The sequence below is a fragment of the Anabrus simplex genome, chromosome X, assembly GCF_040414725.1.
Source record: "Anabrus simplex isolate iqAnaSimp1 chromosome X, ASM4041472v1, whole genome shotgun sequence".
Classification (NCBI taxonomy): domain Eukaryota; kingdom Metazoa; phylum Arthropoda; class Insecta; order Orthoptera; family Tettigoniidae; genus Anabrus; species Anabrus simplex.
Genome location: NC_090279.1, coordinates 193,336,820 through 193,470,615, shown reverse-complemented (window position 1 = coordinate 193,470,615; position 133,796 = coordinate 193,336,820). Strand labels below are relative to the sequence as shown.

General features: G+C 41.3%; 2 protein-coding genes across 2 annotated transcripts; both read left to right on the top strand.

The window, feature by feature from the left end:
• Positions 1-25,159: 25,159 nt before the first annotated feature.
• LOC136886772 (glucose dehydrogenase [FAD, quinone]) lies at positions 25,160-72,911 on the top strand. The gene is made up of 3 exons (XM_068230955.1): positions 25,160-25,281; positions 63,681-63,946; positions 70,932-72,911. The coding sequence occupies exons 1-3, from the start codon at positions 25,160-25,162 to the stop codon at positions 72,536-72,538; spliced, it is 1,995 nt and encodes a 664-aa protein (XP_068087056.1). The 3' UTR covers positions 72,539-72,911.
• Positions 72,912-80,256: 7,345 nt separating this feature from the next.
• On the top strand, positions 80,257-93,516 carry LOC136886082 (glucose dehydrogenase [FAD, quinone]). Its single transcript, XM_067158810.2, has 3 exons — positions 80,257-80,284; positions 86,577-86,842; positions 91,112-93,516. Exons 2-3 carry the CDS (start codon positions 86,578-86,580, stop codon positions 92,716-92,718), a joined length of 1,872 nt encoding a protein of 623 aa, XP_067014911.2. The 5' UTR covers positions 80,257-80,284; position 86,577; the 3' UTR covers positions 92,719-93,516.
• Positions 93,517-133,796: the final 40,280 nt, after the last annotated feature.

The following is a 133,796-nucleotide window of genomic DNA, read 5'->3' as shown; positions in this document are numbered from 1 at the left end:
TGAACTCATAATAGATCTCAGGGAATCACTGGAGATGTGGAGGGAATATTTTGAACATCTTCTCAACGTAAAAGGAAATCTTCCTGGTGGTGTTGCGAACAGCCAAGCTCATGGGAGGAAGAAAATGATGTTGGTGAAATTACGCTTGAGGCAGTGGAGAGGATGGTAAATAAACTCCACTGTCATAAAGCAGCAGGAATCGATGAAATTAGACCTGAAATGGTGAAGTATAGTGGGAAGGCAGGGATGAAATGGCTTCATAGAGTAGTAAGGTTAGCATGGAGTGTTGGTAAGGTACCTTCATATTGGACAATAGCAGTATTGCACCTATCTATAAGCAAGGGAACATGAAGGATTGCAACAACTATCGAGATATCTCATTGATTAGTGTACCAGGCAAAGTATTCATTGGCATCTTGGAAGGGAGGGTGCGATCAGTCGTTGAGAGGAAGTTGGATGAAAACCAGTGTGGTTTCAGACCACAGAGGGGCTGTCAGGATCAAATTTTCAGTATGCGCCAGGTAATTGAAAAATGCTACGAGAGGAATAGGCAGTTGTGTTTATGTTTCGTAGATCTAGAGAAGGCATATGACAGCGTACCGAGGGAAAATATGTTCGCCATACTGGGGGACTATGGAATTAAAGATAGATTATTAAAATCAATCAAAGGTGTACCGGGCGGTACACCTCTACTCTGTTTATTTAAAAGTTGCGCCAGTTGAAACTCCTCTTCTGGAGGAAGTCTGAACTTTATCTACACTATTAATCTACTAATTTCTCAGAAGATGTCACTACCTGGAAATTTTTGAGTTTGTGAACTGTGTCATTTTTGATGTGTTTTTGTTTCGCTTGAAGTAAGAAGTGTGAACTTTTTCTTCTAGAGGACACTACTGAAGATCAACAATAGTGCGACCTAGTGCGAAATCAAAGAACTATTTTGTTGGAGAAATTTTTATTTCAAGAGTTTGTTCTTTGTTAAATTTCTTTCTGTCATGGTTTAAGTTGGCTGTATACCCCTCTTTTTCCCCTTATTTTGGATCTAGCCAATCCCGAATTTATTTAATTAATTTTCCACCAATGATGTGTTTCTTTTTCCTCTATGTAGGGGTTTCTTTTCCCTAGCCAATAAAAACTTTGAGGGAGGGTGTTTTATTTCCCCTAACGCCTAGAATCTTCCGCGAGAGGTTATAAACTGCTGATTTTGGGGTCTCCGGGCCACTTCTGTTCCATCTTTCAGTGTATTAAGTACATAGCAGGAGGCGGGAAGCGCCTCTTTCTTCTTCAGCCGTTCAACACCAGGTAATGGCCTATTAATAACTTCTTTTCTTGCTAGGTCGGCAGTTTAACACTCGCGGCGGGTTCGAAGCATTTCCATCATGTAACCTTTTCCTAAAATGTAATTTCTCCTTTCATCTTTTTCTTGTAAGGCTACATATTGGGATAGAGAGTGCTAACCCTCTCGAGCTCCCACTCATATTTGTTTTGAGGTGAACTTATTTTCTCAAACTATTCTTCGTTTATGTAATGTAAAGTGTTCTTCTCTAAGTCACCTCTGTAGTATGGGATTAGCCCTTGCGTTAGCGGCCCAGAGCCAGATTAGGTTTAAAAAAAAAAAAACAAAGTGTATTAGGAGTGCAAGATCGCCTCCTCTCAAATTGTTATTTTAGAGGTCATGTAATCAACCTTCTTTTCATGTAATAGACCTCTGTAGGTTGGGTATTTTACCCCTGTGAATACGTCCTTAAAGGACAGCTTGAAGGTAGAGTTTGGTGTGGCCTTTGAGAGGCTTAAATTTTAAGAGCGGATCGCTCTTTTGAAAATGGAGTGTCATATGCCTCGTGGAGGCTTTTCTGTGTAATTCGGAGCCAGGGGCTCCTAGGGATGAATGGGGTTTTCTGCCCCTCTGTTAAAACTTGTGTTTGTGGTAAAACTGAGCTGATCGCTGAAGTCAGGGCGTGAAGCCCAAAACCTGTAAATATTGTAACTCCCCTTGTTTTGCTACATTGTACCTGCCATGTCTGTTATTGCTTTGTTTTTGAAAAGAAAATATAACCTTGTTAAATTTTAAATTAATTTTACATGCACTATAATTTCGTAGCTTGAAACCCATTCACACCCGCACCTTCTTTTACGCATAACTACCGCTAAAACACGGTAACAAGTGGTAGCAGAGCGTGGTTGAATGGGTCTCAATTTAGCCCCTTTTGACGGCTAAACATTGCTTTGATTCGAACTCTAACAATTGTCTCAGTTGCTGGAATTTTTTGAGTTTTTCAAAATTGTTCTGTCATCATGCCCGGCCCTCGCGATGTTCTCCTCCTTAACTATTTGCGCAAAGAGGAGTTGATATACGAGTTAACTATCAGAAATGTGCAATCTGGAGGCACGGTTGCAATCGACACCAACAAGCTTAGAGAGTCCCTTGATTTGCCCATTTCCATCCCCAATTTGGGAGAGAAAGAAATTGATGAGTCTCTTTCCACGATCGTCGAGAATATTACTGGGCTAGCATCTGTAGTCAGCTTTTTTGATGAAAACGATCCGTCTCCTAATCAAATTAAGCGTGTGCAAGGCAGGCTATATCACTTTTCAAATAGAGTTAATGATCTGTTGTCTCTGAAGGTGAATGACGTTCAGAGGAAGCAAGCTAATACGCTCCTTGAAACTATCTCTGAATTGTCTAGTAAAGTCACTCAATTGTTAACTGGGGAAGTTCCTCCCAAATCTGATCAGCCCACCGTTGTGAATGTAAGTAGTGAGGAAGAATCTGCTAAGGGAGAAGGCAATAGGATAACCGTTGCTGCTCAAACTATCTCTGCCCCATTGGACAACGAGTCTGAACGCCGCACATCGTTGAACAATGTACGTGCTGAATTAACTTCCTTGCCATTGAAACCTTTACCTACTATGTCGCCCGGGTTTAGCAGCTTGCCTCATCCATTGGCAATGTTGCTCAGAGGTATATCCAAGTTTTCCGTTAATACCACCAGTGACGTAATTTCATTTTTAAGATTTCTAGTGGAATTTCAGGATCATGCTCTTGTTTTTTCTCTTTCGCCATGTCAAATTTTGCAAATTATCTATCCGTATGCTATTGGTATTCTCTCTGATAAAATCGTAAGAGCCATTGCCGAGCAATCATCTATTGAGGATTTCCATGCCCATTTGCTAGCTAACTTCATCCCGGCTAGGGCCAGGTCCTCCCTGATTCAGAAGTACTATTACCGTGTACAGCGCTTGGATGAAAACTTGGCTGATTTCATTCAAGATATCAAATTCTACACTAGGGTGTTTGCTCTGCACTTTCCTGAAGATCAGATTGTGCAGGCTATTGTAGAAGGTATTTCGCCATCCTACAGGTCATATTTGTGTTTCGCGGCGTGTCCGCAAACCTTCTCTGAACTTGAAGCATTGGCCGTCTCAGCGGAAGGAGTTAGATACGCCGATTCTTTGCGTGTCGCGAAAGAACCCCCGCCTTCCTTTAGTAACACTCGGCCTCCACCTCGCCGACCAGTCAATCTCCGTAAATGTTATGCTTGCGGGTCGCCTGACCATCTGCGCAACAAGTGTCCACTGATCAAGCCAAGTGGGACTAGGAATGGAGCTGGTTCATCACAAGGCTGCTTTAAATGTGGGGCTTTCTCACATATCGCCAAGAATTGCCCAAACTCAAATAGCACCCCCTCCTGCTCTGGTGCAAATTCCACCCATGCCAATAATAAAAAGTGACTAGCGGCTTCGGCTGAGTCGACTAATTCTGCTTTCCAAGGCTCAGCCCCGGGCAAAAGGGTCGAGAATTCAGGGAATGAGCAATCTTCAAATTCTTTTTTTGAATGCCCCAGAGAGTGTCTTAGGATTGCGGCGGATACCCCCGCACCGGTTCCTTTTCTTAGGATTGAGTTGAATAACGAGCCTATAACAGCTCTCTTAGATTCAGGCAGTGTTTGTTCCATTATTTCGGCTGATTGGTATTCTAAATTGAAATCTGTTTGTAAACTCCCTGACTATGACTCATCTCCTGTTAAATATGTTTCGGCTAATTCATCTCCATTAGAAATTCTAGGTTCCTTACATGTCAAAATTCGTGTTTTTAAATTTACATGGAAAATCAAATTGTTTGTGGCCAAGCATTTGTCTTGCCCCATCATACTGGGAGCGGACTTCATGTCTCACACTGGTCTTGTGCTCGATCTCCAGAGTAGGTCGTGCACATTCAAATTTGCGTCCAATTGTAGAATTCCCTTGTTAAAGTGTAATTCTGTATCATGTTCATCTATTTCGCCTACCCAGGATGAGATGTTGTTAGACCTTAGACATCTACCTGAGGAGCAGGCTGATAGTATTCGGAAACTGTGTCAGTCGTTTCCCGAGGTGTTCTCTGATACTCTTGGTGTTACTGACCTTATTGAATACAAAATTGAGGTCACGGATTCGATTCCTGTTCGCTTTCCACCGTATAGGCTATCTCCACCTAAAATGAAGGCTCTGAAAGAAATCATCGATCAGATGTTGAAGGACGGTATTATTAGGCCCTCTAAGTCTGCGTATTCTTCGCCTATTTTTCTAGTACCGAAACCTCAAGGAGGTTTCAGGCCTGTCATTGATTACAGGGCTCTCAATCGGAAGGTGGTGTTACAATCTGTGCCACTTCCCGACCTTCATTCTTGTTTTTCATGGTTTCGTAAGGCCAAGTTCTTCACCATCTTGGACTTAAATCAGGCCTATAATCAAATTCCCCTTGCCGAAGAGTCTAAACACCTTACAGCGTTTGCCACGGACTGGAATTTATACGAATACAACCGCGTGCCTTTCGGGCTCCCCACGGGGGCAGCTGTGCTCACTAGGCTACTAGATAGGGTCTTTTCCGACATCAAATTTGAGTACTTATATCACTACTTAGATGATGTCGTCGTATTTTCAGAGACCTTTGAAGAACATCTGGATCATCTGCGAGAAGTTCTCGATCGCCTTCGTAAGGCTGGGTTAACTGTTAAGTTGTCCAAGGTTGCCTTTGCTAAGCCCTCTATGTCATTCCTAGGGCATATTGTGTCACCCGATGGAGTAGCAGTCGATCATTCTAGAACACAGGCCATCCGTGATTTTAAACCTCCCAAGGACATCAAAGGTATCGCCAGGTTCATTGGTATGGTGAATTTCTTCAGGAAGTTCATTCCTAACTTTGCTAATAGAGCGGCGCCCTTAAACCTTCTTCGTAGGAAAGGCATCAAATTCGAGTGGGGACCTTCTCAACAAGCCGCTTTTGAAGATCTAAAATTAGCTCTCTGTAATGCCCCTGTTCTTGCTATGCCTGATTTCTCGAAGAAATTCATCGTCCAAACCGACGCATCGTCGTCAGCAGTAGCTGCAGTTCTTCTTCAAGAGACTGAACTAGGGAGGCGACCCATCGCCTATGCGTCTAGGACATTGTCAGCTCAAGAAGCAAAGTACTCCATATATGAGCTTGAAGGTTTGGCAGTTTTATTTGCCTTAGAAAAGTTCCGTCTCTATCTGGAACATGTCAAATTCGACCTGGAGACAGATAACCAAGCCTTAAGCTGGGTCTTAGGTAGGCCGCGTCGTACAGGTCGTATAGCCCGTTGGGCCATCCGTATTTCTGCCTTCCAATTCGATGTACGGCATATCAGAGGTACTGAAAATGTTGTTGCCGATGGACTCAGCCGTATGTTTCATAACGACGTAGAGACCCACGAACCGGTCGACAGTTCATCACCTTCCGAGTCCATACTATCTGGTGTTAATGCCATCTTAACAGAGGCTCCCATGCTTTTTAGGGATATTGAGAAATACCAACGTGAAGATCCGACGCTGGCTCCGATAATGGAAACCCTTTCTTCTGGGGAACATGCTGTCCCTTATGTTCTAAGGAATGGTGTTCTATGTTGCCCTTCGAGGCATGATAAGTTGATGAAAGTTGTTGTTCCAGCGGTTCTTGTACCTATGATCTTCAAATACTATCATGAGACCCCATTGGGGGGGCACCTGGGTATCTTTAAAACTCGTGAAAAGATTCGTGAAATGTTCATATGGAAAGGTATGGACGGTGAAATTCGGGAACTTGTAAAAGCTTGTAAATCTTGTTTGATCAGTAAACCCACCATGTCCACTAAAGTAGGCCTTTTGTCTTCTCATCAAGCGTCGCGCCCCATGGAACGCCTGTATATCGATTATGTGGGACCCTTCCCCCAGTCAAAGGGTAATGCCAACAAGTTCATCTTTGTGTGTGTAGATGGTTTTACAAGATTTTCCTGGTTATTTCCGACTAAGCTGGCTACCGCTCAGTCCACCATTACTTGCTTAAATTCTATTTTTGCTTCTTTTGGTCCGTGCCAATACATTGTATCTGATAATGCTAAAGCTTTTACATCAAATCTGTTTCGTAAATTCTGTTTTGACTTGTCCATCTCTCATGTAACTACATCTGCTTATTACCCTCAACCATCTCTGGCTGAACGGGTTAACCGTAATCTCAGGTCCGCACTTATTGCCTATCATCATGAAGATCATTCTAGGTGGGACACGTCCCTGCATTGGTTAGCTTTTGCTTTGAATTCGGCGGTTCATGAATCTCACAAATTTACTCCAGCTTCTTTGATGTTTAAGTTCGTTCCCAACTCGCCGCTCTCTAACCTCTGGTCTCTGAATGACATTCTGCCCGAGACAATAGATCCGGACAACATTAAAGATCTTTGGAAGAAGGCTAAAGCTAATCTTAAAGTATCTCATGAAAAGGTTAGGGAAAGGTATGATCGTGGACGGAGACCCACCACCTTGAAGGTAGGTGACCAGGTTATGGTCAAAAATTTTGTTCCCGCGGGCAAGCTTGCCCCCAGATTTCATGGGCCTTGTATCATTCTCGATTTTCTTACGCCGGTTACCTTATTGCTAAGTAATCCAGCCACCGAGAGGATATTTAGGGTTCACCTGTCCCAGGTGAAACCGGTGTAATTTCTGTGTTAACTTGCTTCATATTATTTTGAAAGGATATGAAGGTTATATTTTTTTTTGAGTTTCACTTTTAAGGCATTCTGCCCCTTCTATAGGATTTTGTTTCTTATGTAAGCATGTTTGTGAAACCTGCCCCGACCCATTAAACTGCCATCCTGTCTTTGCCACGGCCATTACCACGCTCCCGTCTCCTGCTCCACTCTACACAGTGGCTTAATGAATACCATGAATATCTGCACGCCGCTGGCCCCTCACTCTCTCTACAAGCCTGTACCCTCAAAGAAAATGATTGTCCAACACAATTCTGCCGCCTAGCTTTAATGTTTCAGCGCCCCCGCAGCCGCGCAGCGCCGTGCAGCGACTGGGGAGGGGGATGGGCCCCCTCCTCTCCAGCGAGGACGACATGTGCACGGCGAGCCGGAACTCTCCTCCCGGCCAAGGCTGATGTGCGGCGCACGACCTGCTACATGCCCGCAGCCTGTATCTGTTCACCGCGGGCGCGGCGTACTTCAACACCTCTGCTCCCCTCATAGTGCGGGCGAGCGGTATCTCAGGGTACTTGAGGGGTCCGAGCGGCCTCCGTTGGACGCAAGCTGCAACGGCCGGTCTGGCCATCCGACTCAATCTACATCAACTACATGGACAGTCACCATAAGTAATGATTACACTTGGGAATTCAACACCGTATTTGGTGGACATTGCCAAATTTTTCATCACCTTCAAGTATTAAAAGTTTATCTTCAGAAATTCAACTTCTAAAAACAGAAAGACTTTACTTCACCTGCAACAACAAATTGTGAAACTGAATCACACAACATTCTGAAAATCTTGTAATCTATTTTCATATTCACTTTATAACTTGGAACTTGTTTCAAACTGATTTCATGTGTCACCCCTGGAGGAACTTTTGGGGGGGGGAGGTCTGTACCGGGCGGTACACCTCTACTCTGTTTATTTAAAAGTTGCGCCAGTTGAAACTCCTCTTCTGGAGGAAGTCTGAACTTTATCTACACTATTAATCTACTAATTTCTCAGAAGATGTCACTACCTGGAAATTTTTGAGTTTGTGAACTGTGTCATTTTTGATGTGTTTTTGTTTCGCTTGAAGTAAGAAGTGTGAACTTTTTCTTCTAGAGGACACTACTGAAGATCAACAATAGTGCGACCTAGTGCGAAATCAAAGAACTATTTTGTTGGAGAAATTTTTATTTCAAGAGTTTGTTCTTTGTTAAATTTCTTTCTGTCATGGTTTAAGTTGGCTGTATACCCCTCTTTTTCCCCTTATTTTGGATCTAGCCAATCCCGAATTTATTTAATTAATTTTCCACCAATGATGTGTTTCTTTTTCCTCTATGTAGGGGTTTCTTTTCCCTAGCCAATAAAAACTTTGAGGGAGGGTGTTTTATTTCCCCTAACGCCTAGAATCTTCCGCGAGAGGTTATAAACTGCTGATTTTGGGGTCTCCGGGCCACTTCTGTTCCATCTTTCAGTGTATTAAGTACATAGCAGGAGGCGGGAAGCGCCTCTTTCTTCTTCAGCCGTTCAACACCAGGTAATGGCCTATTAATAACTTCTTTTCTTGCTAGGTCGGCAGTTTAACACTCGCGGCGGGTTCGAAGCATTTCCATCATGTAACCTTTTCCTAAAATGTAATTTCTCCTTTCATCTTTTTCTTGTAAGGCTACATATTGGGATAGAGAGTGCTAACCCTCTCGAGCTCCCACTCATATTTGTTTTGAGGTGAACTTATTTTCTCAAACTATTCTTCGTTTATGTAATGTAAAGTGTTCTTCTCTAAGTCACCTCTGTAGTATGGGATTAGCCCTTGCGTTAGCGGCCCAGAGCCAGATTAGGTTTTAAAAAAAAAAAAAAAAGTGTATTAGGAGTGCAAGATCGCCTCCTCTCAAATTGTTATTTTAGAGGTCATGTAATCAACCTTCTTTTCATGTAATAGACCTCTGTAGGTTGGGTATTTTACCCCTGTGAATACGTCCTTAAAGGACAGCTTGAAGGTAGAGTTTGGTGTGGCCTTTGAGAGGCTTAAATTTTAAGAGCGGATCGCTCTTTTGAAAATGGAGTGTCATATGCCTCGTGGAGGCTTTTCTGTGTAATTCGGAGCCAGGGGCTCCTAGGGATGAATGGGGTTTTCTGCCCCTCTGTTAAAACTTGTGTTTGTGGTAAAACTGAGCTGATCGCTGAAGTCAGGGCGTGAAGCCCAAAACCTGTAAATATTGTAACTCCCCTTGTTTTGCTACATTGTACCTGCCATGTCTGTTATTGCTTTGTTTTTGAAAAGAAAATATAACCTTGTTAAATTTTAAATTAATTTTACATGCACTATAATTTCGTAGCTTGAAACCCATTCACACCCGCACCTTCTTTTACGCATAACTACCGCTAAAACACGGTAACAAAAGGCATTTATGTTGACAATTGGGCTTCAGTGAGAATTGATGGCAGAATGAGTTCTTAGTTCAGGGTACTTACAGGAGTTAGGCTAGGCTGTAAGGGAGAATCATAACAAGGAGAATTCTTATAAATGTAGTTTACAAAAAATGTTAATGAATGTGAGAAACTGCACATAACAACACTGAATCTTGAGTACACAATGCAGTGGTTTAGAAAGTTCCAGGTACAACCATTCAGATGGCACTGCAAAACATAGCTTCTCATTTCAAACACAGAACACTCAAATACCAAATGATTCACTGTCTGATTTGATCCACAAAAGCTTAAGTAGACATCAGTAACGATACGTTTAAAGCGTTCCAGATAAGATTTAATTTTCCATGACCAGTTAAAAATGGAGTGAAAACAAAGTTCGGCACTAATGCATTACACATTTAGCGATTTTGAATTTCCGGAAAAAATATTTCTCGCGAAACAGATCCTTCCAACTACATGTCCATAAAATAATCCAGTGATGTAAAGTATATTGCCTGAAATGTCTTTGAACATACGATATTGGAAATTTATGGTAGGGCCTATGTGATATCGAAAAGAGACGTAGCAGCTTATTTAGCAAATGAATCCGCTTTCTCATTACAACTAAACCCAATGTGACTTCTAATCCAAGATATACAGATGTGAGAAAACTCCTGAGCTATTGCTCGGATATTGACAGCTATTGGATTTAAGTAATATTTAACGTTTACTAAGTTCAGTGCAGCTTGTGAATCACTTCTCCACTTACGGGCAATTTACAACGAAACTGTTATAACGTAAGGTAATCAATATTTGACATAAACAAAAACGTGTTCGTAATTTCGTCCCCCACAAAATTTATGAAAACTACAAGAAATTTTAATATGTTTTTCCTTTCTAAACTTACCGAACACTTTCCCTAGAATGCATTATTTGAAGACCATTTATGAAAAATGTTTTCTTTGTATTCTTTTTAACGTAATCTTTCAGCGTTGCTCGCGGGATGTTAAAGGCTTTACTTGCACGTTTGTAACCCATTATCTTGTCCCTCACTGTCTTAATAGCCTCCTTATCCCACTGCTTGCGTTTTTGCACCTGAAAATAATAATAAACTCCTCACAAATAACAAATAAAATGAAGGAGGACGAAATTATGAACATTCCCTGATTTATTATAATGGCCGCTACAGTAACTCATGCCAACCATCTCACTGTAGGGATTACACGCCAGGAACTACACCCTACGACTGAAATGAAGTCCAGTATTTCACACACATATCAGTGCTCACTCTAGGAATAAATGGCTCTTCATTTGGATGCTGCACAAACTCAGATCAGCAATAAAAATGGATCCTCCTTGTACACGAAAACTACGTTGTGCACACAACCAACTCTCTCAACAAGACAACGGGATGAGGCTGCGTGTGTACGTGCGGCTAAAGATTGGGTACCAACCGTGCAAACTGAAATCCCTAAGTGTGGGGACGGAATTTGCCCCCTCCCCCTTACCTTACAAGATAGTTTAGGATCTTGTAAAACCTATTCCGCAGAATCCATTAAGGATAAAAATTCCCGAGTGTAAGTCACTTTTAGAGGGTACTTAAGATGTTCTCTACATTTTTTTTTTTTGCTAGTGGCTTTACGTCGCACCGACACTGATATGTCTTATGGCGACGATGGGATAGGAAAGGCCTAGGAGTTGGAAGGAAGCGACCGTGGCCTTAATTAAGGTACAGCCCCAGCATTTGCCTGGTGTGAAAATGAGAAACCATGGAAAACCATCTTCAAGGCTGCCGACAGTGGGATTCGAACCCGCTATGTCCCGGATGCAAGCTCACAGCCACGCGCCTCTAACCGCACGGCCAATTCGCCCGGCCTACAAACTTTCCATATTAATAATAATATTGTTATATTGATTGTGTTTACACAGTTACGTTTTATTGTACATTTGCAGTTCTAATTGTTAATACATTAGTTATTTGTGTGGTCAGAGCATTGGTACGAATTTGTTAGACATACGATTTAGGGAAAGATTATGTATGATATATCTTCCAATAAACATAACTGAAGCCTCCGTGGCTCAGACGGCAGCGGGTCGGCCTCTCACTGCTGGATACCGTGGTTCAAATCCCGGTCACTCCATGTGGGATTTGTGCTAGACATAGCGGAGGCGGGACAGGTTTTTCTCCGGGTATCCGATTTTCCCTGTCATCTTTCATTCCATCAACACTCTTCATTATCATTTCATAGCATCTATCAGTCATTAATAAATCACTTTGGGAGTGGCGATCCCATCGTACTAATAGCCTATATGTGCTTCATTCGTTACGTCCGTGACCCGGTCACTGACTGGAAAACAGGTTGTAGGTTTTCATTTTCATTTCAAACATAATTGAAAAGCTTTTTTACTTCTAGAATTCCCCTATTTTGATCATTAACCTTAAAAAATGTAGGCCCAAAAATTATAATTTATTTATCGCTGAAATTTAATAATAAGCATTATAAACATAAGTTATTAAGGATTATATTTGCTTTACGTCGCACCGACACAGAGAGGTCTTCTGGCAGCAATGCGATAGGAACGTGTTAGGAGTGGGAAGGAAGCGGCCGTGGTCCTAATTAAGGCACAGCCAGAGTTAAAATAGGAAACCAATGAAAACCATCTTCAGGGCTGCCCTGAGTGAGGATCGATCCCACTATCTCCCAAATGGAAGTTGATAGCTACTTGACCCAAACCCCGTAGCCACTATCTCCGAAATATGCTCCTTTCGGGAGCTGTAATACTGAATTATGTCGCGAATGCTAGGTATTAGTGTTATTCTCTACGCTTCGAAATCCGATTTCTGGGAGAGATATATTCTCTAACCGATGTCGGAGTTTGTCCCCTACTCAAAGGTTTTGTAAATTCCCTGTTAGAAGTATATTGCGTTGATCATCGTGTTATGAATAAACGAATTACTTTTTCGAACCGGGGCGTGTAAATAATGTCAAGTGACGCCTATTTTTGTCAAATCAAACAACTCAACGACAAATGTGTCTCCTTTTCCTACTAAATGCACAGCTAGAACTGCCACCAAACCGGCAAATATTACTTAAATAAGACGCTTTTCCGAATTTTCAAAATACAGGTTAATGTTAAAACACAGCCTGTGACGATGAAGTTCGGTGAATAATCCTGTACTATCAACATAGATGAACAATGCACGACAGTGACCTTACTGTCCTTCAAAATAGTCCCCTCCCATAACTGTGCACTGCTGAGATCGCGATACATATCCTGGAAACTTTGTAAGAAGGCTTCCTTTGGGATGGTGTTCAAAAGCCTCGTCACGTTTCGTTCGGTGTCAGGAATATCGTCAAATATCTTTCCTCTCAAAGCGAGTTTCAGTCGTGGGAATAGAAATAAGTCTGGAGGATTGAGATCTGGCGAGTGTGGGGGATGTTCAAGTTGCACCACCCCCTTCTGTGCCATGAACTGTTTGACGATATTGGCTGCGTGTAGGCGAGCGTTGTCATGGATAAAAAAAACATGAACCTTGTTGTGACTACTAGGCTCGTACCCAGCGTAGACGTTTCATGAAACGGGTCAAAATTTCAATGTACCGCACAGCATTCAACGTCGTTCCCTCAGGTAGAAATTCCTTGTGGATGATGCCTTGACTGTCGAAAAAGGTGATGAGCATCGTTTTGATGCATGACTTTTCGCCTCTGACCTTTTTCCAACGACGGGATCCCGGAGAACGCCATTCCATGCTTTGCCGTTTCGTTTCAGAATCGTACCTGAGACACCAGGTGTTGGGGATATCACTAATAAATAAAACACTGAATCACTTTACTTCGTCATGGCTGCCATCTTTATTCTTACTTACTGCAAACCAGTACAAAACAAAAGCATAAATACAAGCGATATGGCAGTTCCCAGTAGCTCCGCTAGATAGCAGGAGCTCATACTTGAAATACTAAACTATGTACAGGGAGATTGCATATCCAAATCACATAACGCCGTTAGAGTGTGTACGAGTCCTTTTCTATGAATCTCCAACATCCTCCCCACCCTGGTCTATCTCGAGTGGGATGACCAGCTGGACAGGTCGTGTCACATTGTTTCCGCCCGAGGTGCGAAGAATAACTGTTCTAGTTCTCCCGTCACGTCCTTCGCGTAATTCTTCGACCCGTGCTTTATTCCACATGTGTCTTGGGCGTGTATCCTCTTGTAGTAAAACTACGTCACCGACTCTGATTCTTGACCCGTGGTCTCTGGGCTGGCGAACTTCGTGAAAATTCCGTAATAGTAGCAAATACTCTTTACTCCAACGCTTCCAGAAGTCGTCAGTCATTCGCTGGAGTAGTCTGAAGGTTCTAACAAGGTCTCGCCTGGGTGGTTCTGGTCCAGTAGGTATCGTGGTGAGTCGATCGCCAACGAGGAAGTGGGCTGGAGTCAATACACCACCATTGTCATCATGTTGCGTCAAGGGTCTTGTGTTTAATACGGCTTCTATGCTAGTCAAAACAGTCCGTAGCCCTTCATCATCAATAGTGGAACGTCCAAGTATTTTCCGTAGACATCGCTTGGTGAGGCCAATTAGTCTTTCCCACCATCCTCCCCACCAAGCGGCACGTGGGGCAATGAACTTCCATGTGATACCTTGCTGGGCCATATAGTGGTGTGTCCGTGCCGCTGTCAGTTCTCTCCACAAGTCTGTTAACTCTGCGTTCGCTGAATGGAATGTCTGAGCGTTGTCGCTGTAGATCGTGTGTGGTATACCACGTCGGCCTATAAACCTCTGCAAGGCCTGTAGGAATTTGTCTGTCGACATGTCACCGCACAGTTCCAAGTGTAAGGCACGCGTTGTTGCACAGGTGAATAATGCAATGTAGGCTTTCTTCATGAGGTTGCCAGAAGTAACGTACAGTGGTCCTGCGAAGTCTAGTCCCGTTACTTCGAATGGTCTGGAAGGACGTAGACGATCCATAGGAAGTGGTGCTTCTAATTCCGTCGGTCTCCTCCGGTGAACAACTTTACACGGAAGGCAAGTGTGTAAGACCTTCTTGATTGTTTGGCGTGCTCGCAAGATCCAGAATTCTGTGCGTAGTTCAGTTAGGATAGCGGGAACACCTAGATGGTGAAGTCTTATGTGAGTTTGTTTTATCAGAAGTTTACAGAATGCGTGTGAGCCATCCAGAAGTATTGGGTGCTTTTCGTTGTTCGAGATGTCTGCGTGTTGTAGCCGTCCGCCTAGTCGAAGGATACCATGTTGTAGAAATGGATTGTAGCGAAAGATCTTCGAAGCTCGTGCTAGTGGAAGATTATTCTTCAGGGCTTGCAGTTCAGAAGCAAAGCATTTCTGTTGAACTTGCTTTATCCAGTACGTTCTTGCTTCTTCCATTTCTGAGGCTGTGAAGTTCTGACAATACTTAGTTTTCTCCTTCAAACATTTCACGAATCGTAGAATCCACGCGGTAACTCGTAAAAGTTTCCAGTATGTACTAAATCGTGAGGCAGCAAACAATGGTTCTGGGCTGGTGGTTGCAAGAACTTGAGTGGTCTTCCTTTCCTCAGGTAGATTCATATTAGTGGGGGTGACATCTCTGGGCCATGAGTAGGAAGGTCCATTCAACCACGAAGGTCCGTGCCACCATGAGTCCAAGGACTCCAGTTGATGTGCTTGAAGTCCTCTAGAAAGGTGGTCAGCTGGGTTGTTGATTCCGGGACAGTGTCTCCACTGACTGGACGTGGTATGAGTCAAAATTTCAGTCACCCGGTTACAGACAAATGTCTTCCAACGGTTGGGATTACTTCTTATCCACCCCAGTGTGACTGTAGAATCGCTCCATAACGTGGCAGGGATGGACGTTACTCCAGTGGCTTCGTAAAAATAATGTAGAAGTCGGGATCCGACCAAGGCTGCTAACAATTCGAGCCTGGGAAGAGTCACTTTCTTCACAGGGGACAGTCTGGCCTTGCTGCAAACTAAGCGAACAGTGTAAGCGTCGTTGACAAGTGACCGGACGTACAATGCGGCGCCGTATGCTCTTTCGGAGGCGTCGCAAAACACGTGCAGTGATATGTCTGTACCGGAATTTGAAATGGCAATCCATCGTGGTATTCGGATTGGAGAGAGGTACTGTAGGTGTGAGAGCCAATCGTTCCATCGATGGGCGAGATTAGGCGGTAAAATTTCTTCCCATGCCAGTCCTAGGCACCAAGTATCTTGGAAAAGGATTTTGGCAGTGATTGACACGGGTGAAAATAGTCCAAGTGGGTCGTAGAAGCGTGCGGTGGCTTTCAGTAACTGTCGTTTAGTTGCTGGCTGTGTGGATAGTTTTGCAGTGACGTCACCTGGGGTTGTAAAGAGTTGGTCTGATTCCGCATTCCAGTCGATACCTAATACTCGTGTCTGCAGTACGACTTCTCGAGTTTCTGCTTTCCAAATGTTCATAAATGGCAAGGAATTCGTGACCCATTTGGAGAGTGAGAGTCGAATGTGGCGCAGGAGGGCTGTCAGTTCATAATAAACAGTAACGGCCGTATTGTCGTCTTCTACGCTGGCAGTGAAGTCATCCATAAATGTGCAAGCATCTAAAAGAGGTGCGGCCGTGGGATAAGTGTTGTAGTGTAGGGTAGCTAGTTCACGGAGAGTGGCTGAGAGGAGGAACGGGCTACAGGTGAGGCCAAAGGGTAGGCGGGTGAATCGGTACGTTACGACGTCCTCTGTTGTCGTGTAGGTTCCGTCTGTAGTAGTGTCGATGCGGTACCAAAGAAATCTGGTGAGATCTCTATCTTTTTCGTCGAGGGCTAGCTGGAGGAACGCCTGGGTACCGTCACATGCGATGGCCTTTCGATGCAATCGAAACCTTAAGAGGGTGGCAAAAATTTCGGGTAGGAGATTTGGACCCATGTGGAGGATATCGTTGAGGGATGGGAATCCTGGTTCGTGAGAGGAAGCGTCGTACACTATCCTCCATTTAGTGGCATCTCGTTTCTCCTTCTTGACGGCATGGTGTGGCAGATAAAACATATTTCCAGGGATTGCGGTATCGGGGGCTAGTTCCACTTGCTCTCGAAGCACGTAGTCCAACATTAGCTTCTGATACATGTTCTTGAAAGTTGCGTCTTGATGTAGCCGTCTCTGTAGTGTTCGAAACCTTGCCTCGGTTGTTGCCAAATTATCGGATAAGACTGTATCCCGTTTGCGAGGAAGGGATACGACTCTTCGTCCGTCGTGGATGCGGTAATTGTCGTGGAACTCTTGAAGAATAGCAGCATCCGTGTCGTCTAGTTGTCTGTGTTTCGTCTCTCGAATGCCGATTGTCTCGAGGTCCCAAAAACGTCGCATGGAGTCGTCAGATATCTCGTCATTGTTGACGGAGACGTGGTTCGTCATGACTTGATTGACAGTGGTACCAGAACGGTTGCCTGTGAGGACCCAACCGAAGATTGTTGGAAGTAGGACTAAGGAGGGTGTGATGGGCTGTGGTGGATCTAGTTTCACGACTTTCCAATAATTGTCTGCACCAATAAGGATTTCAATCGGCAAATCATCTGCGTCGTTGGTTTTTGGATCAGCGAGTGGCAGATTGCTGTGGTTAAGAGTGACTGCTGGGTGAGATGAATAAGTGTTGGCACTTTCGAAAGCTGTGATAGTGACGGCGGTTTTTGTCGAAAATCCGATAATTTCAAATTGGGTGAGTCGACGTGGCTGAAAGCTATTGCTAGTTGTTTCGAAGGCTGTGACTGCTAGGTCTCGAGTACAGATTACTGGTAGCTGTAAAGTGTCCAATAATGACGTGGCAATAAAACTTGATTGACTTCCAGCGTCTAGGAGGCATCGTGTGATTTTGTGTGCCCCTGTTGGTCCTTGTATCTGAACACGGGCTGTCTGCAGAAATGAAAAACTGGGTGGCCCTGTTTCAATCTTTCCGACAGAAGTTGACTGGGATTGGCTCTGGTTGCAGATGGATACGTGGTGAAGTTGTTTGCATTTAGAGCATGACACTCTGCCCTTCTTGTTGCAGTTCTGGACGTTGTGACCTCGATTGAGGCAGAGAAAGCATCTTTTGGAGAGTTTCAGCTTCTCCACCCTAGCTTGGGGTAGGACTACTTGTGTGCATCCCTGTGCCCAGTGACCTCTGCTTTCGCAGAAGGCACAGAATGGTGTTATTGCGGGCTTGTTCTGCTCCCTCCTTAACTTTTGTGGCCTAGTACTGACTTGGAGAGCAGCTGCTGTAGGTTGGTAAAGTGATGGAAGTGCGATGCTGGTCTCTCCCCTGAGTTTCTGAGTGCTAAGGGCCGCTTCTACCTCCTCACGAAGAAATTCTATCAGAGACATCATATGACCTTCGGAGATTTTGTTGCGCTTTGCGTGAATTAGCCAACGTGTGCAGATTGCCGCTGGGAAAGCTCGTAAAATCTTCGGGGCAATCACGCGTCCGTAAACATTAATGTCTTCGCCGAGCGCCTTGAGGGCTTGAACTCTACGGTGGCACTCCAGGTATGTCACGTTGAGATCATCAGGATTCTCTGATAATGTGGGTGGTAAATTCTCCAGGTAGTTCAGATGAGCCTGAATTATTTTATCCTTGTCGCCATAACGTTCAGTAAGTAAAGTCTTGACCTGGGCGTACGTTTCTGAACTAAGTGCTATACCATCGACGAGTTGCTTGGGTTCCCCTCGTAGATATCCTCGTAATAACACGTGCTTGCTAATGTCTGGAATCGTGGTGTTGTTGTCAACTGCTGTCTCGAACTGTTCCCAGAAACGAGACCAGGACTCTATGTCACCTGAGAATGGCTCAATGTGTATTGTCGGGAGTTTAAATTCCGGAACAACTGGGGGTGGAACATAATAGCTAGAACTGGGAATGGATGCTGACGCATTTGTCTCTGCTGGTTTCCGTGTAAGAACTTTGTTGGCATGCTGTATAGCTCTTGTTGCACTGTCGACATAGTTTTCACATGCCTGTACATCTGTTTCATAATCTGTGTCGGGTAACTGGTCTTGTATAACATCATCTGAGGAAACTAATAATTGCAAAGTGTTCTGAAGTCTATCACGAAGATATTCTATTTCGTCATAGTCTGGTGTACTTGTTTTGTCTTTTAAAAGATTGACAAAGCGCGTTAAATTAGCTCGAAGAGTAGTTCGCTTTCTTTTCAGAAGGGACAGGTCTTGTATAGACATCGCTGACGGTGTGACAAACTGGCGATTTATGACGGCTGAGGAGGGGGTGCAGATGAACGTGTTGCAGGCAGGGCTTTGTTCCCGTGACTGTAGGTAGTTGGGCCGGTAATAGTCCGCCTTGTTTCCAGTAGGTGGCAGCACTTGTCACACAGACCGGCGTGGAGTTTTTAGAAATAACGATATTCTTGAAGCATGCAGAAATAATATCTACACCAATGCAATAATGCCGTACAATCCCCATATAGCATGCTACGTTAGTGATTCAGTACATTGTATCTTAGAATAAATAACTGTTCTACTCATCGTGATCCTGGGTCGAGTGGCGTGATGAAACATTCCCCTTACAGGAGATCCGTGGTTACTTGGCGTGAAAGTTCTCCAAATCTTGAAAGTTCGTGATGAAACGTATCGTAACTTGAACAGATGGGTTATTTCGGCACCATAAATGTTGGGGATATCACTAATAAATAAAACACTGAATCACTTTACTTCGTCATGGCTGCCATCTTTATTCTTACTTACTGCAAACCAGTACAAAACAAAAGCATAAATACAAGCGATATGGCAGTTCCCAGTAGCTCCGCTAGATAGCAGGAGCTCATACTTGAAATACTAAACTATGTACAGGGAGATTGCATATCCAAATCACATAACGCCGTTAGAGTGTGTACGAGTCCTTTTCTATGAATCTCCAACACCAGGTTTCATCCTCAGTGACAATACAGTTCAAGAAATTTGGTGTCGCATCCGCCGTTTCGACAAAATCCTGTGAAGCCTCTAAACTTGCCTGCTTCTGATCGTCAGTCAAGTGATGTGGTACAAGACGAGAACACGTTTTCCTCTTCCCTAACTTCCGGGTAACGATTTGTCGCACGGATTCACGGTTAATCTGGAGTTCATCCGCTAACATGCGCAAAGTTAATCGCCGATCGTTCGTGATTAATGTCCTCACCTTCAAAATGTTTTCGTCACTGACGGCGGTCGCCGGTCTTCCGCTACGGGGGTTGTCAGAAACACTTTCCTGGCCTCCTCGAAAACGGGCGAACCACTCGTACACACACTTCAAGGACAGTGTTTGATCTCCATAAACACGTACCGGCATCGCATGCGTTTCCTTCGGTGTCTTGCCAAGCTTAAAAGAAAACTGTACATTGAACTTTTGGTCGTTCATGTTTCTGTTCGCAGATCAGAACCAACGCACTAAACACGCCCGCACACACACAGGATGCTCAACTGAACAACGTTCGGAGCAGGTGGTCAAAACCTGCTGCTACGCAGGTGCAGCATTGTGTGTCGTCAGTGTTGCCGGATCGACCGTTCTGACTTCATTCACCGAACTTTATTGTCACAGGTTGTAAGACCGGAAAATGCGTACTTCTACTAAACCACTAACATTTTTCATTGTAGTTTTCATAAATTTGGTAGGGGACGAAATTACGAACACATTTTTGTTTATGTCAAACATTGATTACCTTACGTTATAACAGTTTCATTGTAAATTTCCCGTAAGTGGAGAAGTGATTCACAAGCTGCATTGAACACAGTAAACGTTAAATATTACTTAAATCCAATAGTTGTCAATATCAGAGCAATAGCTCTGGAGTGTTCTCACATCTGTAGATCTTGGATAAGAGGTCACACTGGGTTTACTGGTAATGAAAAAGCAGATTCATTAGCTAAATCAGCTGCTACGTCTCTTTTGGATATTGCGTACCATAAATCTCCAATATCGTATGTTCAAAGACAAATAAGGCAATATATTTTACATCACTGGGATATTTCATGGACATGTAGTTTGAAAGGAGCTGTTTCGCGAGAGATATATTTTTCCGGAAGTTGAAAATCGCCCACTGTGTAAAGCATTAGTGCCGAACTTTGTTTTCACTAGATTTATAACTGGTCATGGAAAATTTAAATCTCTTATTGGAACGCTTTAAACTTAACGTTACAGACGGCTACGTATGTTTTTATGGATCAATTCAGACAGTGAATCATTTGATATTTGAATACCCAATGTTTGAAATGAGAAGATATTCTTTAATAAATAATAATAATAATATTATTTGCTTCACGTCCCACTAACTACGTTTACGCGGTTTTCGGAGACGCCGAGATGCCGGAATTTAGTCCCGCAGGACTACCGACACGAGGCTGACGTATTTGAGCACCTTCAAATACCACCGGAGTGAACCAGGATCGAACCTGCCAAGTTGGGGTCAGAAGGCCAGCGCTCTACCGTCCGTTTCTCAGGCCAAGAGATGTGCGGAGAAGGTGAGAGAGTTGGTGGTTGTCGCCTACGTTAGGAACTGTCCTGGGGCATTCACCTTAGTGCAGGATAATGGGAAACCACGGAAAACCTTTGTCAGGACACTGGAGGGTGGGGACCAGCCCCTCTCCGTCTCCGGAATACAGAGGTAGAACCGTGACCACGCACGTTCTGCTCGGTTGGCTGGTCGGAGTACAAAGCTGTCGGACCATGGACCAGCCGTGGCCACTTATTGGTCCGAGACCCTCTCTGCATCCACCGACCGAAATATACTTCTTTCTTTCTTTCTTTCTTTCTTTCTTTCTTTCTTTCTTTCTTTCTTTCTTTCTTTCTTTCGTTTTGGCCAACTTTGGACCACGTTTATTCGATTTCAGCTGCTTCTGGGCTTTGATCTGCGCCCAGTAATCCTGCATTCTTTCACTCTGCAATCTTCTTCTCTCTTCCGTCTGGTGTTTGGGTCCGCAAACTAACTTTTTCTTGGAAACTCTTTGTGTTCTTTATTTTTGGCTAGTAAGTTTCCCTGTTGGTTACTTCCGATCCTTGTGTTACCATTTCTGTAAGGTCCTTCTTCACTTGCTGATGCCAGCGTACCACAGTTTTCCTGGTCTCAAAAAACCTTACTCTCTGGTTGGTCAGTCTTCCCGGGCCCATTCCGTAGTTGTGTCCAAAGAACATGGCTCTCCTCTTCCGGATGGTGCCTGAGATCTTTTCTTGGTTTGCTTTCTTTCTGTATGATCCATCCTCTGTTCTTTGGGCTCTCAGTATCTTCCTTAGAATTTTTAGTTCCACCAGTTCTAACTTCTTGACCAATCCTACCTTTATCAGGTTCAAACATTCACCTGCATATAAGGCTTCTGGACGGATCACTGTCTGGTAATGTCTGAGATTTGCATTGACTGAGATCATCTTCTTGTTATAGGTGTTCAAACTTAGCTTCTATGCCAAGTTCATTTTGTCGATTCTCGATATCAGTGCCCCTTTCTCTGACAGGTTGTTATCTATCCACTCTCGCAGATATTTAAATGTCTCTACTTTCCGAAACATACTATTTTATTATTTAGCATGATTTCATTCCTTCACTGAACGGGGTGGGGCTGACCACCTAGAAGGTAACGCCTTCTGTCTGGCCAAGAGATTCAGGCAGGTTGAAGCTGAAGTGAGGGATTTAGGAGGTGGGTAATGGATGTGTAGAAATAAGGAGATTGGGAGCCGTTTGGCCTACTGGCTAATCGTATTTGTTCTTTTCTTCTTTTATCCTGTTTATTCGGAATATACCATTTGTGATATTTACAATTTAAATTTTATTCAGATGTTGTACATAATTGGTTTTAAGTGTCTGTTTACATTATTTATATACAAAGTTTCACATAACAATTGTTTTTGTCGATCATATTGTCTATTATTATTATTGTTATTATTATTATTATTTCCGATTAAGCCTGCTAACACCCACGTGCCAATTTCAATTCAGTTCTTCATACTTTATTGTTTTCTCTTCCGCTTCTTCCAATATTCTTTCATCCTTTCACTATGCTGTTTCCTTCTATCCTTGGACCACGCTTCTTGTTGAATCTTCCTTGGAATCTTTCCATACTTACTACCCCCTTTCTAAAAATGCATCTGCCCGTAATTTCTTCTTCTCTTACATTATTTCTTTCTAAATCTTTCTTTACTTCTTGAATCCAGCTAGTTGTTTGCCTTTTTGTCCCAAAGGTACTTGAAAATGCTTTTTGTTAATCTGGAATGATCCATTCTGTAAATATGTCCGAAAAATTGCAATCGCCTTTTTCTTATGGTTTCTGTTATGTTTTCTATGTTCTTGTATATTTCATCATTAGATCGTAATTTCCATAGTTCTATTGCTTTCACAGGGCCTAAGATTTTTCTCATGATTCTCCTTTATATTACCTCAAGTTTACCTAATCCACAGTTTAGTACCAGGCATTCACTTGCATATAAGCATTCCGGTTTCACCACTGTAGTGTAGTGCCTTATTTTAAGGTTTTTAGATGGATACTTTTTGTTATAAAAATTATTTGTGATACCATATGCTCTTTCCATCTTGTGTACCCTTTCCTCTACTGCAGATTTGTCTAAACCATTTTCTTGAATTATTTCTCCCAGATATTTGAATTACATTACTCTTTTCACTGGACCAATATCTGTTGCCATAAATGTTGGAGCATTCTTGACGTTTGTAATAAATTTTGTTTTTTTACGGAGATTCTCAAACCTGTCTTGTTGGCTATTTCTTCCAAGAGATTGATTTGTGTTGTTGCACTTGCAAATGCTAGACAATTTATTTCAATGCCTTTGTTTTTTATCCCCAAAGTTACCGGCAAAATGTTATGCTCTTTAAAATTTACGTTCCAAATTCTTACAATTTTCTCTATTATTATTATTATTATTATTATTATTATTATTATTATTATTATTATTATTATTATTATTGTACCGGTTGATACACCTCTACGCCGCACATTTGAATTTTCCGCCTTAAATTACTCCTCTACAGGACAAACTCTGAACTTTAACAACAGTATCAACTCACAAGTTTGCTCAGAAGATGTCACTACCGTAAATTTTGTGATTACAAAGTTGTCAGTACTGTGTGGAGTTCAACATGTTTTGTCTTCTATTGATCAAGAAGTGTGGACATTCTCTGATAGATGTCTCTACAAAAAACTATGACCATGCATCCTGGTGCGAAGTGGAAGAACTTTATTTGAAAAAATTTCCTATTCATAAGTTTGTTCTTTACTAAATTTCGTTCTTTCATTTGTGGGTTGGCAATATAAATCTTTTCTTTCCGCCAGTTTTGAACTTAGCCAATCCAGAATTTCTGTAATTAATTTTTGGCCAATCGTGTCTTTCTTCTTCGGTTTGGATGTGTAACTGTAAGCTACCCAATAAACGCCTGTGGGTGTGTCTTAATTATTCATGAAAGGTCTCGAATCTTCCCCGAGAGTATAAAAACTGCTGATTTTCCTGTCTTATCTAGCCTAGTGTATGGAAGTGTAGCAGGGGGCGGGTAGCGCCTTTTCCTTCGGGCAGCAACTCTTCACAAAGGTACTGGCCGTTTAACATCTTTATTTTCTTGCTAGCTCTCAGCAGTTTAACCCTCGGGGAAGGTCCGAAACCTTTTAATATGTAACCTATCTCTTAAACATGTAAACTTTTGTAAATCTTCATATAACTTTAACTGAAAATCGGATAAAGAGAGTGGTTTACCCTCTCGAGCTCCCCTTCATTTTGAATTCGAGGTGACTACGTTTTCGTAACCGTTCTTCTACTCTTCCGTAATGTATTAAATTTATTCTGTATACGAGTCACCTCCATAGTTTGGAAATAGCCCCTGCTTCATCGGCCTAGTGCCTCTTAGGTTTTAAGAAGTTTCGTGTAGGAGTGCAAATTTACGCCTCCATTCAGTTTTGCATTTTGGGCCAATTACTTAACCTATTCTTTTTCAACGAAGGCCCAATAGGTTGGGTACAAGATACCCCTGTTTCATTGTAAGTTGTGTCTTGATGGCAATCATGTGTAAAAGTCTGGTATTACCTTTATAAGCTTGAAAAATTGAGAGCGGGTTAGCTCTTTTATTTGTGGTAAAAGTGCATCAGAGAGGCTTGATATTCGAAGTTGGGAGCAAGTGCTCCATGTTATTAGGGGTTTTCTGCCCTTTGGTAAATATGTGTTTGGGAGCTGTGAGCTCAGAAAATGTAAAGTGAAGGCTTGAAGCCTAAGTTCTGTTATACCACCAAATCTTGTAGTTCCTAGACTTAAATTTTGTTACTGGTACCTTATTACATGTTGTTATTGGTTAAAGTTGGAAATTCTATATCAAAACTGTTAAGTTTGGCTGTTTTGAAAATATAACCTTTAATGAAATTTTAATTCATTTCTCGGCTTTGTAGTTAGACCCATTTCAGCCCGCACCTTCTTTCACCTCTGCATTCCACGGGTAACTCCGTAACAATTCTTCTTCTTCTTCTTCTTCTTCTTCTTCTTCTTCTTCTTCTTATTATTATTATTATTATTATGGGGGAGTGGGGAGGAAAATAGGGTTTGGGGAGTCTCGTCACAGATCACAATTAAGCATCACCTTAGGGTAGGAGGAGGTACCGGTAAAGATGTAGAAGAGTTTGGATAAAGTGTGGGGAAGGGGGATGTGAATCACGTAGGATCTGCTTAAGGGAGGGGTGATATCTGTTGAGGGCTCGAAGGAAGGCGCGCTGGAAGTGGATTTGGAGATAGGAATCGCGTTTAGGGAAGGGGAAGATATCGTACAAGTCGGTATGAAAACGTAGGGGGAGCCAGAGGGTATGGCGTACGGAACGGCGTTCAATGGAGAGGAGAGTTTGGTATGGTGGAGGTTGGGGTTAGAGTGGGCTATGGCTGCCCAGGTGATGAGACCATTGGTAATAGAAGGTCGAACGAAGGTCCTGTAGGTGGGAAGAAGAACGGATTTACATAAAAACAAATCAGACAAGTAAATATAAAGACAGAAAGAAATATATTAACTTCATAGATATCCGTGCCTTACTAACAGCAATCTTGAACCGTTTCTGAAACATTGGTTTTCTATTAAAACTGCAGTAATCGTTTTCTTTATTTATTTCTTTCTTTCTTTGTAACTTATATGGTTTCGAACGTCAGATACCGGTACTGCGATCATTGAATGGGTCTGTGTTTCACGATCCTAGTCTCGAATCAACTAACGTTGCGTCCACTAGATGGCAAAGTCTTCGCGGTTATCGTCCCATGCGACCTCAGAAATAGCAAATATCCTACGCTAGCGCTATCTAGGCAGCAGGACTGGAATTACGTTACGCCTACTACGGCGCCAAGATAGCCCAACGACAGCCACAAACAGCTACTGTAGCGTTTACTACGGCGACCTTCTGAAGCACATGTAACTTACACAGAAACTTAACCAGGGAAAGGATTCAATATTCTTTCAGAATGCTAACATAGGCTGTTATTTGTTTCAGAAGTGGCAATGCTATTAAATTAAGAACCTTTTATTGTAACATAGAAGAAAAGCACGAGAAACTGAGGGAGGAACCGACCATCAGGTTTTTACAACAAGGTGTTTTGGCAGATTTGATTTGCCAGGAGGTCTATTTACAGGGGCGGTGCTGGTGATTACTGTTTTAAGAGGAAGTACAACTAGGCAACCATCCTCTATATGACACTAATCAGAGAGAAAAAAGGGGGGGATACGACACTTCGAAAAATGAATGTATCGGTCAAAGAAAGACAAGGGCCACGAAGGGCGTGAAAGTGAAAGACTCTGTAACCCTCGGAAACCTAATAGCGTCGGGGTCGGAAAAGAACAAGAGTTGACCAAGGAAGGTCGGATAAGATAGGAGCCTGGCACAAGTAAGTGGAAGCAATGCCGGGACTCAGCTAAGGGCCCCGTAGTCGCCAACCCGCGCTCCCAAGTTCAGAGCCCATGGGGCCTCTTAGTCGCCTCTTACGACACGCACGGGGATACCGTGGGTGTTATTCTACCGCCTCCACCCACAGGGGGAAGGCAGGGGCGGGGCGGGAGGATGAATACTTGAGTGGTGTAGTGGTTAGTGTGATTATCTGCCATCCCCGGAAGACCGGGTTCGATTTCCGGCTCTGCCAAGAAATTTGAAAAGTGGCACGAGGGCTTCAGCCATCCAAGCGTTCTTCCGTGGTTTCCCACTCCTCTACCAGGCAAATGCCGGGATGGTAACTAACTTATGGCCAGGACCGTTTCCTTCCCTCCTCCTTGCCTATCCATTCCGATCTTCCAATTCCTCACGAGGCCCTTCATCAGTATAGCAGGTGAGGCTGTCTGGGCGAAGTACTGGTCCTCTTCCCCACGACCCAAAGTCTCACGCTCCAGGAGGTAGATGTGGGATTTCTCGCTGAGTCCCGAGGGGAAAACAATCCCTGGAGGGTAAACTGATTAAGAAAGAAAGAAAACGAACAAACTAACAATAAATTAAATAAACATTCAGAGAGATAACAGTAGAACCAACAGATCTGTTGAATATATTTTCTAAGAAGCCTTGAAAGTTGGATTTTAGATTGTAAACTGGACATACGGTTTGCTGTGAAACTGTTAAACTTGACCGTATTGTTCTTGGTCTGTATTTTGTAATTTACTGAAATCTGAATATCAACATAATTCACTTGTATCACTGTCCTTATAATGACAAGCTATGCGCACCACACACTCACAAGCACCGTCACATTTGTGTTCTATCATCATTCTATAACTATAACACAGTCTCCCCCCCCCAAACCGACCCTAGCTACTGCTATTGTAGCAAAGCTTGTGGTTCTAAAAACAATTTCCTTGGTGCACTCAGAAGACATCACTATAATGGCTAAAGAGTTTATTATAATAATAATAATAATTATTATTATTATTATTATTATTATTATTATTATTATTATTATTATTATTATTATCATCATCATTATTATATTTTTGCGTTATGGTCTTCCACTGACCACGTAACAATTTCAATGCTTTATCCTTTGTTGTTCCTTCTTCTTCCTCCATTTTTCTTTGGACATTTATTTTCATCTTGTTCTTGTACTCCTTCCCCAAAACTCCGTCCGTACCATTCAGGCATTTCTTTAAATCTTCTGCAGTTTCAGTTCAAATAACAATAGGATCAGCAAATCTCAGGGTTCCTCTCCTTGGATTTTGATTCCCTTCACAAATTCATCTTTGATTTCCTTCACAAAAGATAATTCGGTGTGTAAATATAGAGTATATTCCATCTCCTTAAGTTCTGTAATGGGTGGTCTTTTTCTGGGGGGGGGGGGGGAGGAGAGGAAGCTACGAAAATTTGAAAGTCCATATAATTTGGTATTTTATTTTCACTGTACTGGTAACTGGGATTAACTGTACTCCTTACATTTGAGCTTGTCAGTGCATGATTTTACTTGAAATTATTTAAGAGGACTGTTGTTCAACTAAAGACACGCGAAATCATGATAATGGTGATGATGTTATTTTGTTTAAAGGTCATCGGCCTCTAATCCTACGCATTGAAGCGCAATGGTATGATTATCAACATTTTCAAACCCATCCACGGACTAGAAGGTGATGAAAAATGATTATGACAGAGCCCGATTTTTAATGCATTAATAGGTTAGAATGCAAACTTACTGAAGCGAGTAGCAAGGATAGTCTACCTTCACAATGATTATGCTATGGGGTTTGCATAAACATGAGGGGTACGGCCCATCAGAACCCCCTATAATTTATGTTACGTTTGATACATTATGGAGGAGCGGGTGGCCGACACTTACTACAAACCAAATTCGTTTGCAATCTAACCTGTTACTGCATAAGAATCCGGGCCTTAATTATGAACTTAAAACAATTATTGGATCCGACCCGCAGTGCCCCAATTTCCCATAAAATAACTTAAAACAATGCTATAAACGGAACAAGGGACTGCTTCCAAAATCATATACCGGCGATGCTCGTTGTCTAAAGGGGTCCAAAACCCAAGTCACCAGCTCCTCATAATTGTAGTAATCATTGGTAAAGTAGACCCATTGTGTTCCTCATATAGCGGTACTAATCATAGGTAACGTAGAATCATGGTGTTCCTGGCATGGTAGTACTAATCACAGGTTACGTAGACTTATATAGTGGTACTAACCACAGGTTAAATAGGTCCATGGTGTTTCTCACACAATGGTACTAATCACAGACCTATGGTGTTCCTCATATAGTGGCGCTAATTGCAAGTAAAGTCGACCCATCGTGTTCTTCGCGTAATAGCACTTATCACAGATAATCTCATGGTTCCAAATCCATCATCCCTCGGTCACCATGGGTGTAGTCTTCGTCTGCGTCCCACACCCACAGGGGGTCCATGTAAAATCACTTACTTTCCATGTTAAAGGGAAAATATGAATATTATATTATAGTTAAAGCAGTATGGAAAGCAGGGAATGGAAAACAACGTCTTTTTCAGAATTCTACGAACAAATTTATGCTATAGAGAGTTAGAGCCACGATCGCTTCCTTTGGACTCTTAGCTCTTGTATATCCCATCGTCACCTATCCTTTGTCTGTGCGACGTAAAGCAAATTATACAAAAAGAGAAAAAAGAAGTATTGGCGGTAGGCTGTCACTATTGTAATGGCGGCAGGGTGTTTCAGGGTTTTCTACACCTAGAAATAAAAGACAAATATTATGTGGATGAAGTCAAAAATTCATTCTTTTCCGTTATTACATTTGTTATTCTATACAAATGATCGCGATGTATTCACAACGACAGCTAACCTCCAACTGAGCGCGCGAATCAGCACAGCACCATCTTGTAACGAAGTATGTATGTGACATCACATATTTAGCACACATTTTGCCTTTCTTGGAAGCGGTCTTTCATAGAACTACTTTTCAGATTTTCAATTTTTCTTTGCAACAGGTGGCTTTCTCTTTTATCTGCCAACTGAGACATTAAACGTAATCGTAAGTTGAATACTCTCAGCTACGTGTTCTACCAAACGCTAAAAGCGTCTTAAAATTTGTCTTCCTACGCCCCCTCAGTCGAGTATGTAAGTCTACGTTAAAAAATAAAAATAAAATAATTTCATCTCATTAACTCCTGTGTTGAGATTGACGAGAGGAAGGGCATCCGGTCGCAAAATCTCGCAACGAAGATTCATTCCACTTCAAAACCGACCCTGTAGAGAAAAGGAATAATGATTAGCATAGTGGTCTAGGTACTCAGTCTGTATTAAAGGATGGTTATATCTCTACCTGGGATATTTAGGTAGTAATAGGTTAGAATGCAAAGTAATATGGTTTGTAGGGAGTGACATGCAACCTGTTGTATCATAGTGTAGAAAGAGTATCATACATTCAAGGAGTTATATACTCTGTACTCCTAATATCTATGCAAATCTCATAGCATAACCGTTGTACAGTGTAGGGTATACTAACCTATCAGTACCTAATAATCCGGACTCTAGTTATATCGCAGGCGGAGGTAACCATGGCAACATAGCGCACGCCGTACGTAGTTACTGTTTTCGCCGCTCAAATGTCAGACGGAGTACTGCTGTAATATCCAGCTTGACCCTGGTAGCCTGTGGACGAGACCACTGGCCAAGTTTGGTGACTGAATGTCGGTCAAGACCTTTAAACTTGCCTACGCAAGGATCCAGTGTCAGCTTTGTTACAAGGAACAAGACGAACAACTGTTCTGCTCGGGATACAAAGTGTTTGCTGAACGGTAGTGATATATTAGGATACTTATTCTGAGAATCTGCGATGGAAAAGAGCAAAAGGCCAATATGAAGACATCTAGCTCCTCGTACATGGAAGTACAGTGCTTAATTCATGACTCCAATCAGCAGAGCTCGGATGTTAAGGCAGTGCTACGTTAGAAATAAAAATGAAAATCCTCAGCCTGTTTTCCAGTCATTCGACCGAGTCAGGAATGGAATGAATGAAGCCCCATCTAGCGCCGAGGATAGTAATTGTGCCGGCTGCCGAAGCCTGTCGCACTCCTCTGAGGCAATGATTAATGACTGACAGATGAAATGAAATATTTGAGAGTGTTGCTGGACTTAAAGGTGACAGGAAAAACCGGAGTACACGGAGAAAAACCTGCCTCGGCAGCACAAATCTCACACGGAGTAACCGGAATTTGAACCATGGAACCCAGAGATGAAAGACCGGTGCGCTGCCGCCTAAGCCCTAATATGTCAAATAGGAAGTGTCGTCTTACCCGCCCTTTCGAGCCCCTAACGTTTATGCAAATCTCATAGCAGGACTGTTGTCCGGGCTGGTATATATTAGTTAGTCGCTTTCAGTAAGTTTGAATTCTGACATCCGGGCTCTATCAATCACCAATCTGATATAAGAATATTAGGAAATTCAAGAAAGCAACAACTATTTTTGTGTTACCACTTAAATACAGGGTGTTTCAGAAAATCCTAGCATCATTTCAGGGGTGGATTCCTCACATATTAAGAAGGATAATTGTGTATATATACACAGGTGTCCGGAAACGCGTATTTTCCGAGATATCAGACTCTGTCTATCGGACCATCAAATGCCTTGAGCTGACACGTTGTTTGGTGCACTTTCATGGTGTGACACTAATCTAACACTAATTAACTGCACCTGTCGTTGCTAAATGGAGCAATGCTTAACAGAGTCTGTTAACATCCCGCAAGTGGATTATGCTGGTTTCCAACAAATACGATGGTGACAATGTGTACATGGGTTATACGAGCACCATCCATCATTACATGTACACAAGAACCTCTTTTATCCGGCCCTCATTAATCCGGATCTCCGATTTATCCGGATCGAAAATAAAGAAAACCATATTTTTACCTGTACAGTATTTCTTTTACGAGATCGATTCTTCTTGAATGTATTTTCCGCCAAGGAAATTGAAGAATGTTGGCCGCGGTCTATCGAAAGTACCGTCCCAGCATTCGCCTGGAATTGAGATGGTGATTTCGAAAATGAAGCCGGCGCTCCATCAGAAGAAACAGTGACTCATGGAGATGTAGCTGGACAAACTGATGGCCTTATTTATAATCCCACCAGCAGAACTGATGTTAGTAAAATGTCTTCGTGATCGTGTTGTGATCTATACAAATGTAAAACAGAAAAGGCTTACACATTATTTTAGTGCATAAAACAGAGAAATGTGTTCTTATATTTTTTGTACAATTAAAAAAATGCTATTACTGTACAAATTTTGTTAATATATACTATAACATGTACTGTATTGGTTTTTTGTTTTTCCGGATTATCCGGATTTTCGATCATCCAGATCAGTTACGGTCCCACTTAATCCGGATAAACGACGTTCTTGTGTATAAGTAATTCAATCCTTTTCAAATGGAGTCAGTAATCCACAGTGTTCACATAAAATCAGCCCGTCTACTTCACACCCATATTATTTGTAATAGTGTCGGCAAAATTAAGACTTAACTCTTGTATACCGTATACAGCATACTGTACACTATCCGTCATACCAATAAACAGTGTATAACATTTATACACTGTTTATACACCGTTTATGTGAAATTCGTTACTAATAACCCGCGTATAAGCCTCCTGTGTATACATCTGTTAAAGTTATTCATTGAATTGCTTATACAGACCAGGACCCTTGTATAAGCGCTGTATAGCAGCGAGTAGCGGAAAAAGAAACGAGTGAGCAGTTTATTTTCGTGACATTTATTGTCCACAGTAATATAATCGTGGTGAAATATTCGACTTATCCATATAACATTGAACACACACTGAAAGAATGGACGATAACGTTGATGATCTTCACGATATTTTAAACATAGAAGACATACACCATTCAGAGGTTATGCAGGCTAGACATCTTCGTAAAGTAAAACCCTTTAAAGAGACGGAATGACAATGAATAACTATAAAAGAAATGATGGTTGAGCGTATTTTGTGTAATAATGTTACTGCTTAACAGACCATTGAAATTGCGAGTTTATTATACATTATCTGCCTCTACAAAGATCTTTATCAAATATGAGTACCCTATAAAGGGACATATTCCTCGACATAAAATATGGTATAACTTGAAAACCGTATGTAATATGATTTCCAAACTTTGTAGTTGAATACGCAGAAATATGATGTATAAATGCCAAATAGAAACTTTTTTGATCAAACCTTTCTTTTAAACTACAAAACAGTTTCTCCTGAAAAGTAAGGATTTTGGAATGTGTACACTTTTCAACCCGCCGATTCAATTACAATTGCCTACATTTTCCGTACTATCCCAGGTAGGAGCTATTAATCTTTTCTTAAGCCTTTCCATTTCTTTTTTTGGCGTTCATTACACAAGCAAGCTGAAGAAATTTTGATATCAATATAAGCCAATTTCCAGCTGTCTCACTTTGTGTTGCCACTGCCTTTTCGATATGCCGTGCTACTGTGCGACTTTCCGGAAAGTTTTGCTCGTAGATAACCAGCAGAAGCGATCATAAAGGCGGTGAACGTGCGAAAAACGCCAGTGAACTGCAGGAAGAGATTCCTACACCTTGGAACGAGTGTATACGTGCCGTTTAGTAATACAATGCGTACACCACGTTTATTAGTAAGAAAAATATAAAACGCTTGTACAGGTTTTATTCACTGTATAACTATACAAGTGTTAAACAACTGTATAAGAACTTTTTATTAGTAAGACGGTATATATGAAAAAAGAAAGATAAAAGAAAAAAACGGAAATGAAAGATAAAACAATACCTGTCTGCAAAAATAAATAAAGTATATCCCTGTATCATGTCCGCCGTACGCACAAAACAGAATAAAGAGAAAGAGAAAGAGAGAAAGAGAGAGAGAGAGAGAGAGAGAAAGAGAGAGAGAGAGGGGTTTGTCCTTTGGGTGGCCCGCATCCCCGTTCAGGGTGGGGATTGAAAGCAATTAAAAAAGTGTACATGTCGGTTGCAGAGTGCATCTCGGCTCACAGGTGGCTACGGCTGGTCCAGGGTCCGATAGCTCTGCACACCGACCGACCAACCGAATGAAAGGAGGAGTGGCCACGTCTCTACCGTGGTTCTACGCCTCTATATTTGGGAGACGGAGAGGGGCTAGTCCTGGCCGTCGGCTGTCCTGTGAATGGTTTTCCGTGGTTTTCCATTCTCCTGCATTACGGTGAATGCCGGGACAGTTCTCAGTATAGGCCACGGCCGCCAACCGTCTTACCTCCTCCAATACAAATCTCCTTGCATGAGAGACAGCGTCACCATCTAGGGGGCCCGCCGTGCCCTTCATGGGAGGAATGAGAACATTTAGTAGTAGTAGTAGTAGTAGTAGTAGTAGTAGTAGTAGTACTGGTGTACATTTGTACGTCTGGAGACAGTTTAGAGGATTGATCGCCGCTGTTGGTAAGTATTCATTCGATTGTTAAGTTTCTTAGCGGCTGATCAAGTTGATAGTGAGTGCAGTTACTCATTCAGCTGTGTTGTTTCCCAGGCTATGTACAGGTATTTCGTGTACATGCATTTCCTGTACGGATTGGCGGAAGGAATCGCGGTCGAGGTACGTAGTTTCCACCAAGAACGATATCCAAATCGTCATTACACTGATAGAGAAACATTTGAAAGAGTCCATCGCGCCTACGTGAACACGGCAATGCGTGCTGCTGCACTTGGCACCAGAGGACGACAAAAGTCAACTACCCCTGCCACTGTTTAAGCTGTACATCACAATCCTCGCGTCAGCACAGAGAGTTTGGGCGGACAGTTGCAGCTTCCTCATGACAGTATCTGGCGACTTTTGCGAAAACATCGACTGCATTCGTGCCACCTACCGCGGGGCCAAACCCTGGCACCAGCGGAATTTCCTGCATGACTAACGTTCAGCCAGTGCTTCCTCCAAAAGTGCGTTCCACGGCCGCGCCTGCGTACACTTGCTTTCAGTGGCGTGCGCTGAACCCCATCTACCCCAGCGAGCCACCAGACGTATGTCATGGTTTCATCTTGTCTGCGATAAGCTTCCGTACAGCGTAATTTCTTTTTCCTAGCAATCATGCTGTTTTGCCGCAGGGTCCGCTGTTTTACATGCCAGACACCACATCAGCCCATCAAAGACATCGTGAGGAGAGACAATGGTGTGTCGCATGTCCTCTTTCAACAGATCAAGCCACTGCTTCCTTGGTTGTCCACGGGGCATTTATAAAATATGAAGTAGTATTGATGCATTAGATTTATAAAAATATGTTCGAATATTCCTTTTATTATGAGTTTTGGGTGTGATATGAGATACTATAAACATTTTACGACTAAGTTATCATTGTTGCTTTAAATAATTTGCACAGTCTACTGTTCGCTAATTTTGACAGTAAATACATTTATTAAATAATCAACTTACAGTAATAATCCAAATACGTAAAAAATTTAGAACCAATGTTATGCACCGTAAATCGCCAAGTGTATTTCCAACCATTGTCCCGTTTTTCTGCTGTGTCGGGTATGAGGAAATATGCTGCTGCTGATGATACGTATGGTTGAAAGGGGCCTAACATCTGGCCCATCGGCCACTAATAGTACGAAATGAGACGAAATGTAATGATAAATTAAAAGTCCAAAATCCTCCACTGTCCAGAATTAAAACGTGAGGACGAAGAATGAATGGGTGGATATGAAGTTAAAAACAATCAGTGGATCCGACCCGCAAAGCCTCACATTCACAGAAACTGACGTGAAAAAATAGTATTATTGACCAAGGGACTACGTCTATAGCACAATAGTGAATCGATGATGCTTGTAGTCTAAAGGAGTCAAAAATCCAAGTCATCGGTCCCTCATAATGGTACTTATCGCTAGGAAGGTAGAACCATGGTATTTGTCATGTTGCGGTTCTAATCAAAAGTAGCGCAGACTCGCGGTATTCCACACACATTATGGCACTACTCACAGGTAATGAAATTCGCACATGTAATAATACAGACCTATGGTGTTTCGCACGTTGCGGCGCAATTTACAGGCAAGGCAACCATCGTCGCCGTAAGACCAATCTGTGTCTGTGCGAGGTAAAGTAAGTTGTAAAATAAAGTATCAGAACCACTATTCGTCCCCACCAACCACGCCAACCCGTTCACTATTTTCCAATCCTACAATTGAAGATCTGATAAGATTTTTAACGATTTCATTGCTCAGTAGATCGCTAGTTGTATACCATCTACACGCTGCAGCAAATCAGACGCTCAATTTACACTTTCTCACAACAAATTAACATTTCAACTTTACACTTTTAGAAACTCTTGTATAACCCTTTTAATAATAATAATAATAATAATAATAATAATAATAATAATAATAATAATAATAATAATAATAATAATAATAATAATAATAATAATAATATGTTATTTGCTTTACGTCCCACGAACTACTTTTACGGTTTTCGTAGACGCCGAGGTGCCTGAATTTTGTCCCGCAGGAGCTCGTTTACGTGCCAATAAATCTACCGACACGAGGCTGACGTACTTGAGGACCTTCAAATACCACCGGACTGAGCCAGGATCGAACCTGCCAAGTTGGGGTCTGAGCCACTCAGCCCGGCATATAACAATTTTCAAAGTATTTTCAGGCTCAGACACATGCCCAGTAACACCATGTGTTTCCATGTTTCATTGCCATGCATCAAAGACAACCAAGTCAAGAAGAATATATGGGTGTAGGTGCAATCAGAACCATGTAATTACCTATACTGTATATGTATTCATAACTCAATATTTGTCATGTGTATCAGGCGTAGGATAATAAGAAAAAAATAGAAAAAAGAAAAAGAGTAAATAATTAATAAAGCCCGGATTTTCATGCTGTAATAGGTTAGATTGCAAACTAATTTGGTTAGTAGGAAATGTCGGCCATTCGCTCTTCCATAATGTAGAAAGAGTAACATAATTATAGGGGTCCTGATGGGCCGTACCCCTAATGTTTATGCAAACCCCATAGCATAATCGTTGTTAAGGTAGACTATACTTGCTTCTCGCTTCAGTGAGTTTGCATTCTAACCTATTAATGCATAACATTCTGAGTTCTAATAATTAAAGATAAAATGAAAAAAATATACTCATCTTGAATGTACCACTATGTACAGCTAATTCCGTATATTTAATTTAAGTATCTTATTTAAAAAATTGTAATCAATAATGACAATTCAACCCGCCCACATCTCTTGGCCAGAGACAGGGCGTTACCCTCTAGGTGGCCCGCCCGACCCCCACACGCTGAGGAATGAAATCATGACCAATTCATCGACGTTTTAAATGTTCAGTTGCCTAAAAGTAAAGGAAATACATATGTAATTACATATGAATCCGGCCTCCACTCATCACTATGCATGACTTGGTCGTACTAGCAATAATGAGCTTAGTGCGTGTTCATGTTTAACGGATGCTGGCCACCATTAAGAACCATACAGGGCGACTGGGCGAACGATGCCCCTGAAACCTTGGCCTTCAGGTGGATGCGTATAATACTGCCATCAAAGAGGACTCAGCCTCCACTTCAGCTAACTCGCGCCGACACGAGCTGTAATTGATCTGTTTAGTGAGCTTCATGGCTTCTGAATTAAGTATTTTCGTGTGCTGTGATTTTTAGTCGCACCGAAATTTTGAATATTCATTATCCTCAACTGCAGCGAGCGAACCTGGATATCATCACACGCTACGACGCTTGTTTTCAGGCTGAGGAACATTCTCAACACTCGCTGTAACAGAGTAAGTTTTATCGTATTTCAATCTGACAATTAGAGCCCAGATATTTAGGTAGTAATATGTTAGAATGCAAACTAATTTTGGTATTAGAACGTGCTGTCTAGTCCGCTATGTATCAAGTGTAACATAACTTCTAGGTTGTTCTAGTACGCCGAGCCCCTAATGTTTATGCAAATCTCATAGCAGAACTGTTGCCCGGGCTAATGTGTATACTTATTATTCAAGCCAGGATTTTTATGCAGTAAGAGGGTAGATTGCAAACTAATTTGGTCAGTACGAAGTGTCAGTCACCCGCTCTTCCATAAAGCAGCAAGAGTAACATAAATTATAGGGGTTCTGATTGGCCGTATCCCTAATATTTATGCAAACCCCATAGCACAATCGTTGTGAAAGTGGACTATGCATGCTACACACTTCAGAAAGTTTGCATACTAACCTATTAATGCAGCAAAATCCAGGTTCTACTTATTATTCGCTTCTGTAAAGTGGATGGGTTTTCTACGGCTTGATAAATAGGCAAATAAATGGATCTAGCCTATAGTTTAGTGCAGAATAGATACAACAAGAGAACGATATCTTACAGGGAAAAGATTAGACACTATACCAGGGTTACCAAACCATAAGGGTACTACAGTTCCGAGTGTCTAAACAAGAAAGGGGAAATGAAGGACCTAGAGAAGAAAGAAGGATATTAGGTCGCGGAGAAAAGAATGATGCTGAATGGAAAAAGGGGAGAAATACAGATAGAGAAGATCACGAAAGAGGAGACTGAAATTTTGTGGGCACCTACAAGAATGAACGAGAGTCGACTAACGAAGAAAATCGTTAGCTAATCATCGAGATAAAATCAACTATAAATTGGTTAGAAGAAAGTGGAAAGGGCGTGGAGGAAGTTCGCATCAATTCTAAAGAGATCTGGAATAGAGATCCTGGAACGCCCTGAATTTATCAAACACCCATAGCATCTGATCAGAGAAGAGTAAGAGGAACCAGAAAGAAATTAAGTTCTGGGAGAAGAAAACAGAACAATGCCATAAGTTACAAGTTAAAAGTTGTGGGTCCCAGAGGTAGCTCTCTAGCTAGGTCTATACGAATAGAGTATATCAGCTATTTTGCAAAACATCTCTTGCCTCAGTTCTCGAAAGTTAGGCTGATAAAACTAATAGGTCATAAGTTGCAAGTTGTGAGCCCCTTAGGTAGTTCTACGTTAGGCCTATAAGAACAATGTATCACTATTAGCCTGTGGCCCAACTCCCTGAAGTTAGTCTCATATAACCAATGTATAGCGGCCGTCTTATCTCGGAAGCGCTAGCAAAGTAGACCAACATCGAAGAAATAATAATAATAATAATAATAATAATAATAATAATAATAATAATAATAATAATAATCATAATAATAATAATAATAATAATAATAATAATAATAATAATAATAATAATAATAATAATAATAATAATAATCGAGTAGCTTCAGCTATCGAGTTAGAGATTTTCTGAAGTGATGCAATCTAGACCACCAACTCACTAATTTCAAAATTCCGATCATGTTGCTGTCCAGTTCGAAAGCGAAATTCTAATGGTCAGTTCCTGCGGCTGAGATACTTTATAATTTCGTGGGGGTAGATATTGAGTGCACCACCGGTGATCGTTAAGGTGCTAACAATGGCATGGAGTGCTAAGATTTTTGACCGTCTTAAAAGTAAACACTACCTTATTCGGAATCGAATCCGCGGGCTTCCGGCCATGTCACTCCACCACTGACGTACCGCACCCAGGTATTTATCTAGAATGAGATGATAAGTATATCCCGAATTTCTAAACAATAACAGGCGAGGGTGCAAGTGAGTTGGGTAAGTTGTAGTGGTTCTAGAAGGTCGCAACCCTAATATGTATGCAAACCTCACTGCAGAACCGTTGTGCGGGCTAAAAACACTTGCTACTCGCTTAAGGAAGTTTGCATTCTAACCTGTTTGAGCGTAGATACCCCGGCTCTAATGATGAGAGCATTAAAAGAAAATTCTCTCAGGTTATTTACAAAACTTTCCAAAACGTTGGTAGCAGTGTAAAAACTGCAGCGTAGACAACTCTGAATACAATATTAGCCGGTAAATTGAATATCGCATTTCTTGTACTGCCGACTTTGGGAGTTTTTATAAGAATGACACATTTAGAACAGAACAGAATATAATAGAATATCCCCATCTTCTAGTTCCGCATCGCATGAAACTTGGGATCTATTTGTCTGATACATGCATTGAATTATATTTGTTACAACTATTTTTTTCTATTCTACATTAAATATTAGTTTTTTAAAACCTAATGGTAATTATATCCATTCTACAATTAACCACCCCCCTTTTTTGTCCAAGAAGGAACAGAATGCTACATATTCTAGAACAAACATGTATCTGTCCCTGTCGCCAAATAAATAAATAAATAAATAAATAAATAAATAAATAAATAAATAAATAAATAAATAAATAAATAAATAAATAAATAAATAAATAAATATTATTATTGTGTATAAAACAGCACAGAACATAGAAACACCCAAAATACTAGAATGATATCTCAGGGTTATGAGAGGCGGGAATGAGACATACGATGGTGCTCCAATCATGTTACGAGGGATGCATGTCTTTATCTGAAACTAAAGAATGTCACCATTTCCTTTGTTCCCATGGTCTTGTCACATAAAACAACAATTCTCTGGTACGTTAACGTCAAGGAATACCTCGAAGAAATGGACCTACGAAAGAAAAGCTTTTCAGACCTTTTTAGAATAAGCATTGTGACTTTCGGGACTTTCCAGCGAAAGAAACTTGCACTTTACTTTACCAAATGGCATAGTAAATTGGATTCAGTAGCAATCTTGTGAAGGAGACATACACATGCTGACAGAATTCTGTATACTGATATTTAAATTGCCACAACAAAGCAAAGAAATTCGTCGCCGGAAGCCTTTAAAATGACAATATCATCAAGAGCTTGACAGAGTGCGAGTTTATTTCGGTGGAAAGTCCCGAAAGTCACAATGCTTATATACATTTATTTCTCTCTTTCTAATTTTGTTTTATACTCCCTACCGAGATATTATTATACTCTTATTACATCAGTCTCCTTATAAACTCTCAATAGATGCGCCTCTTCTACTATTTCTCCACAAAATAACGAACGGTTTTCATTACGTTTCTCTCTCTCTGAGCCTTATTCTTATATAAATCTAAGATCCACTCCACCATACTTCTGTTTGGAGGCCTTTCTTAATTTCTTAAATTTATTTGGATAATTTCACAAAAAACAAGATGTTTTTGTTTTAACTTCATAGCTGAGAGACTTCGACGTTTGTTTTTATGAAAGTAACCATTAGTTCGAATCCCCATCAATGCAAATGAAACTATTATAAATTGAAAGTCACGTCCAAGCTGGTTTCGCTATCACGTTACACGTTTCACTTGTACTCAGAGTATTTCAATCATAAACCATATGTACAGTACTTAAGAGCGAATCATCTCTGTAATATGAGATTTATAGCAGTGAGTGCAACGGACATTATTTGGACATATGACTGGGTACTAACTTATACGTCAAAACAGGAAATAAGGGACTATCCCGAAGATTTCTTGAAAGTGACATGGAAAAGCCTAGAGAAAAAACTCAAGATAAACATGTCAGTTTGAAGATCAGAATCTCGGGCCTTACAACAAAGCTTTCTCTCTGTCCCATTGTCAATCTTCGAAGGGTGGGGAAATTATTCACTGAGGCTTGCAGCATTGAGGTCAACAGAACATACAGTAAGAAACACCCAAAATACTAGAATGATATATCAGGATTTCAATACAGGGGAGGGGGGAACGAGACATACGATGTTGCTGCAATCATGTTTCGAGCGATGCAACATGTACAAGATTCAGTAGCAATCTTGTGAAGGAGACATACACGTGCTGATCTGCCTCTGGGCTGCTCCTCTGCATTGTACAGTATATCGCAACTTTCTCTCCCGTGAGTACCCAACCTTCAGACAGTATGTCGTTCACTTTTCTACAGACTGTATAATATACTTCTTTCATTTTATGCCATTAACCGATAATATTATGACGGTCACCTTATTTTATGTAGGGGGCGTCATAGTCTAGTGAAACTGTCACTTGCTTCTCATCTAAGTTGCCACCTTTCATCTCTTGGTTCGGATTCCACAAACAACTGAAGGTCCTCGTAGTTATAATATCAAGAGTCTCGTAAAAATTTATTTATTTATTTCTTAAATATCCTGACAGTTTTAACCCTACTGTAAATGAGTACATTAGTGTTATAGTTATGATCAGTTTTTAAATTATTGGTCCTTGACACAAAATTAGGAAACAAACTTATTTGGTGAAAGAACTTAAGGAACTCTTTGTAGAAGCAGGATTTCCTAAACAGATGGTATAATGGCTTTGAAAGTTCCACATTGCAATTGTATAGGTGACACTCAAGATCGAATCTTGTCCTTCCAAATACGACACAGTCGAGGAGTAAATGCCGTGGTGTAGGGGTAGCGTGCCTTCCTCTTACCCGGAGGCCCCGGGTTCGATTCCCGGCCAGGTCAGGGATTTTTAACTGGACCTGAGGGCTGGTTCGAGGTCCACTCTGTTTATGTGATTAGAATTGAGGAGCTATCTGACGGTAAGATAGCGGCCCCGGTCTAGAAAGCCAAGAATAACGACCGAGAGGGTTCGTCGTGCTGACCAGCGGTCACTTGGTAGGAAAAGGCCCTTCAAGGGCTGTAGTGCCATGGGGTTTGGTTTGGTTTTCGAACAGTAAATGGTCCACCGTTTGTGAAGATCCACAAAAAACACAAGTAATCGCCTGTAATGTTAATTTCGTAGCGTTCAAAGTGGCCGGAGAGAAACTGAGTGAGAATGAATTAGGGCCCTAATCTTTTGCACTGGAGTCGGCTATATGTACTTGATGTCCAGAAGTTGTTTCACTGTCTTATTAGGTGTTTTGATCTGGGCATTTGCATAGCTTGGGGGGTGAATTGTTGTAGTTGATTTCTATATTAGGGGCTGCCTGGCCGAGGCGGTAAAGGCGTGCTCGGTCCGCCCGGAAGGACGTGGGTTCGAATCCCCGTCAGGAAGACGTAAAATTTAAGAAATGAGATTTCCACTTCTGGAGGTGCATATGGCCCTGAGGCTCACTCAGCCTACACCAAAAATGAGTACCAGGTTAATTCCTGGAGGCAAAGGCGGCCGGGCGTAGAGCTAACCACTCTATCCCATCATGTGCCGAGGTTAACAATGGTGGAAGCTTTTACCTTCCACTCCTCCAAAGGCCTTCATGGCCTGTACGGAGGTGACTTTGCTTGATTTTGCTTTGATTTCTATATTGGATGAGGAGTCTGCTTTTGCGAGTATGTCTGCCTTTTTATTTCCAGGAGAACCGGTGTGTTCGCGAATCCAGGAAAGACAGATGTGCTGTGCTCTAGATCTTATAGTAGCAGTTATGGGATTGACAATGTGCTTGTCGTTAATTTTCTTATTGTATAGGGGATGTATTTTTTTCCCCTAGCTAACATTGAGTAAATTTCGACTCTTTTATAGGCCAGCAACTACTGATGAACGATCAAACCTGCCAGAGGTAAGACGGATTTTTGAAGGACGGTAAAAGTTTTTCGACATTCCATTTAATATGATGTCGGCATCTGATACATTTCGTATTTACGCGATAAAATCAATTAAGACTCATTCAGAAATTTCTCAAATAAGATTCAGTTTACTATGTCATTTGGTGAAGTAAACTGGACCGTCGAAATTGACGCGGAAGCAGGGTGAAATCAAAGTAACTGCATACGGTAGCTGAGGCCGTATTATTATTATTATTATTATTATTATTATTATTATTATTATTATTATTATTATATTTCTTTTTTTGCTATGGGCTTTACGTCGCACCGACACAGAAATGTCTTATGGCGACGATGGGATAGGAAAGGCCTAGGAGTTGGAAGGAAGGGGCCGTGGCCTTAAGTAAGGTACAGCCCCAGCATTTGCCTGGTGTGAAAATGGGAAACCACGAAAAACCATTTTCAGTGCTGCCGATAGTGGGATTCGAACCTACTATCTCCCGGATGCAAGCTCACAGCCGCGCGCCTCTACGCGCACGGCCAACTCGCCCGGTATTATTATTATTATTATTATTATTATTATTATTATTATTATTATTGCGGATTTGATACACTAACAAAACCTCCACTGCTTACTTTTGTAGGTGCATCTGATATATATTCATCATCATCTCTGTATCAATTTTTATGCAAACACAACCACTAGTTTCTTTTAGATATTTGCATTTAGTGAAAGTTGACTCTGCTCCAATCAGACTAGTGGGTGTGGCATATAAGCATTACACTGTTCTGTACCTCATTTTCTGTTTGAGATTCATTGACGCTCTTGGTCAAATAATAAACAAAGGATCTTGCTATTCTGACCTCTCAAATGTTCGAAGACACAGGAAAATTAATAGAGCGTCGATTTTGGAATATTCGCATGTTTCCTTTGCTCCAATATAATTATAATACGCCCGTAAGAAATAAAGACAATTCGCAGCATTTGAAATCGAATGGCTAAGTTTTATAGTGCATATAAAAATGCATAATTGCTGTTCGTATTTTGTATATAGCAACAGAGAACATAAAAACACCCGAAATACTAGAATTATATCACAGGGTTTTGAGATGATGATGAGCTTATTTTTTAAAGGGGCCTAGCATCTAGTGTAAGTCATCGGCCCCTAATGGTATGAAATGAGACGAAATGTAAAGCCAATTTAAAAGTACAAAATCATCCACTGACCAGAATTCAAAACGTGATGACGAATAATGAACGGATGAATATGAATATAAAACAATCAGTGCATCCGAACCGCAATGCCCCACCTCCCCAGAAACTATCTTTAAAGAATAGTATTACTGACCAAGGGACTGCTTCTAAAGCAAAATCCTGAACTGATGATGCTTGTTGTCTAAAAGGGTCCAAAGTAGAGGTCAACAGCCCCTCATAATGGTACTTATCGCTAGTAAACTAGCACCATTGTATTTGTCATGTTACGGTACTAATCAAAAGTAGCGTAGATTCGCGGTATTCCACACATTATGGTACTACTAACAGGTAATAATAATAATAATAATAATAATAATAATAATAATAATAATAATAATAATAATAATAATAATAATAATAATAATAATAATAATAATAATCCTGTGGCTGTTTCTAGCCGAGTGCAGTCCCTCTGATGAGAGTGGGCGGCATCTGCCATGTGTAGGTAACTGCGTGTTATTCTGGTGGAGGATAGTCTTATGTGCGGTGTGTAAGTTGCAACGATGCTGGGGAAATCACAAACACCCAGCCCCCGAGCCACTGGAATTAACCAATAAATGTTAAAAATAACCCACCCGGGCGGGAATCGAACCCGGGACCCTCTGAAACGATGACCAGTACGCTGACCATTCAGCCAACGAGTCTGACTACTGACAGGTAATGTAATACGCTGCCCAGACCTATGGTGTTCCTCACATAGGTGTACTACTCACAGAGAGTCGTACTATCCCGTGGTGTTTCTCACTTAATTGTACTAATCACAGGCAGCGTAAGCACGTGGTGTTCCGCATGTAGTTGTACTAAGCACGGGTACTGTAAAACCCATACTAATTCACACACTATTGCTACTAATCACAAACCTGTTGTGTACCTAATATAGTGGTACTACTCGCAAGTAAAGGCGACCCATGGTGTTCCCTACGTGATGGTACTAATTACAAGTAGTCTCATGGTCCTAATTCGATCATCCCTTGGTCGTCCCTTTTAGTTGCCTGTTACGACAGGCAGGGATACCGTTGGTGTATTCTTCGTCTGCGTCCCCCACCCACAGGGGGTTGGGTGTTTGGCCCGCGAGAGCTATTTTATTTGCCTCAAGTCCGCCGGCAAGCCGGTTAGGACTCTCCTATCCGCCACCTGGGACGCGTCACATGGGAGTATCACGTCTCTTCCTCTACGCCAGCGTAGTAGGTTCGTGGGAGTTTTAAGAGGGAGGGGGGTATGAGACATACGATGGTGCTCCAATCATGTTACGAGGGATGAAACGGGGATAAGATCTAGTAGTAATCTTGTGAAGGAGACATACACATGCTGACAGACCTCTGTGTATTGATATTTAAATCGGCACAACAAAGCAAAGAAAGACCTTGAAGAAATGGGCCTACGACAAGAAGACGAATACAAACGAGACCATTTCAAAACAGCATAATGAATTTCGGAACTTTCCGGGATGTGAAATGGACAGACAACTGCTGTAAAACTTTCGGACGAACGCCTCGCTCGACACAGCGTGCTAATGAAACCTAGTGATCAAATGAAAACTGAATAAACGCCACAATGTATAATTAAACTTATTGTGGTCCCTAGTTGGCCGATTAGTTCATTATAGCCTATATATAATAGGAGTTTTGTCTGTTCATTGCTCAGAATTTAAAAAGGATGGTATTTCTGTATCAGTCCTGAGCCCAGTAACAAGGAAATGCACTTTTTAATTTTCCGTAATTTCTGTCTGTCTGTCTGGCTGTCTGTCTGTCTGTCTGTATGTATGTATGTATGTATGTATGTATGTACATATATCAGGAGAAAACGGCTGAAGAGAATTTAATGAAATTTGGTATGCAAAGTCGGGGAATATGTCGCTACAATCTACGCCATAAAAATGTTATTCACGCTGAGTGAAATGGTAGTTTAGGGGAATGCCTAAAATTTAATGCCTCAAATATTTATGTTATTAGTGGTGCTATCTTAATGAACATCGGTATGCAAAGTCGGGAAATAAGTCGCTATAATCTAGGGCATAAATAATTTTATTCACGCTGAGTGAAATGGTAGTTTAGGGGAAGGCCTAAAATTTAATTCCCAAACATTTAGTGGTTGTATCCATAAATACTACTTAACTAAAGTTATATAGTATTAAATCACCGATCATTTATGTCTTATGCATTGTTACAATACCGGCGATGATCATAGAATATTCATGAATTTGAATTTTTTGTTACCAAGTCCATATCAGCGCTCAGTCACGAGAAAATGGGTAAACAGAATTTAATGAAAATCGGTACGTAAAGTCGGAGAATAAATCTACGGTACAAATAATTTTATAAGACGCCCTAATATCACAGAGCCGAAAGAAAACTAAATGTGAAGGCCAACAATATGGAAAGATCATAAAACTGATCAACAATAACGTTTGTTGTGATGTGCTTTGTGACTTCTGTTGCCACTCATCTCCGATAGATAGGATTACTGCTGCGTACCGACTTTAAAAAAAATGCTTTACGTTGCACCGACACAGATAGGTCTTACGGCGACGATGCGATAGGAAAGAGTAGGGCTGTAAAGGAAGTGGCCTTGGCCTTAATTAAGGTACAGCCCCAGCATTTGCCTGGTGTGAAAATGGGAAACCATGGAATACCATTTTCAGGACTGCCTACAGTGGGGTCCGAATCAACTATCTCCCAGATGCAAGCTCATAGCTGCTTCCGCTAACCACATGAACAACTCGCCTGGTCGTACCGAGTGTAACAGCCTGCCTGAATATTGGCGGGAAGTCATAGCGTTCGAGCTACAAAAAATAAAGGCTTCTATCTATCTATCTATCTATCTATCTATCTATCTATCTATCTATCTATCTATCTATCTATCTATCTATTTATTCAATCCCTACTCTGAGGCACTGATTGTAATGAGCAGTGAACATATTTAACGGAATAATGGCAGAGGAGTATTCACGGCTGTCTGCGGCCTGGTCATTCCAGCTTTGGAACCTTGGACTGTTAGATCGGCACCGTAGTACTGTTCGTTAAAAGTGAGACAGTGTGTGGTTTTTCATTTGACCGGTATTTTATATGATAACATTGCTTTTAATCCCCACATTTCTACTGACGTTTTTTGTAATGACCTGTGTTGACTTCAGTTAGGAAAACCACAAACTCAGTCTTTTTGAGAACCCCGTAGCGAAACACGGGTACATCAGCTACTAAATAAATAAATTATTTTTTGTCTTAATTTATTTGACCTTTTACGAACATTTTATCAGCTATAAAGGGCATTCATTGTAATAGAATTTCTTTCGTGTTGGGTCTTTTATTTGTGGACATGAAGACAGCTGAGGTGCTTCACACGTTACCTCAGTTTCTCTGTCGGCTGGGTCATGTGTTGCAATACTAGGCCATTCCTTTATTCTGTTTCTATATAATAATCATAATAACAACAATGTTTCTTCTCGCTAATGATTGAAGGTATGACTTGTATGTCTTTTATTACTTCACACCGGAGAAAGTGAGGGGACAGGACCGATTTGACAGTGGCTAATTCACCAAATGAGGTCCGCACGCAACTGCCAACTATATTTCTTTTGTAATGTTGATTTCATGGCGCAAGGTTTTGTGTGTGTATTTCACAATTCACCGTGACCACCACCTACGCAGTTAGCGTTACAGTATTAGCTGCAGTACTTTGGGTGCTGGGTTCGATACCCGGTACTGCCAGAAATTTAAGATTGGCAGGAGGGATGGTATTTAATTAAATATATATTGTTCACCTCCATTGGGGGGTATGGCAGAACAACTCGGGATGAGAACAATTCACCATGCATGATGTCAACTATCTTTAGTGAACGATATTTCTCGTAAGAAATAGGCTACGTTTAGATCCCTGAGCCTGGCCTGACTTTCGTTTGTAATAATGTTCATGTTCATTCTCGGCTTTTATGAAATCCAATAAACTAATCTGATGATGATGATGCTTGTTGTTTAAAGGGGCCTAACATCGAGGTCATCGGCCCCTAATGGTACAAAATGAAATGACAAAAAAAGTTCAAAAAATCCACTAGCCAAAATAAAAAAAAGGTAATGAAAAGTAAATGGATGGGCATGAACCCAAAAAAACAATAACAAACATGAAACAAGCAAACAAAAAAAACAGTGATCCGACTCAAAAAAAGGTCATAAATAATAGTATTACTGACCAAGGGACCACTTATAATAAAGCACAGTCCTTAATTGAGGATGCTTGATGTCTAAAGAGGTTCAAAATCAAGGTCTGAGGCCCCTAAAAATGGTACATGTCGCGAGTAAAGTAGAACCATGTTATTTGCCATGTTGGGGGTAGCGAAGACTCACGGTGTTCCACACAAGATGGTACTACTCACAAGTATTGTACTTCGTATAGGTAACGCAAACCTATGGTGTTTCTCACACAATGGCGCCACTCATAGCCAACGCAAACCGATGAGGTTCCTCTCCTAGGTGTACTAACCACACGCACTCGCTCTATCCCGTGGTGTTCCTCACATACTGGGTGCTAATCACAGGCAACGCAGACCCACGGTGCCGCTCATATAGCGGTACAACTCACAGGCAACGCCCAGACCCGCGGTGTTGCTCACATGGGTACGACGCACGGGTACTGGAAACCTACAGGAGAACCACCTCTTGTTGCTACTATTCACAAACCTATTTCGTACCAAATATAGTGGCACTACTCGCAAGTACAGGCAACCCATGGTGTTCACCACGTGATGGTACGAATCAAAAGTAGTTTCATGGTTCTAATTCAATCATCCCTTGGTCGCCCCTTTTTGTCGCCTCTCACGACTGGCAGGGGATACCGCGGGTGTATTTTTCGTCTGCGTCCCCCACCCACAGGGGGTAAAGAGAAAGAAAAGAGAAGAAAGAAGTGATCCGCCACTTCGAAAAAATGAAGTAACGGATGAAGAGAGGCAAGGGCCACGAAGGGCGTGAAAATGAAAGTCTCCCTAGGCCTCGAATGCTCTAATACTGTCCGGGTCGGAAAAGAACAAGAGTTGACCAAGGGAGGTCGGGTAGGATGGTGGAAAGTGAGGAGTCTGGCACAAGTAACTGGAAGCAATGCCAAGACTCAGCTAAAGGCCCCGTGGTCGCCAATCCACACTCCCAAGTTGAGAGCCACTTGGGCCCCCGTTAGTCGCCTCTTACGGCAGGCAGGGGATACCGCGGGTGTATTCTACATGTGCGTCCCCCACCCGCAGGGGATGAAACTGATCTGAAGGCTATTGCTTTCGTTAGGCGATTTCGATTACCAAATGGCAGTATTATTTTATTAACAACAGGGCAGGCGACGTACCAGTTGCAGCATAAGTCTTTTCTGGTTTCACTAAGGGATGGCGCCAGCGAACAGTACGCACCGTATGAATTTGACACATACGTCAGTTTGTTCGTCCAACATTAACCTACCAACACACACAAGTTGAGTCCACCAAACACTAGCGTCTGAGTTGTATCGTTCAGTAATCATGTCGACGTTTGTGCCTGAAAAAGAACATTTTTCCGCCACGCAATGCTTTTTCTTATTTAATCAAAAGAGAAAGGCTGTGGAAAGTCATCGTTTGATGGTAGAAACATGTGGTGAACACACGCTCCATGGATTAGAGCATGGTGAGACATGGTTTCTCCAATTTAAACATTGTGATTTCAATGCGAGAGACCACAAAAGTGCGAAGACGATAATTGCAGGCGTTACTGGATGATGACCTAACTCATACTCAACAGAAAATCGCACAAGCATTAAATGTGTCCTTCAGCAAACGTTTACGAGCAATGGGGAAGATCAATAAACTCGGTACATGGGTCCCACACAATTTGAAAGAACAGCAAAAGTCACTTGTGAAATGTTGCTTCAACGCTACGAAAGAAAATAATTTCTGCACCGAACTGTGACGTACCTGAAAGATGGGCGAAGTGTGTAGAAGCCGATGTCCAATATTTTGATTAAGCAAAAAATGAATTTCCCTTGGAAATTACGGATTTTCATTACGACAAAAACTGGCAAAAACTTATGCATACACCTGGTATCGGGGATTGTTGTGATCTTTTTTAAGGTTCCATTAAATGGAGTGTTCCTTCCTCAGCTGTAGACCGAGTGCAATAATTAATTAAAATTATTTAATTAATTCAATAATTCATTCATCACGAACGCTTTTTCTCCCCAGTTGGTGGCTATCCGTGACTGGGAGAGGAGTTTTTATCACTGATTAATGAATAAATAAATAAATAAATAAATAAATAAATAAATAAATAAATAAATAAATAAATAAATAAATAAATAAATAAATAAATAAATAAATAAATAAATAAATAATCCATTCAAAGGTTATGGGACTCGTGAAATTTAAAGTCAAGGCACTGTCGTTTGGATTCAACGTCAAGCTGTGGCTTTGATGACGATGTGCTTGGAAATGTGTTGGACGCTATCATATTCTGAAATAGTTCACTAGGTGTAGTGTCCGGCGCTGTCCTGATATTTTTTTTGGAATGTTTAGCTGTACGATTTGTATTACCTGTTAAACATGTGTGAAGTGAATTTCTGTAGATTTCTTTATTGTGACGTTGATTGATCTCCTACGAATTATTTTTGTTGTTTTAGAGTTACTTTTGTGTATTTTCTTTTTAGTTTCAGTTTCACATTATTTTGTTTAGAGTTAAAATTAGTCCAGAATATTTTTGGGAAGTAGCTGATCCTTTGAAATAAATTATAAAAAAAGTGATACCTGTATGTACAGTATAGACGCGTCGCGCTATAGATACGAAGTTCAAGATTCCAAATGTCACTGAATTGTCGCCAGTCAACCTAGCAACACGGAAAACTGTGGATTCAACACAAATCTCGGTGAATTTGGGCACTTACTTTCTCACCCCTTTTCACTCCCTGTGCCGGCGGAGGCTGGATTGCGACTTCAAACGGCGTCGAGGGTGTCACGATTCATCTCAGAGACCCACAAAACTATCGATTCGAAACTAACATTGGTCGTTACAGAATAGACATTGGAAGCCATGGAGCAATTTAAATCAAACTCGGTACACAAATGACTTACTATTTGAAAAACAATAATGTTGGGGAAATACGCCGCTTAGGGCAATGACGGCGTGTATTTTCCTACAGCAACACTATTTGCAAATCGCAAATGTCGATATTGTTTATGTTAGCTGTACAGAGTAGCCAGGACTGTCGTAAATATTAACCCTCGGAACATGCAGGTTTAAACTCACCACAAAGAGGTCATTTCATCAGCTCTGCTCTAAGAGACACACTTCAGCATACATGTCACCAAGGACTTTGCGGCTTACCTGAAACAAATTAGAAACACATTCAGTGTTATAATAATAACAACACCAATAATAAGGAGAGCACTAAATACAAAACACCTAAAAGTAAAAATACAGCGTGCCATTGACCTTTCTCCGCCGGTACCCACGAGACAGCAGTGAAGGACGCTAAACCGTATTATGACCGGCCAAGGTACATGTGGACCAAGTCTCTTCAAATGGGGACGGAAGACTGAGCATTTGCCTGGTGTGAAAATGAGAAACCACGGAAAACCATCTTTAAGGCTGCCGACAATGGCGTTCGAACGCACTATCTTCTGAATGCAAGCATATAAACATGAACTGTATGTTATATACTATAATAAATGCGATATTTATCTCTTGAAAATGGATGAACCTACATATTAGTATTGTGATGGCGGCAGATTACTTCAGCTGCGAATGCAGAGACGCCATTTTTGTTGTCGATGAGTACGGAACTACAGTGCTGCAATCGGGCGGAGAAACAATTAAACAAAGTTATGTTCGGTGTTCCTTGATTCATGATCTCTCTGACTCTCCGTGTTTACATTACTGTCAAGTGGAGTTCAACCAATCAGAGGCTACAATCTAATTAAAGTATTTGCACTGCGGTAAAGTGTCATTTTCGGTACTCTTTCAGGTATGGGAAAAAGACAATTACGTCATAGTATTAAATAATACAATGCATTGACTCATATTAGCGCTCGTAGTGGTGCTTAAGTGAAACAATGTATTGACTCACATTAGCGCTCGTAGTGGTGCTTAAGTGAAACAATGCATTCACTCACATTAGCGCTCGTAGTGTTGCTTAAGTGAAACAATGCATTGACTCACATTAGCGCTCGTAGTGGTGCTTAAGTGAAACAATGCATTGACTCACATCAGCGCTCGTAGTGGTGCTTAAGTGAAACATTGCATTGACTCATATTAGCGCTCGTAGTGTTGCTTAAGTGAAACAATGCATTGACTCACATTAGCGCTCGTCGTGGTGCTTAAGTGAAACAATGCATTGACTCACATTAGCGCTCGTAGTGGTGCTTAAGTGAAACAATGCATTGACTCATATAAGAAGAAATGCACTTGTGAAAGGGTACAAGAATTCTACCGAGATATTGACCATCTTGATACTAACCAGCTTCGTTCCACTCACTTATATAACAGATGAACAGATAATAGCTCAGAACTTTTGTCTCTGAATGATTGGTAAAAATTGTGGACTCTCCATTATTTTCTTCCCTGTCAGCACATCCCAAGCATTAAGCATCTTCGCTCTGGTTTCGATCTCTCACGAAGAACAGAAGTAGTGCTGATTAGGATAGGAACTGGTCATGGATGATGTGCTGATCTGAATTATCTTCCCCGGAGTATGACTGCGGTGCAACAAGGGAGACCATCGAAAAGATCACCCAAGAGTGAACCCAAGAGCAGATATTTTTCATCCATCAATTGAAGAGTGAAATTGGAAAAAGGCTCAAAGTGCCACAATGGCGAATGTTCCTTTTTTTATTTTGCTAGGAATTGGCTGAATGGAACATATTACGCCGTATGGTCCTTTCAGCCAATTCCTAGCAAAAAAAAAATATATTTTCCATCATGGCACTTTCACCCATTTCAGTTTTCACTCTTGAATTACTTCAGAAACTTGAGTTTTTCCCCGTGACGTTGTATGTTTATACGTACAGTATTTGCAACTCTCTCTTTATGTTTGTCTTTCGTTTACATTTGTAGGGTCATGTTTTAAATAAATAAATAAATAAATAAATAAATAAATACATGAAAATGAAAATCCACAGCCTGTCATTCGACCGAAAAGGAAATGGAACGAATGAAGCCCTCACCTAGCGGTGTGGATTGGAAATGTGTTGGCTGCCGAAGCCTTTCGCACTCCTCTGGGGCAATGATTAATGGCTGACGGATGAAATGAAATGAAACTGGAGTGTTCCTGGAATGAAAGATGACAGGCAAAATCGGACTACCCGGAGAAAAACCCTGTCCCGCCTGCGCATTGTCCAGCACAAATCTCACACCGAGTGACCGGGATTTGAACCATGGAACTTAGCAGTGAGAGACCGGCGTGCTGCCGTTTGAGCCACGGAATCTCAAACAAATAAGTAAATAATAATTACAGCGCAGTCACAAGGAATTCAAGCTAATTTTACATAATATAACCTCAGCGCAACATAATTATTATAATGTAGTTGTGTAAGAATGCCAATTCATGGTTCAATTCAACACAGAACCAGTAGTGGCGATTGGGAATTGGAAGTTGGCTGGGGGGGGGGGGGATTGGTAGAGAACAAAAAAACCTGGGTATGTTAATAATTAAAGAAATTTAAGGAACGAATTAGCTGATACAAATTGCTTTTTTAAAATAATTAATATAATTGTTAGCTTCAAGAGAATAAATAAAATAAAAATGTAATGTTTTCTCCACAAAGTGGGGAGGGGGTGGCAACGCTCAGGCCAGAGCGCGTGTGCTGTCAACGACCCAGACTGCTGCTCCATATTGGAATCTGGTGTCGAACAGTAACTGCTCAATTATTACATAAGGGAAAGTGCAATGGTTTAAGGTAGTATTACGTATACGAATGTTGGCCTTGTAAATTGTCACCTTGAACCCGTCTGGGGAAGGCGAAGACTATTAGTTTCCACAACAAGCAAACCAGTTCAATGTGTGAAGTGGGCTCCAAGAACACGCACAAGAAACAGGCAACTCACATGCGAGGTAGGTTACAGTCTCAGACTCATATAAAATACTGATTTTCTTATATCTGGCTTTTGGAGGAATATAATTTTTGCGTGTATAACCTAATGTTCTTTGATAAGAATGAGGCCATTCGTTTTCGGTGTCGACTCGGCTAATAGGAACGTACAAGCTTTCCACTTTGTCGAACATAAATATAACACTTCAGTAAAAAATACCTGCAAAAATGAATTGTTCGTTTTTTACAGATACTGAATTTTATATTCTAAGTGTTATTTTCATGTTCAAGTGACTAAAAAGCTTTACGTTTGATTTATTTATTAATTCTGATACCAATATGTGTTAGACAAAGGACACAGAACAGCTCACAAATTCTGTAAAAAATTACTGAATTGTTGGCTTCGTAAAAGAAATATCAATGTACTCAAGAATACGAACTTTTTTACGCTTACGAGAAAAAATACTATGTTTTCCCTAAAAATGGTTCCGCATTATTGCCACTGAGAATTTTATAATCGTGAACACAATTATGTTTTGAATATTTCGGTTCAGTCTGTACGATTTGACAACTTGACCACTTGACTTGGACTTGACAAAAGAGTGACTGAATGGGTGGCTGTGTTTCTAGAAAACAGAACTCAGAATTAGAGTAAGCGAAGCTTTATCTGTCCCTGTAATAATTAAGAGGGGAATTCCTTAAGGTAGTATTATTCGACCTTTATGTTTTCTTATATATATATATATAAATGATGTGTGTAAAGAAGTGGAATCAGAGATAAGCCTTTTTGCAGATGATGTTATTTCGTACAGAGTAATAAATAAGGTACAAGATTGTCAGCAACTGCAAAATGACCTCGATAATGTTGTGAGATGGACGGTGGGCAATGGTATGATAATAAACGTGGTTAAAAGTCAGGTTGTGAGTTTCAAAAGTAGGAAAAGTCCTCTCAGTTTTAATTACTGCGTTGAGTGGGTGAAAGTTCCTTTTGGGGATCATTGTAAGTACCTAGTAGTTAATATAATGGAAGATCTTCATTGGGGTAATCACATAAATATGATTGTAAATAAACGGTACAGATCTGTTTAAGGGTTGTAGTAGGGATGTAAAGGAGAGGGCATATAAGTCTCTGGTAAGACTCCAACTAGAGTATGGTTCCAGTGTATGGGACCCTCACCAGGATTACTTGATTCAAGAAGTGGAAAAAATCCAAAGAAAAGCAGCTCAACTTGTTCTGGGTGATTTCCGACAAAAGAGTAGCGTTACAATAATGTTGCAAAGTTTGGGCTGGGAAGACTTGGGAGTAAGTTGACGAGCTGCTCGACTAAGCGGTATGTTCCGAGCTGTCACTGGTTGAGTTGACGTGGAATGACGTAAGTAGAAAATTAAGCTTGGGTGGAGCATTTAAAATTAGAAAAGATTAAAATATGACAATAAAGTTGCAACCCAAAAGGCCAGACTGGGAGCAAATATTCATTTATAAGACGAGGAGTAAGGCATTGGAATAAATTATCAAGGGAAATGTTCGATAAATTCCCAAGTTTGTAAAAACTACTTTAAAAAGCGAACTAAACAATAATAAATAAATGTAAATATGAGGTAAACAACTGATAGGGAATCTGACACCTGATCGCCATGATTGCTAAGGTGTAGAGTGGTTAACCGGTTCCAGAGAAATAGAAAGGATCAATGACAGTGCCCTGCGGGACCCCATCTTAATCATTACAGGATCATCAGGGTACGAGAGTTGGCGGTATACAATTTCCAATCACCACATTGCGTGAGGGCATATGAAGCTGTTGATGGTGATTTGTTCGTCGAATGGAGACATTAAGTCTTAAGCAGACCCCTCTGTGCTCTTCGACAGGAGTAGGCTATGTGCAGACACCGGTTCTCACCCTCCCTTCTTCCTATCGTATATAACGTGATTCATTTTATCTCAAACTCCTCTGACGAGGTTGACGTCGGGAAGGGCACCGGTCGTAAAATGCACAGTTCTAAGCCCTTCAGGCAAGCAACTCAATATTGAAAACATCCCAGGAATATGAGCTACGAATTTTAGTTAAATAAACTATAAAAAATTATGAGAATATATTCTTTATTTATTCCTAAAATTACAATTCGTTTCTTAGTCATCGTTATCCGGTCGATTAGATTAGCTGTTGGCCTTTTTTCTACCACTACGAGCGCTAATATGAGTCAGTGCATTGTTTCACTTAAGGACCACTACGAGCGCTGATATGAGTCAATGCACTGTTTCACTTAAGCACCACTACGAGCGCTAATACGAGTCAATGCATTGTTTCACTTAAGCACAACTGCGAGCGCTAATACGAGTCAATGCATTGTTTCACTTAAGCACAACTGCGAGCGCTAATATGAGTCATTATTGTTTCACTTAAGCACCACTACGAGCGCTAATATGAGTCAATGCATTGTTTCACTTAAGCACCACTGCGAGCGCTAATGTGAGTCAATGCATTGTTTCACTTAAGCACCACTACGAGCGCTAATATGAATCAATGCTTTGTTTCACTTAAGCACCACTACGAGCGCTAATGTGAGTCAAAGCATTGTTTCACGTAAGCACAACTACGAGCGCTAATATGAGTCAATGCATTGTTTCACTTAAGCACCACTACGAGCGCTAATATGAGTCAATGCATTGTTTCACTTAAGCACCACTACGAGCGCTAATATGAGTCAATGCATTGTTTCACTTAAGCACCACTACGAGCGCTAATATGAGTCATTATTGTTTCACTTAAGCACCACTACGAGCGCTAATATGAGTCAATGCATTGTTTCACTTAAGCACCACTACGAGCGCTAATATGAGACAATGCATTGTTTCACTTAAGCACCACTACGAGCGCTAATATGACTCAATGCATTGTTTCACTTAAGCACCACTACGAGCGCTAATATGAGTCAATGCATTGTTTCACTTAAGCACCACTACGAGCGCTAATATGAGTCATTATTGTTTCACTTAAGCACCACTACGAGCGCTAATATGAGACAATGCATTGTTTCACTTAAGCACCACTACGAGCGCTAATATGAGTCAATGCATTGTTTCACTTAAGCACCACTACGAGCGCTAATATGAGTCAATGCATTGTTTCACTTAAGCACCACTACGAGCGCTAATATGAGTCATTATTGTTTCACTTAAGCACCACTACGAGCGCTAATATGAGTCAATGCATTGTTTCACTTAAGCACCACTGCGAGCGCTAATGTGAGTCAATGCATTGTTTCACTTAAGCACCACTACGAGCGCTAATATGACTCTATGCATTGTTTCACTTAAGCACCACTACGAGCGCTAATATGACTCTATGCATTGTTTCATTTAAGAACCGCTACGAGCTCCAATATGAGTCAATGCATTGTTTCACTTAAGCACCACTACGAGCGCTAATATGACTCTATGCATTGTTTCATTTAAGCACCGCTACGAGCTCCAATATGAGTCAATGCATTGTTTCACTTAAGCACCACTACGAGCGCTAATATGACTCTATGCATTGTTTCATTTAAGCACCGCTACGAGCTCCAATATGAGTCAATGCATTGTTTCACTTAAGCACCACTACGAGCGCTAATATGAGTCAATGCATAGTTTCACTTAACCACCACTATGAGCGCTAATATGACTTAATGCATTGTTTCATTTAAGAACCGCTACGAGCTCCAATATGAGTCAATGCATTGTTTCACTTAAGCACCACTACGAGCGCTAATATGACTCTATGCATTGTTTCACTTAAGCACCACTACGAGCGCTAATATGACTCTATGCATTGTTTCATTTAAGCACCGCTACGAGCTCCAATATGAGTCAATGCATTGTTTCACTTAAGCACCACTACGAGCGCTAATATGACTCTATGCATTGTTTCATTTAAGCACCGCTACGAGCTCCAATATGAGTCAATGCATTGTTTCACTTAAGCACCACTACGAGCGCTAATATGAGTCAATGCATAGTTTCACTTAACCACCACTATGAGCGCTAATATGACTTAATGCATTGTTTCACTTAAGCACCACTACGAGCGCTAATGTGACTCAATCCATTGTTTCACTTAAGCACCACTACGAACGCTAATATGACTCAATGCATTGTTTCACTTAAGCACTACTACTAGCGCTAATATGAGTCAATATTGTTTCACTTAAGCACCACTACGAGCGCTAATGTGAGTCAATGCATTGTTCCACTTAAGCACCACTACGAGCGCTAATATGTCTCAACGCATTGTTTCACTTAAGCAGCATTACGAGCGCTAATATGAGTCAATGCATTGTTTCACTTAAGCACCACTACGAGCGCTAATATGACTCAATGCATTGTTTCACTTAAGCACCACTACAAGCGCTAATATGACTCAATGCATTGATTCACTTAAGCCCTTATAATACATTCGGTGTGGGCATTAAAAAAAATCAAAACACGCGTAAGGGTGTTGAATCAACAAGCCTATTACAGGAAGAATTACGCAAATAAGTTAATTTGGCTAGGATTTAAAACAAGTAAAGAAAAAAACGATTTTAGGCAGTTTCTCTGGAGATGCATTTAAGCCGGAAGTGATTTTCGAAATTTGCTTTTTCAGTTGGATAGAGCTATCCAAGACTCACAATTTGAAACCTTTCCGGGAGCTTTAGCCATTCAACTTTTGGCACAATTGAGAAATTGCTTAATTGTACGTTTCTGATAGTATGGGGAACCCTAATTTGTCTCCTAAGAAAGCTACACATACAAAGATTCATCTCACTTCATACCGGACCCCGTAGAGACACGGGACAGGGATGGACATGCATACTGTTCCAATTCTCGAAGCAAGTAATTCTGGTGAGAGTGCCATACACTAAAACCATACTATTACCAGTCTTCCCAGAAGTGAGAATCTCGATCCCTGGATTTTCGACATTCTGGTGGCGACCTGAATGCATGTATACGCTTGAACAGTAGTACAAACAAAAGACGTAATATTCCGCCAGTGTGTTATCCTTGACGTGGTATCATCACTGGTCCAGCAAGTTAGCAAGTTCTTGCGGCCATGTAACCAGTGGCCTCCTTTACTGGGTAGACAGTAGTTCTCCGTGAAGCGAGTCGTTAATACAAGGACGAAAGTCTGTAAGAAATATGTAGGTCGTTGGTCGCGGAAGTTTTGTCACAATAACAACTGTAATAATATATTAATAAAAATAATAAAAAAGTAATAATAATAACAACAATATTTTACAGCGTCATGCCCATCTGCGGAGCGCGATAGAACATTTAGCTGATGCTGATTTTGCCTTCTCCCGAAATCTCGTCATCTGGGCACTGAACATTTTCCTACGTTCGACAGTCCATGATTTATTGGTCCTGGTATTCATTTTCTCAGCAACATGATGGTTGTTGACTACTTTTTTTTGAACTGGAGACGATCTTGAATAATTTTCCGCGGGATGCCAAATTTCTGAACATATTTTTTTTTTCTATTTCACTAAGCCAGTTGTTCTTGACTTTCATTGGGAGAGCAAAGTTGAGAATCCAAACCTGACATTGTTCATTCTGAGAATGTGACCATAGAACGTTTCCTGATGGTGTCGGTGATCTTTTTAGAATGCTGATAAAGCTCCCGAGACTTCAATTTCATCCAGACTCCCTCTGAGTAGACTGGACCAAATATTTCCGCAATAATTTCCTCTCCTGTTTCTCTATGTCTTTAATAAGTGATCTGCCTCCACTGAGCAAGGTTCCTGAGGCGTACAGTGCTTCAGGTTGTAATGACTTAATTTTGCGTTCCTCGATACTGATTCTTTGTTACACAGTCGAACCTCTATTTCTCTAATTTTCAGTAACTTGAAGTAACTTGAATTTCACAGCCGTTCACTTGAAATTCGGTTACAAGAATTTCTCGACTTCTCGAAGCAAAAATTTTCTCCCCTGAAGAAAAAATTACTCCGTAATTTGAATTTTGTGCAACATTAACTGTGCAATACGGCATTTGTGGTTTGTGGAGGAACAGTTAACAAGTAAAGAAAGGGCTACAGTGATGCTGGGAACCGAAAAACTAAAACTTTAATGATCGGAGAATCGGCGAAGCCTCGCTGTTTCTCAGGTGTGAATTAATTACCGGTCACGTACGAAAGTAACTCCCGAAGTGCCGGATGACAAGCTCCATTTACGAATCTCGGCTGCGTGGTACTGACCAGAAGTTTCAACGTGAAAGGAGGAAAGGTTAACACTAACAAACAGAAGAGACTAACGGATTTTTTTTTTCCAAAGGTGTCAGCCAAGGTATGTTTCGTGTTTCACTACTGTATGTACTGTATCCTGTCTTCTCAAAATTTACTGTAATAAGATTTAATTAATGTGACGCCGTACAAGAGATTTGGTAAAATTTTAAATAATGTTAAAAATAATGTATTCATTATAAGCCCGTAGATACATATGATTTAATTTTGTACTATACATGCTCAAAAACGGTATTCTGTATATTTGGAAATTTCAATAACTCGAAATAAAATTTAGCCCCCGAGACGATTCGAAACATGGAGGTTCCACTGTATCTGTTCTAGGTGAGTCTATAGGCCTTCTGTAATTTTGAGATTTTCTCCTTAATTGCTTCACGATTCAAGCCTGATGGCTGAATTACTGCTCCTCGGTACATGAACTTATTCACTTAATTAATTTTGCAGAATTTAATCTTTAGAGGTTTCCCATCTATTATTATTATTATTATTATTATTATTAATACAACTTTCCGCATGAGGAGGCTGCAACGAGTATATCGGCTACACAGGATTATGTTTCGTCGGTTGATGCAGAGTGGATGTTGGCCCATAAGTGGCCACGGCTGGTCCAACATCTCTGCACTCCGACTGGCCAACTGAGCAGAGGAGGGGTGGCCACGCCTCTACCGTGGCTCTACGCCTCTGCATTCGGGAGACGGGTCAGGGCTGAACCTCACTGCTGGCCCCAACCCTCGGCTGTCCTGAGAATGGTTTTCCGTGATTTTCCATTCTCCTGCACTAAGGCGAATGCCGGAACAGTTCCTAGTATAGGCCACAGCCACCAACCTCCTCGCCTTCTCTCAGCATCTCCTTCACCGTAATAAATCTCCCGGCCTGAGAGATGGCGTCACCGTCTAGGAGGCCCGCCTCCCCCTTCAGGGGAGGAATAAAAACATTTTAGTTGTTGTAGTAGTCGTATTATGTCTTCCATGTCATTGGTGAATTTGCTAATGTGTCACATAGAAATAACAACAATCACAAGGCTCAAGAATAGATATGGAATGTGGCAAGATGCACGTTTCGTCAAATGCTATATAGATGATTGTGGAGTATGGTTATTGAGCCTAGCCTCGTATTGCGGCAATAGCGGTGTCGTGAAGCCGTGTCCGGTTGAGACCGAGAGAATCGCACAGTTATACAAGAAATTTACTGATTGTGCCTCGAGCACCGTTCATGAGTCCATGGACGAAGACGTTGTCTGTGTGATATCTGGAGCCCGGATTTTTATGCATTTATAAGTTAGAATGCAAACTTACTGAAGCGAGTAGCAAGTATAGTCTACCTTCACAACAATTATGCTATGGGGTTTGCATAAACATGAGGGGTACGGCCCATCAGAACCCCTGTAATTTATGTTACTCTTGCTACATTGTGGAAGAGCGGGTGGCCGACACTTCCTATTAACCAAATTAGTTTGCAATCTAACCTGTTACTGCATAAAAATCCGGGCTTTAGTGATATCTATAAAGTTTACTAAAACAGCTTGGCAAATCCGTCTTTCCGTTCTAGTGGTCCGATTTGTTTTACTCTCTCCGGAATTACCTGTCGGTGAATTATGAGACATTGATAGGTTTCAAAATTCAGCCAACTTTGAGTGAAGTCTAATCATTCAGTGATCGCTCCAATAATTGCAGGCGAAGGCTCGTTCTAACCCTCAATACATTCTGTACATAGCAGGATGCTAATCGAATAACACTTTCATTAATATTCTGATATGTGTGATTTTCATCCTTAGTAATGGTATTGCATGCAACCATGTTTGATTACTACCTGTCAAGCCAGAGACTATACATTTCCTCTGATCACGGAAGAATACTATTCTCTGCTAGATACTCTTTGATTCTTTAACCTTCCCCAGCTTCCAAATATATTCAACAGATGGCAGACGTTCCTAATAACTTACATGCTGCTAAGAGGAAAAAGTCTACGTACAAACAGACCCCATCATGAAATACACCTTAGACCTTATATGGGAACACCTATCGAAGGATAACCTAGCTACACTAGAAACAGTGAGGAACATGTATCATAAAAGAGTTCTCTGCTCACAAAAAAAAAGGAAAAAAATACACAACGCTCCTTCAGGACTAACCTATGAGTTCACAAGACAACCGTTCTATACAGAACAGCGATTAAAAATAACATTGCCTTCTACGACACAATACCAAGCTTTGCATCACGAACTGCAGGATAAACAGCGAATATATTGATAGATTTTTTTCCAAAGAGAAGGCATGATGACGTCAGAATGGATGAATTCTGACTACGAACTGCGGCATAGTATAACGCGTTTCTTATTAAGTTTCATAAAACTATTGATTGATTGATTGACTTACACTGATATCCATTAATTACCTTCACCCCATTAACACAGTAGTTAAGTCTGAGAGGTCTTCTCTTCGTAAAACTTACAACCCGTCCTTACAGTAGGTACACCCCGTTTACCATCATGCAATTGTTGTTGTCAATCTTACAACATTATCAAGGTCTTTTTCCAGTCGTTCACAAGCCTGTAAATTATTTATTATCCCATACAATATATCATCATCCACAGAAAGCCTTATCTGTGATGCAGCCCTTTACTCAAATCATTTATATGTATAAGAAAATACAGAGGTCCAATAATACTGCCTTGAAGAACTCCCTTCTTCATGAATACAAGATCAGATAATGCTTCATCTACTCTAATTCTCTGAATCTTATTTCCTACAAATTTAGCCATCCATTCAGTCACTCTTTTTTTAGTTTACTAGCCCTAATTCCCCATGATCTACCCTGCCAAGCCCTTGGATAGGTCAATTACGATACATCTCTTGATATACTGCTGTTGAAGTCTGCATTTTGTCCGAAAGTATCCCTGATATAATCTGTCTTTCAGGTACCTGAAAACTAATTTGCAGCCCATAATCTGGACATTGTTTGAATTGTGTAGTTTGTCCAGAATGAATTTATTCATTCCTTAATTAATGTATTTATTTTTAAGAATTGTGGTCTCCGTAACTCGTCTGCAGCGCACCAGCCTCCCAGCACCAGGTTCCGTGGTACAAATTTCGGTCACTCCATGTGAGATTTGTGCTGGACAAAGCGGAGGTGGGACTCCGGTTTTCCTCGTCATCATTTATTCCAGAAAGAGTCTCCAATATAATTTCATTTCATCTGTCAGTCATTAATCATTGCCCCAGAGGAGCGTGACAGACTTCCACAGCTGGCACGATTCCTATCCTTGCCGCTAGATGGGGCTTCATTCATTCCATTCCTGACCCGGTCGAATGACTGGAAAGAGGCTGTGGATTTTCATTCGTTTCTAAAATAAATTTTATGTTGAGAGATCTAAAGAAACATGTTCCTTAACACAATATCTAACTACTTGATACAAAATCTACGGATATGTTCCTCATTTGCTTTCTAACACAGAATGTATCTTTCCTCAGGATGGACAGTTCATCAGTGTTGCTCACCACCCGACGAATAGCTCTCACAAGCAGTATAACAACAATCTTCGTCCAGCTGATAGAAATAGCCATCTCCCTGTTACGTCCAGACCTGTACCGCGATCGACCCAAGGACCTGAGCAAGCTGGGAAGATCATTCCGAGAGCGGTACGACTTCATCGTGGTAGGTGCCGGATCCGCAGGGTCTGTAATGGCCAGCAGACTGTCGGAGGTGGAAGGATGGAATGTCCTACTCTTAGAAGCAGGTGAGTTACGTTTCTTATCCAGCGTTAAAGTCACTGTTTCACAAACGTTGTGACAAGACCCTTTAACGGGTACAGGACAATGTTAAATCGTGCTATACATAAGGAATATTTTTTTAGTACCTACTGAAGTTCGACCTTTCAAATTTGAAAGTTGAAAACATTTCGTAGGAAACAAAATAGGGGGCCCATACAACGAAAAACGTAAAAAAGAGCATTTTCCTCAATTGTGCCGAAAGTTCAAGGGCTAAAGGGCCAGGGAAGGTTTTAAGTTGTGAGTTCTGGATAACTCATACATACTTACATTATCATTATAGACTGTTATGCCTTTCAGGGTTCAGTCTGCAAGCCTCTGTGAATTTACTTTTTTTTGCTAGTTGTTTTACGTCGCACCGACACAGATGGGTCTTATGGCGACAATGTGAATTTACTAAACGTCGCCACAGTCCTCGATTTGCAACTAGTGTTGTGGCCTCATTTAGTTCTATACCTCTTATCTTTAAATCGTTAGAAACCGAGTCTAACCATCGTCGTCTTGGTCTACCTCTACTTCTCTTTCCCTCCATAGCAGAGTCCATTATTCTCCTGTGTAACCTATCCTCCTCCATTCGCCGCACATGGCCTCACGACCGAAGCCGGTTTATGCGTGAGCTTCATCCATCGAGTTCATTCCTAAATTAGCCTTTATCTCCTCATTCCGAGTACCCTCCTGCCATTGTTCCGACCTGTTTTTACCAGCAATCATTCTCGCTACATTCATGTCTGTTGCTTCTAACTTATGAATAAGATATCCTGAATCAACCCAGCTTTCGCTCCCGTAAAGCAAAGTTGGTCTGAAAACAGACCGATGTAAAGATAGTTTCGTCCGGGAGCTGACTTCCTTCTTATAGAATACTGTTGATCGCAACTGCGAGCTCACTGCATTAGCTTTACGACACCTTGATTCAATCTCACTTACTATATTACCATCCTGGGAGAACACACAACCTGAATACTTGAAATTATCGACCTGTTCTAGCTTTGTATCACCAATTTGACATTCAATTCTGTTGAATTTCTTATCTACTGACATCAATGTAGTCTTCCAGAGGCTAATTTTCATACCATACTCATTGCACCTATTTTCAAGTTCCAAGATGTTAGACTGCAGGCTTTCGGCACAGTCTGCCATTAAGACCAAGGCGTCAGGATAGGCCAAACTGCTTACTACATTTCCACCTAACTGAATCCCTCCCTGCCATTTTATACCTTTCAGCAGATGATCCATGTAAACTACGAACAGCAAAGGTGAAATATTACAGCCTTGTCTAACCCCTATAAGTACCCTGAACCAAGAACTCATTCTACCATCAATTCTCACTGAAGCCCAATTGTCAACATAAATGCCTTTGATTGATTTTAATAATCTACCTTTAATTCCATAGTCCCCCAGTATAGTGAACATATTTTCCCTTGGTACCCTGTCATATGCTTTCTCTAGATCTACGAAACATAAACACAACTGCCTATTCCTCTCGCAGCATTTTTCAATTACCTGGCGCATACTGAAAATCTGATCCTGACAGCCCCTCTGTGGTCTGAAACCACACTGGTTTTCATCCAACTTCCTCTCAACGACTGATCGCACCTTCCCTTCCAAGATGCCAGTGAATACTAAACAATGAGATACCTCGATAGTTGTTGCAATCCTTCCTGTTCCCTTGTTTATAGATAGGGGCATCTGGATAACTCTATCAAATACAAAATATACATTTCGAAAATCACTTCCGGCCTAAATGCAGTTCCGAAAAAAGCATAAAATCTCTTGTTTTTTACTAGTTTTCTTTTTCATTCAATCCTAGCCAAATTAACTTATTTACATAATTCTTTCTGAGATGTGTTCCTGGGTTCAATACCCTCACGCGTTTTTTTATTTTTTGAAGAATGTCCACACCGAATGTAGTTATTAGGGGATTAAGTGAAACTCTGCATTGACTCACATTAGCGCTCGTAGCGGTAGAAAAGGCAAACTGCTAATCTAATCGACCGGGTAATGATGGTTAAGAAAAGGATTGCCATTTTTAGGAATAAATAAAGAATGTATTTTCATATTTTATTTACCTCAAATTCGTAGCTCATATCCCTAGGATATTTTCAACAATGAGTTGCTTGCCTGAAAGGCTAAAACTATGCATTTTTTATATTTCTTCCTAAAATATAAATTTTCAACATCATTTCCTCAGCTCCTTATTGAAGAAATCTACAATACCTGAACCTGCATTAAACTACAATTTTAGCATAACAACTAAACAACAACAGAAGGTAAATGACGAAGTTTGAAGCCCCTGAATTTAAGGAAGACAGAGAAAATAATCCCAAAGAATTTAAAAAGCAATGATATGGGCTGCGTGGTAAGGACCGCATACGTGATTAGTTGTAGGTGGCTTTTTGACTAGGGCGATGGTGTATTAAACAAATACTGTGACTTACTCAATACACTGAGGACATGATTCAAAAAGGTCTTGCAATAAACACGGTGAAGTTGAATTCTACCGACAAACTTTCGCAAGTTGTTCTGTGATACCTTTTTAAGAGGTTTCCGGTGGATCCTACAGAGTACTTGCCTTTCATTTGGTTTGTTGCCCCAGTTAGCTTTGTACCTGTATTGCACTGACACTAATAAATGCTAATTCTTGTCTAAATGGGTCCAAAATCCAAGTCATCCGCCCTGCATAATGGTGCTTATCGCTAGGAAAGTAGAACCACTGTATTTGTTATGTTGCGGTACTAATCAAGAGTAGCGTAGAGTCGCGGTATTCCACACATTATGGTACTATTCACAGGTAATGAAATTAGCATATGTAACACAGACCTGTATTGTTTTGCACACTGCGGCGCTATTAACAGGCGACGTAAACCTATGGTGTTCATCACATAATGCACTAACCACAGGGACTTGCATTATCCCGTGGTGTTCCTCATATAGTGGGTACTAATCACACGCAAGCCAGAACCATGGTGTTGCCCACCCATGGTGTCGCTCCTAAAGTGGTACTAATCACGGGTACTGTAAAAGTTGGAAGCGCACTCTGTTGCTACTTCAGTAATCACAAACCTATTGTGTACCTAACATAGTGGTACTACGCGCAAGTAAAAGCAACCCGGCGTGGTGGTACTAATTACAAGTTGTCTCATGGTTCTAATTCGATCATCCCGTGGTCTCCCCTTTTTGTCGACTCGCACGACAGGCAGAGGATACTGTGGGTGTATTCTTCGTCTGCGTCCCCCACCCACAGCGGGTAACTGCACAGTAATGAAATGAAATGGCGTATGGCTTTTAGTGCCGGGAGTGTCCGAGGACATGTTCGGCTCGCCAGATGCAGGTCTTTTGATTTGACACCCATAGGTGACCTGCGCGTCGTAATGAGGATGAAATGATGATGAAGACGACACATACACCCAGCCCCCGTGCCAGCGAAATTAACCAATTAAGGTTAAAATTCCCGACCCTGCCGGGAATCGAACCCGGGACCCCTGTGACCAAAGGCCAGCACGCTAACCATTTAGCCATGGAGCCGGACACTGCACAGTATAGTATAGTACACTGACAGAGCAGATTGAAAACACTGTGATGAAAGTGTACGCGTTTCATCTGAGAGTTGCTGCATATTACAGGCTTTTCACAGTTATGAAGGTATTTTCACAGAAACGAGAATGATTTTGATAACAATCGGAATAAATCTTAATTATACTATTACTCTCTAACACGCTGGAGATTTGACTGCTTCTAATGATAGTGTGAATCATCGACTCCTTGTACACAAGCTGTTTAAACTAACAGGAGATTTCACACTCGCAACAGCCAATCGACGGTTGATTTCAGGTCACATTTCAAGGTGAACGAAGTCGATGGCATCTCGCAGGGTAGTGTCCTTGCACCAATCCTTTTCAGTGTCTACAAGGAAGATTAAATTCTCGGGCAGGACACACATGGCAGTTTTTCTATGTTGATGACCTGAGTGTAGGAGCACATTCAACGTCACTTGAAGATATCTAATCCAGACCGTAGATCTATCTCAGTGATCTATCAAAGTCCTACAAGGACAACTTTCTGAAACCAAATCCTCGCAAAACACAGGTTACAATGTTTTATCTTGGTAACCATGCTGTAAACCACAAACTGAATATCCTCTGAAAAGGAAGACAGCTTGGGGGTTCATTCAGCCGTCAAGTACCTTGAAGTTTAACTTATTGACACTTGCCATTCCGTCGACATGAAAGATAGAGCAAGGAACGCAGGGAATAAGTCTATTTACCAACCAAAGGTAAACTATTTATGCAAATATCAACTAGAAAACATCTTCGTCCTTGAACTCATGATAGATGATTGAGGGAGAATTCCTAAATTTCTCGTACAACAGTGAGATTCTTTTGGACTGAGTCGGACAAGACTTCACAACATCACTATTATCAAACTCCACGATCATTTATATAGAATATGACACCGTACTGCATATTCTAATTTATTTCTGAAACTTTTGAAACTCACCAATGACTAGGAAAGACGTTCAAATATATTGTAATCGATATACTTTGTCCTCGCGGCAGCCAAGTCATCGGAGAAGTTTTATTAATTAATATATATGCACAATAGAATGTTACCAGGGTCTATTTGGGGAACACATCCAGCTATTGGCACTCTCATTTTCTGTGGCTGGGTATAGGTTGATTTGTATAAACAATTCCGAAGAAAGGGGGGATGCCTTATGCCTGTCGAAAAAGTACACGAAACCTGCCTGCTGTTAGACGGCAAGTAGAAGCTGAAACCGAGAAACTGAAACAAGGGATGGACGAACACCATCGTCTCTAGCGTCACCAAGAAGTAAGATAACTTCTCAGATCATGGCAGAGTTTCCTGAACAATATCAAGCCTGAAACAGTTAAATCAATCACTCTCAGAAACTTGTTCTGGAAATAAGACTAGGACAACACTTGGGTGATTTCCCGTCGCGGGACACGAGACAAGGCGCGTCTTCAAGGTCGCCCGATCCAGAATGGGCCGAGGTCCATTTGGTTTGCGTGTTCTGTGCCTGGCACACTTGCGGAATGAAGACGTTGCGGTATTGTGCTCTTGTTTGAATATTGCGCGTGGTCCATCTGCGTTCATTTTATACTTTTACTTTGCAAAACTGAATTAGACAGTGATTTTTAATACAAATTCTGCTTTATGTCACACCGACACAGATAGGTCTTATGGCGACAATGGGATACGAAAGGGCTAGGAGTGGGAATGAAGTGGCCGTGCCTTAATTAAGGTACAGACACAGCATTTGCCTGGTGTGAAAATGGCAAACCACGGAAAATCATCTTCAGGGATGCCGGCAGTGGGGTTTGAACCCACTGTCTTCCGGATGCGAGCTCACAGCTGCGCCGCCCTAACCGCACGGCCAACTCATCCGGTGAATTAATAATTTTGGAGTACAAAAGTACGCGTGCTTTTACGATACAAAGGAGCAAGAATTAAAAAAAAACAGAGACAAGGAGAGAGATGTGTGGTTATCAGTAAAGGGCGCTGTGTTGAGGGAGACGTTGTGTTTCTTTTCCTGATATAATTTTTCAACAAACAGAAAAGCTTTCCAAATGCGTTCATGGACATTCTGTAATACTCAGAAATGATTGTTCGTTGTCTTTTGGTTTATTGTGTAGAAGCACAGATTGTCAACCTGATGACCTGTCACTTATTATAGGATGGATCCAATATTTTCTTTGTCGACGAGGATAAGAAGACGAACAACGCAGCATATAACGCAACAAGGAAGTTATTAGTTAATATAATTCCTTCCATATGCAGAGCAACGGTGATGCTTTGCTACTTTGCAATATACAACACACTAATGAAATGCCGCCGTGAAAACACGCAGAAATCCAGCGCGACAAAACGTAAGTGTGGCCCTAGCATAAGTCTCGAATAAGGCAAATGAGGTGACTCCAACAAATGCTCCATAACCGCGGGCAGTCTGGAGAGCTCTTAGTAGGGTATCAGGTATGACAAGAAGAAGGACCAACATTAAAAATCCGAGCTATACACAAAATCATGCTTGTAACTGCGGTGCTTTCAAGAACCTGAGCAGATTTTGATGCAGTGATCATCATCATCATCATCATCATCATCATCATCATCATCATGTGTTGTTGCTGTATATATTTATTCAGAATATTGTATACTCCAACAGCAGTGGGAGTAATTTTAAACTGCGGATGTTAACAACCACCCTGAAAACCATAGAAGGTCCCCAATGATCCTGACAGAAAGCGTCAGCGACTATGATGTGCAGAATTTAACAGCAACTTAAGTCATACTAACACAGAATGTAAACTAATTCAGATAAACACATTACACAAAAATAGCATCAATGCATTTAGGCACTATTTGGCACTTCCATACAATAAACTCCCTGATGGTACACAGATGGCGCCCTCTCTGTCAATCATAATAAATAACAACAAAAACAACACATTTCCCTTTACAATAATAAAATATCATAAATATGTCTCCCCACCATGGCCATCTATCAACGGCTGCCAATTTCACATGGCAACCAGCCACAAGACGTAGCCGGCATGGTTGCTAGGTAACAATGTCTGGGCCATCCTTCTATACCCTGTATCACTGCCTGTACGGTTGCTATGGTTACACTTCCGTCACACGTTACACAAATTTTACGACGATCCCCATATTTATGACAACAGAAATTTAGAAATACCTAACACAGGCTGAGCATAAAAGTTTGTTGTGAATGTTTTCTTAACCATGTAACGTTATTCTCTTCATGATGCTGTTAACTTTTTCAGTACTTTGTTTGCATCCGTGGTGAAAATTCACTGGTTATCAAACTGCTATTAAAGCAACATAAAATGTATTACATTTTTATAGTCCTACTGTGCTGTAATACCTTAGTAAATAAACAAATAAATTAAAACTATTAAATTGTCTGGTGTATGTTGACAGGCACTTCAGAACCTTACGGTTCGGACATTCCGTCCATAGGAGCTACACTACAGCGTTCGCCCATTGACTGGCAGCACCTGGCGGAGTACGATCCCAAGTTCTGTCAAGCCATGGAACGACAGCGCTGCTACGTCCCGGCAGGGCGCACCCTGGGAGGTACCAGCACCCTCAACGGAATGCTGTACGTGCGAGGGAACAGGCGGGACTATGACGACTGGGCGGCTGCAGGCAACACCGGCTGGGACTACGACACTGTCCTCAAGTACTTCAAGAAATCTGAAGACATGCGAGTGAACAGGTACAAGGACGACACCAAGTATCACAGCACAGGCGGATACCTCACTTTAGAAGAATTCAAATATCGATCTCCAGTGTCGGATGCTCTTCTAGAAGCAGGACAAGAATTAGGTTATAAGAATGTGGATCATAACGCCGAGAGCCAGACAGGATTTGTGAGGATGTACGGAACTGTTCGTAACGGTTTCCGCTGTAACACAGCGAAGGCATTTCTACAACCAGCAAAGGAACGAAGGAATCTGGACATCAGTCTCAATTCAGAGGTGGAGCGGATTCTGATAGATCCAAATACGACGCAAGCATACGGAGTGGTGTTCACGAAGAACAGGAAGAGATACACCATATTTGCTGATAAGGAAGTTGTTGTATCGGCAGGTGCTTTTGGATCACCCAAGCTACTGCTTTTATCCGGTATAGGACCAAAGCAGCACTTACAGGAAATCGGGATATCACCCACGATCGCCGACCTCAAGGTAGGCCATAACCTACAAGACCACATTGCTACAGGAGGTATCATTTACCAGATCAACAAACCAGCCAGTGTTGTAGTACCACGAGCTTTAAACTTACAAAATATTCTGGATCTCTTCCTATTCAGTCGTGGACCAACGATGAGTACTGGAATTGGCGAAACGTTTGCCTTCGTGCACAGTAAATATTCTGAAGACCCCGAAAGGCCAGACGTAGCCCTCTATTTATCCGCAGTGACAGACAATAACGACGCAGGTTTATACATCAAGAAACTGAATAGTATAACAGACGATTTCTACAACGCAGTGTTTGAACCTATCCTCTTTAAGGATGCCTTCGATTCCTTGGCGACATTGCTCGACCCTAAGAGTCGTGGAGTGGTCAAACTGAGAGGAAAGGATCCAAAGTTGCCTCCAGTCATTCAACTTAATTATTTATCACATGAAGACGACGTCAAGAAACTGGTCGAAGCGAACAAGTTTGCACTGAACCTTAGCAAGACCAAAGTGATGCAACAGTACGGTGCAACCGTGAACCCAATCCCATTCCCGGGTTGCGAACATTTACCGTTTATGGAGGACTCTTACCTCGAATGCGCCCTCAGAAAATATACTCATAGTTTGTGGCATTATGGTGGTACCTGCAAGATGGGTCCTGAAGGAGATCCGGATGCCGTTGTAAATCCTAGGCTTCAGGTCAAACGCGTAAGGGGTTTACGTGTTGTAGATGCCTCTGTGATGCCCGTTCTACCCAGAGGGAATACGAACGCCCCGACAATAATGATCGCGGAGAAAGCTGCAGATATGATCAAGGAAGACTGGGGAGTGCTTGCCGGTTGAATACGGTATTGAGAAAGTGCACAGTGCTTTTTAGGTACAAAGAAACCGTGTGTTCCGATGATCAGAGACAGTCAATATCGAGCAATTGTCTTGTTTGATAATTCTCATTCGTGAAAGAGCTACTCGTGTCTGCCTTTTGCGTGTGGCGGAGAAGCGTAATGTGAAACAGTTTGTCGAATTTCCTTCGGCGAGAGAAGCTCAGGAAAATATTAGTTAATATAAGTTGAAAAGTACAAATCAACAAGCGTACAAAACCATCTTTAGAGCGGTATTCTGTATTCGAGAAGGGAAGGAGATTAGTCTGGCGATCGTTTGCCTGCAAAACGTAATTTAAAGCACTATTACGTTCTCCTCCATCTTGGTGTATGTACAACAATGCCTACTGATATAATCCTTCTGAGGGCAAATTACTCCAACCAAGGTGGACTGAAATGGGCATGGAATACGCTCCACGTTTAGGCCTTCATGATCAGGGCATATTATTATAGTCATGGCCAACTGAAATAAGGCTGGCATACGCTTCTTCCTATCGGTGGCAAATCACCTTAGTCATGGCCAACTGCTAAGCCTGACATTAAGCACGTCAAGATGCGTGCCCTGTATCACAACAATACTGCTTTTGTTGTTACTTTCCTGCAGAATTAGTAGCAATTAGCTTATTCAAGACCTTCTGAACAGACTCTTGGGAAGGATGCGTAAGCGAGTCTTATCCTATGTGGCTTTAATTACCGACAGTGTCCAAGAAATGGCGTTTGTGACTAATACAGCAGGTTATTATATAGTTTATTTTTAAAATTTAAACAGTTATGTTTTTGTTTTTGATGTCAACATTTCAATCTGTTTTATGACCAGTACAGCCCGGATCTTAGGCGGTAATATGTTAGAATGCAAACTAATTAATTTAGTAGGAAATGGCGAGCAACCCGCTCTTCCATAATTTATAGTAGAGAGGATAACATGCATTCTAGGAGTTCTGATGGAACATTCCACCTACTGTTCATGCAAATCTCATAGCACAGCCGTTATGCAGGTAGTGTATCCTTGTTAATCGCTTCAGTAAGTTAGTATTCTGATCTATAACTGTCTAAATCTCCGGGCTTTAATGATCAGTCGATCGATCCATCAGATCGTTTTTGAACTGGTTTACAATGAATTTTCCCTTACTCGTCCCACCGAGCTGGTGCTCCATCTACCCTTACAGTTAAGTCTAATAACTATTGACACCCAACTAAATTGTAGTTTATTAAATTCATTTATTCTTATCCTAGAGTACGACAATGTTATATAATCTTGGGCAACATATGTCTTACCCTTCATAAGTTGAATTAGTGCTGGCTTTCTCTTCTTTCTTTTTTTAATTTTTCCACATATTTTTACTATACCACAAAAAATTGCTATCCTACCCCGTACGATCCATTCTTTGTATAATAACCAAAGAGATCCTCGGAATAGGGTGTAAGCAACAAATCAGTAATCTTTCAGGGGAGAGGACAATTATTTTGGGGGTTTATTTCATACTACACACTGCTTGAAGCAATTTCAGACACAAGTGTACAAATGAGTTAATCTATTAAAAACAATATTTCATTGTTATGATTAAATCCCGGATTTTTATGCAGTAACAGGGTAGATTGCAAACTAATTTGGCAAGTAGGAAGTGTCAGCCACCCGCTCTTCCATAACGTAGCAAGAGTAACATAAACTATAGGGGTTCTGATTGGCCGTACCCCTAATATTTATGTAAACCCCATAGCACAATCGTTGTGAAGGTGGACTATGCATGCTACACACTTCAGAAAGTTTGCATTCTAACCTATTAATGCATCAAAATCCGGGCTCTAGTTATGATTTAATATTTAAAAAATAATGTATGAATTGGAAGTGATACAGTGGAAAATAATCTGCAAGTATGTCTTACATTTGTACATAACATAAGAAAAATCCTTTATATACACTTGGAACACACATTATAATAAAAACAAGAACATACTTTAAATTACAGAGGTGATTTCGTCTTTGGCCTTTATTTTTTGATCTATTACACCTGGTGATGAACAAATACAAGCACTGTCCACCATCTTAACTGATGAATCATCCTGGCACGCAATTTCTGTCGGCTGTAAACCATCTTGAAGTTCAAATGTAAGACATAAGATGACACAACAGCTTAGATGCGTGATGGTACGATACATCCTACTTCCAGTGAAATCTCACTTTTCAAAAATGTGTAGCTTACATCCTTATCACGGGGAGGTTTCAACTGCAAAAAATTATTTCTCCACTTGTACTTTTTCTCTGCATTCACTACCCAAATATTTGATCCTGAGTGAGTGTTTTCCTACACACTCTCAACAGATGCGCCTCCGCCATTAATTCTCCACATAACAAACAGCAATTCTCTTCAATTTTCTCTCTTAGATCCTTATTATTATAGATACCTTATCTCTGACTTCTCTATTCGTAAGTCTTTCTTCCTTTACTAACATATTTTCTTCTAATTTCACAGAATTGGGAACATGCATCATTTACAAAAATATTTTTTTTGAAAAGTACACCAATGAAATAGTACGTAAACGTATTACATTGTGGTATGTTGCCTTGTTTTCTACCATTAAAAAAATATTTAATAGTGGCTTTCCGCAAGGCGAGTGAAACGGCCTCTGACGTAAGCGGCGCGCTGTGACGTCACGATCCAGTACGCATGGAGCTCTACCAGCCGTTGTACATCAGCCGTTGCTAAAAGCCGATTGTTTATTATTCATGATCGCGAATAACTTCAAAATGACAGAAGAAAGGTTCAAAAGAGCACAATCAGACAATCTATCATATGTAAATGTCATCATTCTTGAAAAATAGTGACTTCTGTGGCCGCAGAAATTCGCGGATAACAAGCAAGTTTGTAAGTGGCGTCTTTTATATACGTGCAATGTACTGTAACCCATAGTATTAGGATAACAACGAACCTGGATAGATATCACATCACTTTCAACATTTCCTTCTAGACTGATTCCCCTATTAAAGAATACATTTTCGGGCTTTCAGCATTAGTAAAGTAAGAAATCGGATTTCAGCACTAACATAAACATATAGGTTGCATTATAGTACTAGTCCGCTTCTGTGGTGTAGTGGTTAATGTGTGCCACTCCCGGAGGCCCGGTTTCAATTCCCGGCTCTGCCATGAAAGTTGAAAACAAATAGTACGAGGGCTGGAACGGGGTCTACTCAGCCTCGGGAGGTCAACTGAGTAGAAGGGTTTCGAATCCCACCTCAGCCATCCTCGAAGTGGTTTTTCGTATTTTCCTACTTCTCCAGGCACCTAAGGCCACGGCCGTTTCCTTCCCTCTTCCTTGTCTATCCCTTCCGATCCTCCCATCCTCCAACAAGGCCCCTGTTGAGCATAACAGGTGAGGCCGCCTGGGCGAGGTAATGGCCCTCCTCACCAGTTGCATCACCATACTCAAAGTCTCACGTTCCAGGACACTGCCCTTGAAGTGGTAGAGGTGAAATCCCTCGCTGAGTCCGAGTGAAAACCAACCCTGAAGGATAAACTGATTAAGAAAGAAAGAAAGAAGGAAAGAGAGAAAGAAAGATCATAGTACTATAGGGCTATAATCTATCATTCCCAAAAAAATATATATTTATGGTTGGGACAACTGGCCTACCCACTTCCGGGGCCCATGAAAGAGAATTAAATATCTTTGTGGAGGGAAAAAGTTAAACATTATAAAGATAAATATGACTTCATCTAGTTTTCACAAGTCGGGCTGAGTGGTTCAGACTGTTGGGATGCTGGCCTTCTGACCCCAGCTTGGCAGGTTCGATCCTGGTTCAGTCCGGTGGTAGTTGAAGGTGCTCAAATACGTCAGCCTCGTGTCGGTAGATTTACTGGCACGTAAAATAACTTCTGCAGGACTAAATTCCTGCACATCGGCGTCTCCGAAAATCGTAGAAGTAGTTAGCGGGGCGGGAAGCCAATAACATTAATTACATTTGGCTTTTAACAAGCTGAGCATATCAGGAAAGAAAAGTGTCCTGGTGACATTTTAGTCGCTCAATACAGGAATGTCTTTGGGTGCTGTGACTTTTTTTTTGCTTTACGTCACACCGTCACATATAGGTCTTATGGCGACGATGGGACAGGAAAGGCCTAGGAATGGGAACAAAGCGGCCGTGGCCTTAGGTACAGCCTCAGCATTTTCCTGGTGTGAAAATTGGAAACCACGGAAAACCATCTTCAGGGCTGCCGGCAGTGGGGTTCAAAACCCACTATCTCCCGGATGCGAGCTCACAGCTGCGCGCTCCTAACCGCACGGCCAACTCGCGCGGTATTTTTACCCTTCGGTTTATTGACTTGGCTTGTATAACCTAAAACTTAGGCTAAGCTGGATAATATTTTAAACACCTACATCACTCTTTTCACCTGTGTGCAATTATGTTATTTCATTAATATTATGATAATTATTATAATTGAGCATTGTTAACTTATAAGACCCCAACAGACAAGCATTGGTTTTGTGCAGAGTTATACATTTGTTAAATTCACGTTCTTTCCTTTCATGATGTACACGCCTATTCTTTGTTACATTATAGAGTATTTAGATATAGCCTACATTTCTTTACCAATTAAGCTCTTCAATAAAGACATACATAACTGTCCCGTGCCAAGATATATTGGTAGAATTAGAGCTGTCAAAATGGTTCATAACCCCTTCGATTTATTATCTTGATATGGATCACCCAAAACATAGGTTAGGTTTGGAGAATACTTTAATAATCAGCATTATTTAATGCACTGTTTGTTACTTTCATATTCCAAGATGTAATTGAAGCATTTAAATAAAGCATCATACATTAAAATTTAAAGTTTTACCACTAGAACAGCTGACATGGAAAAGTGATTTGAAAATTCAAACAAATTCATCTTACGTTAAAATCTTTAAAAAAAAATAAACTGTAGACTTTTCCGATATATCACCAGCATTTCTCCAGCTCGCCAAAATCCATTTCTCCCTAGTTTTAGCGTCTTTGGAACGTTTATAAACAATTTGTTTGCTATGGTATGCGATGTGCTATTGCACATCGGAACTCTACACCATTTATAAGTTTTCTGCCTCACTGTCTGCGCAGGATTCATTTTAAGTCTAAAATATACCACTCAGATTATTATCCAATGTATAGAACTCGAATTTAACCATACTAGACACTAACGTAAAGTAGAAATACGCGAAGTGTATCCTGCTTCTCACAGCGCACTATGTGTTATTTCGTCTGCTAATTCAGTCAACCTGTACGATGACGTCAGGCCAATGAGATCGCGTACTTGCGTGACGTGACATTTTCCTAGATTTTTATCTTGTTTGGAGTTATTATTTGTACATTCTGATCACATTTTTGAATTCTGCATGCAATTTTGAATGAGATTAGCATATTTTTAATTAAAACCCCGGATCATGCATGTTCCCTATTCCTGTAATATCCTTTTAGTCCTACATTCACACATTGATCTGGTTCTCAATATCTTACACACTCATAGTTACTTTCTTGCTCAATTTATTTTCTTTATTTTGTATCATCTTTTCTCAGTACTCCATGTGGGGGGGGGCCTCGGTAGAATACCATCCGCGGTATCCCCTACCTGTCATAAGAGGTGGCTATAAGGGACCCCAGGGTCTCCTAACTTGGGAGCGAGAGTAGGCGAACAAGGGACCCTTAGTTGAGTCCTGGCATTGCTTTCACTTTCATTAATCCTATCCAATCTCCGTTGGTCAACTCTTGTTCATTTCCGGCTCCGACGGTATTAGAGCATTCTAGGTCTAGGGAGTATTTAATTTTCACGCCCTCCGTGGCCCTTGTGTTTCTATGGCCAATACCTTCATTTTTCTAATGTCGGACCCCTTCTGCTTTTTCCCAACTGTTAAAAGAAGATGGTTTCCCAGTTTTACCTCATCTTAAAACAATAATCACCACCACCACCACTTTATCCTAGAAGTGTCCCATTCCTAGTCTATCTAGCATAGTTTTCAACTTCATTACCCTCTGATCATTGTGAAGATATACCCCCGTTAATGAAGTTATCACTAAAAATGGAGAATGACACTAATTCTTTTTCTTCTTCCTTTTCTCCTTATACTTTTCTGATTACTTGGGATGGGCATTACGTGTGGATAAAGCTCAGTTTCACGGCCGGATGCCCTTCCAAACGTCAGGACACTTTGGAGCGACGTACTCATTATTCCATACTTGTGTATCGTCTGCTAGTGTGACGTGTTGTGTACGAACAGAAATACGCAGTCCCCGAGCTAGAGGAATCCTGGAATCGAACCCTGGGTCTTCTGATCCGAAGGCCACTATGCTAGCAATAGAGTTAAGGATCATGAAGAAGAAGAAAGCGAATGACTACGATGTACCTGAAAATGGAAAACTCTCAAGGTTTCACAATCTTAACAAACTATGGTGCAGGGAGAGTGTGCCAGTCTCCTACCTGAAGATCAGGAGTTCAGTTCCCGGTCGGTCAAGGGATTTAAATTATGGACTGGGGAATGGAACGGGATTCATTCAGCTTCGTGAAAGCTGAATCGCTGGCTGATACGAGAGGCACTGGAAGAAAACCTCAGGTTGGACAACACTCGTCTTGGCACTCAATGCATTAATACAGTTATTTGTTAATGGTTTGTTTTCTGGACGAGAACAAGAGGCCAGGTAACATGAAATAATCCTATTTATTTCAAGTCCCTCAAACTAATATTGAGATACCAAAATGCCGAAATTTTGACATGAAAAGGGCTTCTTCAAGGTTACAATAAATCTGTCAAAAAATTTCCCGCACTTACGGGTATCATTAAAAGAGGGAGATTAATTATCTTTGGACGGTATTTACATCCAGACTGAGTGAATAAATCAGGAGAGCACTGGTTTTCTGAGCCCAACTTAGCGGGTTCGATCGCCGGCTCAGAGCGGTGGTTTCTCATGCTCCTCGAATACGACAGTACCGGGTCGGTAAATACACTAGCATGTAAACGATCTCCCGCGAGGCAAAATTCCGGCAACTTGACCTAAGACAAAAAACCATTTATTACTTTATAATGTTATTGTTCTTACGTCCCATTAACTATTTTTGATGGTTTTCGAAAACGCCGAGGTGTCGGAATTTTGTCCAGTAAATCTGCCGACACGAGGCTGACTTATTTGAGCACCTTCAAATACCACCGGACCGATCCAGGATCGAACCTGCCAAGTTGGGATCAGAAGGCCAGCGCCTCAACCGTTTTTGATTGGTATTTCTTTAACGTCGATCCCAATAAACAGAGGAAAAAGACTAGTACACATTCTGGGTAAAGAACCCTTAATTGCGAACTGATAGCGCCAGGTTGGTTCCTGAATCATTAGCGTAGAAGGCTAGTCTATAAGTGAATGCACTATACAGTCACATACATTACATTAATTATGATATTACGTAAGATGTGAATAATGATGGTCCTAACGCTGGACCGTGTGGTGCTCCTATAAAACAGGTAAAGGTTTACAAGGTAATGGCTTTCAGATGCATCACATGGTAATCTTCTGCAGAGAGATTATATTCAAGGACAGGCTGTACTGTGTGTGCCCTTTTAAAACCCCACTTTGCTTGTAACACCGTAGAGATGACAGTGGCAGAACGTGAGTATCAAGGTGAACATGGTAATGAAACAACCAGTGTAAATTAAGTTGAGAAGCTGAACACACGCCAACAGCAGACATCTCCTCCAGGTAAGACAATATTAAAATATTACAAACACAGCGTTTCGAAAGTACGCTGACAACCTTTAAAGGCTTACAAATAAGACTTTACCTTTCAACGACCTTGTATCCAACCATGGCAGTATTTAAGCTTTCTCACAAGAAACAGACCGAGTACATACGTTCGAGATTAAATGTAAATCGTGAACAGAGATTTGAGATAAACTGTTGTTCGTTCTGGAGCTGTATTCGTAATAACAGCGTATTGCATGATCTACTCTGTACTATGTCGTTCACCCACTCTACCGTAATGTAGCGTCCGGATCTATGGCTAAATGGTTAGCGTGTAGGCCTTTGGTCACAGGGATCCCGGGTTCGATTCCAGGCAGGGTCGGGAATTTTAACCATAATTGATTAATTTCCCAGGCACGGGGACTGGGTGTATGTGTCGTCTTCATCATCATTTCATCCTCATCATGACGCGCAGGTCACCTACGGGAGTCCAATAAAAATGCCTGCACTTGGCGAGCCGAACATGTCCTCGGACACTCCCGGCACTAAAAGCCATACGCCATTTCATTTCACCGTAATGTAACAAGATTATAATAAATTCCAGGGGTACGATAGACCGTACCCCTACGATTTATGCAAATCTTATAGCATAACCGCTGTGCAGGTAGAGTATACTTGTTTTGCATTCCAACATTACTGACCAAAACTTCGGGCTAGAGTCATGACTCATGACATTGTGCTCTTTTTGTAATTTATTTTTCACCAGTAAACTTTACCCGTTTAACACTTAATCAGTGGTATCAATGGTGCATTGCTAATGTAATCCTAATATTGTAGGCAGCTCCCTAGCCAAGCCAGTTAAGACGCGTAAAAATGTAGCTCATCAAACGCACACACCCACACATACAGGGGATACACACACACTCTCTCTGCCACCGAAGACACACACGCACATACGCACACACACTCTCACGTACATACACCGACAGGTCCGTGGATACTTACCTACTTACCTCATATAATAGGCCGTGGACGGGCTGGAACAGACTAAAATAGCCTGGAGCTGAACCCGAGCCTAATTAGAGTAAGGGGAGGAACGGGAATGGAAAGAACCCAGAACCCTTCCCAGTATATGAAAGAAAGGGATCAAAAATATGGGGGTTTATTGATAAACATAAGGCAAAACAAGATAGATGAAAAGAAAATGAATAGGAACAAATGTTACTCACTGAGGTTTACGTCAGGTGTCTATCTCATACATCCAATTGATACCAAGAGGCTCATCAAACACAAATCAAACATAGCCACGTTCGCCTCTTACAACGTCAAACATCTCCCATGTACGGCTGGATTGCCCCCACCTTATTTCGTATGCGTGACATATGACGCGTCGCTCCCCGCAGTGAAATAATAAAACGCACATCCTCTAAAGGAACTTCACACACACATCCAAAAACATTAGATACGTCCAGATCACGACTCAAATATCTCCGCGTATAAGAACGAGCATCACCCGAGACGCGATTCATCACAACAATCCCCCATCTCGAATACGCGACATCTCAAAGAACAAAGGAAAGATAAAAGATGGTTGCCATAGTTATGAGGCGACTAAACAAATCTAACAATTAAAGAAGACACATTCAAAGGAACACAACAAACGTTACTAAAAAATTAGGCCAGCAAATAGCCCAAAGAATGAAAATAAAGAAGATGTAAATAATAATAACACTGTGAGAAACGGAGAATACTATTAATCAGGCAGACAGACAGTACAACCACACACACGCACTACAGAGACCCAAGAGAAGCGCACGCAAATCAGAATAATCAGTATGTCCAGACACATAACGAATATACAGTAATCCGCATAGCAAGACATGTGCTTTCATGGACTCATGAGCTCAATACAAGATGCGTAACAATGATAAAGGATCGCCGCATCGAGGTAAGGCATACCCCAACTTAAATCACCGGAACATCATCATAACCAGCACGCCCACAACGTACCCATATCGCCTCGCCATGGACGAACACGAATACCAGTCACAGCGTCAAAACACAGCATCACACATCCAGAGCTCGGCCATGAAAGGAATCGACGAGTGATAAAAAGTAGTAGGTCTCAAGCATCATATCACATGCACGCAAACAATCACACAATAGACCAATATCATCCTCCATCCTCACAGGTTTATATGACATGAAAAGTAGAGCATACAAAAATCAATGGAAACCTACAGTAAAATGAAACGTGAAATTAGCAGAAAAATATATAACCAATATGCCCACGCAACCATAGCAAGCCAAGAAATGAAAGTTACCTGAATAATCGGGCGTAGTGCAGTGCCTTTAGGTAGTCACAAAGTAGCGACTCAAAGAAAGAGTCGGGCAATTGAGTGGATGTATCCACGGCAGGAAAAGAAAACGACACAAGTAAAATATTTCACATCTCAAGATGCTCATTGTTTTATAGACCGCCATGTTGGCTTCACCGTCTAACGATCTTATTCCAAAGAAAGTGAGCACAAGACTGCTGGGAGACACTTCAGCTGATGGCCGGAAGCGCTCTCTGTCAAGGAGAAAACAAGTCATACGTCACGTCTAGGGAATAGATCGACAGAAATGTCGATAGCGGTCAAAGAATGTGGTATGTTCTAAGAAGTGCGTCACCAAGGCACACTCATTCGTCATGAAGTAACTACACGACGATGGTGGTAATTGATTTTGTCACTGTTTGTATACGTAGTTAGAGTCATTAAGTTCGTGGACTGGCCGTCTAGTATCGCTGTGGTGCAATACAGCCGAGAGTTTGCACAACAGGATGGTGCCATGGCAGCTGTTAGCTAGTCCCAGCAAGAGGAAGTTGCGGGCTTACAGTGAAAGCAGAACCACGGTATCTATTGTGAAGGGTAGTTGAATGTGCAGGAGTAATTTGAAAATGCCGTAGTTTAATTAAGAGGCAAATTTCAAATTCTGCCAAAAATTACGCAAATCCGCTGGCGAAACGTTTGAGGCGCATGTGACACGTGTAACATAGAACGTCGTCGCGAGTTGACACCGTTCGAACGGGGTATGGTGGTCGGTGCCCGACGGATGGGAAGAGTGATTTCGGAAGTGGTGCGAGAATTCGGCTTCACACGATCAACCCTGTGCAGGGTGTATCGTGAATGGTTGAATGCGAGTGTCACCGTCCACAACAGACGAACGACCGGCCGTCCAATCACCCTCGATGACCGTGTTCGGCGACATCTGAGACGGGCAACCGTGCGACAAATCACGGCTCAATTCAACATAGGCCGCGCTAGACACGTCTCTCAGTGGACAATCCGTAGAAACATGGGTTCTATGGGGTATGGGAGCAGGGCGCCGCACACGGATGCCACTGTTAACCCAACGTCATCAGGCACAACAGCGCGCATTTGTCGCCAGTCACCAGGGATGGGCACTGGAACAATGGAGTAACGAACGTGATATGGTCGGACGAATCACGATTTCAACTGCACCATGCCGATGGGAGGCACCGTATATGGCGCAGACCACATGAAGCGATGGATCCCGCCTGCCTCGAAGGTGTGGTCCATGGCGCTGGTGTCTGTGTTATGGTCTGGGGTGCATTTTCCTGGTATGGAATGGGCCTCCTAGTTGTTCTGGAAGAGACTTTGAATGGTACGCGACATGCTGAGCTGCTCGGAGACCATCTCCACCCATTTTTGGCCTTCCAGCGCCCCAGATGGTTCAGCGGTGTTTCAAGATGATAACGCGCCGCCACATCGCTCCCACGTCGCCCGGGAATGGTTCCAGGAACATGCAACGGAGGTCCAAGGACTGCTATGGCCACCCAGGTGCCCCGATATGAACCCTATCGAGCATATCTGGAATGTCATGGAACGCACGCTCCGTGCCAGGGATCCTGCACCCATGAACAGACTAGCATTGGCCGTCGCTCTGCAAACGATTTGGTGTCAGCTGCGTCCAGCGGACTACCAGGGACTTGTCGACTCACTTTCACGGCGTCTCATTGCAGTTTGCAGGGCCAGACGAGGCCCCACACGCTATTAGGTGACTATCCCATGACATTTGCTTAGTGTATATCAAATATAATATTTTTTTCATGAAGTTATTTTCAAGTAGTCAATTTTCCATTAAATTTTCATTTCAATATACACTGACTGACAGAGCAAATGCAACACCAAGAAGGAGTGGTCAGAACTTTATGCCTTCGAAATAATCTGCTCCGTACATCTTTGTCCATGGACACTGGACGATCTGAGCGAGGCAAATCGGCAGTTGATACTCTACCCCGTTTGAACGTCTCCACCCACCTCGGCACTGTTCTGTAGGGCATGGCATGCACACCTAATGCTTCACGCAGCTCTGTGTGGCATTGACGTGCATTTCTGCCGCGGAGAACTGCTATGTTAATATACGATCGTTGCTCCTGCTTGTTGACTTCCATTTTGAGACGCCTTCACTCACACATTGAATTTGGGGACATGCTTACACCCACACCGTTGTTTACATACACCATCTAGCGGCATCATTCGCAAGTACATACCGTACGTTTCCAAATGAATATCTTAGATTTTCCGTGTTGTCTCCTGTTTGCGAGAAAAAAAAAATAGTTGTCATGACTTATAACTCGACCTATGTATATTTTATAGAGAAGAAGATATACTAGAATTATTGAGCTAGTTTCATTAATGAAGTTAAAGAATATACACTGACCGACAGAGCAAATGCAACACCAAGGAGGAGTGGTTCGAAAGGGATGAAAGTTGGGGATAAAACAGAGACGGCACGGACGAATAATTGATGTTTATTTCAAACCGATATGCAGGTTACACAATGCGCACGGCATCGACTCAGGAGGATGTAGGACCACCGCGAGCGGCGATGCACGCAGAAACACGTCGAGGTACAGAGTCAATAAGAGTGCGGATGGTGTCCTGAGGGATAGTTCTCCATTCTCTGTGAACCATTTGCCACAGTTGGTCGTCCGTACGAGGCTGGGGCAGAGTTTGCAAACGGCGTCCAATGAGATCCCACACGTGTTCGATTGGTGAGAGATCCGGAGAGTACGCTGGCCACGGAAGCATTGGTACACCTCGTAGAGCCTGTTGGGAGATGCGAGCAGTGTGTGGGCGGGCATTATCCTGCTGAAACAGAGCATTGGGCAGCCCCTGAAGGTACGGGAGTGCCACCGGCCGCAGCACATGCTGCACGTAGCGGTGGGCATTTAACGTGCCTTGAATACGCACTAGAGGTGACGTGGAATCATACGCAATAGCGCCCCAAACCATGATGCCGCGTTGTCTAGCGGTAGGGCGCTCCACAGTTACGGCCGGATTTGACCTTTCTCCACGCCGACGCCACACGCGTCTGCGGTGACTATCACTGACAGAACAGAAGCGTGACTCATCGGAGAACACGACGTTCCGCCATTCCCTCATCCAAGTCGCTCTAGCCCGGCACCATGCCAGGCGTGCACGTCTATGCTGTGGAGTCAATGGTAGTCTTCTGAGCGGACGCCGGGAGTGCAGGCCTCCTTCAACCAATCGACGGGAAATTGTTCTGGTCGACATTGGAACAGCCAGGGTGTCTTGCACATGCTGAAGAATGGCAGTTGACGTGGCGTGCGGGGCTGCCACCGCTTGGCGGCGGATGCGCCGATCCTGCGTGCTGACGTCACTCGGGCTGCGCCTGGACCCCTCGCACGTGCCACATGTCCCTGCGCCAACCATCTTCGCCACAGGCGCTGCACCGTGGACACATCCCTATGGGTATCGGCTGCGATTTGACGAAGCGACCAACCAGCCCTTCTCAGCCCGATCACCATACCCCTCGTAAAGTCGTCTGTCTGCTGGAAATGCCTCCGTTGACGGCGGCCTGGCATTCTTAGCTATACACGTGTCCTGTGGCACACGACAACACGTTCTACAATGACTGTCGGCTGAGAAATCACGGTACGAAGTGGGCCATTCGCCAACGCCGTGTCCCATTTATCGTTCGCTACGTGCGCAGCACAGCGGCGCATTTCACATCATGAGCATACCTCAGTGACGTCAGTCTACTCTGCAATTGGCATAAAGTTCTGACCACTCCTTCTTGGTGTTGCATTTGCTCTGTCAGTCAATGTAAATAAATAAATAAATAAATAAATAAATAAATAAATAAATAAATAAATAAATAAATAAATAAATAAATAAATAAATAAATATTTAGTACACTTGAATAAACATATGCAGATATATGTTCCTCGTCACATTTTAAGAAATAATGTTGTAACCGTGAACGAATATTTTCTCAGGATGGACAGACCTTCAGTGTTGTTCACGACGCGGCGAATAGCTCTCACAAGCAGTGTGATGTCAATCTTCGTCCAGCTGATAGAAATAGCCATCTCTCTGTTACGTCCAGACCTGTACCGGGATCGACCCAAGGACCTGAGCAAGCTCGGAAGATCATTCAGAGAACGGTACGACTTCATTGTGGTGGGTGCCGGATCCGCAGGGTCTGTGGTGGCCAGCAGGCTGTCGGAGGTGGAAGGATGGAATGTGCTACTCTTAGAAGCAGGTGAGTTACGTTTCTTATCCAGCGTTAAAGTCATTTTTTTTACAATTCGTTTTACGTCGCACCGACACAGATAGGTCTTATGGTGATCATGGAATAGGAAAGTGCTAGGAGTGGAAAGGAAGTGACAGTGGCCTTAAGGTACAGCCCCAGCATTTGACCTGGTAAGAAAATGGGAAACCACGGAAAATCACCTTCAGGGCTGCCGACAGTGGGGTTCGAACACACTATCTCTCGAATGTAATCTCACAGCTGCGGGTCCCTAACAGCAAGGTCAACTCGCTCGGTGAAATAACAATTAACCTGACCAAGCCTTGAAAATCCACAACCTGGCTCCAGTCATTCGACCGGGTCAGGAATGGAATGGATGAAGCCCCATCTAGCGGCGAGGATAGGAATTGTGACCGGGATTTGAACCAAGGAACCGAGCGGTGAAAGGTCGGCCCGCAACCGCCTGAGCCATGGAGGCTCTCCTGACCAAGCCATACTATACTTTATTTCAGAAATGTAAGTTATAGTTGCTTGTACAGCCATAACTTATTTTAACGAAAATACACCATGTGAATGGAGAAAGCTCACAGAAAGGTAGTGTTTGAATCATATTATTATTATTATTATTATTATTATTATTATTATTATTATTATTATTATTATTATTATTATTATTATTATTATTATTATTATTTAAGATTTTTCTACAATACACTAGTCAACGAAAGTGGCCATATACAGTACTTTTCTCCTAAACATTTACCGACATTCTGCATATTTCTCATTTAAACCTCTTCTACGTGTGCTCCCCTCCATACACCACTCATCTCTATTTCCCTAGGACTCCCCATTTTCTGTTCCTCCCAACTTCTCAGTTTAGCATCATCTTCGGGATTCTGTCGTCTGCCATCATTTTCACATGTCCAAATTATTTTGATCATCTTTCATCAGTCACATCCAATATATTCTTCTCTGATATATGTTGTCCTAGACTATATACCATTGTTAACGCCTAGGAGAAAATAAATAATACTTAGAGTAGTAATAGTCAAGAAATTGTAATAAGGAGAATGTAATGCATGTATCAGATGTAATGAATTGTAATAAAAGAATGTTCTGATGATGATGATGATGCTTGTTGTTTAAAGGGGCCAAACATCTAGGTCATCGGCTCCTAGTCGTTCGAAGTGAGACGAAATGGTATGACAATTTAAAAATTAATAATCCTCCACTGGCCAGATTCGAAAACGTGAGGACGAAGAATGAATGGATGGATATGAAGTTAAAACAATCAGTGGACGCGACCCGCAATGCCCCACATTCCCAGAAACTAGCGTTAAATCATAGTATTACTGATCAAGGGACTGCGTCTAAAGCACAACACTGATCGATGATGCTTGTAGTCGAAACGGGTCCAAAATCCAGGTGATCGGCCCTTCATAATGGTACTTATCGCTAGGAAAATAGAACCATGCTATTTCTCATGTTGCGGTACTAATCAAAAGTAGCGTAGACTCGCGGTATTCCATACATTATGGTACTTTTTTTTATTTTTATTTTTGCTAGTTGCTTTACGTCGCACCGACACAGATAGGTCTTATGGCGACGATGGGACAGGAAAGGCCTAGGACTGGGAAGGAAACGGCCGTGGCCTTCATTAAGGTACAGCCCCAGCATTTGCCTGGTGTGAAAATGGGAAACCACGGAAAACCATTTTCAGGGCTGCCGATAGTGGGGTTCGAACCTACTATCTCCCGAATACTGGATACTAGCCGCACTTAAACGACTGCAGCTATCGAGCTCGGTACATTATGGTACTATTCACAGGTAATGAAATTCGCACGTGTAACACAGACCTATGGTGTTTCGCACACTGCGGCGCTATTTACAGGCAACGCAAACCTATGGTGTTCCTCACATAGTGTGTACTAAGCATAGGCAAGGCAGAACCATGGTGTTGCTCATATAGGGGTACGAATCACGGGTACTGTAAAATGCATCCTGAGCCACGCACTATGGCTACTAATCACAAACCTATTGTGTACCTAACATAGTGGTACTACGCGCAAGTAAAAGCGACCCATGGTGTTCCCCGCGAGGTGGCGCTAAACACAAGTAGTTTCATGGTTCTAATAAAATCATCCCTTGGTCGCCCCTTTTAGTCGCCTCTTACGACAGGCACGGGATACCGTGGGTGTATTATTCATTTGCGTCCCACACCCACAGGGGGTAAAGAATGTTCTCTCCCCAGTTTATGCGAGACGGAACTAGGGCATGGGAATATTCTATTCTAAGTCGGTGTTCTGTCTAATGTTACTCCTAAGTATTTGGGCGCGATGTCATGAGGAAATACTGCCTGTGGTCTAGATATCAAAACGTCTAAAGCTTCACGTTGAGCTTCGTTAATCGTTGTACGAAGAACATCATGAAACAGAAGTTCTCTTGGCAGTCATTTAAGAAAAGATTCAGTATTCGGGAGATAGTGGGTTCGAACCCCTCTGTCGGCAGCCGTGAAGATGGTTTTCTGTGGTTTCCCATTTTCACACCAGGCAAATGCCGGGGCTGTACTTTAATTAAGGCCACGGCCACTTCCTCCCACTTCCTAGGCCTTTCCGATCCCGTCGTCGCCATAAGACCTATCTGTGTCGGTGCGACGTAAAGCAACTTGTAAAAAAAAGAAGAAAGGCAAACAACTGATAGGGAATCTAGCACCTGAGCGACTGCCCTAAATGCACATTAGTGGTGACTGATGGGAATGAAATGTCTATTACGCACTAAGTGAAAGCCATATTTAGAGGCATGATTCTTCCGTAAAAATGTATGTACTATTTCGCGAAACGGAAACAATATTTCGTCTTATTTTGCGAAATAGACCTTCCCCATGGTTTCAAATTCACTTATCCGTGGTTTCCCATTTTTTTCACACCAGGCAAATGCTGGGGCTGCACCTCAATTAAGCCCACGGCCACTTCCTTCCCACTCCTAGCCCTTTCCTGTCCCATCGTCGCCATAAGACATATCTGTGTCGGTGCGACTTAAAGCAACTAGCAAAAAAATCACTTAAATTATTTTCTAAAATTAATCACAAGAAGTGCGATTTGTAAATTATTTATCTGAAGGGCAGATATATTTATCGCAATAATATTGCTAATGTAATATTGTTTTGGGAACAGTAGGCCGTGTTTTAACAATTATGATTAGAGTCCAGATGTTTAGGACGTAATAGGTTAGAATACAAACTCACTTAAGCGAATAACAAGTACACTCTACCCGGACAATAGTTCTGTTATGAGTAGAGCCCGGATTTCCATGCAAATGCATGTTTTAAATAAGCTTTTTACACTTCTTAATTCGTTTTATGGCTTAACGATTCCAAATAACCGATCCTTTTCCCTGCATGTTTCTCTTTAGGAGAAAATTCATGTATAAAGCAAAATTTTCTGGATTTAATAGGGAATATTTGGATGTTTAATATTGTATAATATGACTTTTCTTCTGACATGGGCATACACACTTTGTATTGTTAACTTGCATGATAGTGCATTTTACGAATGTTGCTTTGCAGAAATTGGGACCGTTGTTCCATGTTTTACAGTTTCTCTGTTACTGAGAGACGGAGAGAATGTATTCCTGGCATCCTATCTGACAACCAAAGTTAGTACATATGGTAGAGTTCCTATAATCCAATTAACCGCGCAATTTCACATCTGTTGCTTGAGTAAACATTGGTATGTAGTGTGCCGGTCGTGATGAGACTGGAAGCATTTGACTTATAAAAGCTTGACTAATTTTCAGACACAATGTATAAGATTATAGTGACAATTCGGAACTTAGAAGTCTTCAAATGATCTTCTAGTTATTTTTCAAATGTCTTCTCTTCCAGCCTTGGAAGTTGATACTGTCAAGTAAGGTGGCGAAACTTATCCTGAAGTTTTAAGAATTTGCATTATTTTCAACAAAACAAGTATTGATAGGTGGACCCACTAAAACATTCATTCATTAAGAATTTAATTTTTGTATAATATATTGTCAATACGGAGCAAACATGAAATTTATAAGTTGTACGCAAATCATTGTTGATGCAACATCTATCGTTTGTAAGGAGAAAAGGTTTTACATCTAGAAACATCATACAGATGGAAATGACGATTGCTAAGTTCACTATCCATCACATTGTCATAAAAGCAATTAAAACTGTAGTGCACCTTTATGAACCTGAGCTCAGGTACCTTGATAAATAAACAAATTAAAACAGTAATATCTGACTGTGTTTGTTGACAGGCACTTCAGAGCCTTACAGTTCGGACGTCCCGTCCCTCGGAGGTACTCTACAACGTTCAGCTGTAGACTGGCAGCACCTGGCGGAGTACGATCCCAAGTTCTGTCAAGCCATGGAACGACAGCGCTGTTACGTCCCGGCAGGGCGCACTCTGGGAGGTACCAGCACCCTCAACGGAATGCTGTACGTGCGAGGGAACAGGCGGGACTATGACGACTGGGCGGCGGTAGGCAACACCGGTTGGGACTACGACACTGTCCTCAAGTACTTCAAGAAATCTGAAGACATGCGAGCAAAGAGATTCAAGAACGACACCAAGTATCACAGCACAGGCGGATACCTCACAGTAGACGAGTTCAAATATCGATCCCCAGTGTCGGATGCTCTGCTAGAAGCAGGACAAGAATTAGGATATAAGAATGTGGATCACAACGCCGAGAGCCAGACAGGATTTGTGAGGATGTACGGAACTGTTCGTAACGGTTTCCGCTGTAACACAGCGAAGGCATTTCTACAACCAGCAAAGGATCGAAGGAATCTGGACATCAGTCTCAATTCAGAGGTCGAGCGGATTCTGATAGATCCAAATACGACGCAAGCATACGGAGTGGTCTTCACGAAGAACAGGAAAAGATACACCATATTTGCTGATAAGGAAGTTGTTGTATCGGCAGGTGCTTTTGGATCGCCCAAGCTACTGCTTTTATCCGGTATAGGACCAAAGGAGCACTTACAGGATATCGGGATATCACCCACGATCGCCGACCTCAAGGTTGGCCATAACCTACAAGACCACATTGCTACAGGAGGTATCGTTTATCTGATCAACAAGCCAGCCAGTGTTGTAGCACCGCGAGCTTTAAATTTACAAAATTTACTGGATTTCTTCCTATTCAGTCGTGGACCAACGATGAGTTCTGGAATTGCTGAAACGGTTGCCTTCGTGCATACTAAATATTCTGAAGATCCAGAGAGGCCAGATGTAGCCCTCTATCTATCAGCAGTGACAGACAATAACGACGCAGGTTTATACATCAAGAAACTGAACAGCTTAACAGATGATTTCTACAACGCAGTGTTTGAACCTATACTTTTCCAAGATGCTTTCGAATCCTTGGGGACTTTGCTCAACCCTAAGAGCCGTGGAATGGTTAAACTGAAAGGGAAGGACCCAAAGTTGCCTCCAGTCATTGAACTTAATTATTTATCGCATGAAGACGACGTCAAGAAACTGGTTGAAGCGACCAAGTTTGGACTGAAGCTGAGCAAGACTAAGGTGATGCAAGAGTACGGTGCAACCGTGAACCCAAACCCGTTTCCCGGTTGCGAAGATTTGCCGTTTATGGGGGACTCGTATCTCGAATGCGCCGTCAGAAAATACACGCACAGTTTGTGGCATTACGTTGGCACTTGCAAGATGGGTCCTGCAGGAGATCCTGATTCCGTTGTAAATCCAAGGCTTCAAGTCAAAGGCGTTCGTGGATTACGAGTGGTGGATGCCTCTGTAATGCCCGTTGTACCTGGAGCGAACACGAACGCTCCGACAATAATGATCGCGGAGAAAGCTGGAGATATGATCAAGGAAGACTGGGGTAACATTGTCGTTTGAATATGGTAATGAGGAAGTGCACAGTGCATTTTCGGTACAAACAAATGATGAGTTTCCATTATTAGAGACGGTTGACGTCGAACAAGTGTCTTCTACGGACACTCCTCCGTGGAAATGCTACTCGTATGTATGTAATTTTTGGGTGCGGCGAAGAAGTGCATTGTGAAACAGGTTATCGTTTTGCCTTTGTCGGGAGGAGCTATGGGAAATCTGTGCTAACAGGCGTTGGAAAGCACAAGGCAACAGCCGTATAAATAGGCACTCAATATTAGACGGGGAGGGGATTGGAGAGTTAATAAACCGGCAATTTAAAACGGTATTACGTTCTCCTCCATCTAAGAGTACATAAAAGCATATTTTGAAACTTATTCTTTCTCAAATAATCCTCATGGGGACAAATTAACAGAACCATGGCCAACTGAAATGCAGTGGAATACGTTCATTGTTTAGGCCTGCGTGTTCAGAACAAATTACTACAGTCATGGCCAACTGAAATAAGAGTGGCATACGCTCCTTCCTATGCCCCATGCACCCGTACGCCAAATCAACTCACTCATGGGCACATGCTAAGCTGTTGAATGATAAAGAAACCGCCTGATATTAGCACCTCAAGAAGTGTGCCCCCATATTGTTGCAACGTGGTTTATGCTGTTATTATGGACACCACCAATAGCTTTCTACTCTAAATCCTGGATTTGAAATTTTAAACCCACACCTGAACTGGTGTATTGCAAATTACTTATTATTATTATTGTTGTTATTGTAAATTGATTTGTATTTGAAATAAAGACCAGCCAATACATACAGACAATGGTAATTATTGTTTTAAAGGTTATTAAGACGTAATCACCTGCTCCTAATCTAATTAGAGGGAAAAGAAGAATCCGATCTTATGGAGAAATGATGACTGTTGTTTAAAGGGGCCGAACAACTAGGTCATCGGCCTCTAATGGTACGAAATAAGAAGAAAAGTAACGACAATTTAAAAATCCAAAATTAATCCACTGACTAGAATTGAAAACATGATGATGAAGAATGAATGGATGAACTGGATTTAAAATAATCAGCGGATCTTACTCACGATACAGTAGAACCCCGCTTAACCGAAACCCGGCTTAAGTGAAATACTCTGGCAAAATTGTATTTTAATATTTTGTTTTTACCCTCTCGTTCTTAACCGTCGATATTAGTAATTCTCTTGCTATTCGTGCTGAGAGCTACTAGACAAACCCTATTTTTATATTGTGACTTATGCCCCAAAGCACGTGTAGCATAAAACAAAGTAGTTTCTTACCCTTTAGTTCGTTCCATGATACATTTTTCTTGAACAAGCAGTAATTTTTATTATTATTATTATCAGTCATGAAAATTATGCAGACGACTCCGACATTGACAATAGCAGTTCTGACAATCGAGTGACATTAGATGATGGATTTAATGCACTCGAGGTAAGATTGATTTCGAATTTTTTATTAGTACCACACGCTAATTACAGTTCTGTATACAGTATTCAGTTCAGTAGTGACAAAAACTGTTTACTTATTTCAGATTGCTTTGCACATTGTTGAACAAAGCAATGAATCTACACCAGTTGTATTGTTGATTAAACGGTGGTGCAATATATCTGCACGACAGCGCTGCACCAAGAAAATTCAAAAGAAAATCATTGATTTTATACAATGAGTGCCATTAGGTAAACATTTTAACTTCCGGAAATATTTATCATGTGTCATCCGAAAACACGATTCAACCGAAGTGGTTCCGCCCCCTTTATTTCGAATAAACGGGGTTCTAATGTATTAAAAGTTAAAAATAATTCCAAAATCAATACACTGTCTAGAATTCAAAAAGGCGACGATAAACCATGATTGTGAACTTAAACAATCAGTGGATCCAACCCGCAAAGCCCCACCATCCCAGAAACTATCTTAAAACAATATGGTATATACTGACCACGCTCTGCTTCGAAAGCACAATCCTGAACCAATGATGTTTGTTGTCTAAAGAGGACCAAAATCCAGGTCATCGGCCCCTCATAATGGTACTTATCGCTTGTGAAGTAGAACCAAGGTATTTCTCATATAGTGGTACTAATCACAAGTAATGTACGTCGCACAGGTAACGCAGACCTATGGTGTTTCCCACATCATGGCGTCACTCATAGGCAACGCAGACCCACGGTTTTGCTCATATAGTGGTGCTGTAAAATCCATACTGACGCACACTCTGTAGCTATTAATCACAAATCTCTTGTGTACCCAACATAGCGGTACTACTCGCAAGTAAAGGCGACCCATGGTGTTCCTCGCGTGATGTTACTAATCACAAGTACTCATGGTTCTAATTCAATCATCCTTGGTCGCCTCTTTTAGTGGCCTCTTACGACATGTAGGGGATACCGTGGGTGTACTTTTCGTCTGCGTCCTCCACCGACAGGGAGAAAGATACAATCGGTTGAAGAAGAGGAAGGGCCACGAACGGTGTGACAGTCTTTCAAGGCCTCGCAATGTAATACCGTCTGGGTCGCAAGGGAAGAAACCATCACAGACTCTTGTCTACAGGCAGTGGGTTCGTATCTGGCCAGTCCAAGGATTCTAATTCTGGACCGAGTGCTGAAAAGGGGTTCACGTAGCCTCGTCAGACCAACTGAGGATGTGTGATACGAGAGGCAGTGGATACGGTAAAGAAGGTAAGCAACAGGCTAACGATGACGTCAGCCTGACCACGTGGCACGCCAGTTTCTGGATGTGTAGCAGCTGCCTTGGCTGTCCTAAAGGTCAATTGCGTCACAGGTTTGTTCGATTTTCGGGAGAGAGCAGGAGGTGATCACAAGAGGTCACATAACACTATGACTGTCAGATAAACGGCCAGATATGTAGACTGCAGTTTTTTCAAACTAGAAGTTAAATATTTTCTTGCGAACTATCAATGGATTATAACTATGGTATTGTTATGCGGAAGATGTAGTGACATTTTTATTGCCTTGGCAGTAAGGATGTTGAACATGTAGTGAAATTTAGCGCGGTCGTACACCTGTTCCCGTGTGTTTTAGTTTGTTTAGTGCTAATCCTTTTGAAATTGTGTTGTTAAAGAGTCCAATATTAGACTCTCATTAGGCTATAATGCGGAAGTTCGAATCTAGAAAAGAATTGGGACTGAGACCTACACATATGAAGAAATGTTAAAATTAATTAGATATGTAACGAAACATATAAATTGTCGTAGAAATTTAAATTTAAAAGGACTGAAAATGTTAAATAGACGCAACATATAAGATTCAAGTTATGTATCGTATCAAATAATTCCAAGCAAATTATAAAATAAATAAATAAATAAATAAATAAATAAATAAATAAATAAATAAATAAATAAATAAATAAATAAATAAATAACGTTATATCATGACGAATATAAGAACCAAGTGTGATGACTCATCGAGTTCAGGCGCGCTCCGCCAGGCAGCGCTAGAGTTTGGTAGCTCCACAATACCTATCAGCTGGTCTTAGGAATGGTGACACAGGAAACGTATTACTCCGTATTTGATAAGTATATACACTGCCTTTTATTAAAAAATGAGAGATTACAATTAAAATACCACGGCAGAGAACAATGGAAAAATATCATACACGGAAATAAGAGCTACGACTTTCATCACATGTTGCGAAAAGCACAAGTTACTCGAGTGCATATATACATAAATAACACAACTCCCAGCATATTAAAAAACACCCATGAACTATTTAAAGGTAATACTCTACTTACCATCTCAGTTTGTCGGTTACTGGACTTTCGAAAGCTTGCATGAAGATTTGGCGGATGTTCGAGATTGTAAATCTCGCCGGATTTCTTTCCCTCTGAAGAAAAATCGGCACTTCAGATAATGATAAACAAGGCTGGGGATTATATCCATAACATGTTGAAGACAACAGCCAGCACCTGAAGGATCAACGGAAATTTTGTCTATAGAATCGATACAATCAAAAAATATTTCGCTCCACATCGATTTTGAGTTCAGTTTTTCACTAAATACTTTCTCGGCCTGGAAAAGAATGTCACATACACTTTTCGAAGGGCGTGCTAAAAACACTTCATTATTGCTTGAACCGTAGTCTTTTATTTCGGAGAGAACTGAAAATGTACTATGATTATTGTCACGTAGAGAATGAGCACAGGGCGAACACTTAATAAATTTAGAAGAGTGCTTAACAACGTACCCAGCCAAATGGTTCACTAAACACTTCTCAATCGAAGAGTTTCGAACTGTGTATTTCTAACCTGCTTCTCCAATAAATTGATTCTCGACTTTGCTGAGTTTAGACTGGATCTAGATCGATTTAAATTTCGATTAGCATTTTCTAGGCGCCTTTTGAGCGATAATATTGTCTTTTCGGCATCAGAAAGCACACTAGAATAACCCAAATTTTGATCAACATTAGACTGACCTTTTAATTCTCCGCTTGCTGCTACACTCCCGTCTTCAATCTTCTTTCTTCTTCTCCTAGTGGTGTCTAGATTCTTTTTTCCTGTTGGGAGTTTCACGGGACTTAATCTCACTTGAAAGGTATTTCGGCAAATTAGGTAAAATGTGAGGCACTGCTCCTGGACGTAATTTCCATCTCTCACGAGGCATAACCACTTTTTCACCATTCACTATAAAGTTATCTGATTTTACTATCAAATCATCAGAGAAATGAACTTGACAAATTCTACCATTCCTTTCGTGGAATAGCTCTGGCCCATTTTTCAAATTTATTTCTATCCTTCGGTGGTGAAAAGAATTTTATACCATTAACTACTCAACCATAGCCTGACTTACAGCCAGGCACAAAACAGTACGGCATGTTGAACTATTAATTTAATCAGGCCACATAACACACGTGCTTTAAGTACTCAACACACAATGAACTGAGTTTAGGAACTGAAAGCAAAGGAAATTCAACTTGTTGACTTGAAATATCTCGCACAATAACATCCCCCGCCCTTTCCAACACATGGTTTGCCGGTCTATTCAAGCACGTGTTGGACACCGACGTTTGCAGTGCTCCCAGTGGCGGGTCCACAAACTACCACGCTATAACAGTTGAATCATCACACTTGGTTCTTATATTCGCCATGGTTATATATTTCAGATCCCTCCAGTGCTGTCGATCATAAGTAGAAGCGGATAACAAGTGCAGTCTACCCTGAACAATGGTTGTGCTGTGAGTTTTGCATAAGCGTTAGGGGTTTGACCCATCAGAACCCCTAGTATTTATGTTACTCTCGCTACCGGAAGATGGACTAGTCGAAAATAATATTCATAATAACCAAATTAGTTTGCGTTCTAAGCTAATCCTGCCTAAACATCAGTAATCATAAGGCATCTTTGAGTGTCGCAATGCCGGCATCATAATATAAGGGTAGCTAGCATGTTCATTAGGACGATCAATTTAGGGATATTTGCCTGGACCTGAGGGCTATTTCGAGGTCCACTCAGTCTGCGAAGGAACACTTGGGGAGCTATCTGACGGCAAGATAGTGGCCCCGGTCTAGAAAACTAAGAATAACGACCGAGAAGAATCATCGCGCAGGTTACACGTCACCTCGTAATATGCACTCCTTCCGGGTAGAGCAGCGGTCGCTTTGGAAGCCAAGGGCCGTTAGAGCTGTACACAGTCAGATTGTGTTTGAGTGTTTAAATATTGACGTGAAAGCCGGTTCGTTTACTTGGCAATTAATGTAACAAGATATTCATGCATTTAACCTTTATGATCCTAACGTACCCAAAGAAGGGAGCTTAATATTAGAAGGGAAATTCATGACTTTTCCCGGCTGTTGGCAGCATTTGATGTGGCAACTACACGAGGTGTATTTTGTTAGTGGTTTAACGTTAAACGAATTAAACAGGTGGTTTCGCAACGATAGGGGCTAGAGCAGGGTACATACCGACCGTGGCCGTAATTTTTCCCTGGTGTGAAAAAGAGAAACCATGGAAAACAATCTGCAGGGCTACCGACGGCAGGGTTCGAATCCCTCATCTTCGGAATGCAGGCTTATTACTAAACGCCCGAACAGTGTAGCCAATGGGCTCGCCGCTGCATGAAAAATACAGCTGAGAATGCTTATCTATAGAAATAAAGCTGTAGGGCACCCGCTCTCTTCAGTTTCGTTTGTTATGCCAATTTTTCAGAATATTATTATAATTAATCATATACAGTCGTATCAGCACTGTTAACAAGATGGCTTTGATATTTTATAATGATTAAAATTTTTCATATGTTTATCCGATTTAGGTAAACTCAAGACCGTATCAGTGGTTTCTACCTTTCGTGTCTGTTTTTTCCGTCTGTTCGTCTGATCCACCATCACGGCGAAACGGCTGGATAGAACTCGACCAAACCTGACGTAGAGACAAGAATCATCCAGGCGAAGGTTTAGAGGAGCTCAAGATTTAAAAATCACTGAAATGACTGGAGGTTTATATGGAAACCACAGCAGTTTTTTTCCCATTTTCTCTTATACTATCAGTTTCTGTAAAATATGTCGAAAATATGTGAAACATCCATTCATTGTAAACAACTTTTGTTATGAGAATAATTTCGCTTACTCTTCAAATGACGGAGAAAATTACTACTTTCTGCTGGTTTCATGATATGCACTGAGTGGCCGACAGACCGACAACGAATCTACCGGTTACCATGGCAAATCTCTGAACCGCTTACCAGCAGGGAAGGATCATAATGTCATTTTCGTCAACATTCATGTAAACTCGTGGTTGTTCGTGGCGTAGAAGGCTTTAATTTCTTGCCTCTGTCTTGCCTCTTTAGGCGTAAGTAATAACTACATCCCGGATTTTTATGCATTAATAGGTTAGAATGCAAACTTCCTGAAGCGAGTAACAAGTATAGACTACCTTCACAACGACTATGCTACGGGGTTTTCATAAACATCAGGGGTATAGTCCATCAGAACCCCTATAATTTATGTTACTCTTGCTACGTTATGGAAGAGCAGGTGGCCGACACTTCCTACTAACCAAATTGGTTTGCAATCTAACCTGTTACTGCACACCATAAGTCATTTTCTTATTTGTTTACGTAAGAATCCCTGCGCCTAAATTTCTCCTCTGTTACTGCCTTCTTATATCCGTAACCGATATCATCAGAATTTATTGAAGGACATTTCATTATACAATACATCCACTTGATATTTACTTTTTTTTGTCAACTGTAATACTTTCTTCCTTAATTCCCCCGTATGTATGCGAGTGCTAATCCAGAAACCTGGACACTCTTTCCTTTGAGGTAAAGTCCCAAGCTGGAACATATCGAAATGTGGAGGCAATTTCAATGACGGTACAGACCTTCGTTTCGGGGTAATTACTTTCTAAACGGTAAGTCATTTCACCAAGCAGATTACACAATCGCTGCTCAATTTGGAGAAATTTTCAACTTCGGTCCTATGCTTTATTGTCGTATCTCGATTCTTTATACTTTAGATAGCGCTGTATTTCTCGATTACAATCAAATCTCTCCAACTCGATTTTGACTGGCATTACGAAAGGGGGCATGTCATCGTAATGAACACTATCCAAATTGTGAATGGGCATTAGGAAAGGGGGCCTCTCATTGTAATGAACACTATCCAAATTGAGAATGGGCATTAGGAAAGGGGGCCTGTCATTGTAATGAACAACATCCTAACTGTGAACGGGCATTAGGAAAGGGGGCCTGTCATTGTAATGAACACTATCCAAATTGTGAATGGGCATTAGGAAAGGGGGCCTGTCATGGAAATGAACAGTACCCAAATTGAGAATGCCAGTTGGCATGCGAGCGTGCCGTTATTGTAGAAACTCCCGAACTCGATTGTGAATGGCTGTAGGAAATATGGCCTGCCACCGTCATCAAAATTACCTCAACGTGCACTTTACAACAATATTTTGATTTTGCTACTTGCTTTACGTCGCACCGACAGAGACAGGTCTTATGGCGACGAAGGGATAGGAAAGGGCTAGGACCGGGAAGGAAGCAGCCGTGGCCTTAATTAGGGTACAGCCCCAGCATTTGCCTGGTGTGAAAATGGAAACCACGGAAAACCATCTTCAGGGCTGCCGACAGTGGGGTTCGAACCCACGATCTCCCGGATGCAAGCTCATAGCTGCGCTCCCCTAACCACACGGCCAACTCGCCCGGTCCACAATAGTAAAAAAGTATGTGGTCCCACCAGTTTTGTTTTTTGGATAGCGGTAGGTGAGGTAAGGTATTCTGCCCGAAGGCAGGTCTGAAGATCCGCAGAGGTGTGCCTGAACCGGAGTTTTACGTACGGTAGGGTGGCCAGATCCTTTCCGCTCCTCCATTCCCTTACCCCCCACCAACAGCGCGTGGCAACCCATCCAAAACTTGACCACGACCAATGTTGCTTAACTTCGGAGATCACACGAGATCTGGAGTTTCAACACGGCTACGGCCGTTGGCGGATAGCGGTAAGAGATATGCAATTTAATAAAATCTTACTAACTGCGTGTACACTAATGTATGTACAACTCCGTATACAAGGTAGAATACCGTAGCGAAGCACGGGTAAATTTGCTTGTTGAAAATATATTCAGAATTATCTGACTCAAGCACCCTTAACTGCCAGCTGACAGTGACGTAATGGATCACGTAATCATTACTACAGAAGGTGAGTGTGTATATGACTAAGTTACACAGCTTGTCTGTTAACACGGAGTTCTGTTATTAAGTGAGATGGAAACAACAGTGGTCTCAACACTGGACCGTGAGGCACCCCATAGTCCAAGGAAGGGTTAGGAGGGAGCCCCTCCAAAACGTATCACATGCTACTCTACGGCAGAGAGATTCTTCTCAAGAACAGGATGTATGTGCATGTTAAAAACACCCCGCTTTGTTTGTCACACAGCGGAGATGAGAGTGACAGTACAGGATCAAGGTGAGCGGGGTTGTTGGACCGAGCGGCCAGTGTCATTCTAGTCGGGAAGCCACGCACACGGCCACGACAGACACCTCCAGGTAAGGCAATATCCGGATATTACAAACAGGAGGTTTGGAAAGCAAGTTCATTCTCATTAAGATTGAAAATATGGCCTTACGTTCATACGACAGGACACTACTTTCAAAGTTTAACGCAAGACACCAAACGAGAACAAATATTTGCTACGTGATAACAGCTTTTTTTTAATGATCTACTCTATACTGACTATCACATTATTGTGCCTCTTCGTAGATAAAACTGGCAAATTATTATTATTATTATTATTATTATTATTATTATTATTATTATTATTAACATGTGCCTCCATAGTTACACGGTTAACTTGCTGGCCTTTGCTCCATGAGGTCTCGGATGGGGGATTTTAAAGATAATTCGTTAATTCTGACGGCTCGGAGATAGGTAGGGTGTGCGTGTACGTGTGTGTGTGTGTGTGTGTGTGTGTGTGTGTGTGTGTGTGTGTGTGTGTGTGTGCTGTCTCCACATGCAGGTCGCCCATATGGCATGAACTGAAAAGGCCTGCATCAAACCTCTCATGAGGCCATAAGCCATTATTATTATTATTATTATTATTATTATTATTATTATTATTATTATTATTATTATTATTATTATTTTGCTAGTGATTTAACATGTCGAAGATTTTCGGCAACGGAATGATGAGGAAGGAAGCGGTCGTGGCCTTAATTATGGTACCATTTGCCTGGTGTGAGAATGGGAAACCACGGAAATTCATCTTCAGGACTGCCGACAGTGGGGTTCTAATTCACTATCCCCCTGATAGCTGCACGTCCCCAACCGCACGGTCAACTCGCTCGGTCACTCCTACAACAAAGCGAATGCTGGAACAGTTCCTAGTACAGACCACGGCAGCCAAAACTCTCAACTTCACCATACATCATCTTCACTATGAGCTGATCGACATTAGTACCAATAATTACCACTTGCAGCGCAGACGACATGACAACGCGTTGCACAAGGCTGCCAACTTACGAACTACATTGTTATGTCCGGCTAGTGACAAGAGTACAGTGCTTGGGGCAAGCAAAGGGGCATTGGGGGCGTAATCCCCCGTAAGCTGGATAGTATTTCCATAATTGGTTTGCGCATGTACTGGTTAGAGACAAGAAAAAGTGTTATAAAGCCTTAGCAGTGTTTGGCACACAAAACACGTTTCCCTTTGCGAAAATCAATTTATCATAAATATGTCTCTCGTTCATGGACATCTATCAACGCCTGATAATTTCAGATGATCACCAACCATAAGACACAGCACGTTCGGTTGCTAGGCAACATTGTCTGACCATACATCCATACCTTACAACACAGCCTGCACGGTTGCTAGGTTACATTATCTAACAATCCATCCACACCTTACATCACAGCCTGCATGGTAGCTAGGAAACACTGCCTGACCATACATCCATACCTTACAACACAGCCTGCACGGTTGCTAGGTTACATTATCTAACAATCCATCCACACCTTACATAACAGCCTGCATGGTAGCTAGGAAACACTGCCTGACCATACATCCATACCTTACAACACAGCCTGCACGGTTGCTAGGTTACATTATCTAACAATCCATCCACACCTTACATAACAGCCTGCATGGTTGCTAGGAAACACTGCCTGACCATCCATCCATACCTTACATCACAGCCTGCATGGTAGCTAGGAAACACTACCTGACCATCCATCCATACCTTACAACACAGCCTGCACGGTTGCTAGGAAACACTGCCTGGCCATCCATCCATACCTTACATCACAGCCTGCACGGTTGCTAGGTTACATTATTTGACCATCCATCCATACCTTACATAACAGCCTGCATGGTTGCTAGGAAACACTGCCTGACCATCCATCCATACCTTACATCACAGCCTGAACGGTTGCTAGGTAGCATTGTCTGACCATCCATCCATACCTTACATCACAACCTGCACGGTTGCTAGGTAACATTGTCTGACCATCCATGCACACCTTACAGCACAGCCAGCACGGTTGCTAGGTAGCATTGTCTGACCATCCATCCATACTTTATATCACTGTCTGCTGATAAAACGAAAGTAAAAATTTCCTGCTCAAATAGTTTTATAGGTACAATATTGAAAGTTTACAACATTACTATGTCAGAGGAGATATTCTTCAGAAAAATATGGTAAGAATTCATTGACAATTATGGAAGTTAGAAATTTCACTATAGCGTCCCCTTAAATTTCCTTATAATGCTAATAACGGTAAGCAGCACGTAGTGAAGTTCTACCATCAAATCTCCGACGCCGGTGAGAGGGTCGCCCACCTTCAGGGGGCATTGGGTTAGGCTCTAACCGAACCCGTGATGTCTGAAATCCTCTCTCACTCACCCTACCTTGCAGAGGCTGTGGAACGATGGGAATGTGGAACAAGTCATTGTATGTTAAACACTTTGCAATTCGATTCACTGAACTCGCTGCAGCTTTACAGTATAAAGCCACTGCATTCCTCAACGAGATCAGAATTCAACATCCAAAGACAAAGGTCACTTGTTCAAAAGCACTGGCTGTTCCTGAGTCTAGAATTGGCGACAGTGTAAGGCAGGGATGCACACAAAAGCAGCTCGGAGCAAGCGCACAATACGGAACTGAGCTGCTTTTTCTACAAAGCCGGCCAGCTGAGCATTAACCAAGTCATTTTTCGCACAATGGGGCGTGGCATTGGGCGGACATGTGTGGTGCTCATGTATGAGACAATACACTTGTCCGATCAATCATTACCACATTAGCGCAGGGACGGGCATGGCTTGAGAAGCAAGGGAATCGGAATATACATAATACATCAAAGAACAATCGAGTGCACGGAATCTTGCCGATAATGAAACTAATTTAATCTGCAAATGAAATGTCACAACGCCTCTGCCCCACCCAGGGCCATCCCCCTATCTGGTTCTAGTAATTCCTTTGTGCTGACTGGCAGCCTAATCCTACCCTTCGTTAACGTTTTCTTTACTCTACCCCTTTTCTTCTTCTCTGCAGCAGAACTGTCTTCATAGGTTTGTGATTGTGTTCTGGAATTTTCTTCAAGCCATCCACTAAGAGTCACTGGCTTATAACGGGCAGATGAGGCGAGCAAATGTTATAAAGGATAACTTAAGAACATTGTGTCACGTGACGCGACGTAATGTGTGACTACTGGAGACTAGAGGCATCGGCACGATTTCGTGCTCTCCACTTTACTATGACTTCTAATAATAATAGCAATAATGATCATAAAATTTTATTGTTATTATTTTATTGATCTTATCTACCGAGCGAGTTTGCCGTGCGGTTAGGGGCATAGTAGGTTCGAACCCCACTGTAGGCAACCCTGAAGATGGTTTTCCGTGGTTTCCCACTTTCACACCAGGCAAATGCTGTACCTTAATTAAGGCCACGACCACTTCCTTCCCACTCCTATCCCATCGTCACCATAAGACCTATCTCCGTCGGTGCGACGTAAAGAAGTTTGTAAAAAATGTTTTACGTCCCACCAACTATTTTTACGGTTTCCGTAGAGGCCGAGGTGCCGAAATTTTGTCCCGCGGGAGATTTTTAACATGCTAATAAAGCTACCAACAAGAGGTTGACGTATGTGAACACCTTCGAATACCAACGGACTGAGAAATGATAGAACCTGCCAAGCTGGGCTCAGAAGGCCAGCGCTCTAGCGTCGGAGCTATTCAGCCCGACTGGACTCTATTACAGTCGAACCTGGATAAGTGAGATTCCAAGCGACCGGATTATTTTCGTCACTTCTTCAGGGTTCTCACTGAGTTTCTCATTTATACCGGCTCAACCAGTGAATTTTCTCACATCCTGTTTGCAGGTCAAGCTACTTTGTTTTATGTAAATATGTCTTCTGGTTGGGGGTCGTCCGAAAATTTGTGTCACGTGACGCGACGTAATGTGTGACGGAAGTGTAACCATAGCAACAGTGCAGGCAGTGATGTAAGGTATGGTTACCTAGCAACCGTGCAGGCTGTGTCTTACGGCTGGTTGCCTTCTGAAATGAGCAACCGGGAGACATATTTATGACTATTTGATTTTCGCAAAGACAAAAGTCTTTTTACATAAAAAATTGAAAATTACAGTGCACAGCACTTCGTTTCCAATTTACAGTAATGCAGTCGTAGGAAGAATCCATGAAATTAAAATAAAAAAATAGAAAATCAACATAAATCAGTTACTGATTCCCATTTCTGCGGCTAATTCACCAGCGATGACTTCCAACATTACATATATAGAAATATTCTTCCAAAGTCTGCTCCATTCACTGAATAAAACACTTTTAACTCATGGATATTCAGGGCCATGGTTTCGTTTTGATTTTCCATGTCGTTCACTACACCCAAAATTCACTTTTTCTATGTTTTTCACAAATCTGTGAAATGTTGTCTCCGGCAAAACGAACTCTTTGAAAATTTCCGCAAGCGTTTTACCACTTTCATCATCACTAATGAGTTTGTCCTTTTGGCTCATTGATAGCACATTTAGCATCCTTTTCTTTTCGCAACGCGTTACACCACTACTATAAAAGCCGCATGGCTTGTAAACAAACCTGGTGTATGTCTCTCTATCGATGAGTTTCCAAAGATATCTTCTTCGGTGTTCTCACGTACAGAGGTCGTTGACGCAAAAATGACTCACTTAAGGGGAGCTGGACGACGTTATGGGGGTAAAGTGACATAAAATAGATAAGATTTGAACTAGAATATCTTACTACATTTTTGCAATATAACTTCAAAACTCTCAGAACAAGTAAAATTCGACTTCTTCTTAACCACAGTATTACCATCCGAAACGTTTTGAAGGTTACTAGAAAGTGTTATTCTATATTTTTTAAATATAATACAATTTAATTCTTAGTATGTATCCCAAATTTCAGGTACACTTTTCTAAGTAATGACTGTACTTCAAGAAGTAAAATTTGAGAATCATGCCTAATAGGCTTGGGGTGTGATAAGAGACTTCTGTTAGAATAAAAATTATACTCAATTACATTTCTGATCGTTAAAATGACAAAAATTAAAAAATAAGCCCTGTGGGTCACCAAGGGATAATTTCTTTGTTTTAAAGTCTATTTTTCAGATGATAGTACACATAAATATAATGTTTAATTTCAGCTCTGTATATTTAATAGTTCTTTAGTAAAGTGAACCAGAGATTTCGAATGAATACTAAAAGTTATATTGCACTATATTTAAAAAATATGGAATAACTCTGTTTTCCTAGTAACATTAAAAACTTTTAGGATGCTAACAGTCAAGAAAATGTACAAGTTTACCTGTTCTGAGAGTTTTAAATTTATATTGCAAAAATGGAGTAAGGTATTCTAGTTCAAATCTTACCCATTTTATGTCACTTTTTCATGTAATGTGGTCCACCTAGCCTTAGAGATGTTTCCCCTCTGTCACTTATACATGCTTTCGGGGGGGGGGGACTGTTGGGACCTAGAGAATCCTCTCACTTACATTTCTGAATTATCCAGATCTCACTTAAGCAGATTCACCTGTATTCAGGAGTGTTAGCCTGGTGTCAGCGTTTTGGTTTTCAGTCCTCCGGCTGTATTTCCGGTCAGATGGATGTATTTTAATTTTAATCTTGGCTTGGACACACTGTGTTTGTGCTGTCTCGAACATTACTGCAATGCATACACCACACAACACTATTCTTCTTCTTCTTCTTCTTCTTCTTGCGTTAGGGCCTACTAGGGACCACGTTAGAATTTCAGTTCTTCATCCTTTGTTGTTGTTCCTTCCTCTACTTCTAATATTCCCTCATTGTTTCACTATGTTTCTTTTTCTTTCTTCAGACCACTTTGTGCCGGTTTTCTTTGCCTCCCTCCCTTGGAATCCTTCCATGTTTAGAACTTTCTTCCTGAAAACTTCTCTTTCCATTATTTCTTCTTCTTCTTCTTCTCTGATGCTGTTTCTTTCCAAGTCTTTTTTAATCTCTTGAATCCAAGTGGTTGCTGACTTTTTCTTCCAAAGATATGTGAAGATCTTTTTGGTTAGTCTATTGTCGTCCATTCTGTAAATATGTCCAAAAAATAGCAGTTTCCTCTTCCGTACTGTTATAGATATGTTTTCTATGTTCTGATAAATGTCGTTATTACTTCTTAATTTCCAAAATTCTGTAGATTTTGGAGGGCCTAATATTTTTCTTATAATTCTTCCTTCTAGTACTTCTTTATTTTTAGATTTTGAGATAAACATTTTTTGTATGTATTTTTTGTTATACAACACTATTATTTATTTATTTATTTATTTATGTATTTATTTATTTATTTATTTATTTATTTATTTTTCACAACTAAGGAGCGAGATTGATCTTACTTAAGCACAAGGATTTGCTTTCTTCTCTTCGCAAAATTTCTTCATCCTCTTGCTATGATCTTTCTTCCGTCCATGCAGTGTTTTCCCGTCTTGGGTTTTTCATCATAATGATGTTTGCTCAGCAACGTTCTAAAGCTAGGCCTGTCGCATATAATTTCGTCTGTTATGCTGATTTATTCAAGAAGCAGTGTACGGTTGACTGGATCACGGGTCCTCACTGAGTCCATACATATTCAACCTTGTGATGGATGTCTTCTCTGATGGTGTACGAACTAAAGCACCGTGGTGCATGATATTTGCATATAATATTGTTTTGTGTAGCACCAGTAGGAGAGAATTTGATGAGAGGCTGGAACCATCATCATCAGTGTTCTACCATATGGCAGGTCTTCACATGGCAGCTCTCCACGCAATCCTGTCTCTTGCCATCCTCTTTGTTTCCTCATACTTGTATTGTATCCTGATACTGTCCAGCATTTGATATCTTCTCCGTCCTCATTGTCTTTTTCCATTTACCGTTCCTTCTGTAGCATCTATAAGCAAGCAATCTCTCCTCATCCAATGACCAATCCAATTGTGCTTTCTCTTCTTGATTACTTTTAATATACTTTCTCTTCTCCAACTCTTCTCAATACTTCTTCATTCTTTACTTTTTTCTATCCATTGTATACTTTCCATTCTCCTCCAAATAGAAGAAAATCCTTAGAGGACAGAGGCCTCAACATTAATATAAAGAAAACCGAGCACTTGTGCCTCGGAGGTGAGGGGAATTAATTGTTAGAGATGGATGGTACAAGCTTAAAAACAGTGGATGGTTTCAAATATTTAGGATCTTTTGTGTCTGAAGATAGCAACCTCAACATGGAGATCAACCACAGAGAGTACTCTGCCTGGATGAACTGGAAAAGTATGTCTGGCATCCTGTGTGACAAAAGATTTGGCATAAGGGTTAAAGGAAAAGTCCACAATGCAGCAGTGACGCCAGCCATGTTGTATGGTGCAGAGATGAAGATGCTAAGATGGATAAGTGATGTCACTAGAATGGACCGCATCAAAAATGAGAAAATCAGAGAAACAGTTAAAGTGACAGAAGTATAGAAGAAAGTACAGGAGAGAAGACTGCCATGCGATGGACACATTATGCGAAGGAATGGAAGCTACGTAGGGAGGAGAGTGATGGATATGACTGTGGATGGGACTAGAAATAGGGGGAGACCAAGAAGGAGGTGGACAGACAATGTGCGAGAAGATCTGAAGGAGAAGAAATTAGGGAATAGGATAAAGTGGAAAAGACTTGCCAGAAACATCGATTCCGCTTGAAGCGGGAGAAGATGAAAAAGAAGAAGAGGAAGAAAATGTAATGAGGAGGCATAATTAATATATTGTTTTAGTAAGTCTTTCATTGTCCATTCTCTGAATATGCCAATACAATTTCTATCGTCTTTTTCTAATAGTGTCTGAAATTTTCTCCATGCAAAGTGGGACGAAGATTTTCCTAAGAATTTTCCCTCGTCGCCATAAGACCTATCTGTGTCGGTGCGACGTAAAGCCCCTAGCAAAAAAAGAAAAGAATTTTCCTTTCTTACTTCTCTAAATTTTAGTTAGTGGTCTGCCTCCCTCCATGATGAGGCTTTCTGATTCGTAAAATGCTTCAGGCTTACTTAAAGTGTTATGCTGTTTTAATTCAGCGTTCTGAGATATTGATTTTTGTTGCACTTGTAAGTGATAAAGTTTCTCTTTGTTTACTTCAGGATTTAATTGCATGTTAGTTGATTTTCCCTAAGTATTTGAAATTATCTATCTGGGGGATTTCGCCATACTGAGATACCAGAGGTTGTTTGTCTAAGTATCGAGGAGATCCTTCCATGTATCGAGTTTTCTCGTAAGAGATTGGCAGTCCTGTTTTAGATGCAATTACACTCAACTCTCGATTTACCGTAATCGGATCAACCGCGTTGCGGCTTAACCGCGATATTAAAAACACTAAAAATGCACGAGTGTTAGGAGTTACAGTAATACAGAATTACAAAGGGGCGGGATAACATTGCCGAGTCGTAATAGTTAGCAGGGGTGGCGCGAACTTGAAGTAAGGTAGTCTGAACATTTTTCTTTGCCTTAATAGTTTCAAAGAAAAATGCTGTTTATTATTTCATTTATTAATTATGCCAAGTGCTACTTTTACTGCCGACCCCGCGGTGTACGGGTAACGTGCCTGCCTCTTACCCAGAGGCCCCGGGTTCGATTTCCGGCCATGTCAGGGATTTTTACCTGAATCTGAAGGCTGGTTCGAGGTCTATTCAGCCTACGGTGAGATGGCGGCTCCGGTCTAGAAAGCCAAGAAGAACGGCCGAGAGGATCCGTCGTGCTGACCACACGACACCTCGTAATCTGCAGGCCTTCCGGGTGAGCAGCGGTCGCTCAGTAGGCCATGGCCCTTCGGGGGCTGTTGCGCCAGTGGGTCTGTTTTGGTTTGGTTACTTTTACTGCGACGTATTGGGTGAGTTAGTAAAAAACAATACAATAGAATCATTTATCATTATAACTGTACTTTCAGTAGTACGCACGATCTATTTTTAACTTTTTTGCGGGTTAACCGCGATTTTACTTATCCGGGAAGCCTTAACCCTACATCATCCCGGTTAATCGAGATTTGAGTGTACATTATTTTTTCCAGGCATTTAAGTGCTTCTTGCGTACTTTTGGGTAGAATTACCAGATCAACAGCGAAGGACAAACATTTTATGTGAATGATATTTTTGACTAGCTTGCCGATATTAATCCCGTTTATTTCATTTTCCCATGTTCGGACTACTTTCTTTAGCATAAGACTGAACAATAATAGACATAGCTCTCCTTGTCTGACCCCTGCCTTAATATCAAAAAATTTAGAAATTTCACCTAAGAATTTCATTTTCGAGATAATAATACTATTTTAAACTGAAAGGTATCTTTAGAAATTTAAGTTTTGAAGAGTTCACTGTCGGCTGAGCCAATAATGTTTATCCTCAGTTCGTAGCTCAAACGGTTTTGGGAAAAAATTACGTATTTTCAATCTTTTTTTCTGCTAGTTGCTTTACGTCGCACCAACACAGATAGGTCTTATGGCAACGATGGGATAGGAAAGGTATAGGAGTTGGAAGGAAGCGGACGTGACCTTAATTAAGATACAGCCCCAGCATTTGTCTGGTGTGAAAATGGGAAACCACGAGAAACCATCTCCAGGGCTGCCGACAGTGGGTTTCGAACCCACTATCTCCCGGATGCAAGCTCACAGCCGCTCCGCCCCTAACCGCACGGCCAATTCGCACACTATTTTTGGATCTAGCAATCACTCGAACTCCATGCTGTAGAATTAGAATGTTTAATATCACTGTTTTATTTTAACGTCTAGCACGTAGAAGAGACCAACCTGTGAAACTTCAACTTTGTACGTCGAAGAGTAATCGAGGATTTTATGTTTTGTTTTAGGGCTAGGATGTTTAGAAACATTTAGGACATACAAGACCAAGCTTCATGTAAGATGTTTTAGGAAGAATGAAAGTTTGCGTTCAGGGTTAACCACCATCTAAACACCTTAAGGGAGAAATATTTTGATCTGCGACATTAGAAAAAAAAACCTTGTCGTACAATTTGAACTTCATACATAAAAAGATTATGGAGGAATGAATAATTTCGTTTCCGGAGCTAACCACTTTGAGGTGGAATATTGTTAAAATATTTCCTCTCTCACACATAGGATTTAAAATATATATCGGTAACTTATGTGTAATGTTTTCTTCGTATGTTTATATATTCTTTTCGGATATTAACCCCTGATGGGTTATTTTTTTCAAATCTGTTATTTCAAATTTTAACTTAGCAGGTCAAAACGGTTTCAGAGAAATTAATATATTTGTGCCAGTCAAAAATCCTTACGGGTCAATTGTTTTTTAAGACCAATTTTTTATTAAAGTCTAACACACAGAATTTTGTGTCTAAATAGGGCAGCCCCAATTACTCTGAGAAACATGGCCATGGAACCTATAATATTTAATGTATTAAGCTTGTGGAAATATGGTTAGTAATTTGCGAGGTTTACTAAATCTTTCACAGTGAGACATTCAACGTGGGCAAGAATACGTAGGTATCATTAACTGTATACATTCTCAAAAGCCGTTCCTCCAGTTGTGTACTAAGTTTTTACATGTAGATTTTTTTGGTAATGATGAAAAGGAGTCGGAAATTTGGTCCAATATCTTGTCTGTTGTGAAGACTTAGTTTTAGAACTTCAACCAACTTCTGCAGGATCACAATCCTTATATACCGACATGATATATACGTGAAAGCTAATTTGTTCTGGGTGATTCCCGACAAAGGAGTAGTGTTACGAGAATTTTGGACTGGGAAGACTTGGGAGTAAGGAGACGAGCTGCTTGACTAAGTGGTATGTTTCGAGCCGTCAGTGGAGATATGGCGTAGAATGACTTTCGTATACTACTAAGCTTAAGCGGAGCTTTTAAAAGTAGGAAAAATCACGAACTGAAGAGGAAAAATTGGAGCAAATATTCACTTATAGAACGAGGGGCAAGGAATTGGAATAATTTATCAAGGGAAATGTTCAATGAATTTCCAAATTCTTATAAAATATTTAAGGCTAGGTGAACAACTGATAGGGAATCTGCCACCTGAGCGACAAACTTTAATGCAGATCATTGATTGATATATTGAATTATATCCTATTTGTCACCTACGACATCCAACGTGTTTGTAAAACTACAAATTCGTACGCCAAATGGTTTGTAGAGTTCAATACTTTTGTCGTTAGTCATCACCACCAACCCACATTCAAAATCCCTTAGGGGTGTATTGTTTTAAGCCCACTTCTTATTTCAAATCTAAAAGATCACGTGAAATTATAACCTCGTATGTCGAACGCTTTCAGAGAAATGAATTTTTTTTCTCATCATACTTCACCCCATAGGGATGCATTGTTTAATACCAAGACACTGAGTAGTTACCGCCACATAAAATTTCAAACTCGTATGCCAAACCGTTTCGGAGATATGACTGTTTATGTTTTCAGGCTTCACTCTCCGGGTCAAAACCTCCTTAGGAGTGTGGGTGTATTATTTTACTACTTGCGCATACCTGCTATGTACTAGTCAAATAATTTTACTTTATTTATATAGATGTTCATATCATAACATCTGGGGCTGCAGAAGATCTGGAGAAATTGCTCAATGGTATGGACAGAGTCTTGGGTAAGGAGTACAAGATGAAAATAAATAAGTCCAAAACAAAGGAAATGGAGTGCAGTCATGATTCAGGTAATATTAGATTAGGAAATGGTAGACGAATATTGTTACTTGGGTAGTAAAATAACTAATGATGGCAGAAGTAAGGAGGACATAAAATGCAGACTCGCACAGGCAAAGGAAAGCCTTACTTAAGAAAAATTTGTTGACTTCGAACACTGATATAGGAATTAAAAAGACGTGTTTGAAGACTTTCGTCTGGAGCGGGGCATTCTATGGAAGTGAAAAATGGACGATAACTCGCTCAGAAAGAAAGAGAATAGAAGCTTTTGAAATGTGGTGTTACAGAAGAATGCTAAAGGTGAGACGGATAGAACGAAACACGAATGAAGGGATACTGAATCGAATTGGTAAGAGGAGATCGATTTGGCTAAATTTGACCAGAAGACAGGGCATATCTTAAGACACCCAGAACTTGTGCAGTTGGTTTTTGAGGGCAGTGTGGGCGGTAATAACGCTAGGGGTAGACCGAGGTATGAATATGACAAGAAAATTAGAGAATATGTAGAATGTAGCAGTTACGTAGAAATGAAAAGTTTAGCACATGATAGGGTGGTATGGAGAGCTGAATCAAATCAGTCTATAGACTGATGACTCCAACAACAACACATCATAACATACAGTAGATTTTACCAGCAGTGGCATTAATTTGGGGTATGGTTGTGGAATACCGTCTATTTGTCAGAGGAAAAGAATTTATTTTGTAGCGACTAGGTGAAAGCTAATAACCTGCCTAAGGTGTTGGCGGTGACATTCCGTATGCTTTAATAACAGACCCATGAAGATCGTGCGTGATTGAGTAAAGTACAGATCCAGAAACCTACATGTCTCTCATTCTATGATTGAGTCACTGGTTCGCAGACTGATATCCCAACATTCCACGGCCCCCATATCATGCGTGCTTCGTCATACTACCCACTTACAACATTCCATGGCCTCTTATCCTCAGTAGGTCATCACGTTGAATACTGAATTAATGGAAAACTCCATGCAAACTGTCAACGGGCTTTTATCGTCTGGAGATATCAATACAATATCGGTCGCTTAGCAAAACAAGAAACCACTTTGCCCTTTGCGAAAATCAAATGGTCATACGAGGGCTGTAAGTACAAAGTGGTGGCAATATTGTTGCCACTAATGCTTTCACGACCCGTACGTGTAGACATAATATATCCTTTTGGGGCTTATGCCGTGTCAAGTAAATAAGGTGAAATTCTTTACGTTTCGCAGGGAACTTCAGAAGAAAATCTTTATTTTAATGAGGAAGACTTGTCCAAGAATGAAGTTTGAATTTAGACGTTAATTATATAATTGGAAGTGGTACGTATATTAATCACCAGATGGCTCACCGTACACGGTACAGCGCCAGAATTGGAAGTGGAAGCTGACGGTACCATCAGAAAGAATTGCAAACTAATTTGGTTAGTAGGAAGTGTCGGCCACCCGCTCTTCCATAGCGTAGCAAGAGTAACATAAATTATAGGGGTTCTTATGGGCCGTACCCCTCATGTTTATGCAAACCCCATAGCATAATTCTTGTGAAGACATTCGAGGGAGTCACATAACCTAACAGGTGTACAGACATAACTACGACAGTGTTTAATATGTGAGTTAATTATTTAAAAAAAACATCTCTCCTCAAAATGTATATTTTTTTCTAGATGCCAAGTTTTGTAACACCCCACCCAATTATGAAAATTCTACCAAAAAAGTGAAAGCACCCTTTAAAAACTATCGCACGCGGGCCCACAGTTGACAGATTTATGTCCACATTGTCCCGGTGACCTCATTGTGGTGCGAGAAGCGATGTGGGCAAAACATTCTGCAGGGTCAGTGTCAGCCTGCCACCATCTCGGCAGCACTATCAAAGAGATTAATTCAATTCGCAACTGTGCGAGTTACAAATCACGTTACGCCGCTACACATCACAGCCAAACCTCAGCATTCTTTCACGGTGATACGACTAATAATATGAAATCTCATAGCATTCAGAGTCCGGATTTTTACGTACTGACAGGTTGGAATGCAAACTTACTTAAGCGAGTAACAAGTGGACACTATCCTGTACAACGGTTGTGCTATGAGATCTGCATAGACATTAGGAGTAAGGCCTATAGAACTCCTAAAATTTATGTTACTCTTGTTACATTGTGGAAGAACGGGTTGCACGACTCTTCACACAAACCAAATTAGTTGGCATTCTAACGTATTACTGCCTTAAAATCCGCTCTCTAATAATAATAATAATAATAATAATAATAATAATAATAATAATATAATTAATATAATATAATATAATTAATTATAATAATAATAATAATAATAATAATAATAATAATAATATAATTACGAATGTGCTAGGAATGGGAAGGAAATGATTAAAGCTTTGATTAAGGTATAGCCCCAGCATTTTCCCAGGAAATTACGGAAAACCATCTTCAGAGCTGCGGGTGGTGGGATTCGAACCGCACGGCCAACTTGCTCAGTGCGTGTATGTGTGAATTGCCTTCCATTACTAATAATAATAATAATAATAATAATAATAATAATAATAATAATAATAATAATAAGTCCGAAACCGAGGCTTAATTGTCAGCGTTGCGGCATTCGATTCCAGGCCACCTCAGAGATTTTAATCGTGTCTGATTAATTCTTCTGGTCGAGGACCGGTTATTTGTGTTTGTCCCAACACTCCCCTCTTCATATTCAGACAACACACCACAATAAATAGATGCAATAGTGATTATATTCCTCATTGCCCTCCAAGAAGGGCATCCGGCCGTAAAACAGGGCCAAATCCACATGTGCGACACAGTTCGCACCCGCGACTCCATAGAGTGATCAAAGCTGTATAATAATAATAATAATAATAATAATAATAATAATAATAATAATAATAATGGTTTTTACATCCTACACTATCTACTTTTACGGTTTCGAAGACGCCGAGGAGCCGGAATAATGTCCCGCAGGAGTTCTTTTACTTGCCAGTAAATCTACCTACACGAGGCTGCCGTATTTCAGCACCCTTAAATACCACCGGACTGAGGCACGATCCTCGGGTCTGAAGACGAGCGTCTTATCCTCTAAGCTACTCAGACCGGCACTTCGATACATACATGCATACACACCAGGGGCGGAAATAAGAGGATTCCCACACGCCACAGGCTTCTAAACCATTTCCGCGGGCCGCTATAATTCCAATAAGACGGACGGCAGAATGTAAAAGAAAATGTTCGTTCTACAACGAACGTTTCGAATGTCTTAAACCTCGTATTATTTAGGAATTATTAAAGCACGGATTTTTTATGCAATAACAGGTTAGATTGCAAACTAATTTGGTTAGTAGGTAGTGTCGGCCACCCGCTCTTCCATAGCGTAGCAAGAGTAACATAAATTATAGGGGTTCTGATGGGCCGTACCCCTCATGTTTATGCAAACCCCATAGCATAATTCTTGTGAAGGTAGGCTATACTTGCTACTCGCTTCAGTAAGTTTGCATTCTAATCTATTAATGCAAAAAAAATCCGGGCTCTAGATGTAGTTATAATTCTACCTGAACTTCCTCATAGGCATGTAGGACTAGATCCATACATCGTTTCCTCCGTAACTACTGGAGTAAGCGAGCAGGCGACATTTTATCCATGTATATTGTCTGTATGCCGGCCCCTGTGGTGTAAGGGTAGCGTGCCTGCCTCTTACCCGGAGTCCCCGGGTTCAACTCCCGGCCAGGTCAGGGATTTTTACCTGGACATGATGGCTCAGCCTACGTGATTAGAACTGAGGAACAATGTGACGGTGAGATAGCGGCCCCAGTCTCGAAAGCCAAGAATAACGGCCGAGGCGTGCTGACCACACGACACCTCGTAATCTGCACGTCTTCGGGCTGAGCAGCGGTCACTTAGTAGGCCAAGGCCCTTCAAGTGCTGTAGTGCCATGGGGTTCGGTTTTTGGTTTTTTAATGTTGTCTGCATTCACTCATTTGCAACTTCTCTTATTTAGGACCATTTATGTCGTATAGAGTTTTACCGTACCGGCTCTGATAACAGACACATTAATGAATTAAGACTATTAAAACTTTTTTACAATTCATTATTTATTTATTTATTTATTTATTTATTTATTTATTTATTTATTTATTTATTTATTTATTCAATACAGCAGATGGAGGCCCATTTTACACTGACAATACAACACATTTAAATAAGTATAATAAGATAGCAATAACAACAATATTAAGTGTCAACAATACATTAACAATAACAATGTAACAAGAATGGCATCGATAACTGGCAAGGGTCGCTTACAGAGTTAGCAGCAAGAAGAAAGGTCCATGGGTTGGAAGGGCGGAAGAAAATGGAAACCTGGAGAGCATTTCAAAGGAATCTTTTAATTTAGTGTGTGAAGGATGATGATGATGATGCTTGTTGTTTAAAGGGGCCTAACATCGAGGTCATCGGCCCTAATGGTACGAAATGAAATAACAAAAAGTTAAAATTCATCCACTGACCAAAATAAAATAAAAATGTCATGAAGAATGAATGGATGGATATGAACTCAACAAAAAACCAGTGGATCAGACTCAAAAAAAGATCGTAAATAATATTATTACTGACCAAGGGACCACTCATAAAGCACAATGATGCTTGATGTCTAAAGGGGTGCAAAATCAACGTCTAAGGCCCCACAGAATGGTACATGTCGCGAGTAAAGTAGAACGATGGTATTTGTCATGTTGGGATACTAATCAAAAGTAGCGAAGACTCACGGTGTTCCACAGAAGATGGTACTACTCACAAGTATTGCACTTCGTATAGGGAACGCAGACCGATGGTGTTCCTCACACAATGGCGCCACTCAGAGCCAACGCAAACTGATAAGGTTCCCCACCTAGGTGTACTAATCACGGGCGCCGGTATTCCCGTGGTGTTCCTCACATAGTGGGTACTAATCACAGGCAACGCAGACCCACGGTGCCGCTCATATAGCGGTACAACTCACAGGCTACGCCCAGACCCGCGGTGTTGCTCACATGGGCACGACGCACGGGTACTGGAAACCCCCCGGCCAGCCTCTTTACTGCTACACACCTATGTCCTACCAATTTAGTGGTACTACTCGTAAGTACAGGCAATCCATGGTGCTCCCAGCATGATGGTACGAATCAGGAGTAGTTTCATGGTTCTAACTCAATCATCTCTTGGTCGCCCCTTGTAGTCGCCTGTTACGACAGGCAGGGGATACCGCGGGTGTATTCTACATGTGCGTCCCCCACCCGCAGGGGTTGTGTGAAGAATGCAAAGGATGTGAATATGTCAGTATCTGGTAGCGAGTTAGCAAGAGTTGGCAGACGGTGGAGGATAGAGCGTTAGGCGCAGACGGGACACACGATGAATACGCCGACTGCGAGCTGGGCGGATGGCAGTATGTTGGAAGAGTATTGCATTTGGTATAACCACTGATTTTTTTAAAATGTAAGTGACAATTTGCTTTACGTCGCACCGGCGCAGATAGGTCTTAAGGCGACGATGGGATAGAACAAGGCTAGGAGTGGGAAGGAAGCGACTATGCTCTTAATTAAGCAGTGTTCGGCCTTTTTAGTGGGCTCTGCACTTTTACAGACCGCCCGGTTAACATAACCTAGATACACGCAAATTACGCAATATTAATACATATTTGAATCTTTGCGTGCTTCAGATTAAAATGTAAATACTGTTCATCCACTATCTAAAGGCTAAGCCTTGTCGCTGCAGCCACAACCCACGGTCTTCAGCAGTCCTTTTCATCGTGACATAGGAAGCAAAACCCAGCTAAGTGATAATGTTCCTAAGGTACGAGAGACGTGGCCTTCCTCTCGACTTCTTCCCAGGGCCTGGCCTTCGAAGGCATTCTGGAGAAAGGTGTCATGTCGTAGCACGTGTCAAAGAAATTTAGCTTTCCTCTGCTCTATTGAATAAATTAAGGTCCGTTTATCATTAACGTCATTCAAGATTTGGATATTAGTCTTCTTTTCTGTACAACTAGTGCCTGTCAGTCTTCTCCAGAACCACATTTCCGCAAATTCTAGTAGTGATTGTGCTTGTTTAACAATATATTTTTCCTGCTTTGAAACACTTCACCTGTTTTGCCATTGCAGTTCTTCTTTTGAATTCTGTCAGCCAATGATTATCATTGGTAATAACACTACACAGATAACAAAATTTCTTAACCTGATCTATTTTTTCACAGCCTAATTTAATGTTTGTTTTCAATTCAGAATTCAAAACGTGAGGACGAAGAATGCTAGTTGCTTTACGTCGCACCGACACAGATGGGTCTTATGGCGACGATGGGACAAGGAAGGGCTAGGAGTGGGAAGGAAGCGGCCGTGGCCTTAATTAAGGTACAGCCCCAGCATTTGCCTGGGGTGAAAATGGGAAACCACGGAAAACCATTTTCAGGGCTGCCGACAGTGGGGTTCGAACCTACTATCTCTCGAATACTGGATACTGGCCGCACTTGGACCAAGAATGAATGGATGGATATGAATTTAAAAACAATCAGTGGATCCGACACGCAAAGCCTCACATTCACAGTAACTGACGTAAAACAATAGTTTTACTGACCAAGGGACTGCTTCTATAACACAACCCAGAATCGACAATGCTTGCAGTCTAAAGGAGTCCAAAATCCAAGTCATCAGCCCCTCATAATGGTACTTATCGCTACGAAAGTAGAACCATGGCATTTGTCATGTTGCGGTACTAATCAAAAGTAGCGTAGACTCGCGGTATTCTACACAGTATGGTACTACTCATAGGTAAAGAAATTCACACATTTAATACAGTCCTATGGTGTTTCGCACATTGCGGTACCATTTACAGGCAACGCAAACCTATGGTGTTCATCACATAAGTGCACTAACCACAGGGACTCGTGCTATCCCGTGGTGTTCCTCATATAGTGGTACTACGCGCAAGTAAAGGCAACCCATGGTGTTCTCGCGTGGTGGTACTAATCACAAAGAGTTTCATGGTTCTAATAAATTATCCCTTGGTCGCCCCTTTTTTTTTGCTAGGGGCTTTACGTCGCACCGACACAGATAGGTCTTATGGCGACGATGAGATAGGAAAGGCCTAGGAGTTGGAAGGAAGCGGCCGTAGTCTTAATTAAGGTACAGCCCCAGCATTTGCCTGGTGTGAAAATGGGAAACCACGGAAAACCATCTTCAGGGCTGCCGATAGTGGGATTCGAACCTACTATCTCCCGGATGCAAGCTCACAGCCGTGCGCCTCTACGCGCACGGCCAACTCGCCCGGTAGGTCGCCCCTTTTAGTCGCCTCTTACTACAGACAGGGAATACCGTAGGTGTATTTTTCGTCTGCGTCCCCCACCCCCAGAGACGAGCAAACGTATCACACGTGCAAGAATACAGCAGCTCATTCCCGGTAGAGATACTTTATTACTTTTTTTTTGCTATCTGTTTTACGTCGCACCGACACAGATAGGTCTTATGGCGACGATAGGACAGGAAAGGCGTAGGAATGGGAAGGAAGCGGCCGTGGCATTAATTAAGGTAAGACCGAACGCCAAAATCTGAAAAAAGTGACTTTTTTCGTTTATCGACTAATGTTACTATTTGGAATTTAATGAACATTTTGGTGTATCATTTATATGCAAATTCGTATTTTTAATTATTTTTAAAATTTACATCTACACTGCATGGATTTTCGTTTCATGTTGCGCCAATTGGTATAGTCATTGATATGTCAGGAACTTCTTGACATAGAAGGCTGTGGTTTGGCTCATTTTAAAGCTCCGGAAGTTTGCTATACTGTTGCGCTCTAAGATGTCTGCCTACCGTTGTTTACAAACAAATAATTGGCGATCAAGTTATATGTTTATTGAATCCTTCTTGTGGTTTCACATTTCTTTCAGTTTTAAATAATATAATCTGTATTAGGATATGTGGGATATAATAAATTAATGTTAGTGGTCTCAGATGCTTTAATAGCTTTAAATCATCGGAATTCAGGCAGACTTATGGTTCTTGAAGAACTGGGAGTAGGAAAGCATAATGCATCTGGATTGAAAGTGCTTGAATGGTTAAGGGTGCAAAAAGCAGAATTTGCGGGAAATATGGCAACAAAAGAAGCAAGAAAGAAGGAAAAAGGAACAAGTTAGCCAGTGACGAGTCAGATTATGGTGCTGGATACTTCTAATTTGTCTAGGAAAACGTATGAAGTAACTTTTAAGATACTTTTTTCACTCTTCATCTATAGAGTTGATTTTCTTGAAACTAAAAAAATCTCAATAAATGTTCCTTTTTCTTCAAAACTATACAATGTATAACCATGAAATTTTGACAGGTACTTAATGTGTATACAATACAGCTGGGGATCTACAATCAGCTCATTGCGACTAACACCTTGAGAGTTATGCCTCATTGTTCATGATATTTTTATTAGAATATATCTTTTCACACAAAAAATCATTACTCCCACATTTATTGAACCACAGTTCCGATTGTAGATCCCAGCACCTAGTAAGAGTTGAGGAATATACTGTAAAAATTTCATGCATTTATCTTTACCAGTTTCTCAGAAAAAGGAACGTAAATTATACAAAATTAACATTGGCGAGATAGGGCATTCGGTCTTACCTTAAGGTAAGTCCCAGCATTTGCCTGCTCTAAAAATGGGAAGCCACGGAAAACCATCTTGAGGGCTGCCGACAGTGGGTTTGAACCCACTATCTCCCGGATAGGAGGTCAAAGCTGCGCGCTCCTAACCGTACTGCCTAATGGTAGAGATACAGTACCCGCTATTGTGCTAAGGGCAATGACGGCACGTACTGAATTATTCTCGTGCTTCTGCTTTGTAACGCCCAGCCCATTGCAGTAAGTGTAATAAAAAATTATAAATTTGTATTGCATACGGAGAGCGCCAACTGAGCTCGTGTGCATCTATCCCCCCCAGTTTACTCCATGTCCTATCAGCTTTGAAGTTCCCAGAATTGTACAGAAGAAATACAGGTAAACATACATCTGAATTTGTAAGACCCCGATTTCGAGAGATATCGACGATATAAATAACTGACGTGTACAAAAAAACAACAGTTTAAAAAGTTACAAAGGAAAGCCTCTCTTCCGCTTATCGAAAAAATGTTGATCTAGTATCGACAAACTCCTTTAAACAGAGGTTTCAGAGCCGGATTTCTTAATGGAGTTGGAACATCATCTGATGGTACTAACGTTCCTATTTTATTTTTAATGACTACCTAACTCAGAAGAACTGCTTACCATTGCGGAGACACATATTCATGATTACTTGTAGGCCTAACAAATCACTCATTCGCTTCGTACGAGAGATGATGTTTTCGGTCATTGGATATAATTATGCCATTTACACAAAAGATAGAGAAATGTAGGCCTACGAACCACAATCTTAAAGTACGTTGTTTGACGACTTAACATGAACAGTAAATTGATTTTGTATTACTTAATCGCAGCTGAACACTGTCCTCTTTTATCACGCTCTTCTTCTGTTTTGGGTTTTCTTTCTACTGAACAGAAGCATTACAGAATGGTGACATGTAAGAATTTTAAACCATATCAACATCCACAAAGTTTTAAAAAAAATCTATTTATATTGATAAGTACGGCGTCAGAGATTCTCTCGCATACGGTGGCGCTGCTGCTTCCTCTAATGTATTAATTTTTAATAACTCCAAGGTCTCAACGACACATGCGAATAGGCCGTCCTGCAAGGCGTGCAGTCAACAAAGAAGGTTACGGACGACTCAGCCACCGATCAGAGAAAGCTGTAGTGAAGTGTGCTCTCATGCTTTCAAACCTAATGTTCTGTCATTCACAGATCCTAACAAGGTTGCCAGATCACCAGTATCTGAATGAGTATCGATCTCTAGCCCAGGTGAATCTGCAGCTCTGCAGATGTAGCCGCGCCTGGCTAAGACAACGATGATTTGAACGTTAAATGATTTGCTTATCGAGCATTCGATCTTTTGCAGTTAACATAATTTGCCCCAGAGGGTCTGACAGTAAGCATATACATTGTTCAAGAACTGTGGAAGACAATGTCACATGCTTTGCCCTGATGAATGCCAATGAAACTTGGCTGAAAGTTCCGCTTTTTAGTTGGACTCTTGAATATTATGTGGCTTTAACTCAGCTATAAGATGTACGTGACAATGATCTACGAGAACCTAGGTTCATCAGTAAGATTTAATTCTATTCAAACGCGACAACTCCAGTATAACTCACCAGTTCCAGTGTACGGGACCCACATGAGGATTAATTGATACGAGAACTAGAAAATATCCAAAGGAAAGCAGCGCGATTTGTTCTGGATGATTTCCAGCAAAAGAGTAGTGTTACAAAAATGTTGCAAACACAGCGCTGGGAAGACTTGGTATGTTCCGAGCTGTCAGCGGAGAGATGGAGTGAAATGACATTAGTAGACAAATGCGCTTGAGTGGAATTTTTATAAGTTAGGAGAGACCATCAAATGAAGATGAAGTAGGAATTCAAGAGGACGAATTGAGGCAAATACTCCTTTGTGGGAAGCGGGATTAGGGATTGGAATAATTGTCATAAATTTCCAACTTCTTTGAAAGAATTTAAGAGAATATTAGGTAAACAACCGATCGGAAATCTGCTACGTGGGCGACAGTCCTAAATGCATATCTGATTGATTGATTGATTGATTGATTGATTGATTGATTGATTGATTGATTGATTGATTGATTGATTGATTGACTGATTGTTAAGCGACCTTTTTACTTTTTTCTCGCAAGTTCCTTTACGTCGCACCGACAGAAATGGCGACGATGGGAAATGAAAGGGCTAGGAGTGGAAGAAAGCGGCCCTGGCCTTAATTAATGTACAGGCCCCAACATTTGCCTGGTGTGAAAATTTACTATTATTATTATTATTATTATTGTTATTATTATTATTATTATTATTATTATTATATCTTAAAGGGTCCTAACATACACGTCACAACCCCTTAACGGTACGAGGTAAAACGAAACGTAATGATATTTAAAATTTTAAAATGTATCCACTGAACAGAATTTAGAAAATTATAATTGAGAATGAGTGCGTGAAAATGGGAAACCACGGAAAACCATTTTTAATGCTGCCAACAGTGGGGTTCGAAGCGACAATTTCCCGAATGCAAGCTGACAGCAGCACGCCCTTAATTTTGCGGACAATTCGCCCGGTACTGTTGAACCACTCCGTGTTGGTCACTTCAAACTACGATCAGGACACTAAGTCTTCCTGTCACAGAAATACAATCACTATTCTCATCAATAAGGAACAGCAGCCGCTTTGACATGTGCACCGTACAAACTAAAGAAGAACGGTCCCAGCACACATCCGTCGGGAACACCTCTTTAGTATGTGTTTAATGACCTCTCTATACAGTCTTTCACCAGATGAGGTGGATGAAATAAGGAGACACTGTATACGGATACACCGCTTCTGGTTGATTTCTTTCATTCTCGAAACATCACGCTTATTTCACGGTTACGTCATGGAATTTGCAGCGTAATCCTCACATTGAAGAAGAGAAGCGCAGTTGCCTCGGCCCTTTACCAAAGACGATAATGATACGGCACAAGAATGACAGATTCCCCAATCAGTCTGAAGTTAGGGATTTTCCAGGCAAATACGTAATCCAGGAAGCTCTTGCTGAAAATTTCTAATAATTCACTGAAGAAGATAGTTTATTTGCAAACGAAGTAGCTTACTGATAAGCAGGTGTAGGAACACGACCTTGGGTACGGAGCCCGCAGAGAATGCATTGTAATTAGAACCGGCCACATGTATATAGGGGTGGGTGACGCGGGGATTGGCAGTCAGTTCGTTACACGGATTGCAAGAGAGAACAGGTGAGTCATATATACAGTGCAACTTCGTACGATTTATGATACTAATTGCTTTTGTAATAAAACCAGAGCAGAGAGTGTGAGAGAAATGATATTATTTTGTAAATGAGGAAGACATTCTGCGTCTAATGAGTAAAGCCCGGATTTTTATGTAGTAACAGGTTACATTGCAAACTAATTTGTTTACTAGGAAGTGTCGGCCACCCGCTCTTCCATAATGTAGCAACAGTAACATAAATTATAGGGGTTCTGATGAGCCGTACCCCTAAAGTTTGTGCAAAACCCATAACATAAACGTTGTGAAGGTAGACTATACTTGCTACTCGTTTCAGTAAGTTTGCATTCTAACCTATTAAACCATAAAAATCCGGGCTCTACAGTAATGAGTTACGATAACCATTAAATTATTTCAGACCGTCAACATTTATAATAATAAATTATAGTCGTGATGTTTACCCAGTAATAGGTTATAATGCAAACTAATTTAGCTAGCAGCAAGTGTCGCCTAGCGCGCGCTCTTACGGAATGTACCGAGAGTGACATAACTTTTAGTAAGTTTCACCAAGAGGAAAAGTCCTCTCACTTTTAATTAAAATAGAACAGAATAATTCATCCGTCAATTTCGAATAATCTGAAACTGTGGATGGAGTAATCACCTGATGTGTTTTGATGCATGCATTCTTTTCCCTATTACCATATTAAACATTACAATAAAACTATTTCGGTCGAGTTTCTCAACTGTAGTTTTTTCTTTAAAGTTTATTTGTTTATGTTGTCCTAGGCGTTAACAGAGTTGTACAGTCTAGGACAAACATGTATCGTACCTTTCTAAGTTCTATTAGTGCTTACTTATGTCTTATTGTTGTAATTACTCATATACAGTCGTATCAGCACACTAAACTGTATTTCAAAATCGGTTTTCGGACTCTAAGGTCCATCATCCACCACACCCCAGCCCTTTCGTTCTTAATTGACATTAATTTAGTAATTTAGTCTTACGTTCTTCCATAATCATTTGCTTCTCAATATCTTTCACTCTATTCGTTACTTTCTTGCACCATTTCTTGTCCTTTTCTGAATCTCTCTACCCCAGTATTCTCCCATTCCTATTCTATCAAGCATCCTTTTAAATTTCTTTAACCAGTAATCATCAGTTAAATGTTTCACCTGGTGTTGATATGTTAAATTCAATATTCCCCCTCACCTCCCACGTTTCCCCTTCTTAATCTCAGCCAATATTTTATTACCTTTTCAGCTATATCTGCGTGTATGTTTATATCTTCACATAATATTCTGACTCCGCCGTTAGCCGTACATTCTGGTAAACCGATTCACTTTTAATTACTGTGTTGATGGGGTGATAGAACTTCATGGGGGTTCACTGTAAGTTCCTGGGTCTTAATATAACGAATGATGATCATTAGGGTAAATACATTAACACATCCCATCACATGGTATTTAGAGGTTTTACCACGGATGTAAAGGAGATGGCGTATTAGTCTATGGTAAGACCCCGTAATCAGCGCATTTTCTGCCTCCGAAGATTTATCTCTCGTTTTCCTCGATTTTTAATGTCTTGTTAATCCTCGGCATTCTGAAGCGTATAGGCACTCTCATTGGATCACTTTGATAGTGTGCTTACACGTTGCTTTACATCGCACCATCACAGATAGGTCTCATGGCGACGAAGGGACAGGAAGCAGCCGTGGCTTTAATAAAGGTACGTCCCCAGCATTTGCCTGATGTGAAAATGGGAAACCAAGGAAAACCATCTTCAGGGCTGCCGACAGTGGGGTTCGAACCCACTATCTCCCGGATGCAAGCTCACAGTTGCGCGCTCCTAACTGCACGACCAACTCGCCCGGTCGATGGGCTCTGTGATCCCAGCAAGGTACTTTTAATAACTTCATTTATTCTGTCTTTATTGTCAGTGTGTTTCGGGACATCTTTAATGCTGGTCATGAATTTTCTATTCGCTCTCGGCTCAGTTCGGTTGTATCCGAAGATGCACAATATTACGTAACCCTCATGTCGATCGACTTATCGGCAAAGAAAATAACGTATGCGGTATCAAATTTCCGGTATTTCAATGTCTCTGAAAACAATAAAAGCAATTCGCCTACAGTATAGTCTGGATATTTAGACATGAATGGGTTAGAATGCAAACATACTGAAGCAAGTAAAGATCAGTTCTGTTATGAGGCTTGCATAAATATTAGGGGCCCGGCTTATTAGAATCCCTAGAATTTATGTTACACTTGCTACATCACGGAAGAGCGGGCTATGAGGTTTGCATAAATATTAGGGCCCCGACTTAACAGAACCCCTGAAATTTATGTTACACTTGCCATATTACGGAAGGGCGGGCTATGAGGTTTGCATAAACATTAGGGGCCCGGCTTAAGAGAATCCCTCGAATTTATGTTATTCTTGCTACTTTAGGGAAGAGCGGGCTATGAGCTTTGCATAAATATTAAGGGCCCGGCTTAATAGACCCCCTGGAATTTATGTTATTCTTGCTACTTTAGGGAAGAGCGGGCTAAGGGGATTTGCAACAACATTACTGGCCCGGCTTATTAGAACCCCTATCTATCTTACACTTTCTACATTACGGAAGAGTGGGCTGTGAGATTTTCATCAAAATTAGGGGACCGTATCATTAGAACCCCTAAAATATATGTTACACTTGCTTCATAACGGATGAGCGAGCTAGATGATACTTTCTACTACCAAAGTTAATTTGCATTCACACCTATTATTGCCTAAACATCCAGGTTATAACCATCATTAATGCATTCATTTTTCCTAGAATTCTTCAATTTCTCCTTTTTTTCAAGAGTGAACATTCTGCTGCATAAAGGCGTTCAGGTTTTTTTGCAGTGTCGTAATGTTGTTTTTCTTCTGCTTTTAACCGAGAGTGATTTTCGTTGTAAATGTATTTTGTTAAAAGATAAGGCAATTCCTTTTTCTACGGTATATTTCTTTGTTTCTTTCTTACTTTGTTATGCCCATCCAGAGAGTGCGTTCGAACTTGTTCTGTGACCCGATTGTTTTCGCCTTCTCATACTCCCAAAATCTATTCATGAATGCACTGTGATGTTTGTATCTTGCGTTCTATGGACCACTTCCTGCCAGTTTTCTTTTTACGTTTCTCCACGAATTTGTGCTTGGCTTCTACTGTACTAAAGGCTCCACGATCTTCTACGATGTCGTCCATGGTATTCGTTTCCAGGAGGTCCGCCTTAGTTTCTTCTAGCCAGTTTATTTTGACCTTCTTTGAGCTGATTGCTATGACTAATCTTTTGACGGGTCTGTCACTGGCCATTCTGTAGAATGGCATGGTCATATAATTTCAGACGTCTCTTGCTTACGGTATCAGTGAAGATACCAGATTATTATTATTAATATTATTTTCTTTCATCTATGGACCGCATAGAAAAAGCATCTTGGCCTTTCTTTTCTTCTCTTCCCAGAACCTCTTCAGTCTTTGGCTTCTCATCTTTCTCTTCTCTTCGGAAATGATCCGGTCTGGTCTCCGTTTTAGTGGTTTCTCTTCAAATGATTTTTGACTGTCGACTCTTCTTCTGAACTCTCTTCTATTGTGGATCATCTCTAGTGTAATTCCAACTTCTTCTGCATCGCGCATGACCTCTTCTACCGATCTGGAGGAGGTCTTTAAACCCACGATGCATTCGAAGATTATTTTAGTCAGTCGTTTGACATCCACTCTTACCAGGTGTGCGTAGAATTTCAGCTTTCGTTTCCTCATCGTTTCCCTGGTATTTTCAGTGTATTCGTAGAGTTCCTCGTTTCTCCTTTTCTTGCATGTCCCATCAGAAGTCTTCTGTGATTCCAGAATTTTCCCCAGAATCTTGCTTTACTTCTATTCGAGTTCCTGCAGTTCCACTCTTTTATTTAAAACCATGCACTCTGAAGCATATTATTATTATTATTATTATTATTATTATTATTATTATTATTATTATTATTATTATTATTATTATTATTATTATTATTTAACGAATCTACAAGTTAGAGCATTATTTTTGTTAGCTGTTTTGCATCCCCCACTAACATCCAAATATTTCCGGTGACAGTGAGGAAGGACAGGGAAGATAAGCACCAGGCCTTAAAAGTACAGTGCTGTTCACGATGGGATTCCCACATATCAGTTTTCTCCCAAATTGAAATTACAGCTTTACAATCCGTCCCGGTCCCAGTGAGATTTCTGAAATGAAAATCACATCACTGTTGTTCGCATCGACGTTAAACTGCTGACTTATAGTTTTGTAAATATATAACTAATTTCATTAATTAATATATTGTTTTAAATGTCTATCCCTTAGACTTCCAAACGGAATATTATGGATTCTTCGAATTCCTCTAGCTTCGAGCGGAATTATTAAAAGGACGAAGTATATCGATATGAAAGGTATCCGGTCTTAAACTCTCGATCAAGCCCAAAACTGAATATGGAGCATCAGGGACCTCACACAAACGTCGGAAGTCTGTGATGATGATGATGATGATGATGACAAATAAATCAATTTCATGTGGCTATTTCTAGCCCCTGTAAGGCAGACCCTCCAATGAGGGTGGGCGGCAACTGTCAAGTGTATGTAAGTGCGTGTTATTGTGGTGTGTGAGTTGCAGGAATGTTGGGGACAGCAAAAACACCCAGCCCTCGAGTCAAGGGAATTAACCATTTAAGGTTAAATCTCCGGCCCGGCCAGAATCGAACCCGGGACCTTATGGACCAAAGACCAGAACGCTAACCATTTAGCCATGGAGCCGGACATGTTGATGATGATGTTGATGATGATAGTCGAGCTGGGTAGCTCAGGCGGTACAGCGTTGGCCCTCTGAGCTCAAGTTGGCTGGTTCAATCCTGGCTCAGTACCATGGTATTTCTGAAGGTGCTCAAATACGTCCGAGTCGTGTCAGCAGATTCACTGAAACGTTAAAGAACTCTGTGGGCCAAAATTCAGGCACCTCCGTCTCTCCCGTAAAAGTATGCTAGTTAGTCAGACGTAAACCAGTAACATTAATTAATTAATTAATTAATTAATTAACTAATAATAATGGCGTCAGCTGGGTGGAGAGGAATAAGAATATTGAAGAATGTGTTGATGGACATTTTGGAAGGTTATCAGGGAAACGCCCTCGTGGACGACCAAGAAGACATTCATGATGACATTTTTGTGAACCCAGAATGCAGGAGCTATACGGACGCAAACCGTACTGCACAAGATCGACCCAGTTGGAGAAGACTCATCGCAGGGGTAAACCAATCATTAGACTGAATTACTCAAAGAAGAAGAAGAATAACAAAAATACTTCTGCATAAAAATCGTTCAGGGACTGGGAAATTTGCAGCTCAGAGGAGAAGGATTCTGTTCAAATTGCAAGGACATTTGTACAGGGAACAGTCAGTGGGGCAATGGCAAGATGAATTATTGCTTCAAAGTAATTACAATATTGTTCGTGCAGTAGCTATGAAGACGAGCCTACAGATCTCTTGAATACAACCACTTTTCCCTGTACGAAAATCAAATGATAATAAATACCGTGTAAGTCAGCCGCTGTCAGTCATTCCACCGCACGTCACTGGTGTCGTTATGGTCTATTTTCCTTTGCCTATTACCAAGCAACAATCGCCTTTAATCACTCACTGCACCATTACCTTTGTAAAAAAACATGTTCCGTATGCGACAGGCATTTACACAATGCATCAAACTGTCATACGGTTATGTAAAAAAGTACGTGCTAATAATGAGCTTTCAGTAGGGTATGAAATGAACGCTAAAAGCTTACTGATAGAAAACGCGTGTGCATTTGTGAAGCGGAAGTAGTAGTCCGTCTAGTAGGCTTTCTGGAAAACTACTCGCTGGAGTCACCGTGGTGTAGGTGGGTTCGATTCCCACTTGAGCCTGTAAATTTTATTCGCATTTTGTACTTCGAGTATCATCCAAAGAGCCACTGTATCCGAATGTCCTCACGTCGTGAGTTATTTAATTTTTTTAAAATTTATTTATGCATTTATTTTGGCACTGTTCTAGGCCATGAGGCCTGCTTATGCGGATGCTTTATAAGTAGAGCTGAACGAGGACAGTATGGTTGGGGGATTGAATCCGCTTGACTGAGCAACAGCCTGTTAGCGCAGTAAGGGTTCGAATAGTTTACCTTCTGCAGTAATGTACGTTTCAGCCCGCCGTTGAACTGGCATTCTGGCTCTTTGTAGCCCGAATCGCAAGCTTCCGTAATAAGGTTTCGAAGGCTTTCAGGATTTTCCGGCTGCTGAGCGTACACTACATCCTTCAAATAGCCCCACAGAAGGAAGTCCTGTGGCGTCAAACCGGGCGATCCTGCCCAGTTGTACCCCCCCCCCCCGACCCAATGTCTCACGTTGCAGGACACTGCCCTTGATGCGGCAGAGGTGGGATCTCTCGCTAAATCCGAGGGAAAAACCAACCCTGGAGGTTAAACAGATAAAGAAATAAAGAAAGAAAGAAAGAAAGAAAGAAAGAGAGAGAGGAGATAAACCAAGGAATAAACCTGTACTGGCAGTGACCAAAATCGAACAGAAGAAGAAGAAGGAGGAGGAGAATGAGCAGAATAAGAAGAATTATTGGGTTCCTCAAGGATATCATCTTACACCCTACCTGTTGGAGTTTATATTTAATACAATATTTGTGCTACTATACGACCGAACGAACACAGTTGTATTTACAACCAACAGTAGCAAAGAAAGACTAGAAAGGAAGAGATTTGACACTCAGCAATATCATTATTGTACGCATACAATCCACAGCCTGCTAATATCATCGTTCCAGATGTGGGTTAAACTGCAAAATCACTTTCCAGTTCGCCCTCATGTTTCGTCAGTTATTGCGAAGCTATTATCATCATATCCATGTAGGTACATATGTTCTATTTTCATTCATACGGGAATTATCCCCATTCTCGATATGATCAGTTCGCTAATGGACAACCGGGCTTCCGCTAATAACTCGCTCCCTGAAAACAAGGAGTGGGGAGCTAGGGGAGATAGTATTCACCTAGTTTTCCCCTCAGACATTACCGCAATTATCGATGATAATAATAATAATAATAATAATAATAATAATAATAATAATAATAGGGTTATGATAACAGACAGGCATCGAAACTGTTTTCTACCGGGGCGGCAACAGATCGCATCATGTCTATTGCAAGAGGGATTTTGTGAAATTATAAGCCAAGCACCTCTGGTTACGATTTCGTGTGAACCTGGAGGTTTCATGACTACGGGGTGTAAAAATGGGCTACTGTAATTCTATACAATGTGCCGACCCTGATAATTGGGCAAAGGCCAAGAAGAAGAAGAAGAAGAAGAAGAAGAAGAAGAAGAAGTCCTTATTCGAATGTCAGTTAGCCCCTTTCAGATAAGCATGCAAAAGGGACCGCGTTTCTGCTGTATCCTTGAGGTATCGTCTGTAGAAGTCAACGGTACCTAAGAATACATGAAGGTCATGATCTATCTGTGGTAGTTTGTAGTCAACAATAGTTTCCACTTTATCCGGTAAGGTCAGGAGCCTTCCGTGGTGATTAAGTGTCTCAAAAATTCCAATTGCTCTACACAAAGTACAGACTTGGAAACATTCATTCGGAGGCCAAATTCATGCACCTTCTCAAGCACAATCTTTAGATGCTCACGATGTTTCTCTACTGATGCTGAAGCAATTAGGCAGTCATCAAGACATAGGAAAATAAAGTAAGCTAAGGTGGATTCAATGTGTTGTGCAATTCCCTACACATTCTCACATATTACTGCCTAAACATAACATAACCCACTACCTACAGTTAAAATTTTGTGACATCTACGAATTAGGTTATCTGGAGAGATTGAAAACATATTTTATTTCCCATATTTGTCCATATTTCCGGGTATAGTGGATATTTTTTCTTCATTAATTTCATTTTAAATAAACTCATGTTCCAAATTTTTTAGAGTCCGGGTTATTCTGGTCAGAAAATATTTTAGACGCATCAGTAATTCAAAGCCCGATTCTGATATGGGAAGAAGGTTCTGCTCTATTCACATTCTTTCTTTAGGGCTGTCACCCCACCATCGTCCCCCACCTACTGCAACAAGAGGATGAATAAATGTGTGGCATCTACGCAGAAACAGTCCTAATTATTTTAATACTTATATGAAATTAGTTAAACTCTCGTTCTGCGGTTTTCGTGTTTAAGCATTAAATCTTCAACTGTACTCTTTTTATGTCTGTTCCTTTTTTTTTTTTTTTTTTTTTTACAATTTGCTTTACGTCGCGTCGCACCGTCACGGACAAGTCTTACGGCGACGATGGGTTAGAAAAGGACTAGGAGCGAGAAGGAAGCGGCCGTCGTCTTAATTAAGATACAGCCCAAGCATTTTTAGGTGTGAAAATGGGAAACCACGGAAAACCATCTTCAGGGCTGCCGACAGTGGGGTTCCTTCCCACTATCTCACGAATGTAAGCACACAGCTGCGCGACCATAACCGCACGGCTAACTCGCCC

What these genes read in the sequence shown, in the direction of transcription:
- LOC136886082 (XM_067158810.2), top strand. Translation starts at nt 86,578, where the DNA reads ATGGACAGACCTTCAGTGTTGTTCACGACGCGGCGAATAGCTCTCACA. An exon ending in TGTGCTACTCTTAGAAGCAG is followed by an intron (nt 86,843 to 91,111) that starts GTGAGTTACGTT and finishes GTTTGTTGACAG; the next exon opens with GCACTTCAGAGCCTTACAGT.
- LOC136886772 (XM_068230955.1), top strand. Translation starts at nt 25,160, where the DNA reads ATGGCGTACGGAACGGCGTTCAATGGAGAGGAGAGTTTGGTATGGTGG. An exon ending in GAAGGTCGAACGAAGGTCCT is followed by an intron (nt 25,282 to 63,680) that starts GTAGGTGGGAAG and finishes ATCTTTCCTCAG; the next exon opens with GATGGACAGTTCATCAGTGT. An exon ending in TGTCCTACTCTTAGAAGCAG is followed by an intron (nt 63,947 to 70,931) that starts GTGAGTTACGTT and finishes GTATGTTGACAG; the next exon opens with GCACTTCAGAACCTTACGGT.